Source organism: Salmo salar, chromosome 01 (genome assembly GCF_965601325.2).
Source record: "Salmo salar chromosome 01, fSalSal1, whole genome shotgun sequence".
NCBI classification, from domain to species: domain Eukaryota; kingdom Metazoa; phylum Chordata; class Actinopteri; order Salmoniformes; family Salmonidae; genus Salmo; species Salmo salar.
The window spans coordinates 92,397,791-92,529,476 of NC_138291.1; the positions used below are offsets into that span (position 1 = coordinate 92,397,791).

General features: G+C 45.0%; 7 protein-coding genes across 22 annotated transcripts; 4 read left to right on the top strand and 3 right to left on the bottom strand.

The window, feature by feature from the left end:
• The first annotated feature begins 5,295 nt into the window (after nt 1-5,295).
• LOC106610401 (putative sodium-coupled neutral amino acid transporter 10) lies at nt 5,296-52,893 on the top strand. 13 transcript variants are annotated; one of them, XM_014209776.3, is made up of 19 exons: nt 5,296-5,403; nt 5,695-6,000; nt 6,320-6,483; nt 15,921-16,014; nt 16,406-16,544; nt 16,690-16,833; nt 19,655-19,779; nt 21,878-22,002; nt 29,840-29,942; nt 30,627-30,809; nt 32,575-32,686; nt 34,574-34,680; nt 37,680-37,839; nt 40,492-40,695; nt 40,855-41,271; nt 41,383-41,484; nt 41,720-41,740; nt 49,322-49,459; nt 49,592-52,893. In XM_014209776.3, exons 2-19 carry the CDS (start codon nt 5,905-5,907, stop codon nt 50,743-50,745), a joined length of 3,588 nt encoding a protein of 1,195 aa, XP_014065251.1. In that variant the 5' UTR covers nt 5,296-5,403; nt 5,695-5,904; the 3' UTR covers nt 50,746-52,893. The 13 variants fall into 13 exon arrangements, with proteins under 13 accessions (XP_014065251.1, XP_082834275.1, XP_082834276.1 ...); XM_082978149.1 differs by having other exon boundaries at nt 40,495-40,695; XM_082978150.1 differs by lacking the exon at nt 41,720-41,740.
• Nucleotides 52,894-55,535: 2,642 nt separating this feature from the next.
• On the top strand, nt 55,536-62,331 carry tepsin (TEPSIN adaptor related protein complex 4 accessory protein). The gene is made up of 13 exons (XM_014209756.3): nt 55,536-55,656; nt 56,050-56,122; nt 56,268-56,359; nt 56,557-56,650; nt 56,774-56,841; nt 56,930-57,011; nt 57,326-57,397; nt 57,502-57,690; nt 57,837-58,026; nt 58,123-58,236; nt 58,350-58,428; nt 58,545-58,679; nt 60,756-62,331. Exons 1-13 carry the CDS (start codon nt 55,618-55,620, stop codon nt 61,461-61,463), a joined length of 1,935 nt encoding a protein of 644 aa, XP_014065231.1. The 5' UTR covers nt 55,536-55,617; the 3' UTR covers nt 61,464-62,331.
• A 1,328-nt stretch (nt 62,332-63,659) lies between these two features.
• On the bottom strand, nt 63,660-75,236 carry LOC106610386 (uncharacterized). Of its 2 annotated transcripts, none has more exons than XM_014209744.3 (10): nt 74,997-75,236; nt 74,531-74,601; nt 71,982-72,628; nt 68,595-68,640; nt 65,890-65,960; nt 65,454-65,551; nt 65,293-65,361; nt 65,014-65,130; nt 64,822-64,896; nt 63,660-64,043 (listed from the first exon to the last, which is right to left on the bottom strand). In XM_014209744.3, the coding sequence occupies exons 2-10, from the start codon at nt 74,560-74,562 to the stop codon at nt 63,921-63,923; spliced, it is 1,278 nt and encodes a 425-aa protein (XP_014065219.1). In that variant the 5' UTR covers nt 74,563-74,601; nt 74,997-75,236; the 3' UTR covers nt 63,660-63,920. The 2 variants fall into 2 exon arrangements, with proteins under 2 accessions (XP_014065219.1, XP_014065209.1); XM_014209734.3 differs by having other exon boundaries at nt 63,660-64,067.
• Nucleotides 75,237-80,728: 5,492 nt separating this feature from the next.
• LOC106610381 (neuronal pentraxin-2) lies at nt 80,729-89,431 on the top strand. The gene is made up of 5 exons (XM_014209721.3): nt 80,729-84,754; nt 85,717-85,936; nt 86,281-86,525; nt 86,761-86,940; nt 87,272-89,431. The coding sequence occupies exons 1-5, from the start codon at nt 84,299-84,301 to the stop codon at nt 87,506-87,508; spliced, it is 1,338 nt and encodes a 445-aa protein (XP_014065196.1). The 5' UTR covers nt 80,729-84,298; the 3' UTR covers nt 87,509-89,431.
• Nucleotides 89,432-89,997: 566 nt separating this feature from the next.
• LOC106610375 (protein VCF1) lies at nt 89,998-102,610 on the bottom strand. Its single transcript, XM_014209707.3, has 3 exons — nt 102,026-102,610; nt 90,783-90,897; nt 89,998-90,695 (listed from the first exon to the last, which is right to left on the bottom strand). The coding sequence occupies exons 1-3, from the start codon at nt 102,040-102,042 to the stop codon at nt 90,444-90,446; spliced, it is 384 nt and encodes a 127-aa protein (XP_014065182.1). The 5' UTR covers nt 102,043-102,610; the 3' UTR covers nt 89,998-90,443.
• On the top strand, nt 102,603-108,123 carry amz2 (archaelysin family metallopeptidase 2). Its single transcript, XM_045697256.1, is given in 10 exon segments — nt 102,603-102,729; nt 103,303-103,588; nt 104,244-104,402; nt 104,405-104,416; nt 104,563-104,691; nt 105,602-105,656; nt 105,658-105,748; nt 105,930-106,071; nt 106,270-106,283; nt 108,022-108,123. Coding segments are annotated over 10 exon segments (1,065 nt in total). The 5' UTR covers nt 102,603-102,654.
• A 101-nt stretch (nt 108,124-108,224) lies between these two features.
• LOC106610356 (monocarboxylate transporter 7) lies at nt 108,225-120,508 on the bottom strand. 3 transcript variants are annotated; one of them, XM_014209684.3, is made up of 8 exons: nt 120,173-120,508; nt 111,492-111,746; nt 111,096-111,239; nt 110,791-110,919; nt 109,596-110,567; nt 109,252-109,409; nt 108,708-108,937; nt 108,225-108,581 (listed from the first exon to the last, which is right to left on the bottom strand). In XM_014209684.3, the coding sequence occupies exons 2-7, from the start codon at nt 111,727-111,729 to the stop codon at nt 108,737-108,739; spliced, it is 1,842 nt and encodes a 613-aa protein (XP_014065159.1). In that variant the 5' UTR covers nt 111,730-111,746; nt 120,173-120,508; the 3' UTR covers nt 108,225-108,581; nt 108,708-108,736. The 3 variants fall into 3 exon arrangements, with proteins under 3 accessions (XP_014065159.1, XP_014065161.1, XP_014065150.1); XM_014209686.3 differs by having other exon boundaries at nt 118,617-120,508; XM_014209675.3 differs by lacking the exon at nt 120,173-120,508 and having other exon boundaries at nt 111,492-112,534.
• Nucleotides 120,509-131,686: the final 11,178 nt, after the last annotated feature.

Here is a 131,686-nt window from a genome sequence, read left to right on the forward strand (position 1 = left end):
TTTTTCCTTTGGGTTTTGTGGGTAATTATTTCTTGTTTAGTGTGGTTGCACCTGACAGGACTGTTGGCTGTCAGTTTCCTTGTTTTTGTATAGTGTTCTTTCCAATTAAATTGAAGGATGAATACTAACTCTGCTGCATTTTGGTCCTTTCCTGAAGACAGCCGTTACATTGTAATATTGGGTAGAGCAGACATTTCCATATTTTTGTTAGCACACAACTGACAACTCCACCAGTCCTGTTTATGATATCATTTACAAAGATTAAAATTTTGAAAAAAGGTATATCAGAAGTGTTTTTTTTTTATCAATTAGTATATTTCACATTAACCACAATATTTGTTGTTTTTTTCTGGTGGATTAAACTGAAATTTCAACCAACTTTCTATGGCTTCTTTTAAAAAAAGCGATATTTTGGAGATTATTTCATTTTCAAATAACTGAAAGTGAGAGGTTGTAATCTGATTAAAGGGAAAAATGCCATTATTGAACATGGGGTGAGACATTCTTACTAATTTGCTAAAGAACCAGTTCAGATTTAAGTATAACTTTTGTATGACTGACAGCTTTAGTGAGAGGTCTAATGCTTTAATATTTAATAATTTCTGCACTCATATTCATTATATACAGTTGAAATCTGAATTTACGTACATTTAGGTTGAAGTCATTAACTTGTTTTTCAACCACTCCACAAATTTCTTGTTTACAAACTATAGTTTTGGCAAGTCGGTTAGGACATCTACTTTGTGCATGACACGTCATTTTTCCAACAATTGTTTAATAGGTAATATTTTGATTGTAATTGTCACAAGTGTCGTTGAAGTGATGAGACCAAGGCGCAGTGGGGACCGGAATAATCATACTTTAATTTATTATATAAAGTGTATAACGGGGAAAAACAAACAAACGACAGCTAACAGATTTGCAGGCTAACATAACGCAGTGCAAATACAACTACCCACAAAAACCCAAACCAAACACACACCTATATATAGGACTCTCAATCAGAGGCAACTAGCAACACCTGCCTCCAATTGAGAGTCCAACACCCAAACCTAAACAGAAAAACTAAACTAGACAGAACGTAGAAAACATACAAAACACAAACCCTCTGCCACGTCCTGACCAAAACTAATACAATTACTCCCTCTGCTGGTCAGGACGTGACAGTAATAATAAATAGATATGTCGATAGTTGACAACCTTGTTTTACACCTCTTGACAGTTTAAAACTTTCTGAGAAGTATCCATTATTTACTATTTTATACCTAGGGTTACTATACATAACTTTAACCCATTTTATAAGAGATAATCTGAAAATGAAAAATTCCAGGCATTTATATATAAACTCCAGTTGTACTTTATCAAAAGCCTTTTCAAAGTCAGCTATGAATACCAGGCCTGGTTTCCCAGATTTTTCATGGTGTTCTATTGTTTCCAGTACTTGCCTTATATCTCCAATGTATCGTCCATGTAAAAAACCTGTCTGATTAGGAAGAATAATATCCGACAATGCCTTTTTAATTCTACGCGCTATGCATTTTGCTATAATTTTCCTTCACAACACTGACGTGTAAGAGGCCTCCAATTTTTTAAATGGACTGGATCTTTATATATACCACTTGGATCCTGTTTCAGTAATAATGAAATAAGAACTTCTTGTTAAGTGTCTGAAATTCTACAATTTATAGGAGTTAAAACATGCTAATAATGGCCCTCTGAGTATATCTATTTTTTTGGGGTATACCTCAACTGGTATGCCATCCAGCCCTGGAGTTTTCCAGGACTTAAAGGCTTTAATTGCATCAATAGGTTCCTCCTCTCTAATTTGGCCTTCACATGAGTCTTTCTGTACAGCTGTTAATTTCACATTACTAATAGAAACAAATCCATACAATTAGCTTCGGTTAGTGGAGATGGAGGAGGCTGAAACAAAAACATATGCTTAAAGTACTTTGCTTCCTCTTTCAAAATATTGTTTGGTGAATCATTGGTGACTAAGTAATTTGTAACAAGTTGCAGTAAAATCTTTTAGGTAGCATTTCTATGTTGAAGATTAAAAAAATAATTTGGTACTTTTTTCCCCCCATATTCCATCCAGTCAGCTTTATTTTTATCATATTTTACACTTGATCTTTATTGAATAAGTTCCTCAATAACTTATTCTGATCCTCTATGGTACAGTTGTTATTGCTATATATCTGTACTGTTAGTCCTTCCATATCTTTTGTTAAAATGTTCTCTTTTGACCTAAATTGATTTTGCTTTAGAGATGAGTACTGAATTGCATGGCCTCTAAAGGCACATTTAAACGTGTCCCATACAATAAGGGGATCTGCTGTACCTATGTTAGGTCGGACAAAGTCAGTTATAAATTCTTCTGTCCTAATTAAAAGCAAGTTATCCTCAAATAGGCTTGATTAAATTTCCAATATCCTCGCCTACGTGGAAATTCTGTAAGAGTAATATATATGCCAATTATGTGATGGTCCGCCGCATTCTGTCCCCTATCAACACTTTTTTAAACTTTTGACGAGAATGACATAAGAAAGTGGTCAAGGCGACTATCTTGACTGACCCTCTGCCATGTATATCTCACTAGGTCAGGATATTAAACCTTCTCCATGCATATCTCACTAGGTCAGGATATTTAAACCTCCTCCATGCATATCTCACTAGGTCAGGATATTAAACCTCCTCCATGTATATCTCACTAGGTCAGGATATTAAACCTTCTCCATGCATATCTCACTAGGTCAGGATATTTAAACCTCCTCCATGCATATCTCACTAGGTCAGGATATTAAACCTCCTCCATGCATATCTCACTAGGTCAGGATATTTAAACCTCCTCCATGCATATCTCACTAGGTCAGGATATTAAACCTCCTCCATGCATATCTCACTAGGTCAGGATATTTAAACCTCCTCCATGCATATCTCACTAGGTCAGGATATTAAACCTCCTCCATGCATATCTCACTAGGTCAGGATATTAAACCTCCTCCATGTATATCTCACTAGGTCAGGATATTAAACCTCCATATATCCACTAGTTCCAATATATCCATGATATTCGTGATTTCCTTAAGTGCATGAGGGTGATAGTTTGTAGTGTGATTTCCTTTATGGTCCATTGAGGTATTTAAAACAGTATTATAATCTCCCACCATAATAATAGAGTGTTGTACTGCTTGTAGGGTTGATAAATTATTATAGATATTTTCAAAGAAGCGCGGATCATTATTATTTGGACCGTATAGGTTAATAAAGCCATAACTGTTTATGGTCCAATAACATATTTAAAATCATCCATTTACCTTCAGGATCTGTTTGTCTTTCCTGGTTGAGGGTTGACGAGAGATTGACTGCTTCTCTATTAGTTTTTATGAGAAGTATTGCTGTAATGAAAATTCCAGATGATCTGCAAAATAATCTGGAATTGGCTACTTTGAAGAATCTACCATATGAAATATATTTTTATTTGTTTAACACTTTTTGGGTTATTACATGATTCCATATGTGTTACTTCAGAGTTTTGATATGTTCACTATTATTCTACAATATAGAAAATAGTAAAAATAAAGAAAAACCCTTGAATGAGTAGGCGTGTCCAAACTTTTGACTGGTACTGTATCTCTTGCTTTATTTCTCTCTTACACACACACACACACACACACACACACACACACACACACACACACACACACACACACACACACACACACACACACACACACACACACACACACATCACACACACACACACACACACACACACACACACACACACACACACACACACACACACACACACACACACACACACACCTCTCCTCAAGCCCCCGGTGCTCATAGGAAATTGTGTGCATGCCTGGCCCCACAAAGACCTCCTTTCAGCCGCCCTCATGCTTGACCTCTCGGGGGTCAGTGCTCTGCTTTGTGCCCCGCGACCCCACCACGACCTGGGGTCACCCCCAGAGGTCAGGAGGTCAAATCCAGATGCCTGTGTCTAATTTCACCCGACTGGGTTATCCTCCCAAATCTGCCATCTGAAAAATTCCCCCAACTACAACTGCTGCCCATGTACTTTGTCCTGCCTCTGCCAGTCTTGCCAAGGTACCTACCTCCTGCCAGCCTCATTGCACACACATACACACACACACACACACACACACACACACACCCACTCACACACACATACACACACACACACCACACACACACACACACACACACACACACACACACACACACACACACACACACCACACACACACACACACACCACACACACACACACACTCCCCCCAGCCCTATCCCAACCCAGGTCGTGGACTTGCCTTGAGGGGTTAGGTGTGGACAGACAGGACCCTCCAGCCAATCAACCAGTCTGTCACATTGATTTTGAGGGGTCACTGGAGCACAATGTCCAGGCTTTTCCTGTCTTAACCTCCCCTACCTCCCTGACGCACACACACACACATGCTCGCACATTCTCACAGACACACACTCACACTTGCTCTCTCTCCCCTTCTCTCCACCTTCCAAAGCTCCATCGGATCCCTGCCTCTCAAATCCCCTTCCCCAGAGACCAGAGCCCTAGCTGGGGTAAAGTGGTCAGGTCATTCCCCTCCCCTGGTCCCCCACCTTTTTAGCCAGACAACAAAATAACCACCTCGACAGAGCTACGGCTCAGGGTGGATGTTAACCTTAACCAAACTGACCCATGATCCGTTTACCCTCCCCCAATCCTAACCGTAACATTAGGAAGAAACACACAACATTTACCTCGAATCCGCGTCTAGGGAACCTAGTAGAAACCTCTTTCAGAGTCAGGATTCTATTGCTCTGATTCCAGCTCCCACATCAACCATTCCTGTTTTCCCATCTTCCTGGAATCTCTAAGTGATTTAGAAAAACAGAACATCATGGATGTCATCTGTATGTGTGTCGCTTTCACTTAATTTGGGACAAGTTGTGGCTGTGTGTTTGTGATGATAACAAAGTCTCTACTGTAGGCCTATTCAATATCTGCCTGCACTTTGTAAATAGAAAGTAATTATGAAAAATGGCTACACCATGATCAAGTGACAAATTAGTAATTTCTCAAATGCTATACACTAACAGAAAAATGCCAGACAGTCATTCGTAACATGAACCTGGAGTTTTTTTAGAAGTTGTCACGACGCAATGAATGTATTGCATGTTGGGACACCACCCTTTTGAAATGCAGTAACACTCCAGGCCGCTAGAGGGCACATAAGCCTTCCAAATGCATCACGAGTCAGAGTTGTTATACTTTGATTGTTGTCTTGTCACGAGTTGTCGAGCGAGATTCATACTTCCTGGTTAGGCATTCAGGAAAAAGTGATTTTCGAAGCTTTTGTACTCGTCTGTTTCATGGTAAATATATAAAATGTTATGTGATGGATATACATTTATAACGCTATTTTTCCAACACAGTGGACCAAAGTAGAAGAATCACCGATGATAACATAGCTAATACGGTAGCTACGTACGGTTGACCAGTTTTGTAACAGTTCGATTTCCTTTAAGCTGTCAAATTTTCCTTTTAAACTCACATGCACCATGCAGATGAACGCACTTTATTTAATCGAAATGTCTCATAAATGTATTTTAGTTTGCCTGATCAGATCGATAGATGCGGTGATGTTTTGTTGTTGTTTCTCCAAGGTCGCTAACCTACCGGCGCCACGTCACAACTCTTGAGGGATACGTTTTGGAAAAAGCAAAGCAGTATCACCGGATTCAACTACTGTCATCATTGCAACTTGGACCAAATAACGGCCGACCACTGCTAGCGATTTCCCGTTGTCATTCCTCAACGTAGCTAGTTAGTTCGGTGAACGGTTTTGGGTGGTGAAAAACATCGAACCGTGCAAAATGACGGTGGCGGCTTCAAACTGGGGTTTGATCATGAACGTGGTCAACAGCATCGTTGGAGTGAGCGTGCTGACCATGCCTTTCTGTTTCAAACAGGTACCGCTATCTCACACCGGCCAAACGATTATTCCTATAGCAGATCTATTTTATTATACGCTGTGTATAACTTATTTGTGAACTCACGATAACCTACTGGTCTGACATATGTTCCGTGTTTACCTTTACACGCGCCCTAACAGGTGTAATATACAGGCTGTGGATCAAAATGTTTTATCTGATGTTAACACCTTTGTATTGAATTGCCGTTTTAGTCCCTCATCATGCGCCTGTCAATATGAAATGTGTATGACAGAGTTGCCTTATTTGCTGAGAGTTTTGACATCTCCCTCTCTCTCTGCTTCTCTCCTCTCTCTAGTGTGGGATAGTGCTAGGGACTTTGTTGCTGTTCTTCTGTTCGTGGATGACCCACCAGTCATGTATGTTTCTGGTCTACACGGCCAGCAGCACCAAACGCAGGACCTATGCTGGCCTAGCTTTCCATGCCTACGGCAAACCAGGCAAAACACTGGTGGCGACCAGGTATGTGTCCTTTCCTTTGAGAGCCAATGCTTTTGCAATTAGGGCTGTCCCTGACTAGAAACACACCGCCAAGAGTCGTCTGTTCTTTCGACCAATCGGTTGGTCGACATTTTTAAACGTGTATTTTCCATATATTGACACATCCAATGTGTTTTAATCAAATCAACTATATTCACTGAGCTTCTCTGATGTATTAAGCACCTGGTTTGATTAAATAATTAAGACACACAAATGACTAGAGTGAGTCCGACCAGCAATTGATTTGATTGTGCCGGGCCGGACTCAGAGTTGCTGTGCTGTGTAAAACATAAATTTTTTTAAAGACAGCGAGTGACTGACTAGCACCCATTGTCTCTCTCTCTCCTCTCTGCTGTAGCGGCCACCACATAACATCACCAGTGTTAATCGTGCTGTCCGTGTTGCTGAAGCTGCAACATAATTACAGCCATTTCTGACTGAAAGGTTCTGTTACTGAAATCCCTCATTTGTTTAGGAAAAACATTCCCTATTCCCTCAACCCTTACAGTCTTTACTTGACACATGTATGCATCGCATGCACATGACCAAATACCTATTTACATGGGACTAGTATTACTAGAGATCATTGGTTATGTAATTATTACTCCAGAATGTCCGTTATTCCAGAGGACGAGTCAGACTGGATTCATTTTTTATCAAACTGCCCCTTTCTAATTTAAATGTATTTCCCGATATATTGACTGTTCTGACGGAAGCCTGAAGGTTTTTATTCTAGGCGTGAAGATACAGTATTTCAACATGTCCAGGTGATGGGACTACACTGATAACTCCAGCTTGGTTCCCAAGTTTCCGAACCAAACCATCTTCCCCATAGTGTCGCCATAATATTTGAATTGTTATAGGATTAGAATACCCAATTTGACACACTGAACTGCAAGGGTTGCATTTAATAGGCTCAATATTTTTTACTGATGCGTTTGGTAATATTCAATTCATACGCACAAAACATAGAAACTAAAGCATTCACTGTGAAGTTGATAGGCTACATGTAGGCCATTCATATATAGCTTATGCGCGGCACTTGGTTCCATTTATCGAATCAGTTATTGTTTTCTTGCGCAAACTGTGAGCAACACCTGTCAAACTCAGACATTTCTCTCAAAACACAGGGATGTCGATTCACACGGGACTAGTACAATCAGAGGAACTTGGAGTTCCCCCCAAAACAGTAGGTTATTCTGGCTGGAATTGCTCCTCTCCTGTTATGTAAAAATGACTGACATGGCAGATTCGGATTGGACAAAAATGACAGATGTGGTGTTTTGTGGTCGTTCACATAATTACATATTTATTTTATTTCACCTTTATTTAACCATGTAGGCCAGTTGAGAACAAGTTCTCATTTACAACTGCAACCTGGCCAAGATAAAGCAAAGCAGTTCGACACATACAACAACACAGAGTTACACATGGAGTAAACAAACATACAATCAATAATACAGTAGAAAAAGTCTATATACAGTGTGTGCAAATGCGGTAAGATGACGGAGTTAAGGCAATAAATAGGCCATGGTGGCGAAGTAATTACAATATAGAAATTAAACACTGGAGTAATAGATGTGCAGAAGATGAATGTGCAAGTAGAGATACTGGGGTGCAAAGGAGCTAGATAAATAAATACAGTATGGGGATGAGGTAGTTGGATGGGCTATTTACAGATGGGCTCTGTACAGGTGCAGTGATCTTTGAGCTGCTCTGACAGCTGGTGCTTAAAGTTAGTGAGGGAGATATGAGTCTCCAGCTTAAAGGATTTTTGCTGTTCGTTCCAGTCATTGGCAGCAGAGAACTGGAAGGAAAGGCGGCTGAAGAGGAATTGGCTTTGGGGGTGACCAGTGAAATATACCTGCTGCAGCGCGTGCTACGGGTGGGTGCAGCTATGGTGACCAGTGAGCTGAGATAAGGCAGGGCTTTACCTAGCAAAGACTTGTAAATGACCTGGAGCCAATGGGTTTGGCGACGAGTATGAAGCGAGGACCAGCCAACGAGAGCGTACAGGTCGCAGTGGTGTGTAGTATATGGGGCTTTGGTGACAAAAGGGATGACACTGTGATAGACTGCATCCAGTTTGTTGAGTAGAGTGTTGGAGGCTATTTTGTAAATTACATCGACGAAATCGAGGATCAGTAAGATGGTCAGTTTTACGAGGGTATGTTTGGCAGCATGAGTGAAGGATGCTTTGTTGCGAAATAGGAAGCCGATTGGAGATGCTTAATGTGAGTCTGGAAGGAGAGTTTACAGTCTAACCAAACACCTAGGTATTTGTAGTTGTCTACATATTCTAAGTCAGAACCGTCCAGAGTAGTGATGCTGGACGGGTGGGCAGGTGCGGGCACCGATCGGTTGAAGAGCATGCATTTAGTTTTACTTGCATTTAAGAGCAGTTGGAGGCCACGGAAGGAGAGTTGTATGGCATTGAAGCACGTCTGGAGGTTAGTTAACACAGTGTCCAAAGAAGGGCCAGAAGTATACAGAATGGTGTCGTCTGCGTAGAGGTGGATCAGAGAATCACCAGCAGCAAGAGCGACATCATTGATGTATACAGAGAAAAGAGTCAGCCCGAGAATTGAGCCCTGTGGCACCCCTATAGAGACTGCCAGAGGTCCGGACAACAGACCCTCCGATTTGACACACTGAACTCTATCAGAGAAGTATTTGGTGAACCAGGCGAGGTAATCATTTGAGAAACCAAGGCTGTTGAGTCTGCCGATAAGAATGTGGTGATTGACAGAGTTGAAAGCCTTGGCCAGGTCGACGAATACGGCTGCACAGTACTGTCTCTTATCGATTGAGCGTGGCTGAGGTGCACCCATGACCAGCTCTGAAACCAGATTGCATAGTGGAGAAGGTACGGTGGGTTTCGAAATGGTCAGTAATCTGTTTGTTAACTTGGCTTTTGAAGACCTTAGAAAGGCAGGGTAGGATAGATATAGATATAGGTCTGTAGCAGTTTGGGTCTAGAGTGTCTTCCCCTTTGAAGAGGGATGACTGTGGCAGCTTTCCAATCTATGGGAATCTCAGACGATATGAAAGAGAGTTTGAACAGGCTAGTAATAGGGGTTGCAACAATTTTGGCAGATAACTTTAGAAAGAGAGGGTCCAGATTGTCTAGCCCGGCTGATTTGTAGGGGTCCAGATTTTGCAGCTCTTTCAGAACATCAGCTATCTGGATTTGGGTGAAGGAGAAATGGAGGAGGCTTGGGCGAGTTGCTGTGGGGGGTGCAGGGCTGTTGACCGGGGTAGCCAGGTGGAAAGCATGGCCAGCCATAGAAAAATGCTTATTGAAATTCTCAATTATTGTGGATTTATCGGTGGTGACATTGTTTCCTAGCCTCAGAGCAGTGGGCAGCTGGGAGGAGGTGCTCTTATTCTCTATGGACTTTAGTGTCCCAGAACTTTTGAGTTTGTGCTACAGGATGCAAATTTCTGTTTGAAAAAGCTAGCCTTAGCTTTCCTAACTGCCTGTGTATATTGGTTCCTAACTTCCCTGAAAAGTTGCATATCACGGGGGCTATTCGATGCTAATGCAGTACGCCACAGGATGTTTTGTGCTGGTCAAGGGCAGTCAGGTCTGGAGTGAAGCAAGGGCTATATCTGTTCCTGGTTCTAAATTTACCCAACATTACCCAACCTCCCTCAGTAAAACTAATCCAGTCCGAATCGGGCACAATAGGGCCTGACCTATAGCCAGGGCCACTCGTTACCGTTCTGCCGCCATAGGCGATACCAAAAAAATGCCACCCCCCGCAAAACTAGAATAGTCCCAGTAACAAATATGTTCAATTTAGGTTCTGAATGAAAGTTGAAAATACCTATTTTACAAACGTTGAAAATAAATGTTTCCGAATATTGAAATCAGGCTCATTTTTGGTTCTGAATGAAAGTTGAAAAGATGTAATTTATAGACTGTTTGGACCAAATCAAGGCTGGTTCAGATCGGACAATATTTGAACCAAACTTAAACGTCTATGATTGGTTCAAATTTGGTCCGGACTGGACCAAAAACCAATCTCCGTGGATGTGGAAATCAAGGCCAGTCTGGAACTGCACCAAAAATACACATCCAAAAGGCATCAGTCTGTGTTTACTGAGGTGTAGCCTACAGTGTTGCCTGAAATTACATTTTATGAATGCCCATCTGTGGTAAGCCTATCGTTTGTAAAACACCAAAACAACGATGTCCGGACAAGACCAAAAAAAGCATTGCATTGGCTTTATTATTCCTGAGTCCTGTGACTAATCAATTTGGCTGTTGAAGCACTGAATGTCACCTACCCAACTTCATCAGGCGTTATCGCGAGCCTATTTCCATATTTCCATAGCGGGAAATGCAGAAGTATTTTATTTTTCACTATGATCAGCTTGTCAAAAATGTACTGATACAAACTTGAAACCACTGATCATGACAATTGGGTGAAAATCCTGGACAACAGTTGTGATTGTCCATTCCATAATATCCATTTTACTTTGACCTGTCCTGTTTTTAGGATATGTTGCTTTGTTAACATAAGCGTACCAGTGAGTCACTTATCCGCAAAACACCAGTCTCAACGTCAACAGTGAAGAGGCGACTCCGGGATGCTGGCCTTCTAGGCAGAGTTGCAAAGAAAAAGCCATATCTCAGACTGGCCAATAAAAAGAAAAGATTAAGATGGGCAAAAGAACACAAACACTGAACAGAGGAACTCTGCCTAGAAGGCCAGCATCCCGGAGTCACCTCTTCACTGTTGACATTGAGAGTGATGTTTTGCAGTTATTATTTAATGAAGCTGCCAGTTGAGGACCTGTGAGCTGTCTGTTTCTCAAACTAGACACTCTAATGTACTTGTCCTCTTGCTCAGTTGTGCACCGGGCCTCTCACTCTTTCTATTCTGGTTAGAGCCAGTTTGTGGTGTTCTGTGAATGGAGTAGTACACAGCGTTGTACGAGATCTTCAGTTAGTTGGAATAGACAGACGAGTTTCAGAAGAAAGGTCTTTTGTTTCTGACCATTTAGAGCCAATAATCGAACCCACAAATGCTGATGCTCCAGATACTCAACTAGTCTAAAGAAGGCCAGTTTTATTGCTTCTTTAATCAGCTGTGCTAACATAACCTTTTGCAATTTTTTTATGATCAATTAGCCTTTTTAAAATTATTAACTTGGATTAGCTAACACAACGTGCCATTGGAACGCAGGAGCGATGGTTGCTGATAATGGGCCTCTGTACGCCTGTACGTCAATTTCTAAGTGTGTGTGTGTGTGTGTAATATATTTATATATTGCTAGTACTCGACAAAATCTAATCTCGGTCGACCAATAGCCTATTGACCAAACAATCGACCAACCAGTCGACTAAATGGGGTCAGCACTAGTTGCGATGTACAGTGCATCCCTTTTCCCACACTTTGTTACGTTACAGCCTTATTCTATAATTGATTAAATGCTTTTTTTTCTTCGTCAATCAACACACAATACCCCACAGTGAAAAAGCAAAAACATGTTTTTAGACATTTTTGCAAATGTATAAAAAAAAATTAAATACCTTTGCTATGAGACTCGAAATTGAGCTCAGGTGCATCCTGTTTCCGTTGATCATCCTTGAGATGTTTCTACAACGTGATTGGAGTCCACCTGTTGTAAATTCAATTGATTGGACATGATTTGGAAAGGCACACCTGTCTATGTAAGGTCCCACAGTTGACAGTGCATTTCAGAGCAAAAAACAAGCTATAACCAATTCCTAACCAAGCTAGGAATTGTCCGTAGAGCTCTGAGACAGGATTGTGTTGAGGCACAGAACTGGGGTAGGGTACTAAAAGATTTCTGCAGCATTGAAGGTCCCCAAGAACACAGTTCTTAGGGATAGCCCCCTTTTTTTCAATTTTGCCTAAATGACATACTCAAATCTAACTGCCTGTAGCTCAGGCCCTGAAGCAAGGATATTCATATTCTTGGTACCATTTGAAAGGAAACACTTTGAAGTTTGTGGAAATGTGAATTGAATGTAGGAAAATATAACACAATAGATCTGGTAGAAGAAAATACAAAGAAACATCTTTGAAATGCAAGAGAAAGGTCCCTGTTCACCATCACTCTGGTTGTAATTCCGATGGGATCCACAAGATGGCAGCACTGTATGTGCAAAGTTTCAGATGGATAGATAACTTGAAGTATGAGCTTCATGACATTTAGTGTGAAGTCATCCAGGTACATTTGGGCAAATCGTCAAGGAGACATTTGCATTCATATTACATTTTTCTGCAAGAATATCGTCAAATCTGTATACTTGGACTTTGATTTAGCTTTTCCAGTATTAGTAGCCATATTATAAGTTCAACATTTGCAAAACAACCAGTTTTCATTACTTCATAACTCCGAATATTCTTGCTATTTTTGTCCAAAAGGAAAAGGCATGCTGTTGTACAAGGTTAGTAGCTACATTTTATGACATATACAGGGTTTCCAGATAGCCAATGAGCTGGGCTTTACGGGAGTAGCTGGCTTTGTTTGACCCCAATTGGTGCTTATTTGACAAAGTTAGTCGTTCAAGTGAAGACCGTCTGCGTCATCGGCCATGAAGGCTCTCTGACCAAATATGGTGTCCTATAGGATATAGTACACCCCTAATGATATAGTGAAGTGTGGTTACGTTCTAGGACCTCTGAAGAATACATATGGACAGGATTTGACTGGTTGAAACAACGTTTAGGGTTAGATTTTCACAGATTTCTTTCTTTGCAAATTGAACAAGTGGACATTCAAAATCGATTGTGCATGCTATATGGACCTTTTTTAGGATATGAGCAATTATTTTATCTAACAAAACGACACTTTTTATCTCTGGTACCCTTTGGATGCTAAATCAGAGCAAGATTTTAGAATGCAAGTACACATTTCACTTTCAGAGGTGAATTTATTAAACCTATCGCGGTGAAAAGTGTTTTGTTGTTAGGAGCTCTCCTCAAACAATAGCATGGGATGTTTTTGCAGTAAAAGCTACTGTAAATTAGACAGTGCAGTTATATTAACAAGAATTTAACCTCTATGAGCTGGGTGCGTCCCATCTACTCAACAGCCAGTTGAATCCTGTGGCGCGTTATTCAAATCCTTAGATATGCTATTACTTCAAGCATGTCAACCGCTGTTTAAAATCAATTTTTATGCCATTTTTCTCATAAAAAAGCGATAATATTCTGACCGGGAATCTGCGTTTAGATAAACAGACAAAGGAAAACAAAGCATTCGGTCGAAGCGGGCACGCGCCTAAGCCCATAGTACTCTGAGTGGCCACTTGCCAAAAGCGATAAAGTGTTTCAGCCAGAGCCTGCCTCGATATCGTTCAACTTTTTCCCGGGCTCTGAGACCCTATGGAAGACGTAGGAAGTGTCACGTTATTGCACAGATCCTGAGTCTTAAATAAAAAGAGCCAAGATGAAACACTACTTCTCAGACAGGCCACTTCCTGCTTGAAATCTTCTCAGGTTTTGGCCTGCCATAGGAGTTCTGTTATACTCACAGACACCATTCAAACAGTTTTAGAAACTTTAGGGTGTTTTCTATCCAAAGCCAATAATTATATGCATATTCTAGTTACTGGGCAGGAGTAGTAACCAGATTAAATCGGGTACGTTTTTTATCCAGCCGTGTCAATACTGCCCCCTAGCCCTAACAGGTTAAGCTTTCAGCCGAAATAAGACACTTCTATGTACCGACATTTGTTGTTTCTCTATAATCTGCGATCATGACACAAGGCGCAGCATGATTTACAACTGTCCCGTTGACGGGACGCCTATCCCTAAGTTAAATGGAAGAAGTTTGGAACCACCAAGACTCTTCCTAGAGCTGGCCGCCCGGCCAAACTGAGCAATTGGGGGAGAAGGGTCTTGGTCAGGGAGGTGACCAAGAAACCGATGGTCACTCTGACAGAACTCCATAGTTCCTCTGTGGAGATGGGAGATCCTTTCAGAAGGACAACCATCTCTGCAGCACTCCACCAATCAGGTCTTTATGGTAGTGGCCAGACGGAAGCCACTCATCAGTAAAAGGCACATGACAGCCTGCTTGGAATTTGCCAAAAGGCACCTAAAGGAATCTCAGACCATGAGAAACAAGATTCTCTGGTCTGATGAAACCAAGATTGAACACTTTGGCCTGAATGCCAAGCGTCACGTCTGGAGAAAACCTGGCACCATCCCTATGGTGAAGCATGGTGTGGCAGCATCATGTTGTGTGGATGTTTTTCAGTGGTAGGGACTGGGAGACTAGTCAGGATTGAGGAAAGATGAACGGAGCCAAGTACAGAGGGATCCTTGATGAAAAACCTGCTCCAGAGCACTCAGGACCTCAGAGTGGGGTGAAGGTTCACCTTCCAACAGGACAACGACCCTAAGCACACAGCCAAGACAACGCAGGAGTGGCTTCGGGACAAGTCTCTGAATATCATTGAGTGGCCCAGCCAGAGCCCGGACTTGAACCCTATCTAACATCTCTGGAGATACCTGAAAATATCTGTGCTGCAACGCTCCCAATCCGACCTGACAGAGTGTGAGAGGATCAGCTGAGAACAATGGGAGAAACTCCCCAAATACAGGTGTGCCAAGCTTGTGGCGTCATACCCAAGAAGACTCAAGGCTGTAATCGCTGCCAAAGGTGCTTCAACAAAATACTTTAAAGGGTCTGAATACTTATGTAAATAGGATATTTCAGGGCCTCCCGAGTGGCGCAGTGGTCTAAGGCACTGCATCGCAGTGCTAGCTGTGCCACTAGAGATCCTGGTTCGAGTGCAGGCTCTGTCACAGCCGGCCGCGACTGGTAGACCCATGGGGCGGCGCACAATTGGCCCAGCGTCTTCCGGATTAGGGGAGGGTTTGGCCAGCAGGGCCAAACCCTGTGTCATCGCACACTAGCGACTACTGTGGCGGGCCGGGCGCAATGCACGCTGACATGGTCGCCAGGTTTACGTTGTTTCCTCCGACACATTGGTGCGGCTAGCTTCCGGGTTAAGCGGGCGTTGTGTCAAGATGAAGTGCGGCTTGGCTGGGTTGTGTTTCGGAGGACACACGGCACTCGACCTTCGCCTCTCCTGAGTCTGTACGGGAGTTGCAGCGATGGGACGGGACTGTAACTACCAGTTGGATACTGTGAAATTGGGGGGAAAATGTTATGTGAAAAGAAAAAAAGTAGTATTTGTGGGGTATTGTGTGTAAATTGATGACATTTGTTTTTCTTCCCCCTCATCAATTTTAGAATAAGGCTGTAACGTAACAAAATGTGGAAAAAGTGGAGGTGTCTGAATACTTCCTGAATGCACTGTAGTTCTTGTCTTTAGAGCCTCGCTATTGTCTGAATGTCTCTCCCACTTCTTCCCCTCTCTCTCCTGGTCTCTCTCTCTCTTTCTGTCTCTCTCTTTCTCTCTACAGTATGATCGGTCTGATGTTGGGGACCTGTATTGCCTTCTATGTCGTCATCGCTGACCTGGGCTCTAATTTCTTTGCCCCGTTGTTGGGCCTACCGGTAGGAGTCATGAGTTTTGAGTTACAGAATACAATCAGAGAATACAATCAGAGAATAGAACCAGAGAATACAATCCCTTTTTCTGAAACCTAGTTTACATATGAACAGCACCTCATAAATCACCTGCATATAGACAAATTAGAATGTCATCATAAACAATACATAAACATTCATAAATGCTCTGATTGGATGTACACTCTCAGAACTGACCGTGTGATATGATTGGTTTGATTAGTTTCCTGTCCCACCCTCCCCAGGGCTGCGTTCAGCACCAAAAAATGTATTTGTTCAATTAAACGGAAACGGTGCTGTACTTAACTACCAGTTGAACAACTGGGAGGTTGTAGTTTGGGGAACGCTGCCATCTACATACTTTACTCATTACTTTAAGCCATCACCCGGCCTCCCCGCGCCATCACCCGGCCTCCCCGCGCCATCACCCGGCCACGCCGCGCCATCACCCGGCCACGCCGCGCCATCACCCGGCCACGCCGCGCCATCACCCAGTCTATTCAAGAACGTACAAGAAGGTTTGGGGAAACGTGTCGTTCAGTACAAATCGTTCCACAATGTAGCAAACATTCAAATGAACATTTCCATGTACTGTTGCTGATTGGTTTGAACTGACTGTATGTGTGATATGATTGGTTAGAGCTTGTGTCCCGCCCTCTGCAGGTGTCATTCGGTTTCCGTGTGCTGCTGCTGATGGTGGTGTCTCTGTTCATCGTTCTGCCTCTCAGTCTGCAGAGGAACATGATGTCATCTATCCAGTCCTTCTCTGCCATGGCCCTCATGTTCTACACGTTCTTCATGTTCACGGTGAGACCGGAACGGGTAGGGCTCCAGGACCTCCTGCTGTAAAAGAGGGTCCTGTTCAGATGGGGAAAATGTTCAGAGTTTTGCTAATAGAAATGTAAGTCAATAGATGACTCATTCTTTCTAATACCAAGCTTGATGATATGTGTTTTAACGTTCTTATCCTTTTTCACACTGACAGATTAATGTATGTGGACAGTGTGACTCCCTTGCCTTTTCTTTGACCCTGTTGTGAAATGAATTGATGTTGAGAGTGTTATTGTTGTTAAACTTATTGTCGCTGTCTATTTCTGTATTGTTTGCGCCGCTTGCACAGTTAGCCTTTAGCACTGTTACTGTATTCTAGTATAGCGTCGTAGTGCTATCCTGTGCTCTTCCCCAACCTCCTGCAGTAAAACCATGACATCTCTACTGGACACCACTGTGAGTTGGAGTACTGTGGTGTCTGGGATTAGAACCAGACCCAGTCTTGGCCCCGACCACCACCCAACCTGGTCCAGACCACTAACCCTCTAACTGTGATGTATCTTCCTTCCTCTCCTCCTTCCTTCTCTCTCTCTCACTGTCATTCCTGACTCCTTCCTTCTCTCTCTCTCACTGTCGTTCCTGACTCCTTCCCTTCCTTGCCGACACCTACTTTCCGATTCTCTCTACCATCCTCTCTGTGACTGTTTCTCTCTACCTTCCTCTCTGTGACTGTTTCTCTCTACCTTCCTCTCTGTGACTGGTTCTCTCTACCTTCCTCTCTGTGACTGGTTCTCTCTACCTTCCTCTCTGTGACTGTTTCTCTCTACCTTCCTCTCTGTGACTGTTTCTCTCTACCTTCCTCTCTGTGACTGTTTCTCTCTACCTTCCTCTCTGTGACTGTTTCTCTCTACCTTCCTCTCTGTGACTGTTTCTCTCTACCTTCCTCTCTGTGACTGTTTCTCTCTACCTTCCTCTCTGTGACTGGTTCTCTCTACCTTCCTCTCTGTGACTGGTTCTCTCTACTTTCCTCTCTGTGACTGGTTCTCTCTACCTTCCTCTCTGTGACTGGTTCTCTCTACCTTCCTCTCTGTGACTGGTTCTCTCTACCTTCCTCTCTGTGACTGGTTCTCTCTACCTTCCTCTCTGTGACTGGTTCTCTCTACCTTCCTCTCTGTGACTGGTTCTCTCTACCTTCCTCTCTGTGACTGGTTCTCTCTACCTTCCTCTCTGTGACTGGTTCTCTCTATCTTCCTCTCTGTGACTGGTTCTCTCTACCTTCCTCTCTGTGACTGTTTCTCTCTACCTTCCTCTCTGTGACTGTTTCTCTCTACCTTCCTCTCTGTGACTGTTTCTCTCTACCTTCCTCTCTGTGACTGTTTCTCTCTACCTTCCTCTCTGTGACTGTTTCTCTCTACCTTCCTCTCTGTGACTGTTTCTCTCTACCTTCCTCTCTGTGACTGTTTCTCTCTACCTTCCTCTCTGTGACTGTTTCTCTCTACCTTCCTCTCTGTGACTGTTTCTCTCTACCATCCTCTCTGTGACTGTTTCTCTCTACCTTCCTCTCTGTGACTGTTTCTCTCTACCTTCCTCTCTGTGACTGGTTCTCTCTACCTTCCTCTCTGTGACTGTTTCTCTCTACCTTCCTCTCTCTGTGACTGGCTCTCTCTACCTTCCTCTCTCTGCGACTGGCTCTCTCTACCTTCCTCTCTCTGCGACTGGCTCTCTCTACCTTCCTCTCTCTGGGACTGGCTCTCTCTGCCTTCCTCTCTCTGCGACTGGCTCTCTCTGCCTTCCTCTCTCTGCGACTGGCTCTCTCTACCTTCCTCTCTCTGGGACTGGCTCTCTCTACCTTCCTCTCTCTGCGACTGGCTCTCTCTGCCTTCCTCTCTCTGGGACTGGCTCTCTCTACCTTCCTCTCTCTGCGACTGGCTCTCTCTACCTTCCTCTCTCTGGGACTGGCTCTCTCTGCCTTCCTCTCTCTGCGACTGGCTCTCTCTGCCTTCCTCTCTCTGCGACTGGCTCTCTCTGCCTTCCTCTCTCTGGGACTGGCTCTCTCTACCTTCCTCTCTCTGGGACTGGCTCTCTCTACCTTCCTCTCTCTGGGACTGGCTCTCTCTACCTTCCTCTCTCTGCGACTGGCTCTCTCTACCTTCCTCTCTCTGCGACTGGCTCTCTACCTTCCTCTCTCTGGGACTGGCTCTCTCTGCCTTCCTCTCTCTGCGACTGGCTCTCTCTACCTTCCTCTCTCTGCGACTGGCTCTCTCTACCTTCCTCTCTCTGCGACTGGCTCTCTCTGCCTTCCTCTCTCTGCGACTGGCTCTCTCTGCCTTCCTCTCTCTGCGACTGGCTCTCTCTGCCTTCCTCTCTCTGCGACTGGCTCTCTCTGCCTTCCTCTCTCTGGGACTGGCTCTCTCTACCTTCCTCTCTCTGGGACTGGCTCTCTCTACCTTCCTCTCTCTGGGACTGGCTCTCTCTACCTTCCTCTCTCTGCGACTGGCTCTCTCTACCTTCCTCTCTCTGGGACTGGCTCTCTCTGCCTTCCTCTCTCTGCGACTGGCTCTCTCTGCCTTCCTCTCTCTGCGACTGGCTCTCTCTACCTTCCTCTCTCTGCGACTGGCTCTCTCTGCCTTCCTCTCTCTGCGACTGGCTCTCTCTACCTTCCTCTCTCTGCGACTGGCTCTCTCTACCTTCCTCTCTCTGCGACTGGCTCTCTGCCTTCCTCTCTCTGCGACTGGCTCTCTCTGCCTTCCTCTCTCTGCGACTGGCTCTCTCTGCCTTCCTCTCTCTGCGACTGGCTCTCTCTGCCTTCCTCTCTTGTGTTGCTGCTGACTGCTGTCTGGCTGTCTGGCGGCTGTAGATAGTCATGTCTTCTCTGCGTTACGGCCTGACCTCAGGCTCCTGGTTCGAGCGTGTGCATCTGTGGCGGGTCAGGGGCGTCATACAGTGCCTGCCCATTATCGCCACCACCTTCTGCTGTCATCCGTAAGTAACCATGGAAACGACCCTTGAACTCCGACCTGGGGGAAGATATCAACTCCAACGCTAAGGGGACAAAAATTCAACTCTCACCCACTAATAACCTCCTCCCTCTTAATCTCCAGTCCTCGCATTTCCATTTCCTGTCCCCTCTTCAAAGTCTCTCTTTCTGTGGTTTGTGTGTCTCTGTTTCTAGTGTCTATGGTTTGGAGGCAATGGGGTTTACAGTTGTTGTTCAACCTCTGCCCCCCTCAACTACCATCTTCTGATGTGGAGGATGCTGTTGGAGCTCTCTCTCTCTGGTCCTCTGGAGCTGGATATGGGAAGCAGCTACACACCGTAAATGTCGTGCCGATCAAAACATCTGCCCCTCAGAAATACACATTTAATTTCTTGATCAGTCTTAACATTCTGCTTTATAGTTTTTAGGGCTGCACGATATGGGCAAAAAAAATTGCGATTTTTGCGTAAACTGTTGGAATCATATAGGTAGAGTGATCATTCTAATTTTCTGGTTGGAATACGGTTTGGCATGACAGCGAATGGAAAAAGTAAGGGAGGAGATGATTGTGACAGAGTAGGAACCAAATGGTTGGTCAGTGTTTCCCATGTGACCCTTATTAATGGATATACACTGTGTCCAAAACATTATGAACACCTGCTCTTTCCATGGCATAGACTGACCAGGTGAAAACTATGATCCCTTATTGATGTCACCTGTTAAATCCACTTCAATCAGTGTAGATGAAGGGGAGGAGACAGGTTAAAGAAGGATTTGTAAGCCTTGAGACATGGATTGTGTATGTGTGCCATTCAGGGCAAGACAAAAGATTAAAGTGCCTTTGAATGAGGTATGGTAGTATGTGTCAGGCTCACCGATTTGTGTCAAGAACTGCAATGCAGCTGAGTTTTTCACGCTCAACTGTTTCCCGTGTGAAGAATAGTCCACCACCCAAAGGACCTCCAGCCAACTTGACACAACTGTGGGAAGCGTTGGAGTCAACATGTGCCAGCATCCCTGTGGGACACTTTCCACATTAGCGAGGTGGTTTTAATGTTTTGTATAGTCAGTGTACATGGGTACATTCAGACAAAGATTTTAGAATGTTCTTCTCCTTTTCCTATCTGATGAAGAACAAGCTGTAGCACAAACAATGCTGGTGTATTCCACCACTGGTACCGGCCTGTAGTAGAGGGCAAATCAGTGGATTTAGCATTATTTTGTTTAACCTTTATTTAACTTGGCAAGTCAGTTAAGAAAAAAAATCTTATTTGCAATGATGGCCAAACCCGGATGACGCTGGGCCAATTGTGCGCCGCCCTATGGGACTCCCAATCACGTCCGGATGTGATACAGCCTGGATTCGAACCAGGGACTGTAGTGACGCCTCTTACACTGAGATGCAGTGCCTTAGACCACTGCGCCACTCGGGAGCCCAAGCATTAGGGACGAACATAAACTCTTTAGTCATATTGGCAGATTGCTAAGACCAACTAACTAGTGTTTTTCAAAGAGCAAGTTACACAAACAAACAGTATAATATAGAAAACTTGTATTTATATTAAGAAGTGGAAAGCTGCGTCGTTCTTGTTTGGAACAATCTGTTGACTGCATTCTGTTGTTGGTCAATGCATGCAAAGTGAATCTGGAGCACAGGGCACTTGCTGCTTGAGTGACAGCGAGAGAACGCCGTCAACTGGAGCAATAAATCAAAAGTAAAGAGAAACGGGTGTTACAGATGGCTGTTTGGAAATATCGCAGCCTCTTGTCATATGGATATTGCGCATGTCAATCCCGATTTAAAATGAAATGAATCGTGCAGCCCGTGCTAGCTGGGCATTGGGCTTGTGTAAATCTCTAACAGGTCAGAGAGGATGATTCTGATATCGTCACAGCATTATTAGAGCAGGGGCAAAATTGTTTTTATCAGCATGGCGTCTTCTGTCTGTTTTTATTTTGTTCAAATTCATTTTCTCCAGTTCCTCCCCTGTTCATTCTTTCACTCATGATCAGACAGGCTCTCAGCTTCTCTCCTCCTCCTTCCTCTGACGGTTCATGCCGTAACTCCCCCTGCTCTCCTCCCTCCCTCCCTCCCTCCCTCAGATGGTGCTGTTTTCATTCAAACGTGGGCTGCTCAGTGGCTTGTGGCTGAGTCGGGTCAGTATGGTGTGCTGGGACGGCATCTTTCGCTGCCTCCCTATCTGTGGCATGGCCTTCGCCTGTCAGTCGTAAGTACCTCCCAGTCCCTCTCTGCCCTTCCAGCGCATTAGTACGACTCGTATCCCATAGCACGTACTGTATTCTGGTCCCTGAAAGGGTGATAGGATAGGGGTTGTGTTCATTAGGCATAAAAATGGGAGACACTGCCTTTTTCAAATGGAGGGGTACCTACCTACCAATACGTTTTAAAAGGTCCTGTTTTGTGCCAGTTGAACATGACCTAGGTTGAAGATAATAAAGGTTAGGACAAGTTATGATTCCATGTGGAATCTTTTTGAGAAATAAAAAGATTCATGGGACCAGCACCTGCAGCGAACCGCCAGCACCTGCAGCGAACCGCCAGCATAGCTAAACCAATTGTTGCAAAGTGTTATGGGATATTAGAACCCTCTTGTCTTTACCTTTGTCATTTTCAACCTAGAACATGACCAGGATGTAGAGTCTTGAGACAGAACAATAATGGGTAGAATGGACATGGTAGTTCAGGTGGTGTTTCATGCTGCACCTAATATGTTGAAATGTGCTAGTGACTGTAACTGTGCTGCTGGCAACAATTTCATTAAAAAATATGCAGACATTTAGTGACACTGGCCATATTCAACGGGTGTTGCACGTTCTTAAATTCATCAGTTATTCTGCACTCTGGCACACTCAGATGAGTGCTCTGAAATTGGACTAGATAGCCGGACTAGATAGCCAGATTGATTTGGCGAATGCACCCAAAGGCTATAGGGGTGGTTAGTCTGCAAGGGGACGGAGACAGAGTTTTTGGGTGGAGAATTAGGGGGATGTTTGAAGGGGAGTTTGCTGATTTGCTGTTGCATTTTCACAGCTTCACGCTTAACCAATCGGCTTCTTCATTCCCTGTCCTTTCACCAGTTACTGCTACATCTGGACACAGTTCAGTACTGTAAGTGGATCTGTCTAACAAAGTGCAGAATATTGTTTTGGTACGGATTTCAAGAGCTGCATTCTTGCCCCAGAAAATCTATTCTTTATTACGACGTCATAGTTTGTGTGCTGGTTAGTTTGGCTGTTGAAGAGAAGCCTGAATGAATACAATATATTGATTGGAGATCTTGAGGAGTAAAGTCTCCCCCCTCTACGGCATAATCCACCCATTCCTCTTTCCCTCCCTCTGTCCATCCATCCCTCCTCCTTCACCTCCATCTGCATGCTCTGTCGCTGCCTCCTCTCTTCTGTCGTCGTGGTGGTGCCTAGGCTGCAGAGGGGAAGGGGTGGGGATTCTGGTTGTAGTTAGGGGTGTGTTGGGGTTGGACTGGGTGGTGATTTTGGGGTTAACTTTGTTTGGGACGCGCACTGGAGGTTTGCATGTATGAAGTGTCTTAAGGAGTTTGATGTGAGTATGGAGGTGTTTGGGTGAGGTGGGGGAGGGTGAGGTAGGTGTTGGATGGGTGAGGTGGGGGGGGAGGTAGGTGTTGGATGGGTGAGGTGAGGGAGGGGGAGGTAGGTGTTGGATGGGTGAGGAGGGGGAGGTAGGTGTTGGATGGGTGAGGAGGGGGAGGTAGGTGTTGGATGGGTGAGGTGGGGGAGGGGGAGGTAGGTGTTGGATGGGTGAGGTGGGGGAGGTAGGTGTTGGATGGGGGAGGTGGGGAGGGGGAGGTAGGTGATGGATGGGTGAGGTGGGGGAGGGGGAGGTAGGTGTTGGATGGGTGGGGTGGGGTGGGTTACGGGTGAGGTAGGTGATGGATGGGTGAGGTGGGGAGGGTGAGGTAGGTGATGGATGGATGGGTGAGGTGGGGGAGGGGGAGGTAGGTGTTGGATGGGTGAGGTGGGGGAGGGTGAGGTAGGTGTTGGATGGGTGAGGTGGGGGAGGGGGAGGTAGGTGTTGGATGGGTGAGGTGGGGGAGGTAGGTGTTGGATGGGGGAGGTAGGTGTTGGATGGGGGAGGTGGGGGAGAGGGAGGTAGGTGTTGGATGGGGCAGGTGGGGGAGGGGGAGGTAGGTGTTGGATGGGGCAGGTGGGGGAGGTAGGTGTTGGATGGGGGAGGTGGGGGAGGTAGGTGTTGGATGGGGGAGGTGGGGGAGGTAGGTGTTGGGTGGGGGAGGTAGGTGTTGGATGGGGGAGGTGGGGGAGGGGGAGGTAGGTGTTGGATGGGGGAGGTGGGGGAGGGGGAGGTAGGTGTTGGATGGGTGAGGTGGGGGAGGGGGAGGTAGGTGTTGGATGGGTGAGGTGGGGGAGGGGGAGGTAGGTGTTGGATGGGTGAGGTGGGGGAGGGGGAGGTAGGTGTTGGATGGGTGAGGTGGGGGAGGTAGGTGTTGGATGGGTGAGGTGGGGGAGGTAGGTGTTGGATGGGTGAGGTGGGGGAGGTGGGGGAGGGGGAGGTAGGTGATGGATGGGTGAGTTGGGGGAGGGGGAGGTAAGTGTTGGATGGGTGAGGTGGGGGAGGGGGAGGTAGGTGTTGGATGGGTGAGGTGGGGGAGGTAGGTGTTGGATGGGTGAGGTGGGGGAGGTGGGGGAGGGGGAGGTAGGTGATGGATGGGTGAGGTGGGGGAGGGGGAGGTAGGTGTTGGATGGGTGAGGTGGGGGAGGTAGGTGTTGGATGGGTGAGGTGGGGGAGGTAGGTGTTGGATGGGTGAGGTGGGGGAGGTAGGTGTTGGAGGTGGGGAGGTGGAGGTAGGTGATGGATGGATGGGGGAGGTAGGTGATGGATGGGTGAGGTGGGGGAGGGGGAGGTAGGTTTTGGGAGGGTGAGGTAGGTTATGGATGGATGGGTGAGGTGGGGGAGGGTAAGGTAGGTGATGGATGGATGGATGGGTGAGGGGGAGGTAGGTGTTGGATGGGTGAGGTGGGGGAGGGGGAGGTAGGTGTTGGATGGGGGAGGTGGGGGAGGGGGAGGTAGGTGTTGGATGGGGGAGGTGGGGGAGGTAGGTGTTGGATGGGGGAGGTGGGGGAGGTAGGTGTGGGGAGGTGGGGGAGGTAGGTGTTGGATGGGGGAGGTGGGGGAGGGGGAGGTAGGTGTTGGATGGGGGAGGTGGGGGAGGGGGAGGTAGGTGTTGGATGGGGGAGGTGGGGGAGGGGGAGGTAGGTGTTGGATGGGTGAGGTGGGGGAGGGTGAGGTAGGTGTTGGATGGGTGAGGTGGGGGAGGGGGAGGTAGGTGTTGGATGGGTGAGGTGGGGGAGGTAGGTGTTGGATGGGTGAGGTGGGGGAGGTGGGGGAGGGGGAGGTAGGTGATGGATGGGTGAGTTGGGGGAGGGGGAGGTAAGTGTTGGATGGGTGAGGTGGGGGAGGGGGAGGTAGGTGTTGGATGGGTGAGGTGGGGGAGGTAGGTGTTGGATGGGTGAGGTGGGGGAGGTGGGGGAGGGGGAGGTAGGTGATGGATGGGTGAGGTGGGGGAGGGTGAGGTAGGTGTTGGATGGGTGAGGTGGGGGAGGTAGGTGTTGGATGGGTGAGGTGGGGGAGGTAGGTGTTGGATGGGTGAGGTGGGGGAGGTAGGTGTTGGAGGTGGGGAGGTGGAGGTAGGTGATGGATGGATGGGGGAGGTAGGTGATGGATGGGTGAGGTGGGGGAGGGGGAGGTAGGTTTTGGGAGGGTGAGGTAGGTTATGGATGGATGGGTGAGGTGGGGGAGGGTGAGGTAGGTGATGGATGGATGGATGGGTGAGGGGGAGGTAGGTGTTGGATGGGTGAGGTGGGGGAGGGGGAGGTAGGTGTTGGATGGGGGAGGTGGGGGAGGGGGAGGTAGGTGTTGGATGGGGGAGGTGGGGGAGGTAGGTGTTGGATGGGTGAGGTGGGGGAGGTAGGTGTTGGATGAGTGAGGTGGGGGAGGTAGGTGTTGGATGAGTGGGGAGGGGGATGTAGGTGTTGGATGGGTGAGGTGGGGGAGGGGGAGGTAGGTGTTGGATGGGTGAGGGGGGGGAGGTAGGTGTTGGATGGGTGAGGTGGGGGAGGTAGGTGTTGGATGGGTCAGGTGGGGGAGGTAGGTGTTGGATGGGTGAGGTGGGGGAGGTGGAGGTAGGTGTTGGATGGGTGAGGTGGGGGAGGGGGAGGGAGGTGTTGGATGGGGGAGGTGGGGGTAGGTGTTGGATGGGTGAGGTGGGGGAGGGGGAGGGAGGTGTTGGATGGGGGAGGTGGGGGAGGGGGAGGTAGGTGTTGGATGGGTGAGGTGAGGTGGGGGAGGGCGAGGTAGGTGTTGGATGGGTGAGGTGGGGGAGGTAGGTGTTGGATGAGTGAGGTGGGGGAGGTAGGTGTTGGATGAGTGGGGAGGGGGAGGTAGGTGTTGGATGGGTGAGGTGGGGGAGGGGGAGGTAGGTGTTGGATGGGTGAGGTGGGGGAGGGGGAGGTAGGTGTTGGATGGGTGAGGTGGGGGAGGTAGGTGTTGGATGGGTGAGGTGGGGGAGGTAGGTGTTGGATGGGTGAGGTGGGGGAGGTAGGTGTTGGATGGGTGAGGTGGGGGAGGTAGGTGTTGGATGGGTGAGGTGGGGGAGGTAGGTGTTGGATGGGTTAGGTGGGGGAGGGTGAGGTAGGTGTTGGATGGGTGAGGTGGGGGAGGGGGAGGTAGGTGTTGGATGGGTGAGGTGGGGGAGGTAGGTGTTGGATGGGTGAGGTGGGGGAGGTAGGTGTTGGATGGGGGAGGTGGGGTTGGGGGAGGTAGGTGATGGATGGATGGGTGAGGTGGGGGAGGGGGAGGTAGGTGATGGATGGGGGAGGGGGAGGTAGGGGTTGGATGGGTGAGGTGGGGGAGGGGGAGGTAGGTGATGGATGGGTGAGGTGGGGGAGGTAGGAGGTTGGATGGGTGAGGCGGGGGAGGTAGGTGTTGGATGGGTGAGGTGGGGGAGGTAGGTGTTGGATGGGGGAGGTGGGGAGGGGGAGGTAGGTGATGGATGGATGGGTGAGGTGGGGGAGGGGGAGGTAGGTGATGGATGGGTGAGGTGGGGGAGGTAGGTGTTGGATGGGTGAGGTGGGGGAGGGTGAGGTAGGTGATGGATGGATGGATGGGTGAGGTGGGGGAGGGTGAGGTAGGTGATGGATGGATGGGTGAGGTGGGGGAGGTAGGTGTTGGATGGGTGAGGTGGGGGAGGTAGGTGTTGGATGGGTGAGGTGGGGGAGGTAGGTGTTGGATGGGTGAGGTGGGGGAGGTAGGTGTTGGATGGGTGAGGTGGGGGAGGTAGGTGTTGGATGAGTGAGGTGGGGGAGGTAGGTGTTGGATGAGTGAGGTGGGGGAGGTAGGTGTTGGATGAGTGGGGAGGGGGATGTAGGTGTTGGATGGGTGAGGTGGGGGAGGTGGAGGTAGGTGTTGGATGGGTGAGGTGGGGGAGGGGGAGGGAGGTGTTGGATGGGGGAGGTGGGGGAGGGGGAGGTAGGTGTTGGATGGGGGAGGTGGGGGAGGGGGAGGTAGGTGTTGGATGGGGGAGGTGGGGGAGGGGGAGGTAGGTGTTGGATGGGGGAGGTGGGGGAGGGGGAGGTAGGTGTTGGATGGGTGAGGTGGGGGAGGGGGAGGTAGGTGTTGGATGGGTGAGGTGAGGTGGGGGAGGGCGAGGTAGGTGTTGAATGGGTGAGGTGGGGGAGGTAGGTGTTGGATGAGTGAGGTGGGGGAGGTAGGTGTTGGATGAGTGAGGTGGGGGAGGTAGGTGTTGGATGAGTGGGGAGGGGGAGGTAGGTGTTGGATGGGTGAGGTGGGGGAGGGGGAGGTAGGTGTTGGATGGGTGAGGTAGGTGTTGGATGGGTGAGGAGGAGGGGGAGGTAGGTGTTGGATGGGTGAGGTGGGGGAGGTAGGTGTTGGATGGGTGAGGTGGGGGAGGGTGAGGTAGGTGTTGGATGGGTGAGGTGGGGGAGGTAGGTGTTGGATGGGTTAGGTGGGGGAGGGTGAGGTAGGTGTTGGATGGGTGGGGTGGGGGAGGGGGAGGTAGGTGTTGGATGGGTGAGGCTGACTGGTGCTGGAACAAGGCTTTAATAATTATCACACTGATTTTAACACTGTTCTCAACTGTGTGAGTGTATGTGTGTGTGTGTGAGAGAGCGCGCACTCTCGTCCCTGTGTGCACGCACGTGTCGGCCTGTCCCAGTCTGGCGGTGATGAGTGATATTTGGCAGGGCCCTCTGTTGGCCAATGGTGAAACAGCAAGCGGACCGCTTCTCCAGCCAAACCACTAATCAGACCACTGGACGGCGGCCATCTTGCGACACACTGATTAAACAGCTTTCAACACATATGCTTTTTATGACCTTTATAAAGCTGTTTACTTTCAGTTACAACATGATTTAACGTCATTATTAACCAACAAGACTATAGAGTTATGAAACTGAGCAGTCATAGAATAGACTAACACTAATGAAAATGTCCCTCTGTGACACTGCTGTGGATTCAAACAAAACAAGATGAGCAATATGAAGACAATATGTGTTTAACTCTACCCACATGCTTGGGTGCTAGTTTCAGTTAACGCTTTCAATTTTACTAGCAGGAATAGCACAAATAAATGTGTATTGAAAGCTGTTTTACAGACCGTATGAACCAAATGAAAACACATACATTGGACTATTTTACAGACGGTGTAAACGGAACGAAAAAAAGAGAGAATCTACAGTACAGGTTTGAGGTCTAGTTCCAGTGAGCTGTTTTATTTGCCCTCGGCTATAAGATGGAATAGTCCCTAAGTTTAAACAGGCGTCAAAGAAAAGCACCGTTGGGACAGTGCTGCACACTCATACAAACCACAGAAGGACAGGGAGAGAATGCGGTAGAGACACAGTAACTGTATTCTCTCCCTCTCACTCACACACGCACACATGAGTAAGTGCAAAAAAGACTGCCAAGAAACTTTATAATGCTCTAAATCCAGGCTAGCACGAGGTGTAAAGTAGAAGGCCTGTAAGTTCCCCTTTTACAGGCTTGTTTTACAGTGCTGCTGGCCTGTTCTGGTACAGTGCTGCTGGCCTGTTCTGGTACAGTGCTGCTGGCCTGTTCTGGTACAGTGCTGCTGGCCTGTTCTGGTACAGTGCTGCTGGCCTGTTCTGGTACAGTGCTGCTGGCCTGTTCTGGTACAGTGCTGCTGGCCTGTTCTGGTACAGTGCTGCTGGCCTGTTCTGGTACAGTGCTGCTGGCCTGTTTTGGTACAGTGCTGCTGGCCTGTTCTGGTACAGTGCTGCTGGCCTGTTCTGGTACAGTGCTGCTGGCCTGTTCTGGTACAGTGCTGCTGGCCTGTTCTGGTACAGTGCTGCTCGATGACAGACAGCCCCTTGTCTCTTCTTTGTTTCTCAGAGATAACCAGCACTGACAAACAGTGCAGTAAAGTGCCCACTCATTCTCACACACACACACTTGTGTCGCACACACAAGTCTTTCTCACCCCCTCTACCTACCAGTTCATGGAAATCCAACTGACTTTTTGTGAAATCAGCTGTTCTCTCCATGACATCTGTTCAGCATGTATTTTATGTGATATGATAGAAATGCTGGGGTGTATTCACTAGGAACCAGACCGAACCAAACAGTACAAAACAGGGAGGGACCTACCTAAATTTGTCCAATAAACTCTCATTTTCGTTGCAAATTGTTTCCGTTTTGAGTGCAATCATTGGACAAATGATTGCACCTCTGATCCTCACTTTTCAATCTGATCATCTATAATGACTAGAGATCTGAACTATCAGCCGAAATTCACCTTTTTACCCTCATGATTTGCCTTGTCTGTCTTGTTCTCTGCCTAGAATATTTTAGATTTTGATAAAATGATTATCTTAAGACCCCTGAAACATTTGATAATCCACAAAGTCTTGACGCTTTATTTTTCTAGTAGCCTATAAAGTTTGTCCTGAAACTTGAGCTCTCCTGTCCAGTCAGATGTGGAAGCTGTAGTTTGTGGGCTGGTTGTTTGTTTACAGGCAGGTGTTGCCTACCTACGACAGTCTGGACGAGCCCTCCATCAAACGCATGAGCACCATCTTCACCACCTCCCTCAACATCGTCACCACCTTCTACATCACGGTGAGTGGTGTACGCTGATGATGTCACTACCTAGCTCGATGTCTTCGCCGCATAGTACAGTACATTGTTCTATACTGCACGATGGTTTAGGTGTGTATTACAGCGCCTTCAGAAAGTATTCATACCCATTGACTTATTCCACATTTTGTTGTTACAGCCTGAATTCAAAATGGATTAAATTGTTGTTTTTTCACCCATCTACACACAATATCCTATAATGACAAAGTGAAAAGATGTTTTTAGAATTTGTTGCACATTTACTGAAAATTAAATACATAAATATCTAATTTCCATAAGTATTCTCACCCCCGAGTCAATCCATGTTAGAATCACCTTTGACAGCGATTACAGCTGTGAGTCTTTCTGGGTAAGTCTCTAAGAGCTGTGCCCACCTGGATTGTACAATATGTGCACATTGTTGATCATTGCTAGACAGCCATTTTCAAGTCTTGCCATAGATTTTTTTGAAGCCAATTTAAGTCAAAACTGTAACTAGGCCACTCAGGAACACTTAATATTGTCTTGGTAAGCAACTCCAGTGCATATTTATGTTTTAGGTTATTGTTCTGCTGAAAGTTGAATTTGATTCCCAGTGTCTGTTGGAAAGCAGAATGAACCAAATGTTGCATGTGCTTAGCTCTATTCCGTTTCTAATGAACCCTTTCATCCTCTCCTCCTCTCTAGGTGGGATTCTTTGGCTACGTCAGTTTCACGGAGGACATAGCCGGTAACGTTCTGATGAACTTCCCTTCTAACCTGGTGACTAAGACGATCCGGGTGGGCTTCATGATGTCAGTGGCGGTGGGCTTTCCCATGATGATACTGCCCTGTAGACAGGCCATCAACACCATGCTGTTCGAACAACAGGTGACTATATACACACATGCAGGTTAACACACACACACACACATAACTAGTGATGGGGGGGAAATCTATACCGTTAGATATCGGAATATTATTTTTGACGATGTATCTTTTTGACAATATTGCAACAATATTTTTGCGCTAGCTTGTACCTTCATAGCTTAGGCTCGGTAGCCCATCTCTTGTCCCTCTGCAGCAGTAACATATTTGGAACATTGAATCGCAGTAAAATCACAGTATCGAATCACAATACATATAGAATCGTGAGAATCGCAATACATATCATATCAGCACCTAAGTATCGTGATAATATCGTGAGGTCCATGGCAATTCCCAACCCTAACACGCAAACACACGTTTGTTTTACTATTTATTATTAAACCATTTATTCCCATTCAAAATCCTATTTTCCCTAAAGCATGAAATTCACTGAGAATTTGAGTGTCGATAGGCACTTAGCACAGTAGGAGGCCATTCCTTATCTTGCTAGAATAAAAATCCGTACCTGCTGTGTCCCGACGAACCTGAAGTTTCTACTTGTAGAATCGCAATGCTCGGCAGTGGCTGACAATTTGACTTTGAGACAATTAAAGCACACGAACCTCCACGTGGAGGAGCTGACAGGAGTGACAAGGAAAGGGGAAAAGGCCCATTTTCCCAGCCAATCCACCCTTTTCATTCGAATCGCTCTAACTTTAACAAAGCTGCATAATACATTATTGTTATTTATTTTTTACATCTTTTGCATCTAGCTAAGGATTTTTGTGCTTAAATAAATATTTTTTTGTTCGGTTTGATTATGTGCACTAGCTTATTCGTTTGTAGCTAGCTAACGTTACCTTGCTAACTGAGAAAGGCAGTCACACACTTCATATGAAACGAAAGGGGTGGTAAGTGCAGCACAATGCACACAACATTAAATTTAACAAGCTACCTATCTGGCCACTATAGCAATCACAATTGATTTGTTTGCATGAAGCAGTGGCCTGTAGCTGGCTGCCGAAAGTCAATGCGGTGTCTTTACCTAGCTAGCACAACAGGTAGCTAGCAAGCGTATCATGTTAACAATTTAGCTAACGTTAGCTAGCTAGCTAAACATGTATCTATGCGATTATGGAGAATTAATTAAATTGTTTATTTGTCATCTTGCTAGCTAGTTATCTAGTCGTGGCCATTTGGCTAGTATCAAGAAAGGCTTTCTATAACAATAGCAACATTAGCGTATCTAACATTGACTAAACCATGAAGCAACAGACACGGACATGCATTGCCCAACAATGCTACTGCCACCTTCTGGTTTGGAGTATTTTAACAAGGCTGAGTGGCTGACTACTTCAAGATTTTTGCTGTGTGGACACGAGATTGACTGTTACACTCTATTCAGAGGTGCTAAGTACTGTCGGCAGGCAAACGTTTGACAATCCCACCGGTGTGTCTGAGCTATAAACCTAATCCTAACTCCTAAACCTAACCCCTAACTCTAATTGTAACCCGAACCCTGAATCTAACCCCCAAACCCAAAACAGTCGGTTTCCTTGTGGGGACCCACTTGTCTTTGTTTTACTCTCTGGTCCCCCCTTGTGGGGACCCACTTGTCTTTGTTTTACTCTCTGGTCCCCACAAGGAAATTAAATCCAAACACACAGACACACACTGTGAACAGTGATATGATATTATAATTCCCTAACCTGGAAGAGCTTTACTGTACAACACTGTTATAATGAATCTCTGTCTCTCCCTTTCTCTCTCCCCTCTTTTTGTCCCTCAGCAGAAGGATGGGACATTTACTGCAGGGGGGTACATGCCTCCACTGCGCTTTAAGATGATCACCTTCGCCATCGTCTTCGGAACAATGCTGGGAGGCATCCTCATCCCCAATGGTGTGTGTGCGACTGTGTGTGTGACTGCAGGTCTTTAAGGTGCGTGTGTGTGACTGCAGGTCTTTAAGGTGCATGTGTTGTGTCGTATATTGTAGCTCAGGCTGTGTGAATATGAATTTACGACTCAGTGAATGTCACACTCCTTAAATCACACCTTTTATAGAGCTATTTTTCTCCCTTCTCAGACGCCCAGGCACACACACCCTCTCTGGCTCATAGCCCCCCCACAAAACACACACACCCTCTCTGGCTCATAGCCCCCCCACAAAACACACACAGCCTCTCTGGCTCATAGCCCCCCCACAAAACACACACACCCTCTCTGGCTCATAGCCCCCCCACAAAACACACACAGCATCTCTGGCTCATAGCCCCCCCACAAAACACACACACCCTCTCTGGCTCATAGCCCCCCCACAAAACACACACACCCTCTCTGGCTCATAGCCCCCCCCACAAAACACACACACCCTCTCTGGCTCATAGCCCCCCCACAAAACACACACACCCTCTCTGGCTCATAGCCCCCCCACAAAACACACACACCCTCTCTGGCTCATAGCCCCCCCACAAAACACACACACCCTCTCTGGCTCATAGCCCCCCCACAAAACACACACACCCTCTCTGGCTCATAGCCCCCCCACAAAACACACACACCCTCTCTGGCTCATAGCCCCCCCACAAAACACACACACCCTCTCTGGCTCATAGCCCCCCCACAAAACACACACACCCTCTCTGGCTCATAGCCCCCCCACAAAACACACACACCCTCTCTGGCTCATAGCCCCCCCCCACAAAACACACACACCCTCTCTGGCTCATAGCCCCCCCCACAAAACACACACACCCTCTCTGGCTCATAGCCCCCCCCCACAAAACACACACACCCTCTCTGGCTCATAGCCCCCCCCACAAAACACACACACCCTCTCTGGCTCATAGCCCCCCCCCACAAAACACACACACTTGTTCTTTAGAGGTCTCTGTTATGTGTTTTCTGTAACGATGACCTAGAGGTTGGGGTTAGTTTGCATGTTTTATTCATCTTATGTGGTAAGGCTATTAGTTAGGGTTGTGTGTGGGCATGGACACACACACACACACACACACACACCAGCGTGTGTACCTAATCAGGCTAATAGAGTGAAAGGGGGATGGGGGGACTCAGAGGGGAAACGGACACTAAATCTGAGGCACACAATATGGCCTGGGTTCCCAGGAGGAGAGATTGGTGCTGGCTTGAAACACAGGGTCTGGAAGTGAAGCTTGTGCTAGATTAGATTAAGGGGGGTAGGTTTCTGCCTTCACTTCTGGTACAGGGCTATGGGCCAGATGGGTTGGAACAGGGCTATGGGCCAGATGGGTTGGAACAGGGCTATGGGCCAGATGGGTTGGAACGGGGCCATGGGCCAGATGGGTTGGAACGGGGCCATGGGCCAGATGGGTTGGAACGGGGCCATGGGCCAGATGGTTTGGAACGGGGCCATGGGCCAGATGGGTTGGAACGGGGCCATGGGCCAGATGGGTTGGAACGGGGCCAGATGGGTTGGAACGGGGCCAGATGGGTTGGAACGGGGACAGATGGGTTGGAACGGGGTTGGAATGGGGCCAGATGGGTTGGAACGGGGTTGGAATGGGGCCAGATGGGTTGGAACGGGGCCATGGGGATTCTGACTGATTTGAACAGGAAGGCTTAGCCATGTCCTTGTCTGTCTGGAAAAAGTTGAGGAAGACGTGGAGAGAAAGAGGAGCGTGGAAGAGTAGGATGAGGATTGTTACCTGGCTGACATGTAGACCCACGTGGTACACTGGCAGTATGTGGCTTTAGCCATGCAAGTGGATTGTGTGACTTAATGTTTGTCTATGCTACTCCCTCTGTAGTGGAGACCATCCTGGGTCTGACTGGAGCCACCATGGGCTCTCTCATCTGCTTCATCTGCCCTGCCCTCATCTACAGAAAGATCCAGAAGAATGGACTCACCGCACAGGTACCACATACACACACATACAGTTGAAGTCGGAAGTTTACATACACCTTAGCCAATACACCTTGACTTTGTTGTCCTTAAGCCATTTTGTCCATTTTGTCCTTAAGCCATGTTGTCCTTAAGCCATTTTGCCACAACTTTGGAAGTATGCTTGGGGTCATTGTCCATTTGGAAGACCCATTTGCGACCAAGCTTTATCTTCCTGACTGATGTCCTGAGATGTTGCTTCAATATATCCACGTAATTTTCCTGCCTCATGATGCCATCTATTTTGTGAAGTGCACCAGTCCCTCCTGCAGCAAAGCACCCCCATAACATGATGCTGCCAACCCCGTGCTTCTCGGTTGGGATGGTGTTCTTCGGCTTGAATGCCTCCCCCTTTTTCCTCCAAATGGTCATTATGGCCAAACAGTTACATTTTTGTTTCATCAGACAAGAGGACATTTCTCCAAAAAGTACAATGTTTGTCCACATGTACAGTTGGCTTTTTTATGGTGGTTTTGGAGCAGTGGCTTCTTCCTTGCTGAGTGGCCTTTCAGGTTATGTCGATATAGGACTCGTTTTACTGTGGATATAGATACTTTTGTACCTGTTTCCTCCAGCATCTTCACAAGGTCATTTGCTGTTGTTCTGGGATTGATTTGTACTTTTCGCACCAAAATACGTTCATCTCTAGGAGACAGAACGCATCTCCTTCCTGAGCGGTATGACAGCTGCGTGGTCCCATGGTGTTTATACTTGCGTACTATTGTTTGTACAGATGAACGTGGTACCTTCAGGCGTTTGAAAATTGCTCCCAAAGATGAACCAGACTTGTGGAGGTCTACAATGGTTTTTCTGAGTTCTTGGCTGATTTCTTTTGATTTTCCCATGATGTCAAGCAAAGATGCACTGAGTTTGAAGGTAGGCCTTGAAAAACATCCACTGGTACACCTCCAACTGACTCAAATTATGTCAATTAGCCTATCAGAAGCTTCTAAAGCCATGACATCATTTTCTGGAATTTTCCAAGCTGTTTAAAGGCACAGTCAACTTAGTGTATGTAAACTTCTGACCCACTGGAATTGTGATACAGTGAATTATAAGTGAAATAATCTGTCTGTACACAATTGTTGGAAAAATTACTTGTCATGCACACAGATGTCCTAACTGACTTGCCAAAACTATAGTTTGTTTACAATAAATTTGTGGAGTGGTTGAAAAACGAGTTTTAATGACTCCAACTTAAGTGTATGTAAACTTCCAACTTCAACTGTACATACATACATGCATGCATTGCATGCATATATGCATGCATGCACGCATGCATTGCATGCATGCATGCATACATACAGTGGGGAAAAAAGGTATTTGATCCCTGCTGATTTTGTACGTTTGCCCACTTACAAAGAAATGATTAGTCTATCATTTTAATGGTAGGTTTATATGAACAGTGAGAGACAGAATAACAACAAAAAAATCCAGAAAACCGCATGCCAAAAATGTTATGAAATGATTTCCATTTTAATTAATGAGGGAAATAAGTATTTGACCCCTCTGCAAAACATGACTTAGTACTTGGTGGCAAAACCCTTGTTGGCAATCACAGAGGTCAGATGTTTCTTGTAGTTGGCCACCAGGTTTGCACACATCTCAGGAGGGATTTTGTCCCACTCCTCTTTGCAGATCTTCTTCAAGTCATTAAGGTTTCGAGGCTGACGTTTGGCAACTCGAACCTTCAGCTCCCTCCACAGATTTTCTATGGGATTAAGGTCTGGAGACTGGCTAGGCCACTCCAGGACCTTAATGTGCTTCTTCTTGAGCCACTCCTTTGTTGCCTTGGCCGTGTGTTTTGGGTCATTGTCATGCTGGAATACCCATCCACGACCCATTTTCAATGCCCTGGCTGAGGGAAGGAGGTTCTCACCCAAGATTTGACGGTACATGGCCCCGTCCATCGTCCCTTTGATGCGGTGAAGTTGTCCTGTCCCCTTAGCAGAAACCCCCCCCCCAAAGCATAATGTTTCCACCTCCATGTTTGATGGTGGACATGGTGTTCTTGGGGTCATAGGCAGCATTCCTCCTCCTCCAAACACGGCGAGTTGAGTTGATGCCAAAGAGCTCCATTTTGGTCTCATCTGACCACAACACTTTCACCAGTTGTCCTCTGAATCATTCAGATGTTCATTGGCAAACTTCAGACGGGCATGTATATGTATTCTTGAGCAGGGGGACCTTGCGGGCGCTGCAGGATTTCAGTCCTTCACGGCGTAGTGTGTTACCAATTGTTTTCTTGGTGACAATGGTCCCAGCTGCCTTAAGATCATTGACAAGATCCTCCCGTGTAGTTCTGGGCTGATTCCTCACCGTTGTCATGATCATTGCAACCCCACGAGGTGAGATCTTGCATGGAGCCCCAGGCCGAGGGATATTGACAGTTCTTTTGTGTTTCTTCCATTTGCGAATAATCGCACCAAATGTTGTCACCTTCTCACCAAGCTGCTTGGCGATGGTCTTGTAGCCCATTCCAGCCTTGTGTAGGTCTACAATCTTGTCCCTGACATCCTTGGAGAGCTCTTTGGTCTTGGCCATGGTGGAGAGTTTGGAATCTGATTGATTGATTGCTTCTGTGGACACGTGTCATTTTTAAAGGTAACAAGCTGTGGTTAGGAGCACTCACTTTAAGAGTGTGCTCCTAGTCTCAGCTCGTTACCTGTATAAAAGACACCTGGGAGCCAGAAATCTTTCTGATTGAGAGGGGGTCAAATACTTATTTCCCTCATTAAAATGAAAATCAATTTATAACATTTTTGACATGTGTTTTTCTGGATATTTTTGTTGTTATTCTGTCTCTCACTGTTCAAATAAACCTACCATTAAAATTATAGACTGATCCTTTATCAGTGGGCAAACGTACAAAATCAGCAGGGGATCAAATACTTTTCCCCCCCACTGTTCATACATTTCATTCATTCTCTCGACTAACCTCATCACTGACCAACATCTCTCTCTCTTTATAGTTGGTGTTGTGGGTTGGGTTAGGCATCTTGCTGGTCAGCACCTTCACCACGGTGTCAATCTCAGCCATTGACTCCACCCCCAAGCATGCCCCTCCTCCCCCTGCAGCTGACAAGAATGCCATCTTGCGAGTCCTTCCTGACATGGCTGATTTACTGAACGGTGTGGACCATATTACAATGTTGAGTCAGCTATTCTATTCAGTTCTATTCAGTTCTAAGTCTGAGATGCTCCGAACTCCAAAGATCACATTTTGATGTCAGTGTTGGTGAGAGTAGAGAGACCAAGAGCCAAAAGGTCAAAGCAATCTTAAAACAAAGAAAGATGGAACCTCAGGTAAATGGGGGAATATATTGAATGTTTGACTGGCAGACAGCTAGACAGACGGGGTAGAGGATAAGAGGAGCAGCCTTTGACATTGATGGAGCCAGAGTGATGCTCTTCAAACTCTGGTGGTTTCTCATCTACCCCCCCATCTCGCTCTCTCCTCTCCCCCTCTCCTACTTCCTTTTCTCTGTCCTCTTCCCTCTCCCCTTCTCTTTTTCCCCCTCTCCTGGGCAGCTGAAATGCCTGCTATTTCTTTCCTGTAACGGGATGATGGAGGGAGACGATTCAGAGGTACAGACGGCTCTCTGTCTGTCTCTTTTCCTAGCTCCCTGTCTGTCTCTCTCCCTAGCTCCCTGTCTGTCTCTCTCCCTAGCTCCCTGTCTGTCTCTCTCCCTAGCTCCCTGTCTGTCTCTCTCCCTAGCTCCCTGTCTGTCTCTCTCCCTAGCTCCCTGTCTGTCTCTCTCCCTAGCTCCCTGTCTGTCTCTCTCCCTAGCTCCCTGTCTGTCTCTCTCCCTAGCTCCCTGTCTGTCTCTCTCCCTAGCTCCCTGTCTGTCTCTCTCCCTAGCTCCCTCCCTGTCTGTCTCTCTCCCTAGCTCCCTCCCTGTCTGTCTCTCTCCCTAGCTCCCTCCCTGTCTGTCTCTCTCCCTAGCTCGCTGTCTGTCTGTCTCTCTCCCTAGCTCGCTGTCTGTCTGTCTCTCTCCCTAGCTCGCTGTCTGTCTGTCTCTCTCCCTAGCTCGCTGTCTGTCTGTCTCTCTCCCTAGCTCGCTGTCTGTCTGTCTCTCTCCCTAGCTCGCTGTCTGTCTGTCTCTCTCCCTAGCTCGCTGTCTGTCTGTCTCTCTCCCTAGCTCGCTGTCTGTCTGTCTCTCTCCCTAGCTCGCTGTCTGTCTGTCTCTCTCCCTAGCTCGCTGTCTGTCTGTCTCTCTCCCTAGCTCGCTGTCTGTCTCTCTCCCTAGCTCGCTTCCTGTCTGTCTCTCTCCCTAGCTCGCTTCCTGTCTGTCTCTCTCCCTAGCTCGCTTCCTGTCTGTCTCTCTCCCTAGCTCGCTTCCTGTCTGTCTCTCTCCCTAGCTCGCTTCCTGTCTGTCTCTCTCCCTAGCTCCCGCCCTGTCTGTCTCTCTCCCTAGCTCCCGCCCTGTCTGTCTCTCTCCCTAGCTCCCGCCCTGTCTGTCTCTCTCCCTAGCTCCGGCCCTGTCTGTCTCTCTCCCTAGCTCCCGCCCTGTCTGTCTCTCTCCCTAGCTCCCGCCCTGTCTGTCTCTCTCCCTAGCTCGCGCCCTGTCTGTCTCTCTCCCTAGCTCGCTCCCTGTCTGTCTCTCTCCCTAGCTCGCTCCCTGTCTGTCTCTCTCCCTAGCTCGCTCTCTGTCTGTCTCTCTCCCTAGCTCGCTCTCTGTCTGTCTCTCTCCCTAGCTCGCTCCCTGTCTGTCTCTCTCCCTAGCTCGCTTCCTGTCTGTCTCTCTCCCTAGCTCCCGCCCTGTCTCTCTCTCCCTCGCTCCCGCCCTGTCTGTCGAGCTCCCTCACTGTCTGTCTGTCGAGCTCCCTCCCTGTCTGTCGAGCTCCCGAGCTCCCTCCCTGTCTGTCGAGCTCCCGAGCTCCCTCCCTGTCTGTCTGTCGAGCTCCCTCCCTGTCTGTCGAGCTCCCGAGCTCCCTCCCTGTCTGTCTGTCGAGCTCCCTCCCTGTCTGTCGAGCTCCCGAGCTCCCTCCCTGTCTGTCTGTCGAGCTCCCTCCCTGTCTGTCGAGCTCCCGAGCTCCCTCCCTGTCTGTCGAGCTCCCTCCCTGTCTGTCGAGCTCCCGAGCTCCCTCCCTGTCTGTTGAGCTCCCTCCCTGTCTGTCGAGCTTCCGAGCTCCCTCCCTGTCTGTCGAGCTCCCTCCCTGTCTGTCGAGCTCCCTCCCTGTCTGTCGAGCTCCCTCCCTGTCTGTCGAGCTCCCTCCCTGTCTGTCGAGCTCCCGAGCTCCCTCCCTGTCTGTCGAGCTCCCGAGCTCCCTCCCTGTCTGTCGAGCTCCCTCCCTGTCTGTCGAGCTCCCGAGCTCCCTCCCTGTCTGTCGAGCTCCCTCCCTGTCTGTCGAGCTCCCGAGCTCCCTCCCTGTCTGTCGAGCTCCCGAGCTCCCTCCCTGTCTGTCGAGCTCCCTCCCTGTCTGTCGAGCTCCCGAGCTCCCTCCCTGTCTGTCGAGCTCCCGAGCTCCCTCCCTGTCTGTCGAGCTCCCTCCCTGTCTGTCGAGCTCCCGAGCTCCCTCCCTGTCTGTCGAGCTCCCTCCCTGTCTGTCGAGCTCCCGAGCTCCCTCCCTGTCTGTCGAGCTCCCGAGCTCCCTCCCTGTCTGTCGAGCTCCCTCCCTGTCTGTCGAGCTCCCTCCCTGTCTGTCGAGCTCCCTCGCTGTCCCCTTTTAATTCTCTTAGGCTGTATTGTAGGTCCGTATTAGTGTTGCATCTCTTTATAGCTTAGATTTCTGCTGCCATCTAGTGGCTCTTACATATACAAACAAATTGTTCCTTCCCAGCAGTAGAGAAGCCGGTGGTAGCGAAACAGCCTGAGGTGAAGCCTGTGTTGGTGGAGAGGCCTAAAGCCCCTGCTGATGTAGAGCCAGTCCGTCCAGTAGAGAGACAGCAGGAACAGGCTGAGCCCCCCCAGATCAAAGGACCTGAACAAGGAGTTCCAGACAGGAAGGAGGAGGAGAAAGTGCAGCTGGACAGCCCTGATGCAGGTACGGAACCAGGGTGAACCCTATAGAACCAGAGGGAATCTACTAGACTAGAGCATAGAAGAAAAGCAATAATCTATAAGTGATGGATTGTCAGAATACTATTTACAGCAACACCTGAAACTCCATGTGTTATAGCTGTGTGCATTCCCCCTGCTCCAGGTGTGGCAGTACCTGACGGGGAGGCCCATCGGCACGAGCCGCCCATCCCCCATGATGAGGTCCAGATAGAGAAGAGGAAGAATGACGCAGAGCTGGAGGAGGAGAACCAACCTACAGCAGGAGGAGAAGATTCTGAGGGTCAGGGAGTGGCGGACCAGGAAGAGGTGAATAATAAAGAGGGAGGAGAGGAGGAGAAACTTCCTTTGTTGGTGAAAAAGGAGGACGTGGGAGGAGCCGAGGTGCAGTCCAATGAGGTGCTGGAGAAGCCTGACCCAGGAGCGGGGAAGAAACAGGAAGTCCCACCCCTAAAGCAAGTGGAGAAACTTGCCCTAGTGAAAGAGGTGCTTGTTGGGAAGGATGTGATGGCTGAGCAGGCGCTGGTTGACGCGGCCAAAGCCCCAGAGGCTGCTGGGAAACGTGAGTATGACTGGTCTTTATCCAGAACATTCAATCATCTCAGATGCTCTCGGTGATTTGATTGGCTGTAGATGTGTTGGACATCACCTGGCCTTTGACCATGTGGTTTAGGTGAGCCGGCGGCCCCAGTTGCTGAAGCAGTGGTTCCCGTGGCAGCAGAGGGGGCTGCTGTTCCAGAAGTGAAGGAGAGAGGAGCGGAGGACAAGATGGATGGTAAGTGGAGGAGTGGAAATTGCACTGAGGATAAGCAAGATTAAAGAGAAAAATAAGAGTAGGATTGAAGTACAGAACAAGCACCAGGGTTAGCAGTTCACAGACCAGACCAGGGCAGACCAGACCAGACAGACTTGGGTTGATTCTCTCAGGATACTCCACATCAGGTTTTTGGTTTCTCTCCTCTAACTCTTGTCTCTCTCCTTTCTTTTCTGTATACCGGCTCCTGTCACAGTGATAAAAAAGCTGGTTGCAGGTATGAACTCGTCCCTCTGTCCCTCTGTCCCTCTGTCCCTCTGCTTGTTATGGAAGGTTTGGGAATCTCTTCCTTTTAGGTGCTTGTAGAATTTAACGGCTCTTTTCTGAATTTTGTTAATTAGCGGGTATCGGCCTAATTCTGCTCTGCATGTATTTGGTGTTTTATGTTGCACACAGATGCAACATGCAGATTTCTGCATTCAGAGTCTAAATTTGGTGTTTGTTCCATTTTGTGAATTCTAAAGGGCAATGGGTTCTATAACTGATTTAACTATTTTTAGCCAGATCCTAATTGGTTTGTCAAATTTTATGTTCCTTTTGATGGCGTAGAAGACTCTTCTTGCCTTGTCTCTCAGATAGTTCACAGCTTTGTGGAAGTTACCTGTGGCGCTGATGTTTAGGCCGAGGTACGTATAGTTTTTTGTGTGCTCTAGGGCAGGTATTCCCAAACTGGGGTATGCAATGCCGTCGGGGTTACGCCAAATAAAAATGTGATTCACATTTTTTTTTAAATAACATTTCTATTGTCCAACGGGCCTATTTGGGTGAGCTTTTTTTCTCGCCTGAGTTTCACCCCGTTTCACTGCCTAAAATTAAAATTATACCATTTAGTGTTCAGCAAAATAACAACACAATGTCAAATACAGTTAGCCTAGTCAAATAATTAACATCAATCACATTAACCATTACTCTCTCGCGGGAATTCCACTAACGGTCCGTATGTAGCCAAATGGAGTTGCTGCTCATTCCGTTTGCTCGACAATTGATAAATGTGTCCATAGGTACACATACCAGCTTTACTGGTAGTACTGCTACTATCAGCAGTACTTCACCTGCACCTGTCGACGACACAAGTTGTTCTGCTTCCACAAGCACATCCAATGCTAGCATCAGTAATTCTACATTTGTTGTTAGCCCAGCTAGCATGGACACTGAGGGTTGTGAATCTGATGCAGCCAAAGAGCTACTGCCTCCTTACCCGAGAAAGCACCAAACAACAGACAGGGACGTTGGACCATCGAAGAGGCGCAAATATGATGAGATCTACATTGATTTGGGGTTCACTTATATTGGGAGTAGTGCCTTTCCTCAGCCACAGTGTGTTATGTGCAAAAGTACTATCTCACAACTCGATGAAACTTGTTGCACAGACATTTAGAAACAAAACATGCCAATTTGAAAAATAAGCCACGGGAGTTATTTGAGCGAGAATTAAGACGACTTTCGAGAAGTAAGACATGTATAAAAGCATCAGAAAGCATTAATAAGAAGGGCCTAGAAGCCTCTTATATGGTGAGCTACTGAGTGGTTAGGACAGGCAAGCCCCATACTATTGTGGAGGACTTCATTCTTCCTGCTGCCGTGGATATGGCTGGGACAATGCTGGGGGAAAAGGCCCCAAAAAACTATACAGACAATGCCTTCATCAAACAACACTGTTTCACGACGCATCAGTGACATGGCAGGAGATGTTTTGCAACAATTACTGCTTCGCATACAAGCCAGTGAATTCTATGATGACGCAAAAGCCATGACAGGGAGACATAGTGGAGTGGTAACGCGCGTGCAAGCAGTTGCTCCCAATGTCACTTGGGTACACTGCAGCATCCACCGAGAGGCTCTTGCTGCCAAGGGAATGCCCGACAGCTTGAAATACATTTTGGACACTACAGTAAAAATGGTTAACTTTGTTAACGCAAGACCCCTGAACTCTCATGTATTTTCTGCATTATGCAATGATATGGACAACGACCATGTAACGCTTTTACAACAAATAGAAGTGTGCTGGTTATCAAGGGGCAAAGTATTGCCAAGTTTTTTTTACATTTGAGAGACAAGCTTAAAGTTTTATTTACTGACCATAATTTTTACTTGTCTGACTGCTTGCATGACGACGAGTTTCTCACATGACTGGGTGTTTTTTTTTCTCGCCTGAATGATCTGAATCGAGGATTAAAGGGACTCCGCAACTATAATCAGTGTGCGGCACAACATTGAGGCTATGATTAAGAAGTTGGAGCTCCTTTCTGTCTGCATTAACAAGGACAACACACAGGTCTTTCCATCATTGTATGATATTTTGTGTCTAAATGAACTCAAGCTTACGGACAATGTCACATGTGATAGCAAGCACCTGAGTGAGTTGGGTGCGCAATTACACAGGTACTTTCCCAAAATGGATGACACAAACAACTAGATTTCTTAGCCCTTTCATGCCCTGTCTCCAGTCCACTTACCGATATCTGAACAAGAGAGCCTCATCGAAATTGCAACAAGCGGTTCTGTGAGAACTGATTTTAATCAGAAACCACTGCCAGATTTCTTGATTGTGCTGCGCTCAGAGTATCCTGCCTTGGCAAATCGCGCTGTTAAGACACTGATGCCCTTTGCAACCATGTACCTATAGTTGAAGTCGGAAGTTTACATACACTTAAGTTGGAGTCATGAAAACTCGGTTTTCAACCACTCCACAAATTTCTTGTTAACAAACTATAGTTTTGGCAAGTCAGTTAGGACATCTACTTTGTGCATGGCACAAGTACTTTTTCCAACAATTGTTTAGAGACAGATTATTTCACTTATAATTCACTGTATCACAATTCCAGTGGGTCAGAAGTTTACATACACTAAATTGACTGTGCCTTTTAAACAGCTTGGAAAATTCCAGAAAATGATGTCATGGCTTTAGAAGCTTCTGTTAAGCTAATTGACATAATTTGAGTCAATATACCTGTAGATGTATTTCATGGCCTACCTTCAAACTCAGTGCCTCTTTGCTTGACATCATGGGAAAATCCAAAGAAATCAGCCAAAAAAATTGTAGACCTCCACTATTCTAGTTCATCCTAAGGAGCAATTTCCAAATGCCTGAAGGTACCACGTTCATCTGTACAAACAATAGTACGCAAGTATAAACACCAAGGGACCACGCAGCCATCATACCGCACAGGAAGGAGACATGTTCTGTCTCCTAGAGATGAACGTACTTTGGTGCAAAAAGTGCAAATCAATCCCAGAACAACAGCAAAGGACCTTGTGAAGATGCTGGAGGATACAGGTACAAAAGTATCTATATCCACAGTAAAACGAGTTCTATATCAACATAACCCCAAAGGCCGCTCAGCAAGGAAGAAGCCACTGCTCCAAACCCACCATAAAAAAGCCAGACTACGGTTGGCAACTGCACATGGTAACAAAGATCGTACTTTTTGGAGAAATGTCCTCTGGTCTGATGAAACAAAAGTAGAACTGTTTGGCCATAATGACGTCATTATGTTTGGAGGAAAAAGGTGGAGGCTTGCAAGCCGAATCACACCATCCCAACCGTGAAGCACGGGGGTGGCAGCATCATGTTGTGGGGATGCTTTGCTGCAGGAGGGACTGGTGCACTTCACAAAATAGATGGCATCATGAGAGAGGAAAATTATGTGAATATATTGAAGCAACATCTCAAGACATCAGTCAGGAAGTTAAAGCTTGGTCGCAAATGGGTCTTCAAATGGACAATGACCCCAAGCATACTTCCAAAGTTGTGGCAAAATGGCTTAAGGACGACAAAGTCAAGGTATTGGAGTGGCCATCACAAAGCCCTGACCTCAATCCCATAGAAAATTTGTGGGCAGAACTGAAAAAGCGTGTGCAGGCAAGGAGGCCGACAAACCTGACTCAGTTACACCAGCTCTGTCAGGAGGAATGGGCCAAAATTCACCCAACTTATTGTGGGACGCTTGTGGAAAGCTACCCGAAACGTTTGACCCAAGTTAAACAATTTAAAGGCAATGCTACCAAAGACTAATTGAGTGTAACTTCTGACCCACTGGGAATGTGATGAAAGAAATAAAAGCTGAAATAAATCATTCTCTCTACTTTTATTCTGACATTTCACATTCTTAAAATAAAGTGGTGATCCAAATTTTTACTAGGATTAAATGTCAGGAATTGTGAAAACTGAGTTTAAATGTATTTGGCTAAGGTGTATGTAAACTTCCAACTTCAACTGTATGTGTGTCACGTCCTGACCATAGTGAGTGTTATTTTCTATGGTAGAATAAGTCAGGGCGTGACGGGGTGTTTGTCTGGTTTTTGTATGTCTATGTTTTGGCTCTAGGTTTGCATTTCTATGTTGGTGTTTGGCATGACCTCCAATTAGAGGCAGCAGGTTGTCGTTGTCTCTAATTGGAGGTCCTATTTAAGTTAGGTTTGTCCCACAGGTGTTTGTGGGTAATTGTTCTTCGTGAGGTTATTGTTCCTCCAGCGTCACGGTTTGTTGTTTTTGTATATACTTGTAGTGTTTAATGGTTGCATTCTGTTTCACTGATTTAATAAAACATGTGGAACTACGAAAATGCTGCATCTTGGTCCGCTCTTTCAAACAGCCGTGACAATGTGAGAGTGGATTCTCTGCCATCGCTAGTAGAGGTCGACCGATTATGATTTTTCAACACTGATACTGATTATTGGAGGACCAAAAAAAGCTATACCAATTAATTGGCCGATTTTTTTGATATATATATATTTTTTTTTTATATGTGTGTGTGTGTGTGTGTGTGTGTGTGTGTGTGTGTGTGTAATAATTACAACAATACTGAATGAACACTTATTTTAACTTAATATAATACATCAATAAAATCAATTTAGCCTCAAATAAATAATTACAACAATACTGAATATCATCAACCATGATTATGTTAAGATCCTTTCTTTATAAGATAAGTTTAATGCTAGCTAGTACCTTACCTTGGATCCTTGCTGCACTCGCATAACAGGTTGTCAGCCTGCCACGCAGGCTCCTCGTGGAGTGCAATATAATCAGCATAATCGGTGTCCAAAAATGCCGATTACCGATTGTTATGAAAACTTGAAATCGGCCCTAATTAATCCGCCATTCTGATTAATCGGTCGACCTCTAATCACTAGCATGAAAACTAAATACAGGCACAGACTGTGTGTGGAAAAGCATGTAAGACTGAGACTCTCTCCAATACAACCTAACATTGCAGAGTTATGTGCATCCTTTCAAGCACACCCTTTTCATTAACCTGTGAGTTATTCAAAATTTTTGATGAAGAGATTAAGGTTTTATATGTAAGATTGCTAAATAAAGAGCAAAATTATTGATTATTATTATTTGTGCCCTGGTCCTATAAGAGCTCTTTGTCACTTCCCACGAGCCAGGTTGTGACAACAATTCACACTCATTCTTTTGTTTAATAAACCGCCACAGGAAAGGAAGACCCAGAGTTACCTATGCTGCAGAGGATAAGTTCATTAGAGTTAACTGCACCTCAGATTACAGCCCAAATAAATACTTCAGAGTTCAAGTAACAGACACATCTCAACATCTACTGTTCAGAGGAGACTGTGTGAATCAGGCCTTCATGGTCGAATTGCTGCAAAGAAACCACTACTAAAGGACACCAATAAGAAGCAGAGACTTGCTTGGGCCAAGAAACATGAGCAATAGACATTAGACCGGTGGAAATCTGTCCTTTGATCTGATTCAAGGCACACTTAACCAGCATGGCTACCACAGCATTCTGCAGCGATACGCCATCCCATCTGGTTTGTGCTTAGTGGGACTATAATTTGTTTTTCAACAAGACAATGACCCAAAACACACATCCAGGCTGTGTAAGGGCTATTTAACCAAGGAGAGTGATGGAGTGCTGCATCAGATGACTTTGCCTCCACAATCACCCGACTTCAACCCAAATTGAGAGGGTTTGGGATGAGTTGGACCGCAGAGTGAAGGAAAAGCAGCCAACAAGTACTCGGGGGGGTAAAAAAAGTTTTACTGTGAACGTTTCATTTTATTTTCAAATATCCTTGATACAATGAAGCGCAATTGTGTCAAAGGTAAAAAAGCTAAACAATTGTATGCACATGACAGCTGAATAGCTGCGGGAAAAATCTTTACTTATAAGGGCTAAGAAGGTTTATTTCCAATAGGAAATAGAACCTGGTTGTTTTCCCCAGTAAAACAGTTTGTCTTTTTTAAACATATGAAAAAAATATATTTATATATTTCAGCAACTTAGGGAAGATTTTATTTTTTGCATGAGCCCAAAAATCTATAGTTGATGAGAGTATTGCGATAGAGTGAAGGAGGTGTGTGGCGTTGCAGAGACTCGCGCTTGTCAAAAATAAAATAAAAGCCGGCATAAATCCTCCCATCACGACGATGAGATGGCGGTTGCTTAGGGTCCTTCAAGACTGTTGGAAAAGCATTCCTCATGAAGCTGGTTGAGAGAATTCCAAGTGTGTGCAAAGCTGTCATCAAGGAAACTTTGAAGAACCTCAAATCTAAAATATATTTTGATTTGTTTAATGTTTTTGGTTACTATATGATTCCATGTGTTATTTCATAGTTTTGATGTCTTCACTATTATTCTACAATGTAGAAAATAGTCAAAATAAAGAAAAACCCTTGAATGAGTAGGTGTGTGTAAACTTCTGGCTGGTACTGTACATCCCTGTCTCACCCCATGGCCCTGTGGAATGAAAGGTGTTTTTTTGCCCATTTTAAGCGCACACTGTTTGATTTTTCTCAATTCTGCTTTCCATCAATTTGTATAGCAGACCCTCATGTCAAATTGAGTCAAGCTTTTTTGAAATCAAGAAAGCATGAGAAGACTTTTCCTTCGTTTTGGTTTGTTTGTCAATTAGGGTGTGCAGGGTGAATACGCAGGTCTGTTGTACGGTAATTTGGTAAAAAGCCAATTTGACCATTTTCTCAGTACTTTGTTTTCACTGAGGAAATGTCTGCTGTTTATGATAATGCAGTGGATTTTCCCAAGATTGCTGTTGACGCATATCCCACGGTAGTTATTGGGGTCAAATTTGTCTCCACTTTTGTGGATTGGGGTGATATGTCCTTGGTTCCAAATATTGGGGAAGATGCCAGAGCTGAGGATGATGTTAAAGAGTTTAGCCAATAGGAATTTGTAGTTTGTATATTTTATAATTTCATTGAGGATACCATCAACACCACAGGCTTTTTTGGGTTGGAGGGTTTGTATTTTGTCCTGTAGTTCATTCAATGTAATTGGAGAATCTGGTAGTCTTTAATAGTTGTTTCTAAGATTTGTATTTGATCATGTATATGTTTTTGCTGTTTGTTCTGTGTTATAGAGCCAAAAAGATTGGAGTAGTGGTTTATTCTTACATCTCTGTTTTGGATAGATAACTCTTGCTGTTTGTTTAGTGTGTTCAAGTGTTTCTCTCTCTTACTCTATCTGTATTCACATTGTCACTCACCTTTCTAATGCTGTGTCCCCCTAAATCAAATGGCCATAACCCTCAAGTTCTAAACCACCTCACCCCCTCTCTCACAGTACCCCCCACCTTGTCCAAACTGTTGTTTGTAGCAACCATACCCAACATTAATTTGACTGAGTTATCCCTCCAGCCCCCCCACCCTTAAACACATCCCTATACTGTTTGTCTGGATAAATCGAATAACCTTTCTCCCTCCAATGTAGATACCCAATACCTCCAAATATATGATTTATGAATGGTATATTCAACCCAACCCCCTGTGTGTGTTTTGGTGTGTTTTAACACTGTCCCCCCCATGTAGAGGGTCAGTTGGAGCATGCTGCTCTGCTGCAGGTTATAAAGGAGCAGCAGGAGCAACAGAAGAGGCTGTTGGACCAGCAGGAGAAACTTCTGGCTGTCATAAAGGAGCAGCACCAGGAGATGCACCCCAAAAAGACAGGTACAGACGCACAGCGTGTGCACTCTCATACGTGTTCTGTCTTTTATATTGTGATGTGTATCTAAGTGTTGAGTAATTGAACTGTTTGGTTATTAAAAGGGAAAGTAAATAACGATCTTTGTGTTGCAACAGATGGAGCTCCAGAGGCCGACGCAGAGAAGGGGGTCCAGGAGGAGGGGGGAGCATCCAAACCCAAAGGCCCAGCTCAAGGGGGTCCTGCCCTGGCCTCAGACACCATGGAGCCCGCTGGAGCTCCACAGCCTGGAGGGGCCGAGCCTCACATCCAGCCCCAAAATGAGGTCCTCCCTGTGGAGAAGAGTGCAGAAGAGCAGGTCTTCAAAGTGGTTGCCCCTGTTATCACCAAGGAAGGAGTACTCCAGGAGGTCCCTAAACGGCCTGTTTTGGCTGAGGCAGCAATCGTGGCAGGGGCAGCGGTGGAGGCCCCTAAGGAGAGGGACCTTGTGGCTAGGGGAGTACCGCTGGGTCAGAAGGTGACAGGGGGGATGAAGGTAGAACCAGCCCAGCCGCCACCTGCCAAAGCTGAGGACGGGGTAGTTAAAGGAGGGGTGGAGGTAGTGGACAAGGCGAAGGAGAGGATGGAGAGACTGGAGGAAGTGAGGATTGATAGAGCGGTGCAGGGGAGAGTGGAGGAGGAACGGTTGGAGAGGGAGAGGAGAGAGAAACGGTCGAGAGAACAGGAGATAGAAAAATCCAGAGTAGAGGAGGAGGGAATAGAGAATGAGAGGCTGGAAAAGGAGCGAGCAGAGAGGGAGAGAGCAGAGCGAGAGAGGATCCAGTGGGAGAAGACGGAGAGAGAGGTGATGGAGAGAGCAGAGAAGGAGAAAAAGGTCCAGGAGCAGGAGGAGAAATTGGCACAGCTGGAGAGCGCCATCAAGGCCCAGGAGGAGCAGGCTCTGGCTGCAGGATTAGGAGAACCAGGATTAGGAGAAGAACTAGGGGCTGTGAAGAAGAGTGGATGGGACCTGAAGGAGAGGGCGACTGTCCAGTCAGACTCCAGCGACGTTGTTGAAGAGAAGACCCACAAAGGCCAGGACCAGGGGGTCCAGAAGAAGGCTAGGGACCAAGGGGACATGGACCTGAGAAGGAGGAGGAGAGCCCTGGGGGTAGGGGAGGCTGGGGGTTCCAGGAGGGGTGTGCCGGGGCTGGAGCCCTTCTTGGACGGGGGGTGGGATCTCCATGCAGCCCTGGAGGGACCGCTACTGGGGGGAGCACTGGTACACACACGCCAGATAAAACAGACCTCTGAGCTTGAGAAAGACGAATAACTGGGACTTGGTAATGGTATACACGCACGGACAGTTGGGTTGGACTGTGCAAATCCCTATATTCACACACTCGCATACAGTTGGTTAGAATGTTCACATCCTATTCTCTCTCACACACACACACGTATGTACAGTGGATCGTTATACACGCATTCATACGATTCACAACACACACTCTTTCTCTCCCACACATAGTCATGTACCATAGATCACACAGCCTTACCACCTGTCTTCATAATACCTGACCAGTACAGGAGGATTGTGTGTGTGTGAGGTGCATTGATTGTTATAGGGAACATTCTGGCTGCGTTTACACAGGCGACCCAATTCTGAGCTTTTTCCCAATTATTGGCAAAAGATCTGATTGGTCAAAATACCATTTATTGGCTGAAGATACATCAGCATTGGGCTGCCTGTGTAAACAGCCAGTGTCTTCATTTGACCCTAGTCTGTGTTCTTCTACCAAATAGGAATGCTTTTTTTTAACATGCTCCTTCCATGATTCCAGAAGACATTGCAGATATAGTGATGATAAATATATTGTAATAATGATCAAATATATTGTAGACTATTCTATAATAATATGCTGTATTATGCTGCCATAAATCTATATTTGTATGTAAATATTAACTTATTTTAGTTTTTTTATTAAGAAGCTCAATGCTATACTGTAATGTATGTTAAGCTATGCAATACCACATGCCAAGTTTCCTTTTGTCCTGTGTGTTTGAGAGAGCAATGCACCATCTATCCGGCTAGCCAATGACTGCATTTGAGTCACTTTAAATCCCTTGATACTTCTAGGTGATGTGGAGTTTTGGTTTTGGCTCTGTAGAGATTACTTGTGGTTGTTTTTGTTACTGTAGTGCTTTTGTTAAGTCCTTTGAAATGTATGTTAGTTATTGTGAGCTGTAAATAGTGTATACATTATATTGTCTGAACTTTGCTAAATGTTCTCATGCTGCTTTTTTTTACATATTTTTGGAAAACATTCATAGTACATTTAATTAAGGATCAATCGGTTAGCTTCCTTGCTTACAGTTTCATCTCGATTTTAAACCAGACTTCCATTTTGATGAGTACAAACGGATACTGTAGTGCTGTATAGTATAGCCTTATTTCTACACTGACTGGTCAAAACATTAAGAACACCTTCCTAATATTGAGTCGCACCCCCTTTTGTCCTCAGAACAGGCTCAATTTGTCAGCGCATGGACTGTCGAAAGTGCTCCACCGGGATGCTTCCCACAGTTGTGTCAAGTTGGCTGGATGTCCTTTGGGTGGTGGGCCATTCTTGTTACACACAGGAAACTGTTGAGTGTGAAAAACCCAGCCGTGTAGGAGTTCTTGACACAAACCGGTGCGCCTGGCACTAAAAGGCCTAGAAATCCTTCTTTAACCTGTCTCCTTCCCTTCATCTAAAATGATTGAAGTGGATTTAACAAGTGACATCAATAAGGGATCATAGCTTTCACCTGGTCAGTTTGTCATGGAAAGAGCAGGTGTCCATAATGTGTTGTACACTCAGTGTAATGTACAATTCCCAAACGTTTTACCCACAAAGGAGTTCTGAATCCATAGCTCTGGTTCTACATTCCATGTTCTGGTTCTACTCTCTCTCTCCACCAGTGCCTTTCATACATGTGATGTTTTCCATGACTTAAAGTAATGTGGTTATTTTGTTTAGTCATATCCTGTGTGTGTGTGTGGGTGCCACTGCTTTGTGCCTTTTATTGTAACAGTGAAATGAATGGGTCAAACTGAGTAACTGTATTGAGATGTAAATGTAAGTTTCTTTAACCCTGACTGAATTTTTCCTAAGAAGTGGCTTCTCTAGCAGTGACAGAATGGAAGCAAAATACTGGAATACTTGTAGAGGTGGTTTATTTATGCGAGTTAATTGTCATCTCTCGCTCTCTGTTCTTGTAGCATTTGAAACAGTGGCTTTGACTTCTACACTGGTGCACTGTGCTGTGGCTACTATAAGGACAGTGAATGAAATGGACTCCACAGAGAGGACATCAAGTGGCTTCATAACTGCTCATGACTTTTTTAGAATAAGAGTTTATTTTTCTGTAAAGCTCTCAACTCATTGTATTTTTTGAAAATGTGCAAAATATTAAACTTAAACTTAACTGCTTGTTAAAATGTGTGTTGCGTACATGAACAAAAGCGACCCCATACACACATGTATTTACATAACAATATTCAATTTAGCAGACGCTTTTATCCAAATCGACTTAGTCATGCGTGCTGTGCATATATTTGACGTATCAGTGACCCCAGGAAACAAACCCACAATCCTGCCTTTGCAAGCGCCATGCTCTACCAACTGAGCCATAAAGGACATTACATTATAAAGACAGTCCTACAAGTCTTCTGTAGTGGGCTACATGTTACTACATAGTATGACATTGAAGCATTATTGAAAAGAGTGTCGTCCAAACACTGTCATTACCCCTGGAACCAATTTTAAACAGGTAAAGCCTGTGAGACTAGACAAGAAGTCTTTCAGCACCTGCCAGCACATTACTGATAGAGTACTACATGATGTTCATGGAGGGGACATTGGGTCCATTGCCTAGTTATGTTGGGCAGAATGGACACTACTTCACTCCCTAGTTGTCCTGCAAGACAATTTGATGATAAAGTAAATTGATACATCAAAAACAGACAATTTGATCAAATGTACAATGAAACCCCTGTGATATGCCACTCACTGCTGTAACAACACACCTTCAGAGCATCAAACTAACACACAGGTCCTTTCTCAGCTCCTGTCGTGGAAGCAATAACACACTTCCCATAAACTGCAGCCGGGAGAACAAGATATTCAGAAGAAATTATTTTGATAAGATTTAGAGGATGACTGCACTGGTTAGAATAGATAAATCTATGGTCCAAGTAATTTCTAGTCCACACTCAGTTTCCACTTGATTATTCCCTAAGAGTCACCATAGCAACATCGGGGGCCACGGACACCATGCATAATAACTGAAGCGATATTCCTTGGCAGGCAATTCCTGTCCTTCTGAGTTCTCCCACTGACGTACAGTACATCACCAAAAGTATGTGGACACCCTTTCAAATTAGTGGATTCGGCTATTTCAGCCACACCCGTTGCTGACAGGTGTAATCGAGCACACAGCCATGCAATCTCCATAGACAAAAATTGGCAGTAGAATGGCCTTACTGAAGAGCTCAGTGACATTCATCATGGCACAGTCGTAGGATGCCACCTTTCCAACAAGTCAGTTCGTCAAATCTCTGCCCTGCTAGAGCTGCCCCGGTCAACTGTAAGTGCTGTTATTGTGAAGTGGCAACGTCTAGGAGCAACAATGGCTCTGCCGCAAAGTGGTAGGCCACACAAGCTTGAAAATGAAAAGGAGAGCCGCACTCTAGGAGCCCAGATACAATAATTGAATAACCTAATATCCAACGTTTCGGCCACACAAGCTCAAAGAACGGGACCACTGTCCTCGGTTGCAACACTCACTACTGAGTTCCAAACTGCCTCTGGAAGCAACGTCAACAGAATAACTGTTCGTCGGGAGCTTCGTGAAATGGGTTTCCATGGCCGAGCAGCCACACACAAGCCTAAGATCACCATGCGCAATGCCAAGCGTCGGGTGGAGTGGTGTAAAGCTCGCCACAATTGGAAACGCGCTCTCTGGAGTGATGAATCACGCTTCACCATCTGGCATTCTGACTGATTAATCTGGGTTTGGCGGATGCCAGGAGAATGCTACTTGCCTGAAGGCATATTGCGGAGGAATAATGGTCTGGAACTATTTTTCATGGTTTGGGCTTGGCTCCTTAGTTCCAGTGAAGGGAAATCTTAACACTACAGTATACAAATGACATTCTAGATGAAGCTGTTTTTCCAACTTTGTGGCAACAGTTAGGGGAAGGCCCTTTCCTGTTTCAGCATGACAATGCCCCCGTGCACAAAGCGAGGTCCATAGAGAAATGGTTTGTTGAGATCGGTGTGGAAGAACTTGACTGGCCTGCACAGAGCCCCGACCTCAACCCTATCAAACACCTTTGGGATGAATTGCAATGCTGACTACAAGCCAGGCCTAATCGCCCAACATCAGTGCCTGACCTCACCAATGCTCATGGCTGACTGGAAGCAAGTCCCCGCAGCAATGTTTCAACATCTAGTGGAAAGCCTTCCCAGAAGAGTGGAGGTTGTTAAATCAGCAGAGGGGGGGGCAACTCCATATTAATGTCCATGATTTTGGAATGGGATGTTCGATGAGCAGTCACACACTTTTGGTCATGTAGTGTATGATGACCACTGACTGAGGTATAGATGCTTTTGGATTATGAATGGCTACAGTGCCCATATTTGCTAGGTAGCTAGCAAGTAGCTACATACGCACTCCACCAGTGCACTGGGCAAACAGCTCTGGAAACCATCTCGTCCTCTCCCGACTGCGAGTCCACACGTTTGATCAATAGGTGGACACTTGATCAATAGTCTTTGACGATGGAAAAAAAAAAAACGAACACAATCAATTGAATGACGATCTAAGCTCTTGTACAATATTAACTAAGTATCATAGGAATAGATGGCACTCGTAGGAAAATATCACTCAAACCATTTGATGACATAGTCCATGGACAGCGCCATGTTGTTGACCCTGAATCAGGAAATGACATGCATGTAATCTACGAACGTGATTTGTTAGGGGAGTATGGATTATGGACCTTTTGATTTGCCAATGGTTACCCATACGCAATAGCATTGGACCAATGGTATCGTATGAGTCCTACCCATAGTTGTTTGATTGGCTACCTGTCATTGTAGACCCCGCCTCGTTGTCTGTCCCAAGGAAGAGATGTGTAGCCTCCAGTTATTGCAAAATCATGGCAACATTCATGGAACGACTGTCTTTCCTTCAGAAAGTAGGTGTTATTTACCAATATAAACGCTTGCAAATAACATGTTGATATAATTCATATATGTCACTTTATGGGGGAACAGTACATTGTTTTGTAAATCCCATTACGCCCACTGTTTACTGTACCACAGCAACCTAGTTAGCTAACGTTAGCGTGCTAGCACATCATATGATATCACACTCCCAGGACAGAAATCGTTTGTCGTGATCAGACTAATATAAGACTTGAGCTCTATAGTCAATTGGTATGATTTCCTCCCACAGTGTATTACGCTGGACCCACCACCCTGTGCTTTTCGCTATAAACCCAAACATAAAATGACACAAATCCTAGCTAAATGGTCTATTCTGGTGTTCATCTGTCTGCCAATCCATGCATGATCTCTCACCCTCCCAGGTTCCCACTCTGATGAAAGCAACAGCAGATGACGAAAAGCCCTGTCCTGGATACCTCTTTGAAGAAATCGGAAGTATCCTTTTATCCCCATCACCTCCCACTGAATGCTGATACAGTACTGTGTTCTGATATTAAAGATAATTTAGGGAGATCCTATTCTTTTCAATGTCAACCCAAAGGCAGTACAGTTTGTATCCTTTACCCTCCTGGCGCTGCAGAAATCTCCCAGGAGTCCACTGGGTGTGGTCAGTGCCTTTTGGAGTACCTGTTGGAGAGGCTGCAGGTAGAATCCTGCCATGTCAAAATAAAGGTGAGCTCAGCTAGCCAGGTCACCAGGCTTTCAGCTGCATTAAGAAGCCCCCAAACACTGAATTTGACCTTGATTTGTTAACTGAGGCAGAAGAGGAATCATGTAGAAGAATGCAGCTAATTTTCACCATATATCATATCAGCTATTCATCTGTTCCTCCTGTGCCTCTTCCCTTTCCATCCTTTCTGTCCTTCCAGGTTCTGAAGATCTTCGTCCATCTCTGTGGCCATGGATCACCTCACTTTCTGACGGAACTCAGACGGAACTCCACCTTCATCCAGCAGGCCTCAGGTGAGATGATGATGTGACCACTAATGCATTTCAGTGTCTCCATTTCATCCTTCTCTTTATGACAGTAGGGTTTCGGAGAGCTATGAGTGTTATACTGAATCTGTGTGTTATGCTGAATATCAGTTTACAGTGGTCCTCTTGACCCCATCCATGGCACTGCTATGTACCAGAAAGTGAGGGCCACGGCACAGGTGAGCCAAAAACAATGTCTAAAACAATTACTATCCCCCAATGCGTCTTTTTGAAACTCACAAACTCTCTGTCTTCATCGGTCTTCAGGAATTGGCCAGGTTACTCTTCACAGAGACAGTCTCCCACCAGAGCAGCACGTCTCCATGCAAACTAGCCATGGCCAACATGGGTGAGTACATTGTATTGTTATTGCATGTGTATCTCTCTTATTAGTTAACAAACAATCTCTGACCTAATACTGCTACTAATGACATACATCTGGCTACTGAATGAATGGATGTGACCTCAATTACAATCAAGTTAAACCAATCCTTCTGGCAGAGAGATTGAATTAGAGAAAAGGAGGGAGGGTGGAGAAGAAGAAAGAAGCAGGGAGGAAAGAGGAAGAGACAGTGGGAAAAGAGGGAGTGGATGGGAAGAGTGGGGAAAGGCAGGCAGACAAGTACAATGGTTGTCTTTTATCACTGAGGTCTTTCGTTCCAGGCATGGGGTCGGAGTCTGCCCACGGATCCAGAATGCAGGGGTTTGGCTACAGCCCAGGGAAGAACATAACAAGTAGGCCACCATTTTGGTTTCATGTGGCTCAGTGGAACTGTTTGAATAAATTTCAATTACACCCAGTCAAATCCATGTCTTATATCACGTCCTGTTTCCGGCAGGTGGTGAGACCCTGATGGACAAGATCCGCAAGGCTACTGAGTTTGTGGCTAGTGCCGTCCTGCCCCCGATGGAACACCAGGGTATCCGTCTCCATGACAACCACTACCGGGCAGTGGTGGCGCCTTCGGGCCCCGTAGAGGTGGCAGTGCCAGCATGTGCCTACACTGTGCCTCCTCACAGACCCAAAGGTGTTTTTAAATCAGCTGTTATATTGATTAGATCATTAGGCTTTTATTACATAGTTGTTACATGTTTGACAGGACTGAAAGCCTTCTTCGCCTGTACTTCTCTCAATATCCTGGCCTGTTCCCTCTCTCTCTTCCCCCACTCTTAGTTTCCCAGCGGTGTCCAGGGCAGGTGGGTGGGGGCTGGGAGGAGATTGACAGCAGCCATAGCTCCTCCCACAACTCCTGTCAGGAGAACGCAGACCACTGCCAGGTCTCGGGGGGCGGTAGCAGCAATTCAGGTGGCACCGGTAGCCAATCGGGAGCCAGTAGGGAGAGCTCCGGAGACCTATCAGAACGGTGGAAATATTACATGATATAAGAAGTCTTTACCAGCAAAATACTAAATGAGCCAACCATGCTGAGTCTCCCTCCATCTACCTTTCTCTGTGTCAGGGTGGAGGCTATGCAGTTAGGGGACTGTGGGCAGGAGATGGCGCTGATCAGCAGGATGACTGAGGGCTCCAAGGTCTTCCTGTCCAGAGAGGAGAATCAGCACTTCATCAAGGAGTCAGTACAGACCAATAGGTTGCATGTTATTAGAGCATTGGCTTCGACCTTTGTTCCTGTCTGCCTTCACCTTGATTTTTTGGATGTTTTAATTCCCTCCCATCTGTCCCCAGGTGTTCCACTCTGAACTGTGAGGTGGTGGTGGAGCTGCTCTCTCGCAGACTGCAGGACCCGTCACAGACTGCCCAGATGGTACAGTCAATATACATGTGTCTTGAATGTGCTGCTATTTTGACTAGGTTTCTCTTGAAAAATAAACATCAAATCTCAAATATGTGTGAATGTGCTGCTTCCCTCCGTCCCACCAGAGGGCGCTGTGTGCTGTGGCCTGTCTCATGACCTCTGATCTGCTGTCTCTGGAGCAAATCTTCGGGGTGACCCAGAGGAGGCTGGTCCAACTGAGTGAGGGACCCCCAGGGCCTGTAGCCAACAAGACCATCAAGGTAACACATAGTCTAGTTATTACCTTTAAAGCTGCAATATGTAACTTTTTAGGTGACCAAACCAAATTCACATAGAAATGAGTTATAGATCTTTCATTCCCATTGAAAGCAAGTCTAAGAAGCGGTAAATCTGTTCTATGTGTGCTATTTCTATGCTTTCCATTCTTAAGTTTTGTTTTTGCGTCTTTTTAACTTTCGGTTTCACACCTGCTCATCGTACATCTCATTCCAAAATCATGGGCATTAATATAGAGTTGGTCCCCCCCCCCCCCCTTTGCTGCTATAACATCCTCCATTATTCTGGGAAGGCTTTCCACAAAATATTGGAACATTGCTGGAACAAGGAGCCTGAACCATGAAAAACAGCCCCAGACCATTATTCCTCCTCCACCAAACTTTACAGTTGGCACTATGCATTCGGGCAAGTAGCGTTCTCCTGGCATCCGCCAAACCCAGATTCATCCGTCGGACTGCCAGATGGTGAAGTGTGATTCATCACTCCAGAGAATGCATTTCCACTGCTCCAGAGTCCAATGGCAGCGAGCTTTACACCATTCTAGCCCAAGCTTGTCATTGCGCATGGTGATCTTAGGCTTGTGTGTGGCTGCTCGGCTATGGAAACCGATTTCATGAAGCTCCTGACGAACAGTTATTGTGTTGAAGTTGCTTCCAGAGGCAGTTTGGAACTCAGTAGTGAGTGTTGCAACCGAGGACAGGTGACTTTTAACGCTTCAGCACTCGGTGGTCCCGTTCTGTGAGCTTGTGTGGTCTACCACTTCGCGACTGAGCCATTGTTGCTCCTAGACGTTTCCACTTCAAAGTAACATCACTTACAGTTGACTGGGGGCAGCTCTAGCAGGGCAGAAATTTGACGAACTGACTTGTTGGAAATGTGTCATCCTATGATGGTGCCATGTTGAAAGTCTCTGAGCTTTTCAGTAAGTCCATTCTACTGCCAATATTTGTCTATGGCGATTGCATGGCTGTGTTCTCGATTTTATACACCTTTCAGCAACGGGTGTGGCTGAAATAGCCAAATCCACTCATTTGAAGGGGTGTCCACATACTTTTGGTGATGTACTGTATGTCAGTGGGAGAACTCGGAAGGACAGGAATTGCCTGCCAAGGAATTTGGCTTCAATTGTTATGTATTGTCAGTGGCCCCCGATGTTGCTATGGGGACTCTTAGGGAATAATCAAGTGGAAACTGAGTGTGGACTAACTAGAAATGACTTGGACCATAGATTTATCTAACCAGTGCAGTCATCCTCTAGATCTTATCAAAATACTTACTTCTGAATATCTTGTTCTCCCCGGGTGCAGTTTTATAGGAAGTGTGTGACTGCTCCCACCACAGGCAGACAGGAGCTGAGAAAGGACCCGTGTGTTAGAGAGTTTGATGCTCTGAAGGCCTGCCATGCGGTAGTAGAGAAAACAGTCTATAACTTGGGTGACAGGAGTCTTTGACAATTTTATGGGCTTTACTCTGACACCGCCTATTGTATAGGTCCTGGATGGCAGGGAGCTTGGCCCCAGTGATGTACTGGGTTGTTTGCACTACCCTCTGTAGCGCCTTACGGTCAGATGCCGAGCAGTTGCCATACCAGGCGGTGATGCAACCGGTCAGGATGCTCTCCATGGTGTAGCTGTAGAACCTTTTGAGGATCTTGGGGCCCATGCCAAATCTTTTCAGTCTCCTGAGGGGGAAAAGGTGTTGTCGTGCCCTCTTCAAGACTGTCTTGGTGTGTTTGGACCATGATAGTTCATTGGTGATGTGGACACCAAGCAACTTGAAACTCTCGACCTGCTCACAGCAGCTTAGATGGAACAATGATTCTCTACACTATATTGCTTGTTTTGTCACAAACTGAAATGAAGCGAACTATTAGAATTTTAGCAACCAGGGAATGGCAGAGCGATTTCTGCATATTGAACCTTTAATAATAAGTAAATACAGAGAGACAGAGTGTGATGAGCCTGGGTGTTAGAATCCAAGATGATGATCTACGATGGTTGACTCTTGGTACATACACTATGTCGTTTTGCATTGTAAAAAAGGATGGTTTTGCCTTCCAGATCCTTCGTCAGTTTAAGGCTCTGATGGGCGGGCCAATCATTGGTGCCGGATGTGATGCAGCAGCAGCCAATGGTGTTCCTCTATCCGCCTCGGACCAGCCCCCCACTCCCACAAGTCCCACACTGCTACTGCCAACACGCCCAGGTGACATCACGGTCTTTAACCATCACAGAGGGAGAGACCCTGAGACTGAGCAGTCACCTGGGGGGCAAGCTCAACCCCCTCCCCTGCCTGACCTGGGCTGGGGAGGGGGTACATCTGAGAGGTTACTGAATCTCAACCTTGATGATGAGAGAGGGTCTGCTAGTCAGGATGAAGTGTTCATGGACAGTCAGATTGGGTTTAGGACTGGTGAGACCCAGCTCACCTCAGATGTTATAGTAAAAGACTCAGAACTCCAGACAGAGAGGGACCCATTCCGAGTCACGGACCCCCAGATCGAGCAGCCCTGTGGGGGTAGACTCTCTTTGTTCAGTGGCATGGAGCTGGTGACCAGAGGGAGGTCTGTGTGTCCATCAACCCTTACAGAGAGGAATGGAGATCTGCAGCCTCAGGTGGAAAAGAGAGACGGGAGGGAGCGCCTGAGTGTTACCCCTACAAACACACCGCTACTCTGTGTCGATGACATCAGCGATACAACACCTACATACGACCTCACATCCACCAGCAGCCAATCAGCCTCAGCCTTCTCTTTCCTTAACCTCTGATCTCCAACACAGAACAGGATGGTTAGGATAATGCTGGCACCATAGGCATCTCTGCTCTAAAACCATGACTACAGTTTGTCAGGGGTGCCCAGCTCCCAGTCCTGAAGGTATGCAATGTTCGCTGTGATCTGTGAGTCGTAATATTAACTTCATTTCCACAATAATCCCCAGAGGTAAAAACTCTACACAGTATGCCTGGAGTATGTTCAGTTTGCAGAGTTATGTTTAACAAATGTGAGATCATTTTCACAGGCTAGCTAATGGTTACTTTGACTCAGGATTTTGCACTACAATGATTTTTTGTTAGAGTAATCCCACCTGGGCACACACTGATTGAATCAACATTGTTTCCACGTTGAGCCAACATGGAATAGATGTTAAATTGACATCTGTGCCCAGTGGGATGTGTCTTCCGCTCTTCTCTGGCACTAGGTGCCCTTCTTACTACCTTAAATATAAACATTGTTATTTCACAAGTGTGTTTTATTTCTACTGTTGATTCACATTCAATAGGAATGGGACTGGTTGTAGGTTGCATGAACGATTTGCCAAAACCTCAGTGAAACATAATGAAGTAATGTATGAACGAGGAGTTGTCCTTCTCTATGTCCTCTAAACCATGCCTGTCTGTTGGTCAGAGCGCTACAGTATACGACAGATTGAAAGCATATTGGTACATTCAGTGGTGACACTGTGTCTATTTCAACTAAAGCCATGCTGTTGCACCACTGTGTGTGACTACAATAAAACCTGCTGTCTTTTTGTTGCAGCACTAAGTAGAAGAAAGGCCTTTTATGGTGGGATATTACATAACATTAGCAGCACCCTGCCCTAGAGGCGTTAAATAAATGAATCTGATTCACTGCAATTCCTCCCTTGTCAGAAATGTCTGTTCAGTAGTTTTTTGGTCTCTGGATATGCCACTAGGGCTGCGTTTACACAGGCAGCCCGATTCTGATCCTTTTTCACTAATTGGTCTTTTGAGCAATCACATCAGCTCTGAAAAAGAGCTGATGTGGTTGGTCAAAAGAACAATTAGAGGAAAATATCAGATTTGAGCTGCCTGTATAAACACAGCCTAATATTCAACTCCCCATGGGACCATGGCACTGCAATGTTTTGAATCAAATGTCCCCCTCTCCAGTGTGGGCTAATCTACCAGCTCACATTTGTTGCATGTGTTTTAAATTTGATTGAAAACATTGGGGGCAGGGAAGTCAGATCATAGAAGTTAGGTAATCTAATGGGTCTTTCAGTCAGCAGGGAGTTGTCTCATATGTGGTTCAGCTTTGCGATGTGCCCGGAGGGGGCCCATGTTAGAACAAAAACACATTCCTGCACTACAAGAATAACAGGTATGTCACTATGGAAAAGGGCCCATGGGACATCACCTCATTGAAGATGAAATGTAAAGGGTTTAGGGTCGGGATGTCCCAAGGATCCCGTATAGCATTAACCATGTCACTCTAGGGCAGGGGGTGTCAAACTCCGTGGAGGTCCGAGTGTCTGCTGGTCTGTTACTTCCTTTCAATTATTGTCAAACGAAGACTTAGGACCTCCCCTCACCTAGTTGTCAAACTAATCTTATTAAGACCTAGATAACCAGGTGAGGGGAGGTCCTAACTAATCAATTACCTTAATCATTCAAGTACAAGGGAGGAGTGAAAACCCACAGACACTTTAGTCTCTGGAATGAGTTTGACACCTGTGATAGTGCACCATTTCAGATGCAGATATTCTTTGCCGATGGACCGAACTGTCAAAATTGTCTGTCTAGGTACTCAATCACTGCCCAGCGGGGTCTAAGTCACTATACCTGGAGTCCAACTTCGAGTCCTTTATACTTGAGTCCCAAGTCATGCTAAAAGCTGCGGTCCAACAATCTTTAAAGCAATATTTCATCAGGTAAAAAGCTAAGTAAGGCTAGACTGCTAGTACAGTAGCTATGTAACATTTGCTGTTATAGCTAGCATATTGAATCTTGCAAGAGAGAAAGACTGACAAAGTCATCACTGGTCGAGTCAGAGTCATGAAAATCGTGACTTAAGTCCAAGTCAAAATGCCTCCGTTTAAAAGAGTTTTTCCATAAGGGAAAACATTTATTTAGGAAAATAATGTTCTATTTATTCACTCATCTTGGATGCATGCAATAGTAGTTTTTTAGGGAGCAAACCAACTGAAATAAGACAGGGTAAATATCAATCAAATCCAATTTATTGCAACCTCCCTTGGCAGAATACTGCAACTGATGTTCTCAAAAGACAAGAGTATTCAGAGGTTATTGATTATGTGCTTCACAACTCCTTAGTGTCACTCAGCCATAGCTATGGAAACACAAATTCCCTAGAATAACACTAGTGCCTTCACCCCAAAAAAGGCTGGGAGTGGGACCCAGTCCTGATTGGAAAAACAGCATGACTGAACTTCACTGTAAAGTAAACCCAGCAGGCTGTGGTTCTAGAGGGGGGTGGAGACGATGGTGGGTAGCTCCCCAACAGGCGGAGGGTTGTACTTCTCCACTCTCATCAGTCGACGTAGGATGTCGTCTCTGTCCTTTGGCCAGGTGTAGACTAGAGTGTTCTGGAGCCAGGCAGGAACATGGCACTGAGTCAGACAGAAGACCTGTTTATACCTGGTTCTAACATGCAGCCTTTGTCCTGATCTTGTCCACATTCTGATTGTGCCCACACTTTTAGATAGGTGTAGATGATTAAAAGAAGCATCTGATTGTGATCAGATCTTCCTGCCCACCTCTGGAGGTAGTCAGGCACGCATTGTGTCTGGATATTGTACAAGTGTAAACGGATCTGAACAATGAAACCATTTAAATCATAATTTCCCACCCTCTAATACCATTGACAGGTGTCACCATTGACTTGTGGCATCAATAGGTGTCTTAAAATAAAGAATATATATTAATTTGAAACAATATCTGTCATATCATTTGCATACAGGGAGGGACCAGAAAATCTGGTCACAATGCAGACACAGTGGATGGAAAAGACACATTTTAATACCACGTGTGGACACATCTGAAAACGTGGGTACAATCGTTTTGCTGAGGGGGGGGACGGATCATAATAATGGCTGGAATGGAGTAAATGGAATGCTATCAAACACATGGAATTCATTCATTCCGTTCCAGCCATTACCATGAGCCCGTCCTCCCCAATTAAGGTGCCACCAACCTTTAGTGGTGTTAGCGTAAGGTATAAACAGGCTAGAGGGAGAGAGGCTGCTAGAAAGAGGGCATTGATCTTACTGAATTCAGTAAATAAGAGCTATTGTCTTTCAGTTTCCTAGTAAAGTGTTTTAGTGCTTTAAAAAAACTACATTCATTTCCACATAAGTCCCATACCTTTTTAGCTCCTGGAAACAGTATGGGAATGAATCTGAAGTTCTGGCATCCATTCTGAATGAACTCATTCTGCAGCTGTAACATAGTCACACTTTCATATCACTTTCTAGAAGTGAAGCATGAAATCAATGAAAACATTATTTTTGATAGATGATTATCATACGGTTTCTTTATGGACTGCCATAAGTTCACCTGCTTATGGATATAGACTGTGTGTAACATCCTCTCGTCTTTCTCCATATAGATATTAGCCCCCGTTACGGTCTCATGATACTTGGGACTGATAACAATGATGATAAGGTAATATTTCTGTGAAGGTGGAGATAGAAAGGATTAGCCCTCAGCCCAGGGCACTTCATGTTGACACAAGCTAACTTGACTTCATTTGTGATGTAACAGCATTGATTAAAAGGTTAAGAAGCATTTCTACCATCTTGTCAAAGTCATCTGAGGTTGAATCAGCCATTTTACCTCGTTGATGTATTTTTCCATGAAGTCAATAGCGCTAATACTGATGAGCTGTTGCTCAAATACATCCACCTGAAACCATTCAGGAAGAGAAACATCAGTAAATGTCAAGTGAAAGTCTGATTCTGAACTGTAAAAAGTGATGAGGAATAAAAGAACCTTACACTAGTGTCAAAGCCGTTGTGTCGCAGCAGGGAAACAAAGTTCATGGTCTCTTTAAAATGGTTGTCGCTGTCTCTCTCATAGGTGACAAAGACCTTTCCTAAAATAAACAAATAACATGTTACTCAATAGCACTGTGTGCTGTTAAATAGCACACAGTGTGGACCAACAGAAACACGTGTGTAATCACTCCTATTTGTATAATATCACAAACATTTTACATTTTTGTCATTTAGCAGATGCTCCTATTCAGAGCGACTTACAGTTAGTCACATTCATCTTAAGGTAGCTAGGTAAGACAACCACATATCACAATCATAGTAAGTAAAAATGTTCCTTAATAAAGCAACTATCTGCAAAGTCAGTGCTAGTAAGAAATACAAAAAATTCCATGTTGCTACTATTGGCAGTTTGTCAACCATACTGTACAGCACTTACTTTGCTCCAATGACAGCTGTGTACTACTCCCAGGTCTGTCACTTTGTCTGTGTTGGGGGACAAAGCTCTCACTGTGATGGGAGAGACAAGCCAAATCATTGTGCCAGTCAAGAACTTAATTTACACTAAGTGTAATTTACATTTACATTTTAGTCATTTAGCAGATGCTCTTCTCCAGAGCGACTTAAGTGGATTCATTTTTGTACTTTTTCCCGTACTGATCCCCGTGGGAATCAAACCCACAACCCTGGTGTTGTAAGTGTTGTAGCATCATGCTCTAACTGAGCCAATACTTTATTTATCCCTCTAGGGGAAACTGTCCAGGCAGTTATTGGCCTTTTAGATATTTGAGTTCCCACTTTCTGTTTGGTTGCTTGGACCCCTTGTCTATTGGTCTGTACTAAACCATTACCTATGATGTGTGTTCATAAGTGGAGGCTGGTGGGAGGTGCTATGGGAGGACGGGCTCATTGTAATGGATGGAATGGAATTAATGGAATGAGTCAAACGTGTGGTTTCCATACATTTGATACCGTTCCATTAATTCCATTCCATTCTTTACAATGAGCCTGTCCTCCTATAGCTCCTCCCACCAGCCTCCTGTGGTGTCCACCTTCTAGCTAACGCTGTGTTACGGCCTGTACTGTTTGTGTACGACTTCAGTGGCATGCAGAGTCCGGAACCGAAAACACGTTATTATTAAAAGCACATGCCTGTTCCAATGGAAAAAGAGTATGTTACATGTCATTGACATAATTAGATTGTCAGAACTCTTCTCTGTCGAATAATTTACAGTATGCATTCCTTAAATCATCCTCTTCAAATGGTTTGATATTGTCACGGATGTCATCGTTTACACTAGACAGTTTTTAAAATGTAACCAAGGAAGTAAAACATTGAGGGGAAGTTGTAACATCAGAGCCCGTCCAACATTTCCTCATCTCCCACCCCTTCTAATGTGACTATCCCTGATGCTTCTCCCTCTTTTTCCCCTGCCCTGCTACAAAGTTTCCCCCTGCAGGCAGTCACTGAGTCAGAGTTCCTAAAGGAGCTCCTTAAACTTGACCCCAAAAATACCCTTTCTTCTTTAAGGTTGTTGCCCCTATCATCACCAAGCCTGTCTCCTTTCTGGGGAGGTTCCCTTTGCTTGGAAGGCAGCCACAGTTTGTCCTTTATTTAAAGGGGGAGATCAAGCTGATCCTAACTGTCATAGGCCTAGTTCTATTTTGCCCTGTTTATCAAAAGTGTTGGAAAAACTTGTCAATTATCAACTGACTGGCTTTCTTGATGTCTATAGCATTCTCTCTGGTATGCAATCTGGTTTCCACTCCGGTTATGGATGTGTCACTGCAACCTTAAAGGTAATCAATGATGTCACCATTGCCCTTGATTCTAAGCAATGTTGTGTTGCTATTTTTATTGACTTGGCCAAAGCTTTTGATATACGGTAGACCATTTCATTCTTGTGGGCTGACTAAGGAGTATTGGTGTCTCTGAGGGGCATTTGGCCTGGTTTGCTAACTACCTCTCTCAAAGAGTGCAGTGTATAAAGTCAGAAAATCTGCTGTCTCAGCCACTGCCTGTCACCAAGGGAGTACCCCAAGGCTTGATCCTAGGCCCCACGCTCTTCTCAATTTACATCAACAACATTACTCAGACAGTAGGAAGCGCTCTCATCCATTTATATGCAGATGATACAGTCATACTCAGCTGGTCCCTCCCCAGATTTTGTGTTAAAAACTCTACAACAAAGCTTTCTTAGTGTCCAACAAGCTTTCTCTGTCCTTAACCTTGTTCTGAACACCTCCAAAACAAAGGTCTTGTGGTTTGGTAAGAAGAATACCCCTCTTCCCACAGGTGTTATTACTACCTCTGAGGGTTTAGAGCATGAGGTAGTCACCTCAAACAAGTACTTGGGAGTATGGCTAGATGGTGCACTGTACTTCTCTCAGCACATATCAAAGCTGCAGGCTAAAGTTAAATCTCTTTCACCCCAGCTGCCAAACTAACCCTGATTCAGATGACCATCCTACCCATACTAGATTACGGAGACGTAATTTATAGATCGGCAGGTAAGGGTGCTCTCGAGCCGCTAGATGTTCTTTACCATTCGACCATCAGATTTGCCACCAATGCTCCTTATAGGACACATCACTGCACTCTAACCTCCTCTGTAATCTGGTCATCTCTATATACCCATCGCAAGACCCACTGGTTGATGCTTATTTATGAAACCCTCTTAGGCCTCACTCACCCCTATCTGAGTTATCTACTGCAGCCCTCATCCTCCACATACAACACCCGTTCTGCCAGTCACATTCTGTTAAAGGTCCCCAAAGCACACACATCCCTGGGTCGCTCGTCTTTTCAGTTCGCTGCAGCTAGCAACCGGAACGAGCTGCAACAAACACTCAAACTGGGCAGTTTTATCTCAATCTCTTCATTCGAAGACTCAATCATGGACACTGACGATTGTGGCTGCTTTGTGTGATGTATTGTTGTCTCTACCTTCTTGCCTTTTGTGCTGTTGACTGTGCCCAATAATGTTTGTACCATGTTTTGTGCTGCTACCATGTTTTTGTTATGTTGCGTTGCTATCATGCTGTGTTGTCATGTGTTGCTGCCTTGCTATGTTGTCTTTGTTGTGATGTGTTTTGTCCTATATTTATATTGTATTTGTTAGATGGGTTAGTTAGACAACTCACCTTTGAGTGGTGCCAGCTGCATCTTGATGTCTGCAGTGGTCCGGACCTGATACGACACCAATATATTATTTTATTAAAAAAATACCAGTCAAAAGTTTGGACACACCTACTCATTCAAGGGTTTTTACATTGTAGAATAATAGTGAAGACATCAAAACTATAAAATAACACAAAAAAAGTGTTAAACAAATCACAATATATTTTATATCTGAGATCCTTCAAAGTAGCCCCCCTTTGCCTTGATGACAGCTTTGCACACCATTTGCATTCTCTCAATAAGCTTCATGAGGTAGTCACCTGGAATGCATTTCAATTAACAGGTGTGTCTTGTTAAAAGTTAATTTGTGGAATTTCTTTCCTTCTTAATACATTTAAGCCAATCAGTTGTGTTGTGACAAGGTATGGGTTGTATACAGAGGATAGCCCTATTTGGTAAAAACCAAGTCCATATTATGGCATGAACAGCTGAATTAAGCAAAGACAAACAACAGTCCATCATTACTTTAAGACATGAAGGTCAGTCAATCAGGAAGATTAAGAACTTTGAAGGTTTCTTCAAGTGCAGTTGCAAAAAACCATCAAGCACTATGATGAAACTGGCTCTTATGAGGACCCCCCACAGGAAATGAAGACCCAGAGTTACCTCTGCTGCAAAGGATAAGTTCATTAGTTACCAGCCTTAGAAATTGCATCCCAAATATATGCTTCAGAGTTCAAGTAACAGACATCTCAACATCAACTGTTCAGAGGAGACTGCGTGAAATCAGGCCTTCATGGTCGAATTGCTACAAAGAAACCACTACTAAACCACACCAATAATAAGAAGAGACTTGCTTGGGCCAAGAAACACGAGCAATGGACATTAGACTGTCCATTGCTCGTGTCCTTTGGTCTGATGAGTCCAAATTTTAGATTTTTGGTTCCAACTGCCGTGTCTTTGTGAGATGCAGAGTAGATGATCTCAGCATGTGTGGTTCCCACCGTGAAGCATGGAGAAGGAGGTGGTGTGATGGTGCTTTGCTGGTGACACTATATTTATTTAGAATTCAAGGCACACCTCACCAGCATGGCTACCACAGCATTCTGCAGCGATACGCCATCCCATCTGGTTTGCGCTTAGTGAGACTATCATTTGTTTTTCAACAGGACAATGACTCAAAACACACCTCCAGGCTGTGTAAGGGCTATTTGACCAAAAAGGAGAGTGATGGAGTTTTGCATCAGATGACCTGGCCTCCACCGCAGAGTGAAGGAAAAGCAGCCAACAAGTGCTCAGCATATGTGGGAACTCCTTAAAAACTGTTGGAAAAGCATTCCAGGTGAAGTTGGTTGAGAGAATGCCAAGAGTGTTGCAAAGCTGTCATCAAGGCAAAGGGTGGCTATTTTGAACAATCTAAAATATATTTGGATTTGTTTAACACTTTTTTAGTTACTACATGATTCCATATGTGTTATTTCACAGTTTTGATGTCTTCACTATTATTCTACAATGTAGAAAATAGTAAAAATAAAGATATTATTATTGCTCCTTAATAATTTGTTATATTTCGATTTTTTTCCCCTTAAAACTGCATTGTTGGTTAAGGGCTTCTAAGTAAGCATTTCACTGTAATGTCTACACCTGTTGTATTCGGCGCATGTGACAAAAACAATTTCATATTGACCAGTGGAGGCTCTTCAGTCGTAAAAATAAAGAAAACCCCTTGAATGAGTAGGTGTCCAAACTTTTGACTGGTACTAATTATTTTTGTAGACATAAATGCTTACACACACACACACATTATGTAAGCACTTATGTTTATTATTTGTAACTATATATATATATATATATATATATATATATATATATATATATATATATATATATATATATATATATATATATATATATATATATATATATAGTAACAAATACATACAAAGAGTATCATTTTAATTGTCATTGGCTAGGTTTCCATCCAATTGATGAGAAATTTCCATGGGAATATTCTAAAACCCACATGAAACAATAACAGCATTTTCCCACCAGAGATGTGTTTCCATCAAATTGACTTGTTTGCGGATAAAATGCTGTGCGTTATGACGTAGTGCACATGAAAGTAACTTTTGCGGTTAAATTTCCATGTACCGAATAAAGTACAAGTTAAATAGGTTTCCATCGCATTTTCAACTCTACTGTTGGTTTTGTCACCATTTTTGACGGGTTATATAGTGAATATGCACACTACACTGGTCTTGGCACACGCACTGCACTCTAGGCAACAACTCGCAGATACAGTGCGGGTATGGCCTACATGAGATTATTATGGACAAAATAGCAAGATTATTGTTATTTGTCAAACGGCAGGAAAGCATCGATGATCTTGTCACCAGAAAATGTTTTAATGGAAAGGAGCATCAAGCTCATCACCTAGCACTTTCACCACCCTGTGAAATTCATCATAATGTATTTCATCTGTAGCTAGGAGTCATAGTGGGAGGACCACACGATGTCAACGCGTCACTCCAACTTTACTTCCATATGTGCAAATATTGATCTAATAGCCATCATAAGGCGCCTCCATCACTATTTCTCGCGTTATACATTTTTACCGACTCAAAAAGATCCCACCTTGTCTAGCGTATTTTGTTTTGTCGACATTTGGAAAGTTTACTGTCAAATTTGTTGTTTCCATCAGGCCTGTCATGACATGTTTTATCTAACATGTACTTCACTCGCATAAAAAAAGGTTGGATGGGAACCTGTTTATAGACAGAATATGTTGCTGCATGCACTGTGGATGATCTAACACTTTAGGAGGTGGAAGGACAACATATGAGTGCCTCTGAGGAATAGGATGCCACATATGGCCTGGGATGCTTGTGACATACACTGAGTGTACCAAACATTAAGAACACCTGCTCTTTCCATGACATAGACTGACCAGGCTAATCCAGGTGAAAACTATGATCCCTTATTGATGTCACCTGTTAAATCCACTTCAAGCAGTGGGAGACAAGTTACAGGGGATGAGACAGGTTAAAGAAGGATTTTTAAGCCTAGAGTTGTGCCATTTAGAGGATGAATGGGCAAGACAACAGGGTATGGTAGTAGGTGCCAGGCGCACCGGTTTGTGTCAAGAACTGCAACGCTGCTGGGTTTTTTCACGCTCAACCGTTTCCCGTGTGTATCAAGAATGGTCCACCACCCAAAGGACATCCAGCCAACTTGACACAATTGTGGGACGCACTGGAGTCAACATGGGTCAGAATTCCTGTGGAATACTTTCGACACCTTGCAGCGTCCATGGCCCGACGAATTGAGGCTGTTCTGAGGGAGAAAGGGGGGTGCAACTCAATATACTAAATATAGTTTTACCCCCCCATATGACTGGAACTGGAACTCACCATAGTAGGGTGGACGGTAACTTGGCCTTGGAACGAGCTGTAGGACACGGCCCATTCCGAGCCCCTGTGCAGGGCACTGTGCACAGCAGACCGGGCCCTGGGTTGGATAGGGGTACGGGGGAAGGAAAGGGTAGCGGAGGGCAGCCTCTGGTGGGCAGGAGAGCAGAGAGTACGGCTGCTCCAGGCTACTGATGCTGGGGCTGTATCGCCCAGGGAGTGAGTGATGATAGCCCTCCTCTACTGGGCAACTGGCAAAGTCTGCACAGTGGGGGTATGAGTAGGATGGCAGGCTGTCTGGGTATGGCCCTCCAGTGCGTCCGTCGCTGCTGTTGGCAACGCTGGATTTCAACCAGGCGTACCTCTGGTGGTCCAGGGCACTCAGACACATCTCTTCCTGTCCGGGGTAGGGTGTCTGGGGGCTGTAGCCAGCACATAGTCCCTGGGGTGGCCAGTTTGGGCTGGATCTTGACGGTGGTTCTTCTTGGCTGCCGTATGGCTCTCTATTGGCCATCCTGCTCTGGCTGAGGACTTCTGGATAATTGAGTTGACTCTGGGGTCTTAAGCGTAGGGCACTAGATATGGATACGTCACTCATTGTCTCATCATTCTCCTCACACTGACTGTGGCTGTCCAGCAGGGGAGGGGGTCTACAGAGAGTGAAGAGACAAGTCAAACAACAGTGAATAACCTAGAACAGGGATGGGCCACTTTGATTGGGGTGGGGACCACAAAAAATCTGAACTCATCATGAGGGGCCGCAGTGGTTCACAGGTCTGCGTTCCCACATGAATACAGAGCCGGCCCTAAGTTACATTTTGTTGCCCCCCCCCCCACCACCACCTTGCGGGCAAAACATTTTACTGGCTCCCCTCTTGACAGCAGAGAGAATACAAGTTTTAGAATTAAATTCCTGTAATTCTACTCATTTTGCCATGAGGCGGAGAGAAGATTTGGCAATTTATACTGTAACTCATTTCCTATAATTCAACACATTTTGCCATGGGGCAGAGAGGAATATTTGCAGTTTTTAATATGATATCTGAATGACAGTGACTAACAAAATCAATGGGGGCTTTCCGGTCGGTAATTTGACCATGATTACTAGAAGTTTAGATAGTCTCTCCAGCTAATTTACCAGTCTAAAAAATGGTAGCTGACATGGGATAATTGACTGACTGTCAGTGACAGGCATAACAAGTGAAAAACTGCTGATGCACAATGAAATTTCAAACTTGCACCTTGTGAATTCTACTATTCTAATTGGGGCCAGTTACCCATCCCCGACCTAGAAAATACTCCATAGTGAAATGCCAGTGAATGACAGCTCTCAAATACAGTGCCTTCAGAAAGTATTCATACCTATTGACTTATTCCACATTTTGTGTTACAGCCTGAATTCAAAATGAATTAAATTGACTGAGTCAATACTTATTATTTAGGCTTGCCATAACAAAGGGGTTAAATATACTGAACAAAAATATTTAAAAAATGCAACATGCACCAATTTCAACGATTTTAGTGAGATACAGTTCGGAAATCAGTCACTTGAAATAAATAAATTAGGCTCTAATCTATGGATTTCACATGACAGGGCAGGGGTGCAGCCAGTTGGGAACCAGGCCCACCCAATCAGAACTAGTTTTTCCCCACAAAAAGGCTTTATTACAGACAAAAATATGCCTCAGTTTCATCAGCTGTCCGGGTGGCTGGTCTCAGATCATCCCGCAGGTGAAGAAGCCGGATGTGGAGGTCCTGGGCTGGCGTGGTTACACGTGGTCTGTGGTTGTGTGGCCAGTTGGACATACTGACAAATTCTCTAAAATGACTTTGGACGTGGCTTATGGTAGAGAAATGAACATTCAATTCTCTGGCAACAGCTCTGGTGGACATTCCTGCAGTCAGCATGACAATTGCACGCTCCCTCAAAACTTGAGACATCTGTGGCTTTGTGTTGTGTGACAACTGCACATTTTAGAATTGCCTTTTATCGTCCCCAGCACAAGGTGCACCTGTGTAATGGTCATGCTGTTTAATCAGCTTCTTGATATGCCACGTCAGTCAGGTGGATGGATTATCTTGTCAAAGGAGAAATGCTCACTAACATGGATGTAAACAAATTTGTGCACAAAATTAGAAAAATAATATTTTGTGTGTATGGAACATTTCTGGGATATTTTATTTCAGCTCATGAAATCAACACTTTTCATGTTGTGTTTATGTTTTTGTTCAGTATACTTATTGACTCGACATTTCAGCTTTACATTTTTTATGAATTTGTAAAAATGACAACAAATGTAATTCTACTTTCACATTATGGGCTAGTGACAAATCTAAATTGATCCATTTTACATTCAGTCTGTAACGCAACAACATGTGGAAAAGGTCAAGGGGCGTGAATACTTTCTGAAGGCACTGTGAGAGTTATGTGGTGATCTTTATCATCAACCGAGTAACTACCACACAACTGTTCAAAGCCTTCTGCACTGTAATTAATAGAAGCCATTTTGCTACAGTAAGCAACGTGTCGTGCGAGCTTGTGAGGCGATTACCTTGGAGATGCACTTTGCAGAGAGGGTAACATCACTCACTTATTCCAAGGACACCAAAGGATTTCACAAACCTGTCATTAAAATTATTACTGAGACCCCAGCGAAAGAGTTACAGGTCAAACCACAAACAAAACAAAAAAGTGTCTAGGCAACAGGTTTTACAATGCACGCTTGGATATGCAGAACAACATCTTCAGGCTACTGGTGTATCTGGTAAGATACAGAAATACCTACTTTTCACATCTAGTTTTGTAGCTCAGGAAAAAGAATAGCTAAGAAAAAGTTTAAGTGACTTCTACCTAGGAATATGCTTACGATTGACTATGAGTATGAATGTTGCATAAATATGAATAATTTTTTCTGATGTATTAACTTTGACCACATCAGCCTAAAACGGACACAAAACAAAGGCAAGGTAAAGAAGAAAAACAACAAGATGTTATGCAGTCAAAGAAAGCGAACTTACCTTAGGAAGGATTCAAGGTAGGAATGACAGGTTATGACTCTGTCATGAAAAATGTGCGTTTACTTCTCTTTTTACACTTTCCTCTTTTTACTTCCATATATTTACCAAACTCTACATAACAATTTACATTCCTAACCGGATGAAATCTTTATTAAGTTCCGACGAGCGCACTGTGCGTTTTGAGACAACGGAGTATTCACGAACAGCCCCGTCCGCGCTCCGGAGGTACACCGCCCTTTCTCCCAAGCCCCGCCCATCCCGCGTTGGACGTCAAATAAGATTGTGAAACCTATTTGAGATACAAAACAACACACAACAACATTGTAGGAGCTATTTATCATGTTTTGTCTAATATCTATTAATTCCCAATATTTGCATATGAATACAAACGATGTAGAGTTCAGTTTGCATGTCTATAGACAAACATATAAGATATTGAGGTGTAGACAGGCCATTTAAAATCAGCACACAAGCTACAAATGTGCTTTACTGCAGGGCCCATACAGCACTCTGCCATGGCTTGGATGGGCAGTCGGGGAAAAGCTGTGTTTATATGACGAAGTGTATAGAGCTTTATGTAACATTGACAAACTTGAAAGATGGATTATGAAGAAATCACTTCCATTTCCTGTTGGTACAATTTTCAGTTTATGTTACAAAACAAGCAAAACAAAATAAGTGCAAAGAATCTTTGTACCATCTAAACCGCTGTGAAATGTATTTTCAATAACCAAAAATATTGTATTTTCAACTTTTTGAAACTGGTGTACAAAACCGAAAGTAAAATACACAAAAACGAAATTTAAGAACGGGAAGCATAAAAATAGTGCACATAGAACATATCTTCCACTTCATAGACTTGCTTTCAATGCGAATTATAAATCTATAACTCATATTTCTATGTGCATTTGGTCAGGCCGCTCAAAAAGTTACATATTGCAGCTTTAACAGTGATGTTGAACTGTAAAGATCTTTGAATCTCATTGTGGCATTGTACTCAGCTCAACTCATAATGAGACTTGAAAGAGCTCTAACGCTGGTTGCAACCTGGACTCAGTGGTAGACGTAACATAGTAAAAGGATTTCCGTGACATTCAAATTAGTATGATATGTTACATTTGGTATTGTACATGCACTGTATATACAAAAGTTTGTGGACACCCCTTCAAATTAGTGGATTTGGCCATTTCAGCCACACAATCTCCATAGACAAACATTGGCAGTAGAATGACCTTACTGAAGAGCTCAGTGACTTTCAACGTGGCACCGTCATAGGATGCCACCTTTCCAACAAGTCAGTTCGTCAAATGTCAGCCCTGCTAGTGCAGCCCTGGTCAACTATAAGTGCATCAAAAATCCTGAAATTTCCAGCCCTAACTATAACATTTTCCGACAAGATAGAACTGCCAAAAGGGGGCAGAGTTGCAATCTACTGCAGAGATCTGTCAGACCTATAACTATCCTACCTTTCTAAGGTCTTCGAAAGCCAAGTTAACAAACAGATCACCAACCACTTCGAATCCCACCGTACCTTCTCCGCTATGCAATCTGGTTTCCGAACTGGCCATGGGTGCAGCCATGCTCAAGGTCCTGAACGATATCATAGCTGCCATTGATAAGAGACAATACGGTGCAGCTGTATTCATCAACCTGGCCAAGGCTTTCGACTCTGTCAATCACCACTTCTTATCGGCAGACTCAACAGCCTTGGTTTCTCTAATAATTGACTCGCCTGGTTCACCAACTACTTCTCAGATAGAGTTCAGTGTGTCAAATTGGAGGGCCTGTTGTCCGGACCTCTGGCAGTCTCTATGGGGGTGCCACAGGGCTAAATTTTTTCTCTGTATACATCAATGATGGCGCTCTTGCTGCTGGTGATTCTCTGATCCACCTCTATGCAGATGACACCATTCTGTATACATCTGCCACTTACATTTTACATTTTAGTCATTTAGCAGACGCTCTTATCCAGAGCGACATACAGTAGTGAATGCATACATTTCATATAATTTTTTCCCGTGGGAATCGAACCCACAACCCTGATGTTGCAAACACCATGCTCTACCAACTGAGCCACACGGGACCCCACTTCTTTGGACACAGTGCTAACAAACCTCCAAACGAGCTTCAACGCCATACAACACTCCTTCCGTGGCCTCCAACTGCTTTTAAATGCTAGTAAAACTAAGTGCATGCTCGTCAACCGATTGCTGCCCGCACCCTCCCACCCGACTAGCATCACTACTCTGGACGGTTCTGACCTAGAATATGTGGACAACTACAAATACCTAGGTGTCTGGTTAGACTGTAAACTCTCCTTCCAGACTCACATTAAGCATCTCCAATCCAAAATTTAATCTAGAATTGGCTTCCTATTTCACAACAAATCCTCCTTCACTCATGCCGCCAAACATACCCTTGTAAAACTGACTATCCTACCGATCCTTGACTTCGGCGTTGTTATTTACAAAATAGCCCCCATATACAACCCAGCACTGCGACCTTTATGCTCTCGTTGGCTGGCCCTCGCTACATATTCATTGCCAAACCCACTGGCTCCAGGTCATCTATAAGTCTTTGCTAGGTAAAGCCCCGCCTTATCTCAGCTCACTGGTCACCATAGCAACATCCACCCATATCACGCGCTCCAGCAGGTATATTGCACTGGTCATCCCCAAAGCCAACACTTACTTTGGCCGCCTTTCCTTCCAGTTCTCTGCTGCCAATGACTGGAACAAATTGCAAACATATCTGAAGCTGGAGTCTTATATCTCCCTTTCTAACTTTAAGCATCAGCTGTCAGAGCTACTTACCGATCACTGTACCTGTACACGGCCAATCTGTAAATAGCACACACGACTACCTCATCCCCATATTATAACTTACCCTCTTGCTCTTTTGCACCCCAGTATCTCTACTTGCACATCATCATCTGCACATATATCACTGCACCATCTGTGGTCGGAGAGGATACACGGCCGACCGGTGCTGGAGGAGTCAGTCTGGGAGTCGAGAGGGCAGGCAGAACACTTCTCGGTCACCCCAGGTGAGTCAGCATCAAACTCACCCAGAACCCCCTGTCGGTCACATGTTCGTTGAAATTGTTTTTTCAGATTTTTTTCCCTCTTCCCAGCATAGGGCGCTAGTCGATTCAGGCGCAGCTGGGAACTTTATGGATCACGGACTCGCCATTAAGCTGGGTATTCCGCTAGTGCCGATAGATCCCCCCTTCCCCGTGCACTCCCTAGATAGCCGGCCATTAGGGTCAGGGTTGGTCAGGGAGGCCACGGTTCCACTGGACATGGTAACGCAGGGGAATCATAAGGAACGGATTAGTCTCTTCCTTATCGACTCACCTGGGTTTCCGGTGGTGCTGGGGGTTCCCTGCCTGGCTAGTCACAATCCCCGGTTTTCGTGGAGACAGGGGGTTCTCCAGGGGTGGTCAGAGGAGTGTTCAGGAAGGTGTATAGGAGTTTCCATCGGTGCTACGTCGGTGGAGAGTCCAGACCAGGTTTCCACTGTGCGCATCCCCCCTGAATACGCCGATTTGGCGATCGCTTTCTGTAAGAAGAGGGCGACCAAATTACCACCTCATCGACAGGGGGATTGTGCGATAGATCTCCAGGTAAACGCTGTACTTCCCAAGAGTCACGTGTACCCTTTGTCACAGGAGGAGACGTTGACTATGGAGACATATGTCAGGGAATCTCTGGGACAGGGGTACATTCGGCCCTCCATTTCACCCGCCTCCTCGAGTTTCTTTTTTGTGAAGAAAAGGGAGGGAGGTCTGCGCCCGTGCATTGATTACAGAGGTCTAAATTCTATTACGGTGGGGTTTAGTTACCCGCTACCTCTGATCGCTACAGCGGTGGAATCATTTCACGGAGCAAGGTTCTTCACAAAACTGGACCTCAGGAGCGTGTATAACCTGGTGCGTATCAAGGATGGAGACGAGTGGAAAACCGCATTTAGTACCACATCGGGCCATTATGAGTACCTCGTCATGCCGTATGGGTTAAAGAATGCTCCAGCCGTCTTTCAATCCTTTGTAGACGAGATTCTCAGGGACCTGCACGGGCAGGGCGTGATTGTCTATATCGATGATATTCTGATATATTCCGCCACCCGCGCCACGCATGTGTCTCTGGTGCGCAAGGTGCTTGGGAGACTGCTGGAGCATGACCTATACGTCAAGGCTGAGAAGTGTGTGTTCTCCAAATGAGCCGTCTCCTTCCTGGGTTATCGCATTTCCACTACGGGGGTGGTGATGGAGTGTGACCGCGTTAATGCCATGCGTAATTGGCAGACTCCAACCACGGTGAAGGAGGTGCAGTGGTTCTTAGGGTTTGCCAATTACTACCGGAGGTTTATCCGGGGTTTTGGCCAGGTAGCGGCTCCCATTACCTCACTGCTGAAAGGGGGGCCGGTGCGTTTGTGGTGGTCGACTGAGGCGGACAGAGCCTTCAAGAGGTTGAAGGCGCTGTTCACCATGCACCCGTGTTGGCGCACCCGGACCCCTCTCTAGCCTTCATAGTGGAGGCTCTGCGCTTTCTTTTCGAAGAAGCTCGGTCCGGCGGAGCGTAACTATGATGTGGGGGACCGGGAGTTGTTAGCAGTGGTAAAAGCCCTGAGGGTGTGGAGACACTGGCTTGAGGGGGCTAAGCACCCCTTTCTCATCTGGACCGACCATCGGAACCTGGAGTATATCTGGGCAGCTAGGAGACTGAATCCGCGTCAGGCAAGGTGGGCCATGTTCTTCACCCGCTTCAGGTTTACTATTTCCTACAGACCGGGCTCCCTGAACATGAAGGCCGACGCGCTGTCCCGTCTCTATGACACAGAGGACCGGCCCATCGATCCAACTCCCATCATTCCGGCGTCTAGGCTGGTGGCACCGGTAGTATGGGAGGTGGACTCGGACATCGAGCGGGCGTTAAGGGTGGAACCTGCACCTTCACAGTGTCCCACGGGTCGCTTGTATGTGCCGCTTGGTGTTCGGGATCAATTGATTCGGTGGGCCCACACTCTACCCTCTTCGGGTCATCCGGGTGTGGCGAGGACAGTGCGGGGTCTCAGGGGGCAGTACTGGTGGCCCACCTTGGCTAAGAACGTTAGGGTCTACGTCTCTTCCTGTTCGGTATGCGCCCAGTGTAGGGCTCCTAGGCACCTTCCGAGAGGGAAGTTACAGCCCCTCCCCGTTCCACAACGGCCATGGTCGCACCTGTCAGTGAACTTCCTGACCGATCTCCCCCCGTCTCAGGGGAACACTACGGTCCTGGTTGTTGTGGATCGGTTTTCAAAGTCCTGCCGTCTCCTTCCGTTGCCCGGTCTCCCTACGGCCCTACAGACTGCGGAGGCCCTATTTACCCACGTCTTCCGGCACTACGGGGTACCGGAGGACATTGTCTCTGATCGAGGGTCCCAGTTCACGTCCAGGGTATGGAAGGCGTTTATGGAACGTCTGGGGGTCTCGGTCAGCTTGACCTCCGGTTATCACCCTGAGAGTAATGGGCAGGCGGAGAGGGTGAACCAGGAGGTGGGCAGGTTTCTGCGGTCGTATTGCCAGGACCGGCCAGGGGAGTGGGCTAGGTACATCCCATGGGCAGAGTTGGCCCAGAACTCACTCCGCCACTCCTCTACTAACCTATCACCCTTCCAGTGTGTTTTGGGTTACCAACCGGTCCTGGCACCAGAGTCAGACCGAGGCTCCTGCGGTAGAGGAGTGGGTGCAGCTTTCCAAGGAGACCTGGAGAGCCGTCCAGGAATCCCTGAAACAAGCCAGTGGACGGCAGAAGAGGAGCGCTGACCGCCACCGCAGTGAAGCCCCCGTGTTCGTACCGGGGGACAGGGTCTGGCTCTCGACCCGGAACCTGCCCCTCCGCTTGCCCTGCCGGAAGCTGGGGCCGCAGTGTGTAGGGACCTTCAAAGTCCTGAGGAGGATAAACGAGGTGTGTTATAGGTTACAACTTCCTTCCTATTACCGTATTAACCCCTCGTTTCATGCGTCTCTCCTCAGGCCGGTGGTAGCTGGTCCCCTGCAGGAAGGTGAGGTGCCGGAGGTGCGACTCCTACCGTAGGTAGCTCCCCCTCCTGTTCGGGTGGCGCTCGGCGGTCGTCGTCGCCGGCCTACTAGCTGCCACTGATTTCCTTTTCCCCCTTTTTGTTGATTGTGTGCACCTGTTTTGGGCTGATTAGCTGGGCTATTTTAGCCAGGAGGCCCGCCTGCTCTGTGTGCGGGATTGTTTGGTACTGTATTGCTTGTGTATGCACGCTCATTTGTATTTTTGAAGTGCGAGTGCGTATGTTGCGCCAACCTTTTTTTGTCCCATGTGTTTGGGCACGTTGGTTTTGGTGTGCGCTCTAGTTCGCTGTTGGGGCGGCTTGTGTTTTGCCGTTGTGTGTTAGATAAATAACACTACCCTGCATTCTCTGCCTCCTGCTCCTGACTCTGCGCCCACTACGCCCTAGCGTTACAGCTATCTTATGTATACCACCCCTACCTTGTCACAACTGATTGGCTCAAATGCCAAGAAGGAAAGGAATTCCACAAATTAACTTTTAACAAGGCACACCTGTTAACAGAAATGCTTTCCAGGTGACTACCTCATGGAGCTGGTTGAGAGAATGCCAATAGTTTGCAAAGCTTAAGGCAAAGGGTGGCTACTTTGAAGAATCTCAAATATAAACTATATTTTGATTTGTTTAACACTTTTTTGGGTACTACATGATTCCATATGTGTTATTTCAGTTGATGCCTTCACTATTATTCTACAATGTAGAAAATAGTAAAAAATAAAGAAAAACCCTTGACTGGTACTGTATACACACACAAGTAGATTATATTTTCACCAGCAGAGCTTTGCGCCCCTATGTCAGTATACCAAACTGTGTCACAAATCACTAATTGGCTGCTTAGTGACCGTTTTCGATGCCATATCAAAAGCCAACCCCACTGTGGTACAGAGATTCCTGTCTTCCTCTCAGTGCTCATCTCTCCTGCTGTTTAGATGCTACTGTCTTCCAGATTTCACAGTCAGACCACGAAGGTGATGCTACTAATTGTTTACCTGCACATCCTTTATCACGAACATTGGTTGATACCAAGTGTTCTTAGGGCCAACCTGGTCTCAGAGCATTTATATTATTCTGTATGTAAATTCGAGACATTCCTTTTAGTATATGTTACGTTTTGTATGGTAAATTTGTGGATGTCCATCACCCATTTCGTATGTTAAGATTTACAATTTGTATTATATGTTATGGATTTGGAAGTAATACAATATGTTACGAATTCGCATGACGTAGAATATGTTGCCAATTTTCAAAATGAATGATATGATTCCAATTTGTTGTGGGTAACGTTAGCTAGGTGGCTAACATTATCTAGCTGGCTTACGTTTTCTATGCTAGGGTTAGGGATAAGGTTATGAGTTAGGTTAAAGGGTTACAGTTGAGGTTAGGGAAAGGGTTAGCTAACAACATGCTAAGTAGTTGCAAATTAGCTAAAAACCTAAACTTGTCCATGATTAGATTTGAACACGCAACCTTTGGGTTGCTAGACGTTCGCATTATATGCCCAACCAACCTCCCTCCATTCATTTCCGTCTTATTTAACCATACCAAACTGTAACAAATCTTACTAATTTGAGTGTCCCAGATTTACGTTTACTATGTTACGTCTATGAGACCAGGGCAGGCTGACTTAATCAGTGTGCATGGTGGCAATGATAAAACAGCAACAATTTATATTCTTATATGGTCCTGTTAGACATCTGTTTCCTTGTCAACTCTACTCACCTCCTTTTCCGTCATTCCATCAACTTTGCTCTTCTGCTTTCAATCATCTTTCTTTCAGTGTCTAGTATATCAAGTCAGGCGGTTCTGGACCTTTCCATTGGTGGTGTCAGAGTACACATAACCCTCCCACTGTGCGTTCGTCACTAGTTACCACAGCCACAAAGTTATAATGCCTGCCTATTTCTACAATTTCTCTTCTTAAACTTTGATTTTCAACCTTTATTTATTTATTTCACCTTTATTTAACCAGGTAGGCAAGTTGAGAACAAGTTCTCATTTACAACTGCGACCTGGCCAAGATAAAGCAAAGCAGTTCGACACATATAACAACACAGTTACACATGGAGTAAAACAAACATACAGTCAATAATACAGTAGAAAAATAAGTCTTTATACAATGTGAGCAAATGAGGTGAGATAAGGGAGGTAAAGGCAATAAATAGGCCATGGTGGCAAAGTAACTACAATAAAGCAATTAAAACACTGGAATGGTAGATTTGACAGTAGATGAGTGTGCAACGTAGAAATACTGGGGTGCAAAGGAGCTAAATAAATAAATACAGTAGGGGAAGAGGTAGTTGTTTGGGCTATTTATAGATGGGCTATGTACAGGTGCAGTGATCTGTGAGCTGCTCTGACAGCTGGTGCTTAAAGCTAGTGAGGGAGATAAGTGTTTCCAGATTCAGAGATTTTTGTAGTTCGTTCCAGTCATTGGCAGCAGAGAACTGGAAGGAGATGCGGCCAAAGGAGGAATTGGCTTTGGGGGTGACAAGTGAGATATACCTGACATGAAACCCTAACCACACTGGTAACCTTATGTCTAACTCTAACCTTAAATTAAGCTTATTTATGTTTTCATTAATTTTTACGATATAGCAGAGCCACGAAGTCAAAATTGGCTATATGGTGGAAACCCCACCGTAGAGCCTTTAGAATTGGTGTTTGATGGATCTGAACCATGTGTGAAGCCTTCCCTAATTTATTTAATACTAGAGTTTTTCTAAGGATATGGAATATTGGACATTGGACAATATTGGACATTGTCTATTTCAATTGGTTGGTCAATGATCATACAGTACCAGTTAGATACAACTCAAAAATGACTTGTCCATCATACAGAACCTACCTATACGGACTGTAGTTATGGCAACATACTACAACCAATCCAATCGCGCCATAAATCTTAACAGTAATCTTCTTAAAGTCGCTGTCCTTAAAGCACCATTAAATGCGTAATGCTGATTGAAGGGATGGATACTTTGAGCGTTAACCCAGACTCTTCATATGGTTTTAGCATCGCCTAAATTTTACTTTAAAAATTGTACTTTGTATGGAATGAGAACGTTTTGAAACAATATATCGTTTAATCCGAGATTGACTATGTTATTCCGAGAAGATTACCGCTTTCTCGGCGTGTTTTATGCACCGGATTTGAAAGGCATAATAATCGGTTAGGCGCCACCCGTTATTTCACTAAAGTTTAACGACCAAAATACTGCCCTGGTATGTTATCTCTGTTGAGATTGTTGTGTTTTTACGCACTGGGACTGGGCTATGAGAAGTTTGTGCGTGGACAGGATGACAATCCGGATACGGGAGCCCGGTTTCTATGCCGAGCCATCGCCGTTGGCGCTGACACTTGTTTGGTCCCCGTAGTTCCCGAACCAAACGCGGCAGCTCAGGAGGAAGTGTTGAGGAACACAGTCATGCAGCTCCGTGAAACGGTTCTCCAACAGAAAGAGACGATAGTCAACCAACTTGGGACCATAAACGAGCTGACCACCAAGCTCTCCCTCTGCGAGTCAGCCTCCGAGGAAGGGAAGTATGATAGTGGTGGATCTTGGAGTAAAAACAAAAATAATCAGAACACAATGGGAGATTTACCCAGAGATCCCAATGATACAATCGACAACCTCGGGAAGACCATGCAGAGTCTGAAGGACCGACTGGAGAACCTAGAGGTAAGTCACGGGACAGTAACCATAAATGACATTTTGATTCCCAAATCATGGAAAGGGAGTGCTGAAAATGATCGTCACCAGTGTGACTTAAATACATCTGAAATAGGCCTCATGTTTAAAATTGTTGCCTCTTGCTTGATTGTCTGCTTATTAAGTCATTGAATCCAAAGTGAACACCTGTTGCTGTGGTCAACTTTGTGGCCATTACATTTTCTCCCATTTTGGCCTGTAGCCTATAATATTATATTTTTGAGACCATGTGTAGGCATACCCTAAATGGATTAGCCTTTTATCTCCTTTACCTACCAGTGATTAAGTTCCCTATGTCACCTTACTCAAGAAATGTATCAGCTCATTCAAATGACCAAGGATATAATGTGTTTCTTGGGATATTTAGGTCGCTTACAGAGCTGTTTCATTCCAGATCGAAATACAAGTTCAGTAAATCCAATCCTAGCTTGTGTAGGTGTAGTACCATCTGTTAGCTTAAAGAGCTTCCTGAACCACAGGTAATCCCCATTAGGCCATGCAGTAAAAGTACATTGGGAAACAAACACATGACGGTATTAAGCTAAACCACACAGTAGATGGTGTTTAAGCTCATTATGCATTAACAGGCTTAGGAAACTGGTGAGACAATTGGAGAGATCCAATGTTCTCCATGAGTTACAATAAGGGGCCAGAGTTTTCTCAGGTCAGGTCATGTGGCCAGGAAAACAACTCCTGGGCCTTCTGGTAACATACTAGCCTACACACAGTGTAGCCGATTTCCACTCAGCCAATGATCTTTGAAAATTACACACATTAAAAATGTGACAAACATAAGAGACAGGAAGCTACACATCTCAGACCTCAATACAAATTGACCTGACGTCTATCAACCTCCACTAATTGTTTGTGACCATCTTGTATTGTCTCCACTTATTTAATTATCTAATGACGTCTCCATCTTGTCCCCGCAGCAGCAGCAGCGGAGAGCAAACATGTCGGGAGCGTTGTTCCCCAGCGAGCTGCGAGACCTGCTGCAGCGCAGGCTGGGAGACCTGGAAAAACAGCTGCTCAGTAAGGTCAACAACCTGGAGGAAGAGAAGTCTCTGCTTTTCAACGAGACCACAGCCCACAGGCAGAAGACAGAGAGCACCCTCAACTCCCTGCTGACCAGGATCAATGAGCTGGAGAAAGGTAAATCACTGGAAAAGGAAAGATGTATGACAGACACATATAGACATACTCGCGTACGCACAAACATATGTCTGTGTACACAATCCGATGACAGTAGTACACACCTGCAACACAAAAAGGGAGACTCACACATTGTAAACACAATGAGTCATTCATTCAATCTACTATCAACTATCCCACTAACTGACCCAATCACTGCCACTCACATACTGTACCCCACTGCAGTAAACAACTGACGCTTTAGATCAAATCTGACAAACGTTGGCTTATCATTTTGTTCTCAGAATTTGTGTATAAGTATAGAGGTGACTTCATAGACAACTCTCCCATTATTCTCTCTGTAGGTGGCAGTGGGTTCAAGTCCCCCGAGCAGTTTAAGCTGGTCCTCCCCCTGCGTACTAACTACCTGTACGGCCGCATGGCCAAGAGCCTTCCTGAGATGTACTCTTTCACTCTGTGCATGTGGCTGCGGTCCAGCACCGGCCCTGGCATAGGAACCCCCTTCTCCTACGGGGTGCCAGGACAGGCCAATGAGATTGTGCTCATGGAGTGGGGCAACAACCCCATAGAGCTGCTCATCAATGACAAGGTAAGGGCATTCTAAATGACTCAAGGACTCCGTGATTCTTAGTATTGCTGATCTGTGGGAGAGCCTACCGTTATTGTTTTAAATTAATCTGGCTTTAATGAGGTTGCTGATTTTTGAGAGTTTTACCAGCTTTACCAAATCCTAACCTTCCTCAATCTAATGTGTATTTCTCCTTTCTGTTTGTAAGCATCTGTACCTACCTACCTTACACTCCTCTCCTATGTTACCTGTCCAGGTGGCTCAGCTGCCTCTATCGGTGCGTGATGGGAGGTGGCACCACATCTGTATCACCTGGACCACCAGGGATGGTCTGTGGGAAGCCTACCAGGATGGTCAGAAGCTGGGGGCAGGGGACAACCTGGCCCCCTGGCACCGCATCAAGCCTGGAGGAGCCATCATACTGGGGCAGGAACAGGTGAGTCTGCTGACTAGCACCCCTTATCTGTAGGATACACAATTACATATATTTGTATGGGGAATATTTAGCCTATTTTACTCTTGGTTTACAAAACCGCATCAGGTTTTCAGATTTTAATGGTACAGGTTCTTAGCTATGACCATGAGTACTGTGCTATAGGCTCTAGAGTGTAGACCAAATTTGAAAAGCCCCATCGCTAACAAAAATCCTAAAGATCAGTTACATGAGAAAATAAATGAACACAGTGTGTCTGGCTCAGCCTGGCGGTCTACACAGTGAATAGGATGTTATTGTTTTTAACAAGGCCTGTTGTTTATGGCCTCAACAGGACATGGTGGGCGGGCGCTTTGACGCCACACAGGCCTTTGTGGGTGAGCTGAGCCAGGTTAACATCTGGGACAAGGTCCTGAAGCCAGCCGAAATCCTTACCATGGCCAACTGTTCCTCCTACACCTCCGGGAACGTGGTGTCCTGGCTGGACAGTGATGTGGAGGTGTTTGGAGGGGGAGCAGCCAAATTTCCTCTAGAGATATGCCAGGACCGGCTGCCTGAGACTGAGTCTTAGGATGGATGTCTGTCCGTGGCGTGTTGAGAATCATGTTCTGGATCTTGACGCCTACTGTACCTGCTACGTGTAATGCTGGTCATGTGTTTCGTTTGTCTGTGTAAGGAAAGGGTGATCTACCTAATTCCAGATGATTCTACTACACACAGATCCAGTTTCACACACACACACACTGGCAAACAGACTTAATGACACTGGCTTAGGCATGCGTGTGGCATTGGCGGTGTAAGGCACACAGATTAGCCGTCCCAGGAATCACATAGAGTAACCTACGTCCCAGGACTCACATAGAGTAACCTACGTCCCAGGACTCACATAGAGTAACCTACGTCCCAGGACTCACATAGAGTAACCTACGTCCCAGGACTCACATACAGTAACCTACGTCCCAGGACTCACATACAGTAACCCACGTCCCAGGACTCTCATACAGTAACCCACATCCCAGGACTCACATACAGTAACCTACGTCCCAGGACTCACATACAGTAACCCACGTCCCAGGACTCTCATACAGTAACCCACATCCCAGGACTCACATACAGTAACCTACGTCCCAGGACTCACATACAGTAACCCACATCCCAGGACTCACATACAGTAATCTACATCTCCTGATGGAAGTCATTAAAGCCTTTTCCACCTTGGGTGGAGAGCAGATTTAGGAGAATATCCAATCAAACATCAGCCAGGTGACCGCTATGTTGAAGGTTTTCAATAACCTAGAGCAGAGATGAGGGACTAGTTTTGATCTTTGAGTTAGTGTTGGTAAACATTCCATAGTTATGTGTGGCATCATGTCTGCTGTACTATAATGTTGATAAGGTGTTATTGTCCATTATTACCCATACTGTTTTCAATACCCCAAGTCCACCTCAATGCCTGCAGCAGGAAATGTTGTCTCACAAAACCGTTCTGTAATTATCCTCGTTAGGGACACGTTGGTTTGTTTAGGTCTACAATGTCTGTGCAGTGGTAGTTTAAAAACAGAGTCATTTATATGGGAGCATTGTTACTGTTAAATGTGGACATATCATTTTTCAAGCAGATATGAACAATACATTCATGTGTACGAGTGTCTCTTTCTGTGAAAACAATGTTGGGTGTGTAAAGTTATTTCATTGAGATACTTTGTTGACAATGCTTACTTTTCATGTGGCCTTTTGAAGATGTTGTGCCAGATGCACTTTACTATGTTAACCATTGCCAAATTAACAAGAATGTGGAAAATTAAAATAGGACAAATAAAACACTATTGAAAAGTAGTTTTTTTTATTTTTATATAGTGGTTAAATTGCATAGACCAGTAGCTTTAACCAACAAGGGGCCAAGGCAGCATTAGTAATGCTTAATTAAGTCATGAGAGCAGCTCAAAGGTGGCGTCACAATCATTCAGGCAGACTTCTACCTAGTGACTCCTACAGACTAGTGGGGAAACATCTCCCTGACTCTCTCTATTGGAAAATACATGGAATGTGGTATGTTTTAAATAGAAGTGGGCCAGGGTTAGTATCTACTTTGCTGTATTCACATTCTTGCAATGCAGTCCTGTATTACTTATAAAAACCCTTGATTTTTTTTTATTCTGTTCTACCAGAGGCTGTTTAGTTAAGGCCTGTTTCTGTCTGGAATTCTGGGTCAGGGTAACTAACAATACAAAAGTACAACTCAAGTTATTCGAATGGTATTGTAAGATACATAACTTTTGGTACAGTCATGAGCAGCACAGCTGTTGATTACCTAACAAAAGACGCTGAGTGGACAAAACATTAAGAACACCTGCTCGTTTCATGCCTGACTGACAAGGTGAAAGCTATGATTCCTTATTGATGTTAAATCCACTTCAAATCAGTGTAGATGGAAGGGGAGGAGACAGGTTAAAGAAGGATTTATAAGCCTTGAGACATGGATTGTGTATGTGTGCCATTCAGAGGGTGAATGGGCAACACAAAATATTAGTGCCTTTGAACGGGGTATGGTAGTAGGTGTCAGGCTCACTGGTGGGTTTTTCACGCTTAACAGTTTCCGCTGTATCAAGAACAGGAGAAGAAAAAAAAGCTAATTTCCATTGGAACATTCTGAACAATGGAGAATGTGGCCTGTTGTCACAGAAACATTACTTCTGTGCGAGTGTAATCATGGTCCCCTCATTTCTTTGTGGTGGGAGGATGAGCAGTCAATGTTCACTGCGGCTGATGGAACTGAAACATAAAACAAAACAAACTGGTAGACCGCCAGTGTCGCAGAAACCTGCCTACATGGGCACACAAGTACAAACCCAAACTTCAGCCTTTATTCTGCAAAGCACTTCTTATCAGTGCAAGAAGCTTGGCAGAGGGGCTTGAAATTCTAAGTCTGGACAACCTATAGGCCAAGGTGACGATCATAGAAGGTAACCACAGTGTCTAATCAACACCAACTCACACTCGGCTTTGCATACAAAACAGCATGATGAGTATTGGCCTGGACCAAAAAAATAACAAGCAGAATAAAGTGCTTCTCTTTATTAATTAGGATACAGCAAGCACTTTGGACACTCCTACAAATGTCTGTCTGTAGTAGATAGCACCAGTGGCGATGTTAATGTCCAACAAGCAGTCACTCATGTAAGGAGACCACCACAGAGCAGTAGACCCCTCAGTAAAGTGCTGGAGTACATACATGCTGCATATAGTAGTACCACAGTGGGCGGGCCATTGGACATGTAGGTGTGCTTCATGTAAGGTGTATGGCACAGGGACGATGGTATGGATTTGGCCCAGAGCCCAAAGGATGTAAATCCTCATCTGCCACGTCATGGATGACAATAGGTTGAAGTTGCTCCTAGACACAAATCTGTGGTAAGTTGGTTGATTCTAGATTTGAGCCTATGGGCAACTTCTACCTGAACCGACCCTGCCCAGTTGGGGCAACGGGGGTCAGGAGTGAGTTGAGGTCACGTAGATCCTGGTTGACCTCTGGTCTGCAGACTGCTGAAGTGGGCCTCCCTCAGGACACTGTTGATGTGGTCATAGGGAGTGCTGCCGCCATAGAGACTCAACGAGGAAATTGAAGAGTCTTCTGGCGAGGGACTGAGGAGACCCTGGGAAGTGCAGTTCTTCTGGCTCTGTGTACATGTGCTGGTACTGGCTCCTCCCCCTGCCCTCTCAGGACTACTGATACCACTACTGCTGTCACTGCCGGACGACTGGAGCAGAGAGAGAGAAAACAGGAATGACTTACAGAAAATACTTGTTGCACAAACCATCACAAGTGTGTGTGTGTGTCCTGTCACCTCAGAGTCCCAGACGTCTTGGCCCAGCTTGGACACCAGGGCGTGACCCTCCTGTCCCCCTCCTGACCTTTTGGCCAGCTGGTCCCCCTCATTGTCTCCACCCCGCCGCCGCTTCCTGTACACAGTGACAGAGAGGCCAGGGAGTAAACGTGAGAGAGTGACCGGATCAGAGAGAGAGAAAGGAGAGGAAGTTTGTGTCTGTGGTCCTGTGTGGCTCAGTCAATAGAGCATGGTGCTTGCAATGACAAGGATTGTGAGTTCGATTCCTGCTGGGGCCCCTCATACATAACATGTATACAGTAAGTTTCTTTGGATAAAAGCTTCTACTAAATGGCATATTTTATTAGGCCTATATTGAGAAAGTGGGTGTACAGTGCATTCAGAAAGTATTCAGACCTTCACTTTTTCCTAATTTTGTTACGTTACAGCCTTATTCGAAAATGTATTAAATAAAAATTCCAGGTGTTTTTCCTCTAGAACTGTCCACTGTCAGGGAGGTGACCAACAACCTGATGGTCACTGACAAAGCTCCAGAGTTCCACTGTGGAGATGGGAGATCCTTCCAGAAGGACAACCATCTCTGCAGCACTCCACCAATCAGGCCTTTATGGTAGAGTGGCCAGACGGAAGCCACTCCTCAGTAAAAGGCACATGACAGCCCGCTTGGAGTTTGCCAAAAGGCACCTAAAAGGTGATAATGTCCTTGAGTGGCCCAGCAAGAGCCCGGACTTGAACTTCTCTGGAGAGGCCTGAAAATAGCTGTGCATCAACGCTCCCCATCCAACCTGACAGAGCTTGAGAGGATCTGCAGAGAAGAATGGGAGAAACTCCACAAATACAGGTGTGCCAAGCTTGTAGCGTCATACCCAAGAAAGACTCAAAGGTGTAATCACTGCCAAAGGTGCTTCAACAAAGTACTGAGTAAAGGGTCTGAATACTTACAGTACCAGTCAAAAGGTTGGACACCTACTCATTGAAGGGTTTTTCTTTATTTTTATTAAGACATCAAAACTATGAAATAACACATATGGAATCATGTAGTAACCAAAAAAAAAAGTGTTAAACAAATCAAAATATATTTTATGAGACTCTTCAAAGCCACCCTTTGCCTTGATAACAGCTTTGCACACTATTTGCATTCTCTCAACCAGCTTCATGAGGTAGTCACCTGGAATGCATTTCAATTAACAGGTGTGCCTTGTTAAAAGTTAATTTGTGGAATTTCTTTCCTTCTTCATGTGTTTGAGCCAATCAGTTGTGTTGTGACAAGGTATGGATGGTAGGGATGCACGATATATCGGTCAACATATCGGAATCAACCGATATTAGCTAAAAATGCCAACATCGGTATCGGCCCGATGTCTAGTTTAATGCCGATGTGAAAAACCGATGTCAAAGCTGACGTGCATACCAAAATAACACAGATAGATGAGAACATCTTTGTATATAACGTAGGTACCTGGCGTAATGACGGCACTTAAAATTTTGCGCTACACGTGCAACACAGCATTCCTAACCTAGCCCACGTCTGCTGTGTGGATCGAGCAGTCATTTGAAAGAGTAAGAACATTTCAGAGAGACAACTCGAAGGTGAAATCCATTAAAGCCAAGATAATGGAATTCATTGCCGTTCTCTGCCGTGGGTGATGTTGGCTTTCGCCAACTGGTCGAGCACCGGTACACTTTTGTTTAAATGTTGGTACTATTTTTCAGATGTTGCTCTACCGTAGTTGCACAGTAATAGCGTCACTGCTATTAGCTTCACGACTGACATTTGGACCAGCGATATCAGCCCCATGAGCATGCTGAGTCTGACAGCACAGTGGGTCGTCAAGGATTTCGTACGGAGGAAAGTCGTATTGCATGCTCAGGAATATGCTGGTTGTCATACTGCTGCTGCCATTTCAATGGCATTTGAGAACATGGTTGAAACATGAACACACTAGCTAGCTCTATTTGAACAACTGACTCAAGAAATAAGCTCATCAACTGCACCTGCAGCATTGAAACGCCTGCTCAACAAAACTGACAGGGATATAAACAAATGTGCACAACATTTGAGATCAGCTTTATGTGTGTATGGAACATTTCTGGGATCTTTTTTTAGCTGATGAAACAAACACTTTACATGTTGCGTTTATATTTTTGTTCAGTGTAGTATTCATATTCTAATTCCTAATTCTAACGCCACGGATTCTGTCACATAACAGTGGAGTGCGCATGCCCATTCTGACTTCGCCAATGTTAAGCTAACCAGTTAGCTAGCAGCTAGTGTGTGACGTTAGTGCTGACTAGTTTCTATGGAGTGAAGATGGCCCCTTTTCCAGACGAGGTGGATGTTCTTACTGGCCCACATTGGCGAATGAAACAGTTGCCCTTGACAACAGTTTGCCCCAGCAACAAAACTGCCCACTCAGGCTGTGAACAAGCGATTTGGTGGCACTCTCTCTTTACTGTGTCGCTGGGGCAAAAAGATTATCAAGGACAACAACCACTCGAGCCAGTGTCTGTTCACCCCGCTATCATCCAGAAGGCGAGGTCAGTACAGGTGCATCAAAGCTGGGACCGAGAGACTGCTTCTATCTCAAGGCCATCAGACTGTTAAATAGCCATCACTAACACATAGAGGCTGCTGCCTACATACAGACTTGAACTCATTGACCACTTTAATAAATGGATCACTAGTCACTTTAATAATGTCTACATATCTTACATTACTCATCTCATATGTATATACTGTATTTTATACCATCTTGCCTATGCCGCTCTGTCATTGCTCATCCATATATTTACAGTCGTATGAAAAAGTTTCAGCACCCCTGACAATTTCCATGACTTCCATTTATAAATAATTGGGTGTTTGGATCAGCAATTTCATTTTGATCTATCAACTAACTGATGGACACAGTAATATTTCAGTAGTGAAATTAGGTTTATTGGATTAACAGAAAATGTGCAATATGCATCAAAACAAAAATAGACAGGTGCATAAATTTGGGCACCCCAATAGAAAAATCACATCAATATTTAGTAGAGCCTCCTTTTGCTAAAATAACAGCCTCTAGACGCTTCCTATAGTCTCTAATGAGTGTCTGGATTCTGGATGAAGGTATTTTGGACCATTCCTCCTTACAAAACATCTCCAGTTCAGTTAGGTTTGATGGTTGCCGAGCATGGACAGCCCGCTTCAAATCATCCCACAGATTCTCAATGATATTCAGGTCTGGGGACTGGGATGGCCATTCCAGAACATTGTACTTGTTCCTCTGCATAAATGCCCGGGTAGATTTTGAGCAGTGTTTTGGGTCGTTGTCTTGTTGAAATATCCAGCCCCGGCGTAACTTCAACTTTGTGACTGATTCTTCAACATTATTCCCAAGAATCTGCTGATATTGAGTGGAATCCATGCCACCCTCAACTTTAACAAGATTCCCAGTACCGGCACTGGCCACACAGCCCCACAGCATGATGGAACCCCCACCAAATTTTACTGTGGGTAGCAAGTGTTTTTCTTGGAACGCTGTGTTCTTTTGCCGCCATGCATAACGTCCCTTGTTATGACCAAATAACTCAAATCTTTGTTTCATCAGTCCACAGCACCTGTCCAAATGTGCGTTTGCATACCTCAAGCGACTCTGTTTGTGGCGTGTCTGCAGAAAAGGCTTTTTCCGCACCACTCTCCCATACAGCTTCTCCTTGTGCAAAGTGCGCTGAATTGTTGAACGATGCACAGTGACACCATCTGCAGCAAGATGATGTTGTAGGTCTTTGGAGGTGGTCTGTGGGCTGTTTTTGACCGTTCTCATCATTCTTCGCCTTTGCTTCTCCGATATTTTACTTGGCCTGCCACTTCTGGCCTTAACAAGAACTGTGCCTGTGGCCTTCCATTTCCTCACTATGTTCCTCACAGTGGACACTGACAGCTTACATCTCTGCGATAGCTTTTTGTAACCTTCCTCTAAACCATAATGTTGAACAATCTTTGTTTTCAGGTCATTTGAGAGTTGTTTTGAGGCCCCCATGTTGCCACTCTTCAGAGGAGAGTCAAAGAGAACAACAACTTGTAATTGGCCACCTTAAATACCTTTTCTCATGATTGGATGCACTTGTCTATGAAGTTCAAGGCTTAATGAGCTCACCAAACCAATTGTGTGTTCCAATTAATCAGTGCTAAGTAGTTACAGGTATTCAAATCAACAGAATGACAAGGGTGCTCAAATTTTTGCATAGCCTATTTTTCACATCTGATTTAATTTCATACAACTTAATATTGCTACACTAAACATCTTTGTCTGGACAATACCCCAGTACTCAGTTTTTATTAGAAAATGAATGGCATGCCACTGTGATCATTTTCTGTGATGACAGAGTAAATTATTATGCAGCCTCAGAGGGGTGCCCAAACTTTTTCATACGACTGTATGTATATATTCTTATTCCATTCCTTTACTTAGATTTGTGTGTGTTAGGTAGTTGTTGTGGAATTGTTAGATTACATGTTAGATATTACTGCACTGTCGGAACTAGACGCACAAGCATTTCGCTACACTCACAATAACATCTGCTAACCATGTGTATGTGACTAATAAAATTGTATTTTATTTGGAATGCCAAGAGTGTGCAAAGGGTGGCTACTTTGAAGAATCTCAAATATGAAATATATTTTGATTTAATTAACACTTTTTTGGTTACTACATGATTCCATGTGTGTTATTTCATAGTTTATGTCTTCACTACTATTCTACAACGTAGAAAATAGTAAAATAAAGAAAACCCCTTGAATGAGTAGGTGTGTCCAAACTTTTGACTGGTACTGTACATAAATGTGATATTTCACTTTTTGATTTTTAATACATCTCAATCTGCACACAATGGGGTATTGTGTGCAGATTGATGAGGGTAAACAATTATTTAATCAATTTTAGAATAAGGCTGTAACATAACAAAATGTGGAAAAAGTCTGAATACTTTCCCGAATGCATTTTATATGTGGGAGAGAGAGGCTATCTCAGCCACAGCATTATAGTTATAGGAGCAGACATGAGTATGACAACTTCTCTGGGAAGAAAACAGCCATGTGAAATATTGTTCAAGTTAAACTGATATGCGGAGAAATCAATTAGTCTACTTGAGACATTAACAAATGTAACACTGGCCACTGAGGTTAATGGTAATTCAATAACTATACTATAAAACAAAGATGAATTATATAAAGAATGATAGTAAGTACCTTCAATTAAATATTGGGCAAAAAGGCAACTCCGCTCCATCATTCATTGAATCAGATGGCTCATTCATCAAAAAACCAACTGATATTGCCAACTACTTTAATGATTTTTTAATTGTCAAGATTAGCAAACTTAGTCATGACATACCAGCAACATATGCTGACCCTACACATCCAAGTACAACTCATCAAAATATGAAAGACAAGCATTGTAATTTGAAAAATGTGAACAAAATTACTGTTGTCTAGCAACAATGACAAGCCACCTGGGTCTGACAACTTGGATGAAAAATTACTAAGAATAATAGCAGACGATATTGCCACTCCGATTTGCCATATCTTCAAACTAAGCCTACAAGGTGTGTGCCCTCAGGCCTGGAGGGAAGATAAAATGATTCTAAAAAGATTGTGGGAGTTTTTTATTTATTTATTTTTTTCACCAGGTAAGCTAGTTGAGAACAAGTTCTCATTTTACAACTGCGACCTGGCCAAGATAAAGCAAAGCAGTGCGACAGAAACAACAACACAGAGTTACATGGAATAAACAAGCGACAGAAACAACAACACAGAGTTACATGGAATAAACAAGCGTACAGTCAATAACACAATAGAAAAAAAGAAAGTCTATATACAGTGTGTGCAAATGGCATGAGGAGGTATGGCAATAAATAGGCCATAGTAACAAAGTAATTACAATTTAGCAGATTAACACTGGAGTGATAGATGAGCAGATGATGGTGTGCTAGTAGTAATACTGGTGTGTAAAAGAGCAGCAAAGTAAATAAAAACAATATGGGGATGAGGTAGGAAGATTGGGTGGGCTATTTACAGATGGACTATGTACAGCTGCAGCGATCAGTTAGCTGCTCAGGTAGCTGATGTTTAAAGTTAGTGAGGGAAATGTAAGTCTCCAGCGTCTCCAGTCATTGGCAGCAGAAAACTGGAAGGAAAGGCGGCCAAAGGAGGTGTTGGCTTTGGGGATGACCAGTGAGATATAACTGCTAGAGCGCGTGCTACTGGTGGGTGTTGTTATCGTGACCAGTGAGCTGAGATAAGGCGGCGCTTTACCTAGCATAGACTTGTAGATGACCTGGAGCCAGTGGGTCTGGCGACGAATATGTAGCAAGGGCCAGCCGACTAGAGCAGACAGGTCGCAGTGGTGGGTGGTATAAGGCGCTTTGGTAACAAAACCGATGGCACTGTGATAGACTGCATCTAATTTGCTGTGTAGAGTATTGGAAGCTATTTTGTAGATGACATCACCGAAGTCGAGGATCGGTAGGATAGTCAGTTTTACTAGGGTAAGTTTGGCGGCGTGAGTGAAGGAGGCTTTGTTGCAAAATAGAAAGCCGATTCTAGATTTAATTTTGGATTGGAGATGTTTGATATGAGTCTGGAAGGAGAGTTTACAGTCTAGCCAGACACCTAGGTATTTGTAGTTGTCCACGTATTCTAGGTCAGAACCGTCCAGAATAGTGATGCGAGTCGGGCGGGCGGGTGTGGGCAGCGAACGGTTGAAAACCATGCATTTGGTTTTGCTAGCGTTTAAGAGCAGTCGGAGGCCACGGAAGGAGTGTTGTATGGCATTGAAACTCGTTTGGAGGTTAGTTAACACAGTGTCCAAAGAAGGGCCAGATGTATACAGAATGGTGTTGTCTGTGTAGAGGTGGATCAGGGAATCACCCGCAGCAAGAGCGACATCGTTGATATATCAGCGAAAAGAGTCGGCCCGAGAATTGAACCCTGTGGTACCTCCATAGAGACTGCCAGAGGTCCGGACAACAGGCCCTCCGATTTTACACACTGAACTCTATCTGCGAAGTAGTTGGTGAACCAGGCGAGGCAGTCATTTGATAAACCAAGGCTATTGAGTCTGCCATTAAGAATACGGTGATTGACAGAGTCGGAATCCTTGGCCAGGTCGATGAAGACGGCTGCACAGTACTGTCTTTTATCAATGGCAGTTATGATATCGTTTAGTACCTTGAGTGTGGCTGAGGTGCACCCGTGACCAGCTCGGAAACCGGATTGCACAGCGGAGAAGGTACGGTGGGATTTGAAATGGTCAGTGATCTGTTTATTAACTTGGCTTTCAAAGACTTTAGAAAGGCAGGGCAGGATGGATATAGGTCCGTAACAGTTTGGGTCTAGAGTGTCACCCCCTTTGAAGAGGGGGATGACCGCGGCAGCTTTCCAATCTTTAGGGATCTCGGACGAAATTAAAGCGCGGTTGAACAGACTGGTAATAGGGGTTGCAACAATGGCGGCGGATAATTTTAGAAAGAGAGGGTCCAGATTGTCTAGCCCAGCTGATTTGTACGGGTCCAGGTTTTGCAGCTCTTTCAGAACATCTGCGATCTGGATTTGGGTGAAGGAGAAGCTGGGGAGGCTCGGGCAAGTTGCTGCGAGGGGTGTGGAGCTGTTGGCCGGGGTTGGGGTAGCCAGGAGGAAAGCATGGCCAGCCATAGAAAAATGCTTATTGACATTTTCGATTATCATGGATTTATGGGTGGTGACCGTGTCGCCTAGCCTCAGTGCAGTGGGCAGCTGGGAGGAGGTGCTCTTGTTCTCCATGGACTTCACAGTGTCCCAAAACTTTTTGGAGTTAGAGCTACAGGATGCAAATTTCTGTTTGAAAAAGCTAGCCTTTGCTTTCCTGACTGACTGTGTGTATTGGTTCCTGACTTCACTGAACAGTTGCATATCGTGGGGACTATTTGATGCTATTGCAGTCCGCCACAGGATGTTTTTGTGCTGGTCAAGGGCAGTCAGGTCTGGAGTGAACCAAGGAGTATATCTGTTCTTAGTTCTACATTTTTTGAAAGGGGCATGCTTATTTAACTTCTATGGGCTAGGTGGGACACAGCCAGTGAAATATCAGGGCGGCAAATTCAAAAACAACAAAATGACATAATTCAACTTTCTCAAACATACGACTATTTTACACCATTTTAAAGATACACGTCTCCTTGATGTAACCACATTGTCCGATTTCAAAAAGGCTTTACAGCGAAAGCAAAACATTAGATTATGTTAGGAGAGTACATAGACAAAAATAATCACACAGCCATTTTCCAAGCAAGGACATGTGTTAATAAAACCCAAAACACAGCGAAATGAAGCACTAACTTTTGACGATCTTCATCAGATGACACTCCTAGGACATTATGTTACACAATACATGTATGTTTTGTTCGATAAAGTTCATATTTATATCCAAAAACAGCATTTTACATTGGTGCGTGACATTCAGAAAATATTTTGCGTCTAATACTGCCGGTGAATCAGCACAACAATTTACAAAAATACTCATAAACGTTGATAAAATATTAAACTGTTATTCAAAGAATTATAGATGAACATTCCTTTATGCAACCGCTGTGACAGATTTCAAAAAAGCTTCACGGGGAAAGCACACTTTGCAATAATCCAAGTACTGAGCTCAGAAAAATACACCAGGCAATACAGATACCCGCCATTTTGGAGTCATCTAAAATCATAAATAGCATTAGAAATATTCACTTACCTTTGATGATCTTCATCAGAAGGCACTTCCAGAAATCCCAGGTCCACAATAAATGTTGTTTTGTTCGATAAATCAATAATTTATGTCCAAATAACTCCTTGTTGTTTGCGTGTTCAGTAAGCTACTCCAAATGTAGGAAGCGCGCCGAAAATTTCACAACAAAAAGTTATATTTACGTTCGTTGAAACGTCAAACGTTGTAAAACATCAATCTTTAGGGCCTTTTTAACGTAAAACTTCAGTAATATTCCAACCGGATGATTCAAATGTCTTGAAAAACGTTATGGAACACAGCTACCTCCTCACGTGAATGCGCATAATTGTGGCCTGTCATTCTCTCGGTCATCAGACTCCAGGAGGTCTTGTTTGCTCTCTGTTGACTGCAAAAGCCTGAAACACGTTCTAAAGACTGTTGACATCTAGTGGAAGCCTTAGGAAGTGCAAATTGAACCCTAAGTCACTGTGTACTGAATAGGCCCAGTCTTGAAAAACTACAATCCACTTCCTGGTTGGATTTTTTTCTCAGTTTTTTGCCTGCCATATGAGTTCTGTTATACTCACAGACAAGAGTTTTAGAAACTTCAGAGTGTTTTCTATCCAAATCTACTAATAATATGCATATTCTAGTTTCTGAGCCAGAGTAGTAACCTGTTTAAATTGGGTACGTTTTTCATCCGGCCGTGAAAATACTGCCCCCTAGCGCAGACAGGTTAAGATGGTGAGGAAATTATTTTAAAGAACGACCAGGCATCCTCGACTGACGGGATGAGGTCAATATCCTTCCAGGATACCTGGGCCAGGTTGATTAGAAAGGCCTGCTCGCAGAAGTGTTTTAGGGAGCGTTTGACAGTGATGAGGGGTGGTCGTTTGACCGCGGACCCATAGCGGATGCAGGCAATGAGGCAGTGATCGCTGAGATCCTGATTGAAAACAGCAGAGATGTATTTGGATGGCAAGTTGGTCAGGATAATATCTATGAGGGTGCCCATGTTTACAGATTTAGGGTTGTACCTGGTGGTTTCCTTGATAATTTGTGTGAGATTGAGGGCATGTAGCTTAGATTGTAGGACTGCTGGGGTGTTAACCATATCCCAGTTTAGGTCACCTAACAGAACGAACTCTGAAGATTGATGGGGGGGGCAATCAATTCACATATGGTGTCCAGGGCACAGCTGGGAGCTGAAGGGAGTCTATAACAGGCAGCAACTTCAGTGCAGCTTGACATTATTGATCAGTCTGCTGCTGGAAAAAGGTATGTGATATGGCTTTACACCCCCTGCTATATTGTGGATAAAGAATTACCTGTCTAACTCTACACAGAGGGTGTTCTTTAATGGAAGCCTCTCCAACATAATCCAGTTAGAATCAGGCATTCCCCAGAGCAGCTGTCTAGGCCCCTTACATTTTTCAATCTTGAGTAAAGCCAATGTGTATGTATGCGGATGACTCAACACTATACACGTCAGCTACTACAGCAAGTGAAATCACTGCAAGACTTTAAAAAAAAGAACTGCAGTCAGAATGGATGGCAAAAGTCCTAAATATTTCAAAAAATGAAAAGTATTGTATTTGGGACAAATCATTCACTAAACCATAAACCTCAACTAAATCTTGTAATGAATAACGTAAAAATGTAGCAAGTTGAGGTGACTAAACTTCTTAGAGTTACCCTGGATTGTCACTGTCATGGTCAAAACATATTGATGCAACAGTAGCTTAGGTGGGGAGAAGTCTGTCCATAATAAAGCTCTGCTCTGCCTTCTTAACAGTACTATCAACAAGGCAGGTCCTACAGGCCCTTGTTTTGTCGCACCTGGACTACTGTCCAGTCATGTGCCTCAAAGAGGGTCTTAGGAAAATTACAATTGGCTCAGAACAGGGCAGCACCGTTGGCCCTTAAATGTACACGGAGAGCTAACATTAATAATATGCATGTCAATCTCTTATGGCTCAAAGTAGAGGAGAGATTGACTTCATCATTACTTGTTTTTGTAAGAAGTGTTGACATGCTGAATGCACAGAGGTGTCTGTTTAAACTACTAGCACACAGCTTGGACACCCATGCATACTCCACAAGACATGCCACCAGAGGTCTCTTCCAAGTCCAGAACAGATTATGAGAGACGCACAGTACTAAATAGAGTCATGAACTCTATTCCACATCAGCTAACTGATGCAAGTAGTAGAATCTGATTTAAAAAAATACAAATATACACCTTATGGAACAGCAGGGACTGAAGAGACACACACGCACACATGGATAAATAAAAAATATACACCTTATGGAACAGCAGGGACTGAAGAGACACACACGCACACATGGATAAATAAAAAATATACACCTTATGGAACAGCAGGGACTGTGAAGAGACACGTACACATGGATTTTGCATTGTATATATGTGGTTGTAGAGTAGTGGCTTGAGGGCACACATTTAATGAGAATCCTTATTAAATACAAATAAGGTATTTTTGTAAGAAAAACACTCACCTGTTTTCTGTCAACATTTGGGAGACGATTGTCAGTGGGTTGTTTTGGTTACAAAGAAGACTTTGGCCCTCTGAGCACGTTCGGATGTAAAGGAACGACTCCTCTCCCTCACAGCTTTTGGTCTAGCAAAAATCTATTTTCGTTCGAACAGCAGCGCTTTCCCCGAATTTATCGCACGAGCAGTCAGGGCATTCTGATCTTCTCTGGTTGCTAGCTTGTTGTTGAACAGCTTCTTTGGTTAGCAAGGAAACAACCGGTTAGTCTTGATAATTTAGCATTAACTGTCACTATCCTAGAATGTATGCAGATTATGTCAGTAAACAAGTTTACTTCTCGGTTAACGTCTCTTTCCGCCGTTATAAACTATCTAGCTATAAGCTACTTTAGCTAGCTAACCAGCTAAACTTATAACGAAACAAGCGAGAGATTCCTCCAATCCGTCAATTTCACTCGAGTTTTGGTAGTATTTGAGAGCAGTCAAACTATCATTCGGTATTGGTGAGATGACAGATCAGAAAGAATAGAATACTACGAATCTGATCAAGCTAGCGAGTATTCTGCTGCTAGCAAAGAGACCCAGCTGAAAGTGTTTACATGACGTTTGATGACGTAACGATCCAACAACCTGAATGCGCATCTGCAAACTCTACAGTAGGCTACATGTTGCATATCAGAGAGGCAGTTACACTGTTAACTTGTCGCAGGTAAACAACCTTTTAGTTCTACAAATATTTATATTTTCTATGAAATTCCATTATTGTGATGAAAGTAATTTTTATAACTTTATATGGGAACAGAATGTGCCTGCATTGTGTGGTCCCTGGTGTTATGCACTGTAATACTATCTACCTGGGAATAAAAAGAATGGATGTGTTACTGGTGGTTGCATGAAGAGGCATTTAGAAGTTATTTTTATTCCTCCACCAGGTATGGAATTATAGGGACTATTCAAACGATCCTCATTTGTAAACTTATCCTTCACCTTAAAGACAACAGACAAAAAGCAAATATGCAATATTTATTAAGAATGTATGGAGGCTTTTAGTTTATTTTGCCTCAGCCCCACCCATAAACTTTGTCTAACCTGTGTAAATGCAGTCTTATTCTCACCTGTCTCTGTGCCATACAAGGCTCTGGAAGATGCCCCAAGGTACAGATATTAAACTCTAACCAATACCATTACAGTGTCTAGGCCTTTTGGGCAACTTAATCATACTCTTACCTCACCATATGTCACATCTGTGTCCTCTCCTCACCTCCCCCTGGCTGCTCCACAGATGCAGGTGATCCAGCACCCCGCGGAGACACTTCGCACAGCCCTGGTGTCCAGCCGCTGTGACCTGACTGATCGCTACCATAAGTACAGCCGAAAAGAGCAGAGGCTCCTGGAGGAGTGTCTCTACCTGGGGGATGGGTCCTTGTTCCGGCCCATCACTGTGCACTCTGACTCGGATTGGATCCACTCGCACCCAGAGGACCCGCAGGACTTCCAGAGATTCTATAGCAACCCCTACCGCAGCAAGCCCATCAAGGGTCACAGTACTATCTACCTACAGATCATCGGTAGGTGGGTCCACACTCTTTCTGTTTTAGCCGTCTCTCAAGCCCTATGGCCTATTAATACTTTTTACAGAGATATAATTTCCCTGCAGTGGCAAAATCCTCTGAAAATAACAGTGAATCATTCAGATGCCATTAGCTGGTGCACCATGGACAACAAACGTATTTGTGTGTGATTGAGCTGACTATTACTGTTGAGCCACACACATCAGCTACTGTAAGTAATCAGAGTTATGGGAGCAGCTAAATGGATTCAACTAAAGCTAAAGGTCATGAAAGATAGAATCTTTGAGCTGCCACAGTTAAAGGCAGGGTAGCAACCAATACAGAGCATGCACGACTTGAACCTCTTGCGAAGAGGCGTGCATTCACCTAGTTTGCCACTCTGTGCTCAGAACAAGAACCACAAATAGGGCATACACTACCAGTGCATCTCCTACTTTTTATTTCCTTCTGAGTCAGGTGCAAAGACCACAGAAACAGCATTCGGGGCTACAGTACAAACACCAGAATGTTCCATTGAAACCAATAGAGGACAACATTTTACAGTTGGTGTGCCACAGAGCTATGTGGAAGAGGATGCTCCACCGAAATAATGCAAGGTGAAACATTGAGTGGTACTATTCAGCTATCCATCTCTATGTGTGTTGTTTCCCAGGCTCCTTTAGGGAGGCAGAGGCTGAGACAGGCCAGTATGTGAGGTGGTTGAGGGACTACTGCCAGGCCTTCTATTATCGGATGGTGGTTAAGCTGTTGCCTCCGGTGACCGTTGCTGCCACAGGCTGTGCCTTCAGGGTCAGCAGCAGTTCACACAACCTACGATCCACACAGGTGAGAGAAATCAGCTCACGACACCGGGTCATGGGCCAGGGTTCCGCTTTGTGAGGGGTTTCTCAGGTGTTATGAGGCCCTCAAATGGCCGATGTGGGTATAAAAATAATAAATAAATGAAAGGTGGTTGTCATTGTTTCTTTCAGGGGATTTGCTGTGGTTTCTTCAGAAGAGGAAACCGTAAGATGCCTTCGGCATCATGGGCATCACCATGATAGAACTCTACCCCGAAGATTCCTGGAACTTTGTGTTTGGACAGGCCTCCCTCACTGAAGGTAGTTAAACACACACACACACTTTAATGTAGTTGTATTCCTATAATACGGAGTTATCCCATTGCTTGAACTGCACTAGAGCTGTAAAGAAAGTTGTTATCTGTAATACTCCCTTAAATGTAATCCTGGGGACCCCCTGGCATGGTGTGTGCATCCAGACAAAATCATCACCATTTATCCAACTACAGAGACACTGGTGCTTTCCTTGAACTTGTTCTCGCTCTAACTCTAACATACCAGTAGGTGGTGCTTTACGTGCTGTCTACACTGGGCTCACAAGTGCAGCCGTGTGCGGCCATTGCGCGCATGTTGATTTTGTCCATCCACACCAGACGCGATCAAAAAAATAAATATCTGAACCAATATATTTATTTGGGGACAGGTCGAAACACATGAAAATTTATGGACATTGAGCTAGCTATCTTGCTGTTGCTAGCTACTTTGTCCTGGGATATAAACATTGGGTTTTTATTTTACCTGAAATGCACAAGGTCCTTTTTTTCTGGATTTTTGTAGAATTTTGACCCATTTTGAGTCACACAAAATCATGTGTTCTCTACTCTGACAATTAATCCACAAATAAAAGGGGGAATTTAGTTAGTTTCTAGTAATCTCTCTTCAGTCTTCTTCTTCTTTAGACTTTATATGGCGGTTGACAACCAACTTTAAGTTGCATTAGCACCACCAACTGGACTGTGGACCTCAGTTCATCTTTCAATCACCCACGTGGGTATATGCTCCTAAAAACCAATGAGGAGATGGGAGAGGCAGGACATTTCATCCAAAAATAATTGAATAACATGAATGTGTACATATATTTTGCAACGCTCGCACACGCAAACACAGGCGGTGTGGTCAGCGTGTTATTCAAACAAAAATGATACATTGACTGAACATTTTCTTTCTGCAGGAATGGGAGTGTTCAGCTTTGCTAAGTACGACGACAACTTCTACAGCAGGAGTTACGTGTATCAGGCCTTGTCAGGGAGACTACTCTGTGTTGGAGGGCTACTACAGCACTCCTATCACGAGCACCTTACTGCTAAGGTCCTGCAAGGTTCATGCTACAGCCCAGCTCAGAGTTATTGAATGGTGTCAGTTTCAGTATCAATCCCAATTGTCCTAGGGTGGCCTATTGAACATAAGTCTGATCTTTGGCCCTGTCTAGAAATGGATTGTTATTGGTTCAGTCTTATCCCCTACATTTATGCCTATCCCTCCTCTGTGTTTGGCTCCAGACAGTCACCCATGAGGTAGGGCACATATTCGGGGTGAAGCACTGCCAGTGGATGCAGTGTGTCATGCAGGGCTCCAACCACCTGGAGTACTCAGACCGCCGGCCCCTGGACCTTTGCCCAGTCTGCCATCGGATTCAAAATGGCTGACAGATACAAGGTAAGCACATAATTTGATGATTTTCATTACATTTTGTGTGTTTTATTTAACTTTGGTACACCTGTGGTGTTCCCGGTCAAAAATGACCGGTCATTAGAAATGAATGGGTGAGACTACAATTAGTGTATAAAATTGAGTTCAGGCACATGCCCATTCATCAGATGGACACACTTCTTCTCACAGACCCCCACAAGCATGTGTGCTTGAACACACACACACCTCACTCCCCTTCTTGGCTTCCATGGCAACCCCCACGGGAACCTTTCCCCAATAGAATCTTTCCCCCACAGATACCACACCTGTTGGCATTCTCACAAACAATTGCAACATTGTTTCGATAATATATAGAACTTCTCTTGTAGCGCTGGTATATAAAGCTTTTTTGAGGCCTTGCTCACAATTCATTCTGTGGCAGCACAATGACCAAACGATACACTGTATGTGAGGCTCTTGATCATATCTTTGATCATGACACTGGTGAGAAGGAGAGAGTCCTTGTTAAACTTTGACACAAAGTAGTCTGTGATAAATAGCACAATATGTTTCATCTGAGTATTTATTATAGTCAAAATAATCCATACATTATGCTTTTTTTACTCAAAAACTAGTTGTATGAGCTCAGGTCAATGAGGCCTACAGGCCACAAATAGCAAATACAAGTTCAAACCTTGTAATGTTCACAAGAACTTAAGTTTATAAAACGATCTAACACAATATTAGGTGATAATATATGTATTAACACATAATTAATTAACATGAAACGAACACAACATGAGGGTTAAATGGAAGAAGTTTGGAACCATGAAGACTTTTCCTAGAGCTAGCTGCCTGGCCAAACTGACCAATCGGGGGTGAAGGGTCTTGGTCAGGGAGGTGACCAAGAACCTGATTGTCACTCTGACAGTGCTCTAGAGTTCCTATGTGGAGATGGGAGATCCTTCCAGAAGGACAACCATCTCTGCAGCACTCCACCAATCTGGCCTTTATGGTAGTGGCCAGACGGAAGCCCCTCCTCAGTAAAAGGCACATGACAGCCCGCTTGGAGTTTGCCAAAATGCACCTAAAGACTCTCAGACCATGAGAAACAAGACTCTCTGGTCTGATGAAACCAAGATTGAACTTTTTGGTCTGAATGCCAAGTGTCACATCTGGAGAAAACCTGGCATCATCCCTATGGTGAAGCATGGTGGTGGCAGCATCATGCTGTGGGGATGTTTTTCAGCGGCAGGGACTGGGAGACTAGTCAGGTTTGAGGCAAAGAAGAACGGCGCAAAGTAAAGAGATCCTTGATGAAAACCTGCTCCAGAGCACTCAGGACCACAGACTGGGGCAACGGTTCACCTTCCAACAGGACAAAGACACTAAGCACACAGCCAAGTCAACGCAGGAGTGGCTTCGGGACAAGTCTCTGAATGTCCTTGAGTGACCCAGCCAGAGCCCGGACTTGAACCCGATCGAACATCTCTGGAAAGACCTGAAAAAAAGCTGTGCAGCAATGCTGTCCATCAAACCTGACAGAGATTGAGAGGATCTGCAGAGAAAAATGGGAGAAACTCCCCAAAGGTGTGCCAAGCTTGTAGCGTCATACCCAAGAAGACTCAAGGCTGTAATTGCTGCCAAGGTGCTTCAACAAAGTACTGAGTAAAGGGTCTGAATACTTATGTAAATGTGATATTTCCATTTTTTTTATGCATTTGCATCAATAAAAAAAACAGTTTTTGCTTTGTCATTATGGGGTATTGTGTGTAGTTTGATGAGGGGGAAAAAAACAATTTCATCCATTTTAGAATAAGGCTGTAACATAACAAAATGTGGGAAAAGTCAAGGGTTCTGAATACTTTCCAAACGCACTGTATATCTCGTCTCTCTCAGACCTTGCTGCGATGGATAGAGAAGGGGGGAACAGCTAGCCCTGGACAGCCCACTGTCTCCTAGTCTGACTCCGAGCCCTACTGTCCCAAACCCACTCTGGCCTTCCAGACCTTCAGACAGTGGCTCAGGAGGTGTCTGGAGATTCTGGATGAAGTGAAATTCTAGAATGGTCACACTCAGGAAATTGATATGATTTATGAATATACACTAGGATGAGAGGAAGATCCTAGAATGTACATTTCTATTCAAAGCACTTCAATGACTTTACACATTATTGGGATATTTATTTTTTATTAGTACCAAGTGATTGCTTTGTCTAAAAAATGTAAAGTGAAGTTTAAAAAGTAATTGAATACAACATGATGTCATGGTGTTATTGTTTCTTCACAGCTGACTTCATGCATCTACATATTGTTTGTATCCTCTCTTACAATACCATGAGCCAAAACAGTGTGTTCATGTTCATGGGCTCCCGAGTGGCGCAGCGGTCTAAGGCACTGCATCTCAGTGCTTGAGGCGTCGCTACAAACACCCTGGTTCGATTCCAGGCTGTATCACAACCGGCCGTGATTGGGATTTCCTTTGTTCAGTGTGAGCCACTCTCCAGACTCCCGAAACCAGATCTGAAATCACAGGATAGATAGTCCGTGGCAGTCTAGATCTTTATTCACACATTTGTCTGATTTATCTCAATCAGCACTAGTTTAACTGAGACTTCAGTTCAGACTCTTATGGGGTTTCCTTCTGACCTTTGTGATGTCTTTTCAAGTAGAGATTGTCATCTGTTGGCCTTTTTCAGTAACGTTTTCTGGTCCAAATCAAGGTCAACTTCTAGGAAGTCTTGAGGTCTGTCTCTGTCCTGGGCCTCCTTCCCCTCTCGCTGAGGTACAGGGTTTCCCGGCCCCACCTGCATGGGTTCTGGGAGGTTCTGATCCCCCCTCCTGCTGCACAACCTGGTCTCAGAGCACTTCGTATTATTCTGTAAGTAAAAACCCTAACCCTTTTAGCTAACCCTTCACCTAACCTTAACCATTTTAGCTAACCCTAACCATTTAGCCTAACTCCTAAAACTTAACCTTAACTCCTAGCCTAGCTAACGTTAGCGAGCTAGCTAATGTTAGCAATCTGGCCACCTAGCTAGAACATATCATACGTTTTGCAAATTCATAACATAAAATATGAATTGTAATTTGTACCATATCATACGATATGGATGATGGACATCCAAAAATGAATACATACCGTACGAAATGTAACATATCATAGTAAATGTAGTGTCTCGGATTTACATACAGAATAATACGAAATGCTCTGAGGCCTGGTTGTGCTGCAGCAGAGCAGGCCTCTCTTAGCTGGTCGTACCAGACCCAGGAACACAGCCCCTAGACCCATACCCACCGCACAGGAGTAGAACGCTGAGCCGTAGTTCTGAGTCAGGTCCACAAGAACACCTGAGAGAACACAATATAAATTGCATAAGTTAAACTCATTCATTAAAAGGATGCACAAATTAAGCAAGTTTGTGTTATTTTCCTTTGATGACAATGAAAATAAAACTGGTGCTACATATCAGAGAGAGCAAAAGAGATGTGACATGACAGAGGGCTGTGAAAAAGAGAGCTGAATGCATCTCTTACCTCCCAGAGGTGGTCCCGCCAGCCCAGCGAAGCTCTGTATAAACACATAGACCCCAGCAGCTGACGACATCCTTTCTATGCCCACCACATCCTCCTCTGCCAGCATGGGTATATGTGTCGATGACACGGTGCCTATAAAAAACCCATAGAACCCACAACACACGGCCAGGCCCCAGAACTCCCACACCAGGGTAAAGGCCACCAGCACCGGGCACAGCAGAACTACACATCCCAGCAGCACCAGGGGCTTCCTGCCTCTGAACAGCTTCCTGCCTAGCACCCAACCAATGGAGAGGCGGCCGAAGATCTCGGCAAAGGCCATGGCGGAGAGCATGTGGGCGGCGCGGTCACGCTTCACACCACGGTTCACACTCAGCTCGATGATGTAGAGCTGAGGGGCGAAGAAACCCAATGTGGCAAAAAGGCCGAAGAGAGAGTAGCAGATGAAGCTGCCTTCTCTTAACATGGAAAAGTCAAGGAGTTTCTGGGGGGATAGTGTTTGTGTCTGCTCCTCATCCTTCTCCTCCATCTCCTCGTCCTTCTCCATCTCCTGCTCCTTGCTTCCTAAGCACCTCTGTGAAGACGCCTCCTCCTCCTCTATCTCCTCCCCTGCCTTACTGCCGTCCTCCAGGACCTGGTGATGGAGGGACTGAACTTCAGAGTTTTCAGACTCTCCAGAGCTCAGGGAGTAACGATGAGCCAGCTTGCTATCCCTCTGCAGTGTGTAAGACCCATCCATAGCATATGTACTGCCCTTAGTGTACAACCTCTCCTTACTGTAGTACTCCTCCTGTGTGTTCAGAGCCTTCAGCTCTTCGTCAGCCAGTCCATCAGTTTCTGTCTCCGTGGCTGGTCCAGGTCTGATGATGATGGGTCTTAGCAGAACTCCACATATGATGATGATGCCCTGTAGAGCTCCGATCACCACCAGGGTGTAACGCCAGCCGATACAGTCCCTCAGAGCAGAGAAGGCTGAGGAGCAGAGGGGAGAACAGAGAGGAGAGTTTTTCAAATAGTGGTCAGGGTTTGCAATCCAACCTAAAACTAAATGCGGGTTAATGTGAAATGAAAAAGCAATTGAGAAAAGTAAGATTAAGAGAAAGGGAAGGTTGGTAAACTGAAACATTAGCTGTTTTTTAAGATAAACTTTGCTAGCTAGTAAGCAGAGTGTTCAAGTCCCCTTGTGACCTTTTACCTGGGGCGAGGGCGAACACAGAGAAGGACTCTCCTGTGGAGGCGACAGCTGTGACCAGGGAGCGTCGGTGGGAGAAGTACTGCGACAGGAGAGTAATGGTGGGCAGGAAGGTCAGAGAGTACCCCAGACCTGTAGAAGGAAGAGGACACACGCACACACACTGGTGAAACACTGGTAGCACTGTGACAGTTGTGATGGTCAATTGTGTGTGTGTGTGTGTGTGTGTGTGTGTGTGTGTGTGTGTGTGTGTGTGTGTGTGTGTGTGTGTGTGTGTGTGTGTGTGTGTGTGTGTTTGTTTCTAATACCTGCAACGAGTCCGATGGTGATGTACATCTCGTTGATGGATTTAGTGAAGCCACTGGCAATGGTTCCTATGGAGACGAGGAGTCCACCAATCATAACAACTGTCTGGAAGCCAAACCGGTTGGTCATCACAGAAGCGAGAGGAGCTGAAAGGGGACAGGTATCTCTGGTTAGCACCTATAGAGCATCTGACCTTTTGTAGCTGAGAGTGTTATCACAGTGTTGTCACCTTAAAAAGCATTTATTTTGAGCTCCTGAGCCTGTCGTTCTAGCCCAGCATCAGCTTAGCACAAATCTGATTATTTCAATCAGTGCTGGGCCAGTAACAAAAGCCTGAACACCCTGCAGCTCTCCAAAAACACCCCAGCCCGAGACCCTGATGCTACCCCTAGTCTCACCAGTGAAGGCCATGACGAAGACACAGATGGAGATGATCCAAGAGACTCGGCTGTTGCTCTCCCCAAACTCCCCCATTAGGTCCTGGAGGAAGATGCCCAGGCTCTTGATGACTCCGTAGGTGAACACTTCCACCAGGAAGAAGGAGACCGCCACCACCCAGCCCCAGCCACCATCTGGGGGAGCCGTGTAGACGTTAGGCCCAATGCAGCGCTTCACTCTGGACCCCCACACTGTCATGGATGGAGCATGGGATTCTGTAGGGAAGGTGGGCAATAAACCACTTTTTGAAAAGGTATCAAAGTTCATAGAAAAGTAAAGTAAATGATGCTTGTAATTGACAGGGGAGATATGTCCCTCCCAACATTCAGAACAGGTCGATTCATCCCCCCCAATAATTGATTTAAAATCAATAAAAATCAAGTGGATGCCCTGCACCTCCTCCGCTCAGCTGCACTGTTGACAGCCGCACTGTCCCTTCACCCGCTGTCTCTACGCCCTTCACCCGCTGTCTCTACGCCCTTCACCCGCTGTCTCTACGCCCTTCACCCGCTGTCTATACGCCCCTCTCCCGCTGTCTATACGCCCTTCACCCGCTGTCTCTACGCCCTTCACCCGCTGTCTCTACGCCCTTCACCCGCTGTCTCTACGCCCCTCTCCCGCTGTCTATACGCCCCTCTCCCGCTGTCTATACGCCCCTCTCCCGCTGTCTATACGCCCCTCTCCCGCTGTCTATACGCCCCTCTCCCGCTGTCTATACGCCCCTCTCCCGCTGTCTATACGCCCCTCTCCCGCTGTCTATACGCCCCTCTCCCGCTGTCTATACGCCCCTCTCCCGCTGTCTATACGCCCCTCTCCCACTGTCTATACGCCCCTTTCCCACTGTCTATACGCCCCTTTCCCACTGTCTATACGCCCCTTTCCCACTGTCTATACGCCCCTTTCCCACTGTCTATACGCCCCTCTCCCACTGTCTATACGCCCCTTTCCCACTGTCTATACGCCCCTCTCCCACTGTCTATGTGCCCCTTTCCCACTGTCTATACGCCCCCCCGCTCGCCCCTTCCCACTGTCTATACGCCCCTTTCCCACTGTCTATACGCCCCTTTCCCACTGTCTATACGCCCCTCTCCCACTGTCTATACGCCCCTCTCCCACTGTCTATACGCCCCCCCCGTCTCGCCCCCCACGCTCGCCCCTCTCCCACTGCTCGCCCCTTTCCCACTGTCTATACGCCCCCTCCCCGCTTTCCCACTGTCTATACGCCCCTTTCCCACTGTCTATACGCCCCTTTCCCACTGTCTATACGCCCCTTTCCCACTGTCTATACGCCCCTTTCCCACTGTCTATACGCCCCTTTCCCACTGTCTATACGCCCCTCTCCCACTGTCTATACGCCCCTTTCCCACTGTCTATACGCCCCTCTCCCACTGTCTATACGCCCCTTTCCCACTGTCTATACGCCCCTCTCCCACTGTCTATGTGCCCCTCTCCCACTGTCTATACGCCCTTCTCCCACTAATTTCAGTATGCTGCTCAGCAACCTTAGCCATGCCAGCACCTGCTCCGCAGTAAGGCCGGCCTCATTCCATTTCAGAAAACACATGTATCTTCTGGAATGGAATGCGCCCCTCTCGTGTGCCCCTCCCTCTCCCCTCCTTGAAAGAATAGCTTTTGCAAAAATGCCTTCTACCTCTTTTCGCAGCTTGACTCAAGTGAGCAACAAGAACGTCGCAAACACAAAGTTCCGAATCAGAAAGTAGGATCAGGTTAAGGTAGATTAATGATGTGTAATTTCTTGTTGTAAAGAAATGAAAGTTTGTCTTAGTGACCCATGACCATTCATTGCATTGTATTAAGCTGGCCCAATGAAAAAATCTAGTTAAAGCAGATTATTTCACAGTGATAACTAGGATATTCTGCACTGCAGAATCTCTCAATGATGTGTGAATATGTATTCATGGATGCCAACAGAAGCCAGGCTTACCCAAGTATTTCACCAATAATTTTTTTTAAATGATAAAGTCATTGATCTTTCATCTCTCTGTGTTTTCATAATTATCCCTAATAAATGTTATTAGTTGAATTGAATAAATGCATTCCTCATTTTACAGAATAACTATTTGACTATACGTTTATAATTTAGTAGGTCTGTTGGTAGTTGTTATATACACTATGAATAGCACATGCTTGGGTTCCACCTTGAAATCGCTGATACGCTTGCCTCAATAAGTTAATGCTAGAACATTGGTTGCCAGGATTAGCTATTTGTATCTACTCTCTTAATAATTGCATAACGGTGGAAGTTAGACACATGTTCATTATAGTCATACTGAGAGGTGATGCAAGGCTTGCTACCTCGACTCGATCCTCCAGAGACGTACACGGCCTGTTGCATTTATTCACATAATATTGGAATCAGATTGATAAATGTAGTTCATTATTAAATTTCTACGTAATGGTTGGATCATTTCCACACCACTACAGATGTGTCTGAAAGTAGCATGGATGTGTGTAACACTGCTTGGCCACTCGAGTCTGCCGCCACCAGCCAATCGCTATAGTAGCCGGCAGCTCGTGAGCATTCTGAGTTTGTAGACTCTGACGTGCTAGCTGAGGGCACGTAAGTCTAGAATGAGGAGGCAAGAATAGCTAGCTCACCTCTGCGAGTTAGCTAAACTGGCTAGCATGCTATGCAGCGCTCGTTTAGCTAGCCCGGTCTCGAAAGTCCACGTAGGACCGGATCACAGCAGTGGGACCGGACCTTCATCAACAAGTCTGGGAAGAGAGGCAAGCGGTGCTTGACCGAGGCAGACAGAAGCAGCAGGGAGTACCCACCGAACCGCTCTCTTCAAGTAGCCTCCCGTAACTGGCGACAGATCGCACAGGAGCCGGGTTGGATGTGGGCAGCCACCGCATACCCCACGCCCAGGCAGCCACCGCATACCCCACGCCCAGGCAGCCACCTCATACCCCACGCCCAGGCAGCCACCGCATACCCCACGCCCAGGCAGCCACCTCATACCCCACGCCCAGGCAGCCACCGCATACCCCACGCCCAGGCAGCCACCGCATACCCCACTCCCAGGCAGCCACCTCATACCCCACGCCCAGGCAGCCACCGCATACCCCACGCCCAGGCAGCCACCTCATACCCCACGCCCAGGCAGCCACCGCATACCCCACGCCCAGGCAGCCACCGCATACCCCACGACCAGGCAGCCACCTCATACCCCACGCCCAGGCAGCCACCTCATACCCCACGCCCAGGCAGCCACCACATAACCCACGCCCAGGCAGCCACCGCATACCCCACGCCCAGGCAGCCACCGCATACCCCACGCCCAGGCAGCCACCTCATACCCCACGCCCAGGCAGCCACCTCATACCCCACGCCCAGGCAGCCACCGCATAACCCACGCCCAGGCAGCCACCTCATACCCTACGCCCAGGCAGCCACCGCATACCCCACGCCCAGGCAGCCACCTCATACCCCACGCCCAGGCAGCCACCTCATACCCCACGCCCAGGCAGCCACCGCATACCCCACGCCCAGGCAGCCACCGCATACCCCACGCCCAGGCAGCCACCGCATAACCCACGCCCAGGCAGCCACCGCATAACCCACGCCCAGGCAGCCACCGCATACCCCACGCCCAGGCAGCCACCTCATACCCCACGCCCAGGCAGCCACCTCATACCCCACGCCCAGGCAGCCACCGCATAACCCACGCCCAGGCAGCCACCTCATACCCCACGCCCAGGCAGCCACCGCATACCCCACGCCCAGGCAGCCACCTCATACCCAACCCCAGACAGCCACCGCATACCCCACGCCCAGGCAGCCACCACATACCCCACGCCCAGGCAGCCACCACATACCCCACACGCAGGCAGATAAGACATTTGCTCTCCACTTCCTGCACCTCAGACCCAACCGAGGTAGCGGAATTTACTTGGCTAATCACGATCTAGTGACTCCTTGTGGTGGGCCGGGCACCTGCATGCTGACTTCGGTCGTCAGTTGAACAGTGTTTCCCCCGACACATTGGTTCAGCTGGCTTCCAGGTTAAGTGGGTGGGTGTTAAGAAGCAGTTTGGCAGGTCATGTTTCGGAGGACACATGACTCGACCTTTGCCTCTCAAGCCCATTGGGGAGTTGCAGCGATGAGACAAGAACGTAATTGTATCGCAATTGGATAACACAAAATTGGGGCAAAAAATATATACTAATTAAAAAAACTACTGAGAACAAATACAACCTTGAGCACACAACATCCAGGGAGTGAGCACGCTGTACCACTAAGGGACAGTTTAGTTGCTACAACATAAGACAGTCTTGTTTTCCAATTGTTTGTTTTAGTAGCCGTCTGCCTCCTAGACAGGTCAAGCCCGTTCTGTCAGCCACCTTCAGAGCCCAGCCAATGTCTGCCTTCTTCCAAGTTTAGCCCAGACTTTCAAATTCCAGTCCAGGCTCTGCCAATCACCTTCAGAGCCCAGCTACTGTCTGCCTCCTAGAAAAGTCCAGTCTCTGTCAGCCACCTTCAGAGCCCAGCCACTGTCCACATCCGAAAAAGGTAAAGTCCAGTCTCTGTCAGCCACCTTCAGAGCCCAGTCACTGCCTGCCTTCCAAGTTTAGTCCAGTCCAGCTACTGTCAGCCATCTTCAGAGTCCAGCTACTGTCTGACTCCTAGAAAAGTCCAGTCTCTATCAGCAACCTCCTAATTTACAGTTTCAATATAGACTCCCCTGACAGCTGTTTGTTAGACTGAATATCAGGACTCTAAATATACTGTAAGGTATCTTTTAGCTCAGTCCCCCAAGTGTGTCTTCCACCTTTAAACTAGGAAAACTACAAAACGTAATAGTAAATGTATGATCAACTTAGTAGATGATATCCTATGTAAATATGAATGTGCATCATTATACTCAGTCTTCCTCTTTTGTGTCTTCTTAATATTTGCCTTGAAATAATTTCATTGCTGACGGTGACTTATCCTTCCACTTAGTGTTTTCAAAAATATCCCTCAAGAGAGACCATAAAGCCATGTCAAACTGTAGTATTGCAGAAACTTTTTTATATGTAAATATTTATGATCATCATTATAATAAAACTCAGTCTTCTTACTATACATAAATATGCATGTCTGCATCATTATAATACAACTCAGTATTCATCTTGTCTTCTTAATATTTGTCTGGAAATTATTTCATTAATGAAGGTGATGACTTATCTTTCCACTTATACTGTCCTTTAAAAATATCCCTCCATATACCACTCAAGAGAGGCATAATAAGTAATGTCCCCCGTCTGAAAATTGTCCCCCCACCCAATATCTACACCACATTTCCCTCCTTGGATTGGAAAGAGAATAAATGCATAGTTAATAATGCAAATGTTATTAGTAGGCTATGATATAAGGTTAATATATTGTACAATTTGGACATATACAGTGCCTTCAGAAAGTATTCATACCCCTTGATTTATTCATAATTTTGTTGTGTTACAACCTGAATTCAAAATTGATTCAAAAAATAATAATCTCACCTATCTACACACAATACCACATAATGACAGTGAAAATATTTTTTTTTGAAATTGTAGCAAATTTATTGAAAATGAAATACAGAAATATCTAATTTACATAAGTATTCACACCCCTGAGTCACTTTGTAGAAACACCTCTGGTAGCAATATCAGCTGTGAATCTTTCTGGGTAAGTCTCAAGAGCTTTCCACACCTGGATTGTGCAACACTTGCCCATGATCATTTTCTAAATTCTTCAAGCTCTGTCAAATTGGTTGTTGATCATTGCTAGACAACCATTTTCAGGTCTTTCCATAGATTTTCAAGTAAATGTAAGTCAAAACTGTAACTTGGCCACTCAGGAACATTCACTGTCATCTTGGCAAGCAATTCCAGTGTAGATTTGGCCTTGTGTTTTAGGTTATTGTCCTGCTGAAAGGTGAATTAATCTCCTAGTGTCTGGTGGGAAGCAGACTGAACCATGTTTTACTCTAGGATTTTGCCTGTGCTTAGCTCCATTTCTTTTTTATCCTGAAAAACTCCCAAGTCCTTAACGATTACAAGAATACCCATAACATGATGCAGCCACCACTATGCTTGAAAATATGGAGAGTGGTACTCAGTAATGGTTTTATTGGATTTTCATAACACTTTATATTCAGGACAAAAGCGAATTTATTTGCCACATTGTTTTGCAGTATTACTTTAGTGCCTTGTTGCAAACAGTATGTATGTTTTGGAATATTTGTATTTTGTACAGGCTTACTTTCTTTCACTTTGTCAATGAAGTTAGTGTTGTGGAGTAACTACAATGTTGTTGAACCATCCTCAGTTTTCTCCTATCACAGCCATTAAACTCTGTAACTGTTTTAAATTCACCATTGGCCTCACCATTGGTTTCCTTTCTCTGCGGAAATTGAGTTAGGAAGGACGCCTCTGTCTTTGTAGTGACTGGGTTAATTGATACACCATCCAAAGTGTAATTAATAACTTCACCATGCTAAAAGGGATATTCAATGTCTGCGTTTTATTTTTACCCATCTACCAATAGGTGCCCTTCTTTATGAGGCACTGGAAAACCTCCCTGGTTTTTGTGGTTTAATCTGTTTGACATTCACTGCTTGACTGAGGGACTTTACAGATACAGTGCATTCGGAAAGTATTCAACCCTTTGACTTTTTCCACTTTTTGTTACGTTACAGCCTTATTCTAAAATTAATTAAATACATTTTTTCCCTCAAATCTACACACAATAACCCATAATGACAAAGCAAAAACAGGTATTCAGAACCTTTGCTATGAGACTCGAAATTGAGATCAGGTACATCCTGTTTCCATTGATCATCCTTGGGATGTTTCTACAACTTCAAATGATTGGACAATTTGGGGCGGCTGTGGTTAGAGCATTGGGCCAGTAACCGTAAGGTTGCTGGATTGAATCCCCGAGCTGACAAGGTAAAAGTCTGTCGTTCTGCCCCTGAACAACCCACTGTTCCCCGGTAGGCCGTCATTGTAAATAAGAATTTGTTCTTAACTGACTTGCCTAGTTAAATAATGGTTACATTTTTTTTATATATGTAATAATTGGGGGGTGCACATACCTGTCTAGGTCCCACAGTTGACAGTGCATGTCAGAGCAAAAACCAAGCCATGAGGTGGAAGGAATTGTCTGTAAAGTTCAGAGACAGGATTGTGTCAAGGCACAGATCTGGGGAAGGGTACCAAAACATTTATGCAGCATTGAAGTTCTCCAAGAACACAGTGACCTCCATCATTCTTAAATGGAAGAAGTTTGGGACCACCAAGACTCTTCCTAGAGCTGGCCGCCCAGACAAACTGAGCAATAGGGGCAGAAGGGCCTTGGTAAGGGAGGTGACCAAGAACCCGATGGTCACTCTGACAGAGCTCTAGAGTTCCTCTGTGGAGATGGGAGAACCTTCCAGAAGGACAACCATCTCTGTAGCACTCCACCAATCTTGCTTTTATGTTAGAGTGGCCAGACGGAAGCCACTCAGTAAAAGGCACATGACAGCCCACTTGGAGTTTGCCAAGAGGCACCTAAAGGACTTTGATCATGAGAAACAAGATTCTCTGGTCCAGCGTCACATCTGGAGGAAACCTGGCACCATCCCTACGGTGAAGCATGGTGGTGGCAGCATCATGCTGTGGGGATGTTTTTCAGCAGCAGGGACTGGGAGAAAAGTCAGGATTGAGGGAAAGATTAATGGAGCAAAGTACATTATTTTAGCTTTTTATTATTATTTATACGTTTGCAAAAATGTCTAAAAAACTGTTTTTGCTTTGTCATTATGGGGTATTGTGTGTAGATTGATGGGGGGGAAACGATTAAATACATTTTAGAATAAAGCTGTAACAAAATGTGGAAAAAGTCAAGGGGTCTGAATGCTTTCCAAATGCACTGTAATTGTATGTGGGGTACAGAGAGGAGTTAGTCATTATAACAATTATGCTAAACTATTATTTCAGTCCATGCAACTTATTATATGACTTGTTAAGCAAATTTGTACTCCTGAACATATTTAGGCTTACCATAACAAAGGGGTTGAATACTTACTGACTCAAAACATTTCAGCTTTTCATTTTAATTCATTTGTAAAAATACAAAAAATCGAACAAAAAAGTATTCCACTTCCACATTATAGGGTATTGTCTGTAGGCCAGTGACACAAACATCTCAATTTAATCAATTTTAAACGTGGAAAAAGCCAAGGTGTGTGAATACTTAATGAAGAGCAAAAAAAAATTCCCTCGCCACGTAACACTCTTCGGTAACGGTGAGCATATGTGTGAACGCTCATTGTTGGCGTAAACGTGCACGTAAAGCGGTAATTCAATTACTGAATGCCCTTTACTAGTGCTGAGTGACTAGTGCTCTCTGAGGTAAGTTTGGTTTTGGTTCACTATTCATTATTAAAAATAAACACCATTTTCGATTTTAATTATTTTTTAAACATTAATTGCATAAAAAATATAATTTTAGAGCTTTTTAATGGAAATTCCAAAGCCCAAAATAGTTAACATTCATTAAATTGCCAAAACATTTAAAATATTACATTGTCTCTGTCAGTTCCACATTGGGTTGACATCAATAGAAAATTACTATGAAATAATAAAATATTTATGTTGTGTATATTACTTAGCTGTTATTTGATGACTATTATTTTTCATTCCTTAAAAGTCATCATCTCATCGCTGCTCTGGAAGTAGCTGCCAAACGGCCAGACAACGTTCTCTCTGCTCCCAATACTGTACTGTCATCTATTTAGCTAGGCTAGCCTGCGAAGCTGTCTGATTAAATCATTTTACTAGTTCTTCAAAGTACTTAAGGCATAATTTCACGATCTGTCAATATCCATATCTTTCTTCCTTGTGTTGTGTACATTCATCTCGAATGCTATCTGTTCGTCTCTGCGTTCTGTCTGTATCTAACCTAATTTAGTAGGCGTTAGAGTGTAAGTGTATCCATCTATGTCCGAGCCGGAAAAGGCGCAATGGATCATGGTCATTGTAGTTAATTACAACGTTTCTGGGCTGAACTATGCGGAATATTTCTTTAATGAAAACTAAACCTCTCTTCAGCCCAGCGTCCCATTCTCTGGTGAATAATTTGATTTCTCTCATGAGAAAGGGGGCTTTAGGCTCACAAAAACGGAACTAAATGGAATTGAAGTACAGGTAACTGAACCGACCTCGGTTAACCCCGCCCCCAAAAAACTAAATGTCGGTTAGTCGCTCAGCACTAATAGTTACCTGTGGGTTATATGGCAAAATGGCATGCAACCTGATGGGAATGAGGTACAGCTCTTGGTAGCCTGTTCACTAACCAACTAGCCTAGCTTACATTAAGATATAACTGTCATGGATAAATGCTACAGAGAGGCTTTAATTCCAGCCCAGATGTCAAATACCTTTATTGGATCTTTTATTTTTTGTTTCAAGATTCTATTGTGTATTTTATAAACAACACAAAACATACACATACAAATGACAACATTATACAAACATCAACTACATCACACCTGCCCAGACCCACTAGCTAGCACACACCCACATCTCCAGTGCCTGCGTCACTTCAAGCCACATGGCCTCAAACTGCACCATTTTCTTTCATTCCATAGCCCACGCACTTTACATTTTTAGTTAATAAAAATGCGTTAATGGCGGAGGATTGGTTGATTTCCAGTTTTTAAGTATGTGTTTTTTAATGATGATTGACAAGGAAAGTATCATCCAACCCATATGGTATGTCATTGCACCCTCATATGCCATATCTTGATTATACTGCTGAGCCATTAACCGATATTTTGGTTATTTTTCAGTTTTTAAACAATTTATTGACCGACATCTGTTTAGGCCTACATTTTATGAAAGTAGGCCTAAAGTAATGTAAATAAATGATGGTTAATAAGTGATAAACAGTAACGAGCAGTCACTTCCAAAATGGGACTTTTATTAATTGTTTTTTTCTGTGTTGTTACAGCATTCAACCCACATATAACATTTAATGTTTAGAAAAATAATCAAAACCGAAAACATGATATTTTTTTTTATAATCGAACCGAAACCGAACCGAACTCAAAAAGCACTAATTGCTCAGCACTAGTCTTGAAATATGCAGACTGAAGGATATAAAGTACATTTTACATTGTAATACTTCTGACACTCTGCTCATAACTTTGGGACTTTATAATATCCACAGAATACATGGATTATTGAGTAATTATTAGTTTTACACTTAATACATGACTCTGCCTGCCATTGTGCTGTAGAATTTGTGAATTTTGTCTCTTGTAAAAAATTACTTACATTAATTTATACTGGATTAAACGTACATTTTCGTTAACTGTAATCTCGTTAGTTATGTTCCAACATGCCCTCCATCTTGAGCCAATATCAGTTCTTTTTAAGTCTTGGCTCCAAGAGTTTATATTTTTTTCTAAGAGATTTTTTATTTTATGTTTTATTTCACCTTTATTTAAACAGGTAGGCTAGTTGAGAACAAGTTCTCATTTACAACTGCGACCTGGCCAAGATAAAGCAAAACAGTGCGACACAAACAACAACACAGAGTTACACATGGAAAATACAAGCATACAGTCAATAACACAACAGAAAAAAAGAAAGTCTATATACAGTGTGTGCAAATGGCAGATTGTCAGTTGGATAGGCTCTCTGCAAGGTGTTGTATAGTTTACCTATCATATGTATATCCTTTTCTGACTCAAATAGGATTCCCTCAAGATGGCTCATTTTTGGGGGGAAATAAGTTACAAAGAAAATATCTACATTGGTCAATCCAAAATAGTTTTTTTAAAGCTGTCATGGAAATACATGTATTTCCTATTAGCAAGTCATATTTCTTTATTTTACCAGGTAAATTGACTGGGAACACATTCTCATTTACAGCGACAACCTGGGGAATAGTTTCAGGGGATAGGAGGGGGATGAATGAGCCAATTGTAAGCTGGGGATGATTAGGTGGCCGTGATGGTATGAGGGCCAGATTGGGAATTTAGCCAGGACACCGGGGTTAAAACCTGTTAAGGTGTAGGGGGCAGTATTTCCACGGCCGGATGAAAAACATACCCAAATTAAACTGGTTACTACTCGGCCCAGAATCTAGAATATGCATATTATTAGTAGATTTGGATAGAAAACACTCTGAAGTTTCTAAAACTGTTTGAATGATGTCTGTGAGTATAACAGAACTCATATGGCAGGCAAAAACCTGAGAAAAAATCCAACCAGGAAGTGGGAGATCTGAGAATTGTAGTTCTTCTTTTGAATCCCTATCGAAACTAGTGTCTGTGGGGTCAAGTTACACTTCCTAAGGCGTCCATTGGCTGTCAACAGCCTTCAGAAAGTTTTTCCATCATTCTCCTGTTACTGGGCAGAGAATAGTAGCTCAGTCAATGAGTGGACTGCCTATGGACAAAGGACTTGGTGATCTGCGAGTGTGCCGTTTTCTCCTGGAATGAATACGCTATTGTCCGGTTGGAATATTATCGCATTTTTACGTTAAAAATACCGCTATTGGAACACCTGTCCTCAACAGGTTTTAACACCCCTACTCTTACGATAAGTGCAATGGGATCTTTAATGATCTCAGATAGTCAGGACACCCGTTTAACATCCCATCCGAAAGACCGCACCCTACACAGGGCAGTGTCCCCAATCACAGCCCTAGGGCATTGGGATATTTTTTAGACCAGAGGAAAGAGTGCCTCCTACTGGCCCTCCAACACCACTTCCAGCAGCATCTGGTCTACCATCCAGGGACTGACCAGGGCCAACCCTGCTTAGCTTCAGAAGCAAGCCAGCAGTGGGATGCAGCTATATATATATATATATATACACAGCTGCATCCCACATATATATAGTTTCTATATATATATATATAGTTTCTATGCCTTTAGTTTTCCATGTGGACCAATTTATTGGTGAAGTCTGAAAAGCTATCAAAGGATTGTTCCATAAGGTTGTGATATTGGTTCTTGTTGAATACCTTTAATTTCTTCCATATTGTTATGGTGTTCTTAACATTGAAGTTATTAATCTTTTTAGCCTTATCCTTTGATAAAGCTAAGCATATCTTCAATATGTGCCCATTGTTCCTCTTTAGTGCATTTAACTATATGTCGCAAGGAAAGCCTTGGGTAGCGATTTGATACATTTCCAAGTCTGGAAGGTTAAAACCACATGCAGACTTAGGAAGATATGCAGCTTCCCTTTTTATTCTATCAATTTTTTAAAGAATGTCTTCGGTGGGGTAATTGGCGATACCGAAAATAAACATAAAAACTTTAGGAGCCATGCCATTCTATAGAGGTTAATTCTTTATGGGAGATTTATGGGAAGATGGTTCTATTAAATTAAATATATTTTGATATGGTTCAGTAATGGAATAAAGTTATTTTTAGATATTTGCTTTTTTGTTGTCACTTATTAAGCATCCTAAGTGTTTAATATTTTTGTGGTCCGCTTAAAGGATTGCTGTAGATCGTCAGTTATTATTTTCTTTTTCCTATTTTCATTATTTGTTTTTATATCTTGATATTTTGAAAATATTTTTTGCAAAGGGGGGGTATTGATTTTTCAATATTGGTCAGGTATATCAGGAGATCATCTGCAAATAAGTTTAGTTTATATTCATGTTTACCAATACTGATACATGTTATGTTTGGGTCCGGTCTAGTTCTTTCAGCAAGCGGTTCAATTGCCAGTGCAAATCGAAGTGTGGAGAGAGGACATCCCTGTCTTGTGCCACTTTCTAAAGCAATTTCATCAGATACAGTATTATTTGTGTATACTTTTGCTTTAGGGCATTTGTATAATATTTTTATTAAATGTATTATTTCAGCTGGAAAGTTGAAATCTTCGAATAGAACTTGCCATTCAAGTCGTTCAAAAGCTTTTTCGGTATCAACAGCCATTATTGATTATTGGGATGACAGGTAGCCTAGTGGTTAGAGCATTGGGCCAGTAACCGAAAGGTTGCTGGATCAAATCCCCGAGCTTAGACCACCCTGGCCGACATTCTGCACCTGGATGGATACTACACAGACATGGTTGGTGAGACGCGAAGAGACCGATTTTATTATATTCTGTTCTATTACAGTGAGGGAAAAAAGTATTTGATCCCCTGCTGATTTTGTATGTTTGCCCACTGACAAAGAAATGATCAGTCTATAATTTTAATGGCAGGTTTATTTGAACAGTGAGAGACAGAATAACAACAACAAAAAATCCAGAAGAATGCATGTCAAAAATGTTATAAATTGATTTGCATTCTATTCTATTCAGTTCTGTCCTGTTCTATTCTATCCTGTTCTATTCGCTGGGCCAATTGTGCGCAGCCTCATGGATCGCCCGGTCGCGGCCGGCTGCAACACAGCCCGGGATCGAACCCGGATCTCTAGTGATGCCTCTAGCACTGCGATGCAGTGCCTTAGACTGCTCCGTCACTCGGGAGGCGTACAGAGAGTTTCTTGATGAAAACCTGCTCCAGAGCGCTCAGGACCTCAGACTGGGGTGAAGGTTCACCTTTCAACAGGACAACGACCTAAGCACACAGCCAAGACAACGCAGGAGTGGCTTCGGAAAAAGTCTCTGAATGTCCTTGAGTGGCCCAGCCAGAGCCCGGACTTGAACCCGATCGAACATCTCTGGAAAGACCTGAAAATTGCTGTGCAGCGATGCTCCTCATCCAACCTGACAGAGCTTGAGAGGATCTGCAGAGAAGAATGAGAGAAACTCCCCAAATACAGGTGTGCCAAGCTTGTAACGTCATACCCAAGAAGACTCAAGGCTGTAATCGCTGCCAAAGGTGCTTCAACAAAGTACTGAGTAAAAGGTATGAATACTTATGTAAATGTGATATTTCAGTTTTTTATTTTTAATACATTTGCAAAAATGTCTAAAAACCTGTTTTTGCTTTGTGATTATGGGGTATTCTGTGTAGATTGATGAGGGGAATTATTATTTTTAATCAATTTTTGAATAAGGCTGTAACGTCACAATGTGGAAAAAGTGAAGTGGTCTGAATACTTTCCGAATGCACAGTTTGAGGTCCAAAACAATGCGAGTGTCTTATTGCTTTCTGTGGGCAGGTTTTGACTACTACCTGGGGATCCTCTACAGTAATGATATGGGCTGTACAGGCCTGACTGGTTACAACCTGCCCTCCCTGTGACCCTGGACCACAGATACTAAACAGCAAGTGGGGGTTGTGTGCTCATAGGTACCTTAGGTTCACAAACCTGCCCTCCCTGTAACCCCGGACCACAGATACTAAACAGCAGGTTGGGTTGTGTGCTCATAGGTACCTTAGGTACACAAACCTGCCCTCCCTGTGACCCCAGACCACAGATGGGGGTTGTGTGCTCATAGGTACCTCAGGTCTTTGTTTCCTTACATAGATAGTTGAGTTTTTACAGACTGGGGCGGATCTCAACTTGAGATCCTGGCATATCATTTTGACTGCATGAATCATACATTTTCTTGTCAGAACTCAGTATTCTCCTAATACTGAAGATTTGTGTTGTCATCTTAACTAGATTGGTCCCAGCAGCTCTTACACCAAGGTGGCTCTGCCTCTGTTTGAGAACAGGACCATCGTAGAGCAGCCTCTGGACCTTTGGAGGCTAACAGCAATACAACTCCCATGCACTCAATATTATACACACAGCCAGGTAAAATATGCCCTTAAAAAATCTAAATGTGACGAGGAAAAAGATACAGCTATTTAGTAGAACACAACCCTCATATACAGTAACTTGGGTTGCAGCTGTTGATATAGCCTACCTACTCATTGAGACAGTTGTATGTTGGTCATGGTGTGAGAAGTTTACAGGTTAGTGCAAAGGGAACATAGTTCTAAACAAATGTAGCCCTGATCATTAGAACAGAAATGTCAACATGTTTTGGTAAATGGACATGCGGTTCATTTTCAGGACCCCATTTCAGAATCTTTTTTTCTGTGTCTATTCCAACATTCTGATTCCCAAGGCAAAGATGGTGTTCTGTTCTCTCATGTCAGAGCAAAGCTGCCTCTAGACCAGGAATCATCAACTAGATTCAGCCGCGGGACGATTTCTTCTTGAGCAGATGGTCAGTGGGCCGGAACATAATTATAAATCATTTGTAGACTACAAATTGACCGCAAGAAGCTCAAACAGATATAATGTTTGACGAAAACATAATCATTTCCAACCTTACTTGTATTTGATCACATATATCTCTCTATTATGCGTGGGAATACTTTGGAACAGATAATTTGGAGCTGATTTGCTAGTGTTTTTACAGTATTTTATACCCAACAATAAAAAATGAAATTAACTTGTTTTTGCTTATAAAACATAATAAAACCACCTGTTGGCCAAATTAGGCCCACGGGCCGCCAGTTGGCAAAACACTGCTCTAGACTGTGAGAAATCTCTAAACCTAAAATGGTGAGCAGAATGGGTGTCTAAACATAAAATGGTGAGCAGAATGAGTGTCTAAACCTAAAATGGCTGAGCAGAATGTGTGTGTCAACCTAAAATGGCGAGCAGAATGTGTGTGTCAACCTAAAATGGCGAGCAGAATGTGTGTCTAAACCTAAAATGGTTAGCAGAATGTGTGTCTAAACCTAAAATGGTTAGCAGAATGTGTGTCTAAACCTAAAATGGTTAGCAGAATGTGTGTCTAAACCTAAAATGGTGGCTCTGCCAAGCGGACCACCTGGGATGGGGGGCACAGGGTGCCCACTGTGTCCTACTGGCCTGTCAGGGTACCATCCAACAACAGCAGCTCTGCCCTGCTCAGTATAGTCATTACAGTACAAATACAAAACACAGGTGTATATTAAAAATAACTGCTAAGGTACATTAACCAAGATAGATGGATGAATAGGTTACACTTTTGAGTTATTCGTGCAGAGTTGACTCTCTTTCTCCTCATCTCCCTCTCTCTCCCTTCTCCCAGGGGTCTGGATATCTTCCCCACCCTCCTCTCCCTGGGTGGAGGGAATCCCCATCAGACAGAAGCTATGACGGTATCGATGCCACCGATGACCTTCTACATGGCAAAGAAACAGGACATGAGGTACGACCAACTAAGGAGTGATCAGAGCTAGTCATAACAGAACATGAGGTACGACCAACTAAGGAGTGATCAGAGCTAGTCATAACAGAACATGAGGTACGACCAACTAAGGAGTGATCAGAGCTAGTCATAACAGAACATGAGGTACGACCAACTAAGGAGTGATCAGAGCTAGTCATAACAGAACATGAGGTACGACCAACTAAGGAGTGATCAGAGCTAGTCATAACAGAACATGAGGTACGACCAACTAAGGAGTGATCAGAGCTAGTCATAACAGAACATGAGGTACGACCAACTAAGGAGTGATCAGAGCTAGTCATAACAGAACATGAGGTACGACCAACTAAGGAGTGATCAGAGCTAGTCATAACAGAACATGAGGTACGACCCACTAAGGAGTGATCAGAGCTAGTCATAACAGAACATGAGGTACGACCCACTAAGGATCTCTTTGTTTCTTGGGACCTAGAACAAGCATCTCTGTTTTGTCCGAGTTTAAAAGTAGAACATTTGTAACCATCCACTTCCTTATGTCTGAAACACAGGCTTCCAGCATGGGCAATTTTGGGGCTTCACCATGTTTCATCGAAATGTACAGCTGTGTGCATCCGCATAGCAGTGAAAGTTAACATTATGTTTCCGAATGACATCACCAAGAGGTAAAATATATAGTGAAAACAATATTCACACTATTATTCCCAATATTAAGTGTTTTCCTGTACACAGACTTCTTGTACAGTAATACAACTGAGGCTTCTGGGTTGCACTAACACTCTGGTGGGGAGTATATGACAACGCAATAAGTAGGATGAAATTGCCAATAAACATTGACCTAAGACCAGTGTAGTTTGTCCCACTAATAGCTGGGTTTAATTTGATTAGACAAAGAGCTTTCTTCCAAGGTTAACTTCACTTTAACCTGAGACATTTCAATTAAATGAAACACAGGAGACTTGTTTCATTCACATTCCCTTTAATTTGTGGTTTAAAATCTTAAATCAAAACTTCAAAAGAACATTAGTGTTCTCAAAGCTCCACCCTTTGGCAAATCAGTCACAAGCTAATAACAATAGGCATACTGTTTACATACATACACACACACAATATATATGTATGTATGTATGTATGTATGTATGTATGTATGTATGTATGTATGTATGTATGTATGTATGTATGTATGTATGTACACACGTGTGTGTGTGTGTGTGTGTGTGTGTGTGTATATATGTATATATGTACACACACACACACACATACAGTTGAAGTCAGAAGCTTACATACACCTTAGCCAAATACATTTAAACTCAGTTTTTCACAATTACTGACATTTAATCCTAGTAAACATTTCCTGTCTTAGGTCAGTTAGGATCACCACTTTATTTTAAGAATGTGAAATGTCAGAATAATAGTAGAGAATGATTTATTTCAGCTTTTATTTATTTAATCACATTCCCAGTGGGTCAGAAATGTACATACACTCAATTAGTATTTGGTAGCATTGCCTTTAAATTGTTTAACTTGGGTCAAACATTTCGAGTAGCCTTCCACAAGCTTCCCACAATAAGTTGGGTGAATTTTGGCCCATTCCTCCTGACAGAGCTGGTGTAACTGAGTAAGGTTTATAGGCCTGCTTGTACACTTTCAGTTCTGCCCACACATTTTCTATAGGATTGAGGTCAGGGCTTTGTGATGGCCACTCCAATACCTTGACTTTATTGTCCTTAAGCCATTTTGCCACAACTTTGGAAGTATGCTTGGGGTCATTGTCCATTTGGAAGACCCATTTGTGACCAAGCTTTAACTTCCTGACTATCTTGAGATGTTGCTTCAATATTTCCACATAATTTTCCATCCTCATGATGCCATCTATTTTGTTTAGTGCACCAGTCCCTCCTGCAGCAAAGCACCCCCACAACACGATGCTGCTACCCACATGCTTCACGGTTGGGATGGTGTTCTTCGGCTTGAAGCCTCCCCCTTCATCCTCCAAACATAACAATGGTCATTATGGCCAAACAGTTCTATTTTTGTTTCATCAGACCAGATGACATTTCTCCAAAAAGTACGATCTTTGTCCCCATGTGCAGTTGCAAACCGTAGTCTGGCTTTTTTATGGCGGGTTTGGAGCAGTGGCTTCTTCCTTGCTGAGCGGCCTTCCAGGTTATGTCGATATAGGACTCGTTTTACTGTGGATATAGATACTTTTGTACTTGTTTCCTCCAGCATCTTCACAAGGTCCTTTGCTGTTGTTCTGGGATTGATTTGCACTTTTTGCACCAAAGTACGTTCATCTCTAGAAGACAGAACGCGTCTCCTTCCTGAGCAGTATGACAGCTGCGTGGTCCAATGGTGTTTATACTTGCGTACTATTGTTTGTACAGATGAACGTGGTACCTTCAGGCATTTGGAAATTGCTCCCAAGGATGAACCAGACTTGTGGAGGTCTTGGCTGATTTCTTTTGATTTTCCCATGATGTCAAGCAAAGAGGCACTGAGTTTGAAGGTAGGCCTTGAAATACATCCACAGGTACACCTCCAAATGATGTCAATTAGCCTATCAGAAGCTTCTAAAGCCTTGACATCATTTTCTGGAATTTTCCAAGCTGTTTAAAGGCACAGTCAACTTAGTGTATGTAAACTTCTGACCCACTGGAATTGTGATACAGTGAATTATAAGTGAAATAATCTCTGTAAACAATTGTTAGAAAAATGACTTGTGTCATGCACAAAGTAGATGTCCTAACCGACTTCCCAAAAATATAGTTTGTTAACAAGAAATTTGTGGAGTGGTTGAAAAACAAGTTTTAATGACTCCAACCTAAGTGTATGTAAACTTCCGACTTCAACTGTGTATATACACTGCTCAAAAAAATAAAGGTAACACTTAAACAACACAATGTAACTCCAAGTCAATCACACTTCTGTGAAATCAAACTGTCCACTTAGGAAGCAACACTGATTGACAATAAATTTCACATGCTGTTGTGCAAATGGAATAAACAACAGGTGGAAATTATAGGCAATTAGCAAGACACCCACAATAAAGGAGTGGTTCTGCAGGTGGTGACCACCGACCACTTCTCAGTTCCTACGCTTCCTGGCTGATGTTTTGGTCACTTTTGAATGCTGGTGGTGCTTTCACTCTAGTGGTAGCATGAGACGGAGTCTACAACCCACACAAGTGGCTCAGGTAGTGCAGCTCATCCAGGATGGCACATCAATGCGAGCTGTGGCAAGAAGGTTTGCTGTGTCTGTCAGCGTAGTGTCCAGAGCATGGAGGCGCTACCAGGAGACAGGCCAGTACATCAGGAGACGTGGAGGAGGCCGTAGGAGGGCAACAACCCAGCAGCAGGACCGCTACCTCCGCCTTTGTGCAAGGAGGAGCAGGAGGAGCACTGCCAGAGCCCTGCAAAATGACCTCCAGCAGGCCACAAATGTGCATGTGTCTGCTCAAACGGTCAGTAACAGACTCCATGAGGGTGGTATGAGGGCCCGACGTCCACAGGTGGGGGTTGTGCTTACAGCCCAACACCGTGCAGGACGTTTGGCATTTGCCAGAGAACACCAAGATTGGCAAATTCGCCACTGGCGCCCTGTGCTCTTCACAAATGAAAGCAGGTTCACACTGAGCACATGTGACAGAGTCTGGAGATGCCGTGGAGAATGTTCTGCTGCCTGCAACATCCTCCAGCATGACCGGTTTGGCGGTGGGTCAGTCATGGTGTGGGGTGGCATTTCTTTGGGGGGCCGCACAGCCCTCCATGTGCTCGCCAGAGGTAGCCTGACTGCCATTAGGTACCGAGATGAGATTGGCCCTGGGTTCCTCCTAATGCAAGACAATGCTAGACCGCATGCGGCTGGAGTGTGTCAGCAGTTCCTGCAAGAGGAAGGCATTGATGCTATGGACTGGCCCGCCCATTCCCCAGACCTGAATCCAATTGAGCACATCTGGGACATCATGTCTCGCTCCATCCACCAACGCCACGTTGCACCACAGACTGTCCAGGAGTTGGCGGATGCTTTAGTCCAGGTCTGGGAGGAGATCCCTCAGGAGACCATCCGC

Coding starts and splice junctions, on each gene's coding strand:
- LOC106610401 (XM_014209776.3), top strand. CDS start 5,905: ATGACGGTGGCGGCTTCAAACTGGGGTTTGATCATGAACGTGGTCAAC. Junction 6,001..6,319: donor TGCCTTTCTGTTTCAAACAG/GTACCGCTATCT, acceptor TCCTCTCTCTAG/TGTGGGATAGTGCTAGGGAC. Junction 37,840..40,491: donor CATGGCTGATTTACTGAACG/GTGTGGACCATA, acceptor GTTCCTTCCCAG/CAGTAGAGAAGCCGGTGGTA.
- tepsin (XM_014209756.3), top strand. CDS start 55,618: ATGGCAACATTCATGGAACGACTGTCTTTCCTTCAGAAA. Junction 56,123..56,267: donor CCTCTTTGAAGAAATCGGAA/GTATCCTTTTAT, acceptor CTGGCGCTGCAG/AAATCTCCCAGGAGTCCACT. Junction 58,680..60,755: donor TAGCCAACAAGACCATCAAG/GTAACACATAGT, acceptor TTTGCCTTCCAG/ATCCTTCGTCAGTTTAAGGC.
- LOC106610386 (XM_014209734.3), bottom strand. CDS start 74,562: ATGTTACCCTCTCTGCAAAGTGCATCTCCAAG. Junction 72,629..74,530: donor CTGCAAAGTGCATCTCCAAG/GTAATCGCCTCA, acceptor CACTCTCTGTAG/ACCCCCTCCCCTGCTGGACA. Junction 64,068..64,821: donor TGTTTCCAGGAGCTAAAAAG/GTATGGGACTTA, acceptor TGTCTGACTCAG/TGCCATGTTCCTGCCTGGCT.
- LOC106610381 (XM_014209721.3), top strand. CDS start 84,299: ATGTTATCTCTGTTGAGATTGTTGTGTTTTTACGCACTGGGACTGGGC. Junction 85,937..86,280: donor GATCAATGAGCTGGAGAAAG/GTAAATCACTGG, acceptor TTCTCTCTGTAG/GTGGCAGTGGGTTCAAGTCC. Junction 86,941..87,271: donor TCATACTGGGGCAGGAACAG/GTGAGTCTGCTG, acceptor TGGCCTCAACAG/GACATGGTGGGCGGGCGCTT.
- LOC106610375 (XM_014209707.3), bottom strand. Junction 90,696..90,782: donor AAGACGTCTGGGACTCTGAG/GTGACAGGACAC, acceptor TCTCTGCTCCAG/TCGTCCGGCAGTGACAGCAG.
- LOC106610356 (XM_014209675.3), bottom strand. CDS start 111,798: ATGAACTTTGATACCTTTTCAAAAAGTGGTTTATTGCCCACCTTCCCT. Junction 111,240..111,491: donor CTTCGTCATGGCCTTCACTG/GTGAGACTAGGG, acceptor GTCCCCTTTCAG/CTCCTCTCGCTTCTGTGATG. Junction 110,920..111,095: donor CACCATCGGACTCGTTGCAG/GTATTAGAAACA, acceptor TTCCTTCTACAG/GTCTGGGGTACTCTCTGACC.